The 121,896-nt window shown below is 39.1% G+C and overlaps 4 protein-coding genes and 4 non-coding genes across 19 annotated transcripts; 2 read left to right on the top strand and 6 right to left on the bottom strand.

Annotated features, from left to right (window-relative positions):
• Positions 1–3,394: 3,394 nt before the first annotated feature.
• APAF1 (apoptotic peptidase activating factor 1) lies at positions 3,395–34,909 on the bottom strand. Of its 2 annotated transcripts, XM_066183429.1 has the most exons (27): positions 34,713–34,909; positions 33,556–33,697; positions 33,083–33,272; positions 31,648–31,845; positions 30,443–30,626; positions 27,570–27,682; positions 26,920–27,051; positions 26,276–26,514; positions 25,560–25,727; positions 24,322–24,453; positions 22,381–22,494; positions 21,639–21,817; positions 20,132–20,258; positions 18,071–18,196; positions 17,352–17,483; positions 16,450–16,575; positions 15,229–15,390; positions 14,828–14,956; positions 14,000–14,125; positions 13,024–13,143; positions 12,254–12,379; positions 11,774–11,899; positions 10,235–10,354; positions 9,776–9,901; positions 8,892–9,017; positions 8,308–8,454; positions 3,395–5,252 (listed from the first exon to the last, which is right to left on the bottom strand). In XM_066183429.1, the coding sequence occupies exons 2-27, from the start codon at positions 33,691–33,693 to the stop codon at positions 5,109–5,111; spliced, it is 3,750 nt and encodes a 1,249-aa protein (XP_066039526.1). In that variant the 5' UTR covers positions 33,694–33,697; positions 34,713–34,909; the 3' UTR covers positions 3,395–5,108. The 2 variants fall into 2 exon arrangements, with proteins under 2 accessions (XP_066039526.1, XP_066039527.1); XM_066183430.1 differs by lacking the exons at positions 3,395–5,252; positions 8,308–8,454; positions 8,892–9,017; ... (7 more) ...; positions 15,229–15,390; positions 16,450–16,575 and having other exon boundaries at positions 17,406–17,483; positions 18,071–18,114.
• A 117-nt stretch (positions 34,910–35,026) lies between these two features.
• On the top strand, positions 35,027–44,359 carry IKBIP (IKBKB interacting protein). 3 transcript variants are annotated; one of them, XM_066183432.1, is made up of 5 exons: positions 35,027–35,279; positions 35,596–35,829; positions 36,683–36,910; positions 37,609–37,726; positions 38,619–39,868. In XM_066183432.1, exons 3-5 carry the CDS (start codon positions 36,717–36,719, stop codon positions 39,444–39,446), a joined length of 1,140 nt encoding a protein of 379 aa, XP_066039529.1. In that variant the 5' UTR covers positions 35,027–35,279; positions 35,596–35,829; positions 36,683–36,716; the 3' UTR covers positions 39,447–39,868. The 3 variants fall into 3 exon arrangements, with proteins under 3 accessions (XP_066039529.1, XP_066039528.1, XP_066039530.1); XM_066183431.1 differs by lacking the exon at positions 35,596–35,829; XM_066183433.1 differs by lacking the exons at positions 35,596–35,829; positions 38,619–39,868 and adding an exon at positions 41,588–44,359 and having other exon boundaries at positions 35,030–35,279.
• A 3,617-nt stretch (positions 44,360–47,976) lies between these two features.
• Positions 47,977–57,774, bottom strand: SLC25A3 (solute carrier family 25 member 3). Of its 2 annotated transcripts, none has more exons than XM_066183436.1 (8): positions 57,686–57,774; positions 57,374–57,530; positions 52,846–52,967; positions 50,139–50,318; positions 49,842–50,023; positions 48,965–49,137; positions 48,422–48,532; positions 47,977–48,311 (listed from the first exon to the last, which is right to left on the bottom strand). In XM_066183436.1, the coding sequence occupies exons 2-8, from the start codon at positions 57,522–57,524 to the stop codon at positions 48,151–48,153; spliced, it is 1,080 nt and encodes a 359-aa protein (XP_066039533.1). In that variant the 5' UTR covers positions 57,525–57,530; positions 57,686–57,774; the 3' UTR covers positions 47,977–48,150. The 2 variants fall into 2 exon arrangements, with proteins under 2 accessions (XP_066039533.1, XP_066039532.1); XM_066183435.1 differs by lacking the exon at positions 52,846–52,967 and adding an exon at positions 52,567–52,688.
• Positions 49,433–49,672, bottom strand: LOC136290369 (small nucleolar RNA SNORA53). The gene has a single exon (XR_010721099.1). It is a non-coding gene; the product is annotated as a small nucleolar RNA SNORA53 (small nucleolar RNA).
• A 6,159-nt stretch (positions 57,775–63,933) lies between the features above and the next one.
• TMPO (thymopoietin) lies at positions 63,934–86,190 on the bottom strand. 8 transcript variants are annotated; one of them, XM_066183421.1, is made up of 11 exons: positions 85,801–86,190; positions 77,859–77,985; positions 76,106–76,261; positions 73,996–74,096; positions 69,334–69,453; positions 69,109–69,204; positions 68,443–68,553; positions 67,543–67,632; positions 67,395–67,460; positions 67,143–67,234; positions 63,934–65,814 (listed from the first exon to the last, which is right to left on the bottom strand). In XM_066183421.1, the coding sequence occupies exons 1-11, from the start codon at positions 86,041–86,043 to the stop codon at positions 65,523–65,525; spliced, it is 1,494 nt and encodes a 497-aa protein (XP_066039518.1). In that variant the 5' UTR covers positions 86,044–86,190; the 3' UTR covers positions 63,934–65,522. The 8 variants fall into 8 exon arrangements, with proteins under 8 accessions (XP_066039518.1, XP_066039519.1, XP_066039520.1 ...); XM_066183422.1 differs by lacking the exon at positions 67,543–67,632; XM_066183423.1 differs by lacking the exon at positions 69,334–69,453.
• Positions 86,191–93,036: 6,846 nt separating this feature from the next.
• On the bottom strand, positions 93,037–93,108 carry TRNAW-CCA (transfer RNA tryptophan (anticodon CCA)). Its single transcript has one exon. It is a non-coding gene; the product is annotated as a tRNA-Trp (tRNA).
• Positions 93,109–93,537: 429 nt separating this feature from the next.
• TRNAD-GUC (transfer RNA aspartic acid (anticodon GUC)) lies at positions 93,538–93,609 on the top strand. Its single transcript has one exon. It is a non-coding gene; the product is annotated as a tRNA-Asp (tRNA).
• Positions 93,610–93,711: 102 nt separating this feature from the next.
• TRNAD-GUC (transfer RNA aspartic acid (anticodon GUC)) lies at positions 93,712–93,783 on the bottom strand. The gene has a single exon. It is a non-coding gene; the product is annotated as a tRNA-Asp (tRNA).
• Between the last annotated feature and the right edge of the window lie 28,113 nt (positions 93,784–121,896).

The raw sequence follows: 121,896 nt of genomic DNA, 5'->3' as shown, positions 1-121,896 counted from the left end.
ATGTTGTCATTGCTACTCTGGCACAGGAAAACTTGCTCTAAAAATGTGTCAAGATTAAGATTTCTTGACACTGAAATAAGAGTTTGAACCAGCAGGCTACAAAGCCTTATCATCCTAAATACTGACTATAACGAGGAAGAGGAATGTCAACAGTTGTTACGATCTTCGGAGGATATGGCAGCCAAATAATGTGATTTTTAGAAATAAAACACTGCTATCATGTGCTAGAAAGTGCTATAGAAATTATATTTTCCATACAATTACAGAGAAGAATTAGAAGATCCTAATGCCTTAGAAAAGTAAAATAAAAGGTATTTTAAATATGAAGCATGCTTCGTGTGCATTTATGAATTAGAAATAACACATGCTTTACCTAAGAAGTGTCATGTTTAGTTTTGAAGAGTTTGAATGGGTAAATTTGTCTTTGCCTCATTTTGAGTAATTTTAAACATCATGGTTTTCAAAATTCATCTGAGTTTGTATATTATTAGAGAAACTGAACAAACTAAAAATAAATCAGAGACACAAATAAATTGAAGGAAGCAAATACAGTAGGAAATTAAAAATACCACATAAACACATGGAATCTAATTGCGGCATCCTAAGTAGTACTCAGAGGATGCCTCTTGAGTACAGAACAAGAATCCTCTCTAGCCTGAAGGACATGAATCTAACCATTCTCAGAGCACTTCTCCTATGTACAACATATGGTTTGTTAAATGGAAACAAGCACAGGAAGCTAATTTGTTCTGTAAACAGTCAGGCCCCAAGAGAGAAACTGCCTATTGAAATACTTACAAGATACTTTAGCTTTCTCATCCTCCTGAACAAACACGCAGAGGCAGCTTAAGTAGTTCTAGTCCAATTATCACCCAGTTGTGCTATATCCCTCAAGGGCAACTATAGGAGATGATATAGGAAGTGATGAAGCTGTCAATGACACATGCAGACTGAAAATCTTACTCCTTTATATTCTTTTAGGATGTACCCTAACAGTCTCAGCCTAGGCTTCTATCAAATCTAGTAGCAATCTCATAAAAACCCCTCCTAGAAGAAAGCTGTGCAGTGAATTAATCTGGAAGAAAAGCCTCTTAAAACCCAAGAAAAGCCAGTATCCATGCTCCAAACCCACTGGCTCCCACCTCCCCCCAAAAAAGCCCACACCAATACCAACATAGACACGGATAGCAGCCCACCCCCTGGAAGCTTTGGAAGTGATGAAAACCACAATCAATCTACTGTCAATCTATTGCAGAGTTTAGCCATAAACAAGCCTGGTCACAGCTTAACATCTTACTGCATACTGGCAGAGCCAGTGACTCTGCCCCATTCCTAGCTTGAAAGAACAAAGTGAAATGAGCATAGAAAAAGAAAAAAAAAGATACCACACTGGAAGTGTTCAGAGTATCTGGCACCCTCCCTGTCCTCCAAACAGTAAAGGTCTTATGGGTTCTGCTTCTCTTGGAATCACAACAGAAATAAGGTGTCCTAAGTCCCCAGAGCTCTTGGGCACCATCACCAGCCATGAACCCAAATAAATCTGTGCCTCTACAGGACACGAGGAGGAGGAAAGCACAAGGTGGACAAATACACCTGAGGGCTCAGGTGTCCTATCAGAGGGAAATGTAGCCCCAAGGCTGACTTTCCCACTCCTGGGCATTGCCATGGAGTCTGTACTTGCTATGAAGAAGAAAGGGCAACGAAACAGCTCAAAAGGAGGCTATGCTCTACTAGCAATTGCAAAAACATACCTGAATTCTCTGCAATCTGCTGCCATTCTGGATTTAGTGGCTTCTTGAAGATGAGGGTAAGCAACCTCCAAGCAATGTTCTGTTCCAGGGGGGCAGAGGAAACCACCTGAGTCAGTGTCTCAGTCTGGCTTTCCTTGGAAACCTGCAAGCGCATCAGCTTCTACAAAACACCTGCAAAACAAAGTGGTAAGGACACGGACTCTCTTGTTGCCATATACAATCTGGGGAACTGGGCCCCATACAGAGACTTCACTGAATTTAGAAACTGTAAAAAACCCCTCAATACAGCGATTTGCACAGCATTCTGTAACAGGGACCTTAACTGCGTAATTTTCAAAAGGAAGCAAATTAATTTTGGTGTGGTGGATAGGCCTCTACCGGCAACAGGTTACCAGTTCCAGTTCTACCCCCACATTCCAGCACTACAAGAGATTTATATAGGAAAATCTTAGGCACTAAGTCCACAGTTCTATTTCAAACAGAGCAAGATAAGAGAGGCAGAAGGAGAACGCTAGATGGAGGAATGGTGCACTTTAAAGGCAATACAAAGCATCCTCTTGAGTGTATCACACGTGGGTATGATTCCTAAGAAAAGGGAAAAAAGGGATATGTGAAGCAGCTGTAGGTCTAATTGCCAAAGTGAAGAGACTCAAAACTTCTACAGAAACTGATAGGCACAGTCAATAGGAAGGATACCTAAAAATTGTTTACACAAAAGCATATTATAATTTCAGTTAAAGGACTAGATAAAAGTGGCAATGCTCATTAGTTAAATTTGAATGTAGACTGACTCATTTGGATTTGACATTAAAAAAGATAATGGAAGCACTAAGGTTCAATCCACATAAAAAATTGCTTTTAGCCAGGTTCTCTTGTTTCCTTTACAGTACAGGTAACATTGAAGAAAACAGCCAAATCTGATGATACAGCAAGACTTATTTTTTATTACAATATATTGTCTTCTTAAATATTTTAAATTGAAGAAATTGCTTTCCTGGCTCCAATTTTAATAATTTTTCACTTGAAATTTTTCATACTTTCCCTGCAAATCAGATTTATTCTTTGCCTCTTCAGACATTTTCATCACTATTCTTCTTCCACCTCAGTTTCAAAGGCTTAACAGCCAACTCCAGACTTCTACATATGTGAATGCAACCATCCCAATATCACCTTCTGTGAAGAACAGCTTCCTCACTTCCAGCAACAAGCACAATGCTTCTGCGCTGTCATTCTTCCAGAACATCCAAGGATGTAGTATTTCTCGCACATTTCTTCAAGTTTCTGCGCTATTTGCTTCCTAGTCACTTCAAAATTGCAATTGTCTCTGAACTCTGTTCATGCACCCAATGCTTTCCACATTAAACTGTGATCAGATTTTTTTGTTATCACCAGAATTTCATTAGTGTTCTCAGAGAAGAGAACTTTCTGCTATGGTTACTCATGGGAAATATTTTTCCTGTATCTTTTAACCTGGTTGGGTCTCTAAGTTCAGCCCAACAGGGTGCTAAGCGGTAAGGACAGCACAGTCTCTGGGATAGAGAGATAGCAGCTCAGAGAAGCTTCCTGCTCCTTGGATTTTCAGTTACTCCGAGGGGTACAGATGAGTTCTGTACAAACTGGACAGTAGAAGTAACTCTGTCCTGAACATTGCGGATATTCCAAGACTTTGTTTTCCCTCTGTTTCCTTTTTCCTCCACACCCATATTTAATACTGTTGCTCACACTATGCTCACCTGTCAAAGCACTTTTGATGCAGTTTATAAAGCAGCATTATGTTTAGACTGAAAACAAAACCACAATAAAAGATGCAGCACTCCCCCTCCCATCCCAGGTATAAAAAAAACTGACTCAGGAATTCAAATTCATTTACAGCTTTGGCCAATATTGCCTGGATCATCTTTATTAAGCACCGCACATACTTGGAATACAAAACACAGTCTTTTCTATTGAATTTCTTCTCTTTACATTTCTGCCAGCAGTACTTTGATTATACTGACCCGTATTCAACAGCACCTTAGAAAGAGTAGAATTTCAAGTTGGAAAAGAGGAAAAACTAGTGATTGTCAAAAACAGGGAAATACTAAGAATGCCTATTAAATTTTATGAAATGCACACAAAAAATACTAAAAGTAAAAATTTCATTATTAAGTACCAGTTGAGATACTTGCTACAGTACTTTCTACAATCAAGTAGTTAGACAGTGTTCTACTGCCAGGTACAAAAACATGAAATCATAGTAATGCTTGTGCAGTTGCTTATAGCAGTTGAGAGGCAATTGAATAGAAAACGGCTTACTCGGTACCAAATGAAACATTACTACCCAATTATTCAGAAAGCATTCATCAAGTACAATTAGTACAAAACATTTATATTTCTACCCTATTTTGAATCTATAAATAGACTGTAAAAATTACAAAAAAAACCCCAAACTTTAAAAAAACCATAAAATCACATATTACCAGGCAAGAGATCAACTGGGCATAGAATCCCATGTAAACAAACCTGACAACAGTAAAGTGTCTCCATAGTATAAACTGAATGTTATTTTCAAAAGAAAAAAAAAAATCACACCTTCTTATAATTTTCAATACATAACTTTTAAGCCATTTCCACTCTCATTTTAGCTGGTTAGCTGTACTCATCCTTTGACTGGAAATGTGGCACAGTCTCTTCCACTTCAATTATAATATTGAATTTCAAATTTTGCTGTGAGAAGACGCAGGATGTTCCCTTTAATAGGAACAGCTCATACCTGTTACAATGCCCTTTATCTACAGGTTTGAAGCATGAAGGTTCTTACTGCAAACGGGAGGCACTGCTGCTGTAAACTGAACATCTAGTCAATCTGGTTTGAATGGCAAGCCCCAACAAGGCTGGTTTCATTTTGTAAATGAAGAATGGCCCTGCTTCTTCCCATTCTGTAGTAAATGAAAATCCTTGCATCACACCAAAAAAAAGGTGGTTTTTGCATCTTACACAGTTGTGTTCATGGCTAGGGAGCATTTAGCCACCGTCCTTGGCATAATATATAATTTCAAAGTATTACACGCTTATTCTTTCTTCACTATTAATATTGATTTCAACTAATTGGAATAAATCTGAATATAATTTCCTTACAAAACTGGAAGCAACATACTTAATATGCAAATCAAGATTTAAAGATTATAATAATGCTTATTAAAAACAAGATTGAATGCAAATTCATTTGAAAAAAATGCATAAAAGTACACAAATTTACACGAAAACATCATGAATGCAACAATTAAATATAATTCACAGCTTAATGACTGTCAGACAAAGCAGAATTTTCTTCCCAGTTTAAAAAAATGGTTATCTTTGCAACATTCAGCCCATTAATCAGAACTTCTGTAATACATAAAGAATGCCAAGATTATCAACAGTCACATATATTTTGAAATTAGGGGACACATGTATTGACTTGAGGTTTGTTCCATTTGTGTAGAAGGTTTGTAAGGATTCTCCAGTAGTAACATTCCACCACTATAAAAAATAATAAAAACACACTTTCAGTTAAGGGAAGGAAGTTCAGAATAAAATCAATTAACAGGCTTAACATCAGCCAGCAATAAAATAAAATTTTACAGGAATAAAATCTAAAATTTTTACAGAATAAAACCTATTAACCGGCCAGTTAAAAACAAGACTGTTTTTAACAAAGAGGTAGAATTAAAAATAAAAACATCAAAATGATTAACATTAAAAATAAACAATTTTTAAGCAGAATGAGTTTAGGACTAACTACTAAATATAAGGCTTTCAGATGAAAAGAAACATCAGAAAGACTGAAGCTGTTAAATCTCAAGAAAACATACAAAATAAATTCAGGCACTGCCCCTTACCCCATCAGAAAATGCAATCAATAGACATAGCTGCAATATATCCAAACTTTTAAAAAATATGTATTTTCATATAACCAAATGAATACATGAAACACATTGCAAGATAACTGAAGTTATAGCTGAATTAAAAACTTAGCTAGACACACAAGAGGATTGATAATGTCCATGTTTGAAAACATTTGCAGTTTTTTTAGTAGGACTTCTTTTTCAGTGAGATTAAAATTAATTTTTTTAGAATAACACAGTAAGCACTAACAACAACAATATAAAAAGAAACTTTCAACCATCAGTTTACTGCAGTCTGAAATTTCACATTTCTCAGAAAAACTGTAGACCAATGCAAAACTGGACCTAACACAATCCAGCACAAAGCTGTTATTCCATTGTGTCAGTAAGAAGTCTATTCTCTATTCCTGCAGCATTTGAGTGCAGCAGCAAAATATCACAATAGATTACCTTCTGCTTTGATCACATTGAAAAGCAGATGGTATTACTACTTTTTGGCTTACTCATCTCCTGAAATATATAACATTATAGTTGTGTGCATAATACAGATTTGCAACTACACAGCTACAATGCTTTGATTAAAAACACTGTTCCTAAAGCATCTTATTTGATAGAGACCCCCTCAAAAAAAGAAAAAAAAATTAACCAAACCAAAAGTGGGTCTTAATGAGCTTTTGAAACTTTGTTCTGAGAAAAAGAGCAGGTGCTGTGCCAGTGAGTACCACTCACATAGCAAGTTCAATAGTACACTTAGGTGTACTAGTAGCTGGATACACCTCATCTGTGGCTGACTCATTCATTTAAAGGTGTCGATCATGTAACTCCACAGTCCAACTCAGTCCAGTTTTTAGGGGTCCAGACTCCTGAAATGTTCTGGACTTTCCCTGACTAGTATCTCCCTGCAAAATGGCTGTTTGTGTATGTGTTTTCATGCACATTGTACACATCTATCTGTAGATCCTAAAAGAGAAACAGAAATACAATACTTCCAGAAGACATAGCGATTGAATATGGTCCCATGACTGGGAAAAGACAATGCCATACTTTCACAGAGAGCAAAGAAAGTACTGGGAACTACAGGTCAGTAATCTTCACTCCAGTGTCCAGGATTATTACGGAACAAGTTTTCTGAAAGTCATTTCAAGTCACATGATAAACAAGGATGTGATCTTGAACAACTAGCAGAGATACACCACAGGTAAATCATGCTGAACCACCCAAGTGACTTTTGCTGACAATAACGGCGTCTCTCCAAACAGCATGGCAAGACCAGGGGATGTGAGCTACCTTGACTTTAGCCAGGCTGACAGCATGGTCCCCCACAGCAGCCCTAAGGTCAAACTGGAGGGATAAGGGCTGGCTGAGTTGAATACAAGGTAGGTAACAAACCGAGTGGGCTGTTAGTTCAGTCACTGTGTGTTGAGCCCTGCCCAAGCACAAGAAAAACACTAACAAACTGGAGCAAGTCCAGCACATGGTCATTGAGGTGGCTGGACACCTAAAACAGATGTCATGGAAGACAGAGGACTGCATTTGTTTAGGAGGCTGTCTTCAACTACTAATAAGAGGGTTAGAGATCATAGAGTCAGACCCTCTTTTCAGGGCCCAGAGGCAACTCTGTTGAACTGGGGGACAATATTTGATGGATCAAGGCCCTAAACAATTTTACCTAACTGCAAACTACTTCTAGCAAAGGGCTGGACGAGATGAATGCCGGAAGTCCCGAACATCCTAAACCATTCAACACTCCAAGAAGCATTACAACACTATACTGTGCAACCACAAGATAAAAAGAAGAGTAAGCTAGAAACACAAAGTATGTCTTGTTCTTTAATGTATAATGAACATCAGCAGGTGCTTTCAAAACTAACTTAGAAAATTCAACTCTTTGTTACATGGTTACTGACTTCAAAGAATTAGTCTGACAGCATGAATAACAGCTAACTGACCGACATCAGCCAAAGTCCAGACCTCTGAGGTGAGAACTCGCCACCTGTGACTTCACACGCACACAGGAAACATAAAAACAGGTGCTGGCTATTGCAAGTGGAAAAAAAAACCAACATAAAACCTCATGAGAAATCTAAAATTACAAAGAACCCATTCCCAGACTGCAAAAAAGGCCGCCTCTTCACCTCCCCAAAAAAACACATGCCCAGTAGATGCCTGAACCAATGAAAGACTGCTGAAAACACTGATTTCCTCGAAATATTACTTATAAAACGTCTTTCAAGGCAGAAAATCATCACCTGCTATTTCTTCGGAACTTCTACTTACCACAAAATTTAAACCTCAAGAAAAAAAAAAGTATCTCAAAAAAAAAAGAAAGCCTGATATAAAGCATTTTCTACTCATTATAAAGAACACAGTTGCTGTCAAAATTGAGTGGATATCAAGGCAGAAAAAAATGACTGGGATCCTTAGAATTAAAGATGTTAAGGAAGGACATTGCAAATGAAAATCTGAAGTCAATAAAAATGGAATGTATGGAGTTTGAAAACAAACCATTCTTAAAAGACTTTTTCAGGGGACTTGCAGAAATGAAAAGTGAAATGTTCTAGACCATCACAAAAGTGAAGCAGCTTTGTGTTAGGTAAAATGTTTCATGTTTGTTTATTGAACTAGTTCTAATTCTCAGAGTACTGCCATTTAATAAGTATGACAGGGTATTTTATTATTTCAAGGCTTACCTTAAGATAGCCTCCAGAAGACACAAGCACTTTACTGTCAGGAGAAAAGGAGAGGTCTGTTACCCAACCCCCATGTGTTGGTTCTCCTTCATCTACAGTAACTGGAGAGCAGAAGTGAAGTAATGCACCTGTTAAAACGTCCCAAATCTAAAAGAGAGGAAAGAATACTTATAGAAGGAAACTTAACAGGGAAAAAAATGCCTCAAATAAGGAAACCTGAAATACATTTTTCTGCATTAGAGAAAAAAAAAACACCTTGCAAATAGGTATTCTACTTGAAGTGACAAAATAATTTTTTCAAAATCTTGTTTAGAACTGTATCTTATATAAAGGATTTAATCACACATGCAATTTGCAGTAGAATTATTATTAACTCATGTGAATCGGTTCCTAAGCATTCATGGAACATAAATCTATCAATACGGTTACAAACTACTGCCTCATGTGGCAAACTGCTATTTTCACCCCAATGGTCACCACAATGCTATAGAATTAGACATACAGAACACAAACCATAAGAACTCTTCTGTCTGTGAACTGAGAATCAAATGAATTATAAAATAACATCAAGATCAGAGCAGTACCCTTATTTCTCCTTTGTCATCTCCAGTGGCCAATAGTTTGTTATTAGGAGAGAAAGCACAGCACCGCACACAGGCCTCATGGTCTTTCAGTTCATGAAGAATAGATGAACTTTCAAAGCTCCATATCTAAATGGAAAATATTACAGAGTAGTGAAAGACAAGTTTAAAACAAATTATGATTTCTTTCTAAAAGGCATTAGCATTAAACTGTACATAAGACTTTTTATACATATGCATATTTGTATGTGAATTTCTGTAAATGTATTATACTGTAGAGTCTGGTTTTCTTTTTTACTACCTGAATAACACAAGAATGCACTTCCTATGAATTACGAACGTGACTGTATGTATCTTTCCTTGGAATAAACGTTTTAATGAAGTTTATAGATTTACAAGAAAGTTTAAAGCTGTTCATAGAAATAGGATTTATCAATCACTTGAAAATTGCATTTTAGAAATCTAATGTAATGCTTTAGGAACATAATGGGGCAGCCCCAGCCCATTTTGTGCACCTGCCCTCTATGAACAGATACTTCACTGGAAGTCTCAGAATTTTTTTTTTAACTTTACAAATTAAGAACGTCAGGCTATCAACAAATCGACACAGAGAAATAAACAAAGTGCTCTGCACAAAGCTGTGCATTAAACATGCGTTTTATTTGTACAGAAGCCCCTAGGCTTAAGTTATACCCAAGATCAATTGTGAATGACTGCAACAGCAGTCAGTTAGAAACATGTTGATGGATACAGGAAATTTAAAACTAGAACTACAACTTATTTAAGGATAACTTGAATAAACACTAGTTACCTCAAAATGAAAAATATAGATTACTTTTCAGGACAAATAAGGCACCACTTTTATCTCTGTACAGAAGGTAACCAACCTTTGCAGTTTTGTCAGCAGAGGCAGATGAAAATTTACTACCATCAGGTGAAACAGCACAGGAAAGAACAGCACCTCCATGACAAGCAAAATCTTTTTCTGGGTTTCCAGTAGCGATATTCCAAACCTACCACATATACAGAAAAAAAAAGGTTACTTTTTTAACACAGCAAAAAGGTTAAAACACTTGCATCTTACACAACAATATATAGGGGATAAAACTCGGCTAGATAGTTCTAATGTGGCCAACATTTTGTTATACTCATTGGTATAGTTAAAATACAACAGTGTAGATCTTACTGAAAATAGAACATCCAAAATTTCGTCTTAAAAGTCAGCTTAAACTTTAAGATTGATTTAGTAAAATGTCCGCCCACACAAAATGTAGGAAATACAAAATGTTACAAGAGTCAGTCAAATGTGTTTGATGTGATTTCTCAGTTCACAGCCTTTTACTCACCTTAACTGTTCCATCAAATGACCAAGAGAGAATTTTTGAATTTTCCAGAAGTCTAAAATCCTTGATTGCTTCCTTGTGCCCTCTTAGAAACACACATTCGCTCAATTGCCAATTCCATACCTAATCATAAAAATCAAATACATTTTTTAAAAAAAGTATAACAGCACACTATAAAAAAGCATGAACTAACTTTTTATTTTTAAATAACAGGACAAATAACGAGTTCTTATGGTGGTGGTGATTAATCAAAATGTTAGATATTGAAGTGATCCATAATGGAAATGCTGAATATTGAGGGCACCATACTATTTAATGGTTAACCTATGACAGAGTTTGCTATAATACACAGATAATCTTATTTGCAAAGTGAATTTGATATTTAAAATTCACTGATAATTAAAAAAAAAAGCAAACCAAAAACTTTCAGGCACCTCAGTAGTTTAAGGGTTTTAAACCTTTGATCATAAAAACACATAGACTTATTTCACCTGGCAGACCTCATGTTTTGCTTACCTAAGTTAGATTTCTTTTATATTTTTAAAGGGCATTTTTTATGAAGTTCAATTTTATTTTGCCATTTTATAACAAAATGCCACTTCTATTTTTAATTCAACTATTCACTGCAAAATGAGTTACATGTAATTTTTTTCTCCAGAACCCATTAAGCATCAATTATTTTAAACAGCAATGATTTGACAGCTTTCAAAGGAACAGGTTTCCTGCAGCAGGGTGAACAGAAAGCAGCGTGCGCAGGCGACAGTCCTGGGGGTTTAAGCGAGGTGCTGCCCACCAGAGGGAGCTGAGAGCCAGCAGAAACGCTTCCCACGGCAGACCCACGAGACGGATCCCAAGGCTGAGCATCAGCACTCAGGAGTGCTTTGGAGGTTTTATGCAAACTCCATTTTCAGCTGCGTGGACTGACAGCTGCTGAGCAGCTGGACTGCGTGCTTAGGGATCCCGTCAGCACTCCGAAGTGCTCTGCAGGACAGATTAGAGCTCAGCAAGCTCAAACTGAGACACAGATCTTTACGGCACAACTGCACCCCTGAGGTGGGTAACGCTAACACAGACACACCAGAATGCACCTCCAGAGCAAACCTACCTTGCTGAGAAGCAGAGGTTCCTTATCTGAGCCCACATTAGTGCAGCCACTCTATTTCTAGCTGGTTTTCAGAACTGCACTGGACAGGGTGGACACACCAGCCTGTTCAGACTTTTTACATTATTCCCCAAGATAGTTTGAAGTATGCACAATGACAGCATCCCAAACCCTCATTTCAGAACTGCTGAGTCACCTTGTATGACAACTAGTGTTTCTTTTACTCTTTCCAACGCCTTTCTATTATCCACAGCAGTAAAAATCAAAAATCTGCAATATTTTTTATCACATAAGGCATAAATAAAGGCTACACTTTCTACAGTCCCTTGCTCCTGGATGAAGAAATACACAATACAGTAGTCATTTGCTGAATTTACATTATCTGTAGTATGAAAGCCCTTTATTTGAAACAGCATTATCTTTTTAAATATTGCCCCAACCTGTATAGCTGAATCATGAGCACTTGAGATGAGAGTCTGACAATCAGGTGTAAATCGACAACGCTGCACAGACATCCTGTAGGCCTTCTGGGATTTCAGAACCTTCCCATCTGACAACTGTAGTACCTTTACAAGGAAGAATGTAATAATTGCATTTATTTGACACACTTGAGGAAAACAAGAACATGCAAATTCTTTTTTAAATAACATGAGATTGTAAATACATGGTTTTAAGTCACTGGATTGGAACCACCAAAAATTCCTATTACCTTAGTCTGTGTAAAAATGAAATTCAGAGCAAGATCAACAGGATTGCCTTTAAGTAATTTTAATTTAGACATCACTCACAAATGTAAATTGAGTTACTATACTGAAGAATATTATTGTACAAAGTCATCCAAATGACATTTATTTAAAAAGAAAAAGCATAAGGAAGAATGTTTTCCTACTAGTTTTAAAATCAGATTTAGGATTTAATACCTTTATTGTTCCATTCTCCTGTCCAAAAGCTGCAAATTTAAGATCTTCACTTAAGCAACAGCAGGAAATGGGGGATTCTTGGGCTGCTGTCTGCATAATAACATTGTCTGTATTCCCATTGATAAGCTGTAAAATAGAAAGGTAATTAAGGTATTACAGTATTTTAAAATTTAAATAAATCACAATATAGAGCTGAGAATGCCAAAGGGAATAGTTATGAACTTTAAATTATGACTTACTTTCATAAACCACTTTGGATGTTGGTGTACTTAGCACTCGGTGTGGCAGGGCCCACAGTGGTAGAGTGTAGCCACTATTTCCTTTAGCACAAATCTGGGCTCACACATCTCACTGTCCCAACTGGAGAGGATTCCTTCAGCTGTTACACAGAGCTTTGAAGCATTACGTAATTTGCTTTTCCAGTATAACATCTGGTCTATAGGTGCTGCACACGTTACACATTGCTGTGCACATCTGAGCCACTTGGAGGGCCCACAGACCCCCATCATGAAGGGATAAGAGTTCTGGTCCTCTGCATCCAGACTCAGCTTCAACATCAGTGTAGAAATTTCCCCCCAAACCCCATTTTTTCACTTACTAAATTAGGCACAGTGTCTTGATACAAAAATGTTATCATACATTGAGTCGCCTGTTACAGATTCAACTCTTGAAAGCCAAGAACAAGAGGTTCTTCCAGTGCTTCCTCAGTTTTCCACTGAGATTTGCAGGTAACATTCAAATGTACTAAAATATTGGTAAATACATCTTACTTGTAAATTCTTATGATTGTAGATGGCTAAAATCATCACTTCATCATTGTGAAACACAACATCTAGGTCACTTTTCAGCACAGCATCAGAAGACTTGCACACCTTCTTTGTTTCCCAGATCTGTTGAAGAACACAGTATTTCGTTAGCTTTATTAAAGAACAAGACATAAAACTTGCCGAGTAACATAACAGCACCTGTAAACTGAAGGTTTATAAACTTGCAAATAACAGTGACTTTTTAAAACAAAGAAAAGGATGCTTCTGCTGATTTTGATACTAGGGAAAGTTGTTCAATTACTATAGTGATTCCAACAGATGAAACAGAGCTTTTTTTTCCAGGCTGACTACACAAGACTCCCCTGTGTTTAGAGTCATAGCTGTAACATCCAAAGCTTTTTAATCCAAAGAGGAGCATTAAAACCCAATTATAGAAAGTATGAAATACAGATTTCTATATTTCAATTGCTTTCAAAATTTCAAGAATGTATGTGTTAACTTGGGAGAAAGGGAAATGTTACCTTTGTAAGATAATAGTTCTATTTTCACAGGTTTTAATGAGACATTACAATCATAGGAATCTATCCTAAATATTAATAGGCAAATATATCTAACAGTGAAACATATTAAGTCTGATAGAATCCTCAAAAACCTTCAAAATGCCCAATTCAGATAAAATGTAAAAAACCCAGAAGGTTATAATTACTCTTAAGTGCCACTAGACTTAAAAAAATCATATAGATATAGAGAAAATTTAGATAAACAGTAAATAAAGCAAAAAGCCAGCACATTTTACTGTATATGTAAATTATTGTATAACAAATACTTATAATTATATTGACTATAAACTTACATACAAAATACATAAGTTTATTTTTTATACATTTTATATTATATATGATTTCACAATAAACAATTTCTTAAATGAGTCACTTAATAATATCTAAATTCAGATATTTCAAAAAAGAAGTTATCTTACGCGTATTGTCTGGTCATCAGATGAAGTCAGAAATAAAGATCCATCTGGTGAAAATGTCACACAATGAACCCAGCTCATGTGTCCTCTGCAATATGCCACTTTTGATAAAGATTTAATATTCCATAACTACAATAAAAATACAAGTGAAAAACTCAAAAGTATTTAGATTGCATTTGCAGTGAATATAGTTGTGAGTACACTGAATTACTATGTCTTCTAGTATTTTCTTAATTCTTATTCTGAAATCAAATGTAACAAGAACTGTGCCTGCTTATCAGATTTCAATGGTCAGGGAAATGGAAACAGCAGCCTCTGTGACTGCCATGATTTTAAAAGACACAGGAAAAAAAATCACAGTAAAAAGAAAATACAAGTTCTACTTGACTATACAGATTGAAAAACCAAAAGACCCCAAAACAACAACAAAACCCCCAAACCAACCCCAACCCAAAACTTAATATACTTTAGCCATTCTAGCCTCAAAGTTATTCTAGATATTTCCTTCCTTTGTATTGTACCAGCACACGAAAGGAAAGAGGGTTTGGTTTGAGTTAAGCAATACTCCTGAGAGTGGCCAGAGTAGCTTCAGATAAAGCTAGCAGACTAGTCAAGTTTTAGATAAATGTAGGTTCCATTGTCCAAAATAACCATGTAACTTTAAAACATTATTTCCTGGTATTTAAAATTTAAAAAGCAAATGAAAATTAAAAAGAATGGAGCACATCAAAATAGCTGCATTTGTTTTATCTCTGCATACAAGAAACCATCAGGACAAATGTAGCATTTTAAATTGCAAGAAGTCTTCTGTGGTATATTGCAGACACTTACCTCAACAGAACAGTGAGACAAAGCAACTGCTACTAACTCATCCCCAGGACAGAAGTCACAGTATTGGATTGTGCTGTGATGACTGACAATGACTTGAGTTAATAAACCACATGTGTTGATATCAAAAAGCTGTGAACACATAATTACAACAGAATCCCTGTTTGAATGATTTCACTCTTGACAAATAGCTTATATGCTCAACACTGTACATGTTTGAATTCAGAAGGTGATTTTTCTCTTAGTGAAAAGTTTGTTGACCACATATTTTTTATTTACACACACTTGAAATCAGGTATTTCTATCTGAAAGATCCTAAATACCTGGAATTTTATCTGTAATCATAATTTCTACCTATATTGTAATACACTACCTCCAAAAAATTACTGAAGTGAGGTACTTACCAAAAGCTTATTTTTGGCTACCACCAAAATCATGTTACCATTTCTGGACCAAGAGCAACATTTTACTAAAACCTCCACATCATCTGGTTGCTCATCTGCATTTTTGAAGAAATCTTTTATCTCAATACTTTTCAATTCATTTCCTGAGTGTGCCTCCCAAAGCTGGAATAAACAGGAAACAGACACAATCTCTTGGCTGATGTAGGTACAGAATACAACAGGAGAGAGCTCCCAACTACTTTTTAAGAAGAAAGGGCAGGGAATAAAATACAAAAGCTCCTTGTTACTTTCCCCAGTCAACAAATAGTATCAGAATATTCACAAGTCCGAATGATTGGTATATTAAAAAAAGGACAAAAACAAATTAAGAAATAAAAACAAACTAGAAAGATGATTATACTGTAGCAGAACCCTCTCCTTGGGTTCTTGCCTCCTATCATTCCAGGTTGAGCTACAACGCTGCCTCAACTTCTACTAAAAAAAAGAATAAAACCAAAAATAACATCTGCCCTAAAACTCTGTAAACAATCTACTCACCATGACAAATCTGGTATACATCTAGCCTTGCACCTTAATTTCATTGAGGGACCTGCCAAATATCTAGGGAACATTTCTGCCCCCTTCACCACATTTTTCCTTATGAACAACAGCTACAGCAATCCTTCTTTCCTGATTTAGCAGCTACATAGAAACATAACAGCATTTTAAGAATTGCAATTCTGAAATAGCACAATTCTTGTGCAACTAAAAACAATAAAAATAATACTTTCACTCATAGAAAAACACAAACCTCTCAGTTTTCTAGTGCAAAGAAGAAAGTGGCTCATGGAAATTGCTCTTAATTTTTAAGTCTTCTGATGATTCATTTTCAGAGATAACAAAACTTTCAATCAACCTAAAAATTTACTACTATTTCTGGTTCAACAATTTTTACTCCCCACTCAAGTTTTCTTAACAAAGTGCATTATGGGGCAAAAATATTCAAAATGAGGATAGTTAGAATTTATTTGCAACACAAACAATCAACTTATTTTTCCTGGTACTGGACAACCCATTTCAACATCTTGCATTACAAATGGGACAAATAGTCAAATGTTCCAGGATTTAATTCATTAAAGCTGATCATGCAGACAAAATTTTCTAATATGTATTTTGCATTTGATGCAAATTCTGCCCATCCATCATCAAAACAAAGGGGTGATTTAAAAATGTACTGTATACCTTTACGGTTCCATCTGTCGAGCAGCTAGCAACATATTCATCATTTGGTGAAAATCTGCAGTGATTGACCGAATTATCATGACCTATCATTGTATTTCTGCAGTATTTTTCATTCAAATCCCAAATCTGTAAGAGAAATAAACATACAAATATCATGACATTCATGACTCAAAGATAGATCATTCATGCTCTTCTCAAAGTCACACACTGGCAACCAAAACACCACTTTTATTGTTTCTTAGTTTTACCCACATGCTCATGGACTGGTTGCTATGCCCCGGGCTACCCTACAATTTACCTCTATCTGGTAAGACATATGAAAATTATTAACAACAGAATTACATAAATCTAGTTAAAATTTTCTGTACAGTACAGACAATGTCCCTGAGCAAGCAAAAAATAACTGAAAGTTTCCTCAGACTGAGAAAAAAGCCTTGTCTTGCTTCATTCCTTTTCAGCTTCCTAAATTAGAATAATGTAGCTTACACACTTTAACAAATATGAAATCTCTCAAGTTACTCTTGAACAGTCAGAATATCATCAAGCCAAAACCCTCACCTTCATGCCCTACCAACAGACGAGTTGCCCAATCTCCTTTGCTGAGTTTAAATACTTCTATTCTGCCTTGCTGAAATCTGACTACAGACCTGTAGTCAATACTCTTGATCTGTTGCCATGTCTCTTCTACCAGGCTCATTAAGAAAACCCATTACTTTACAGCGTTTAGATATATTTACACATCAATTGTCAGGACACTGAACAATAAACCAAGCTGTTTGTCTCGTGACCATTGGTGGCTCCAGTCATGTATCTGTCTCCAACCTACGACCCGCAACACAATAATCAATAACTACCCTGTCATGACAAACAGCACGAGAATAATCTCAAACTTCTCCACTTACTTTGATGAAAGTGTCATTTGAGCAGGTGGCTAGAAGGTACTGACCACTTTTGTTATTGAACTGGCAGCAATTGACCTGCTCGGAGTGTTCTTCATACACACACCTACACTGGCCTGTTCTTGAATTCCAGACCTAGGCAGAATTGAAAGATGAAAAAGGCTTTCAAATATATTTAAAGTAATTGTTTTTAAAAATCTGGCAACTATGCCAAAATACAAAGTCCTAAAACATTTCTAATGATACCTCAAAAATATTTTTAAGAGAAAGATTATATATTTAAAAAAAGAAGCAAGATATTAAGAAGGGAAAGGTCAGAATTCAGATTAGAATCTGAGAAATTCTGGACTACCAACAAGGTTTTGCTACTATAATGAGGAATTAAAAATCACAACTATTTGAAAAGAAGCATTAAAAAAAGAATTGTGGATAGATTCATCTCATGTTTTAAATAGGACTGGACTCACACATTCTGTTCTAGTTAAAAAGAAATGTCCGATAATACAAATAAAACAGGTGGTTAATTCTGCATGCATGATGTTAACAGTAAGTATCTTTTATTTTATGTAACAAGTGGGGCTTTTCTGTATGTCAAGTATTAAATTATCCACATAATATTTAAGACAGTTTAAAACACCTTTAAGAATCTGTGCTGAGTTAGTTAAACAGAAACTCAAATTATGAGTTTGAAAAAAAGAGTAATCTTTTCTTCATTAACTTACCTTGACTTTTTTATCACTGGAACAAGTTGCTACAAATTCACCATCTGCAGAAAAAGTGCAACAGAGTATTTCATCATCATGGGCATTTATCTCCAGGATTCTCTCTCCACTTTCTGCTTTAAACACCTAAACCAAGGAACAGTAAAACCTTATGACTTGCAGACAATTTTAAAGCACATATATAAGTTTCATTTATCATCTCAAACAGCTCTCTTTATGCAAGCTCTTAAAAAATGGGTTGATTTCTGAAAGCATTCATAATTTCAGGGACAACAACATAATTATAAAGTTCTGCAAGGGTGATAGAAATTGTAAGAGAAAGAATTAGTGAAAACTGATTTTAAAAAATACTTCATTTCTACCCTCACTCTTTAAGCCAAGAGCCATGCCCTCTCACAGTATATTTTAACAGTAACTGCAAAACACAATCTATTAACTAAATTGAAGATATTCTTAAAACTACAAATTCTAGTTTTATATGTATGGGATACTCATATATCTAAAGAGTTTCAACATAATTGATGATTGGAAGAACAAAAAACCGAAAAAAAGTAGAGAAAAATGGACAGAAAAATTGTCACACATTTCAGTCTCAAGATAGATATAGGCAATGAAAGGACAGTTGGGGAAAAGCGCCACATGTTAATCAATTGCTGCAAATTCTGGGATTTGACTTTACAGTGTGGGGTGAGGGGGCACTGGAAATCAGGTCTCCCTTTCCATCTTAGGTTACATATTCGTAATTATTAAAATGAACCACAAGATCGTCTTTTACGGCACTTTTCAGACTTTTTTTTATTGAACAGAAATACCATGACAATTGTCATGGTTAATAAATGACAATTAAATGGTTGGTATTTGTTAAAATAAGAATAGAAGTACTGAAGTAACAGGAAATCTACCTTCACAGTAAGTTCTGCAAAATACATGCTCCTAATCTAGCAATCATTTTTTAAGTAGCCTTGAAAACTGAAAAGCTTGAGTTGTAATAAGAAAAAACACGAATAATCTCAAAGTTAAAAAATTATTATGGCTAGTTTTCCTATTGTTTCTTCAATGAAAGTTTAGTTTAAATGCAATTGCAATCCACAGATTTGGGTGCAAAATGAAGAGAAATAAGCAAACTGCAGTGTCAACAACGAGGCCATTAGTAGAGAAGCCCAGCACAGCAACTGCAGCACAGCATGAGCACATCCACCAGGCATCTCCTAAGTGGATGCCATGATCAAAATACCGTACAGGCCAGCAAATAAAATAACCAAATAAAAAACCCAGTAGCAACACAGTATGTAGCCAAATGAACAGCAACTTAATACTCAACTCCTCAAGCATCCAAAACAATACCAAAGGTTTGCAGCAAAGTTGTTCTTTTCCCTTACCTTTGGCTGTCTGGAATATGGGTACTTTATCAGGTTACTGGCTGGCTGATTGCTAGTTTTCTTGAGAGTTGGCTGACTCCCCTCCAGGCAGACTGCTGGCAAATTTATATTAGTCATGTTCCTCTCTATCTCTTCTAATCTACTCTCTAAGCACTTGGGGCCTGTTTCCAAATTTCATACCATCCTCAGCTTCAGGCGTTTTCTCCACAGATATATTTCTTTTGCATTGAGGGATTTCACTAATTAAACACCAAAGTGGCAAAATGTCCACTACCATCCCATATAAATAGTAAAGCTGTACCTAAAACATTTTACTGCTCTTCAGTATTGTAGAAGGTCTATTATGACTGGAAATAATATTTTTTTGCAAGCAAATATTAAATAAGCGGGGGTGCATTGCTGGGTTGTGACCTTTCCCATATCATCTCATGTTCACACATTAGGGCAGTGAAGGTACAAACCCTAAAATCACACCATTCAGCTCTTGAAGATAATTGCTTACTATTCTGAACATGCAACTTGACATTTATGCAATAATATATCCTTTTCAATCATCTGTCTCCAATTATGATGTAGATCTTAATATTTCCACATAGCAACAGAAGAAAAGTGACAGGACTGTTTAACAAATGTTTTCAAAATGGCACACAGCATCTCTTTTGCTCATGCATAAGTGTCTTACCTGAAGTGTTTTATCAGCCCCACATGATGCTATTCTTTGTCTATCCTTAGAAAAGCAGGCATGGTAAACTGCATCTCTATGCGGACGAACAACCAGACGGTAGAGATTTTTCAAGGATTTTTTATTTCTACAGGGTAAGACAATTATTTAGATGAGCAACTTTGTATTATTCAAAATCTCTAAGAAGGTTAACACTTTTTCACACATCTTGAGCAGCAAGCTTTATAAACAAACAAAACAATCAACCCACTACACCTTAACTCAGCCTTCATGCTGAACTAATAAAGGAAACACAAATTCCAACACTGACCCAGAGGTTTATATTGTGCTCCAAAAGTTACAGCTTAGAGACCAAGAAAAATAACATTTTTATGATCTGAAAGGTGCTATTTCCAAATCTAAACTTTTTCCTGAGAATTCCTGTTCTCCTGCAGCAGAACTCTTCCTTTCCAAGAATATTAAAAAATATTTGTAAATTTGATTAGATCTTTGCAGATTTCCTTAATTTTCACAACAATGGCTCAATTCTTATCTCTAGATAGCTAAGGAAGATCTGTGACTATCACCACTTTTCAATCAGAGATTAGGTACAAGATCTAACACACCTTAGGTGACTCTTGCCTCACTCCAACAAAAACTTAAGAGTTAGTAGCAATCACGATCATCCTGTTTAGCCAGATCTTAACACAGAAAGCTGGCACTGTAATGAGATGACTTGGTGATGAATGACCAATGACTCTCTCCTGTACTAACTGGATATAACTCTTCTGAATCATGCAATTTCCAAGCACTTTAGCTAAATAAAATAACCAAATATTCAAAGAGGAGACTAATTTGCCTGGCTCTTACTATAATTGCTTGACATGGAGTCACTCTGTTTCATAAGCAACAAGTACTATAAATATCAGAAGAGAAATGTCAAACAGAATCAAAGAGAGTTATGTGGTCAACTGATCATTGGACAAGGCTGGGAAAATGTGTATATCTGTATACTTTTTCCTTTAAAAACTTCCACAGTAACGGGAAAGAACGGTTTAACTAGGAGAAATTTCAAGATTGTGTAGAGATTACAATTTTCTATCTTGCTACCTTATAAACTTTGCTTTTAAAATCATAGTTTATTTTAAAATCTAAAAGCATACTCTAACATACCCAATACTTGCACTACAATTCTAACTTTAAAATAAAACTATTTTAAAAAGATTCAAAGCATCATATTTTCATCTTTGCATTGTTACTTAAAAGGAACAATAATTGAATACTGAAGTAAATTTATTACTCAATTTATTTTTGTGTAATTATTACTAAGTTTACACCTTACATATCCAGGGCTCCCCTTCCCCCACAAGTTCTTGAAAATTATTACACCTTCTTTCCCCAGAAAAAAAAAAAAACCAGCAGTTCTTACAAAGATCCTTTTATTACCATACATGGTATTTAGTTGTACATTAAAGGATTGCCTTGGTCAAGGGATCAGCATACCAGCAGACAGACTGCAGTTACTTACATCCACTCCAAATAAAATGTTCCTGTTTCCCTCTGAGCATGTAGCTTGGCCTGTTGATACACCTCTGATGTCTCTGGCTGGCAAAGACCCAGCTGAATGATGTCAGGAAACGGTTGCCGTCCAAGAAGGTGCCCATTTAAAGACAGAAATTCCTGGAAATTCTCTCGCACTGTGGTATCCTAAATACAGAGCAGACATTTGATGAGACAGATTTATCTTAGGATTTATTTCCTTGCTTTTTAAAATTTCTATACAGCTAATATTCTTACAGAAGCCCTCAGCTCTAATTTTCTATTAAGTTATATTGAGAAACACACAGTAGATTGAAATATTTCATTATCTTATTCAGAAAGCATAATATCCTTATTTTTCAAACAAAGAATACTAGCAATAGTGATTTATTCAATAAGCAGTGTGAAGTATCAGAAAGACTATTCCAAGTGGTCAGCATAATTCTACACCTCCTCAAAAGCAGAGTACCTTATGTACCCATCACAAGGTATTGATCACTATAGTTATTGAGTTCCATGGCCAACCACTTACACACTGAAATTTAAACAAACAGAAAACTGAGTTTTCTTTCATTTTTATCTTCTCCAGGTTCAATTTAATATTCGTTTAATGCTTTGGGGTTTTTTAAGCTTTCTATATACCTGCGATATACATACATTCAACAAAATGCAATTACAAACCAGAAAATTGTATCTGGAACCAACTGATCATTTACCTTTTAGTATCATACCTTTTGATCCAGGATTGAACTATATTCTACATATTCATGAATCAGATGAGCAGGTCCTACCAATTCTGTTTTAGCTTTAATCCAATCTAACGAAAACATAAGATCACAGAGTTCCTAAAAGAAATACAAATTTAAGTTCAGAGTGTAAGTTTCACAACAGAATTGACTGAGGGGAAAAAGAAAAACACAGGAAATACATTAGGTATTTAATACACTTTGGTATAACTGTCTCTTGCTGAAAACTTAGGCAATTTCTTGTTTCCTGCATCTGAATTGTTCAGTTATAAAAATTCAGTGTTTAGAAGGCTACGTTTGTTTTAAACTGCTCTTTGATAGAGTTAGTCAGACAGGAGATGGAGATACAGAACAATTCTTGACTTCTGCAGCACACAGGACCTGTTTTTTCCTCTGAAAAAGCTTTTTCTAGTCCAGTCTAGCAAAGATCATTGCTAATAATGATTGTTGATCTTCCTAAGAGATGCTGAAACTCCTAAAACTATTGGTAAAAGATCAAGGGAGTCCTGCAATAACATCCTTTCATTTCTTCAGTGCTCTGGGTTGTATCATTTCAGGCCTCATGGACTTGTGAACATTCAACTGATCTCCACAAATGAGAAGTCCCAGTTTCCACACTCATGGTCCTCCAAACCAGGAGGCTGGGCAGACAAGGTCTGTCAATATTATTAAAGACTCAGGTTAAAAAAAAAAAAAAAAAAAAGCATTGATCTTCATCTTTTTTTAGTTAGATGATCATCTTTCACAAGTGTTGGTCCAACGTTTTCTTTAGGCCTCCTCTAAAAAAACTACTTAGCAACAACACTGCACAGGTGTAAAGTGTATTCCAACTTAAAATCAATAAATACCACAAGGATTAAAAGATTATCATCGTTAAACAAAGAAAAGGAACACGTCCTAGCTTTATTAGGCTTCCAACAAGTAGAAAACCTTTCTTAATAATGAAAAATAAGTGATACATAGAATAGAAACTCTAAGAAGCATATAGTCACAATGAGTCAGGCTAAAAACTTCTGAGAAGCTAATTCTACAAAATGCAGAAAAGCTGCTAATAAATATATTTTCACAACACACTGAAACTAAGACACTAAGATAATGAAATAAATATGATCCAAAACACCTTGTACACACTTGTAACTAACATTAATTATGAAGGTTTCTATAAAAGAGAAATCCATGAAGTGTATTATATGATGAGTCAGATGAACCATCTTGAAAGAAGCTCAAATGAAAAGGTTTTGAGTACACATGAAATAAAGCAACTAACAACCAGGACCAAATGCTATTCAAGACATTTGAAACTCAAATTCAAGCGAAACTACCAATTATTAATCTTTCTGCATGATTTGCATCTTATACTAGCTCAATATCTAAAGAACAGTAGTTGGCAAAAATGACAGCAATTTCTGAAGTGCCAAGACAATCCTGGAAAAAAGAGACTTGCACATCTAACTCCTGATGTGGTTTTTTTGCTATTTAAATCAGATAATGAATTTTTACATACAAATCTGTGTGACACTAGAAGAAAAAGCCAACAAGACATCTGAAGATAAAATGTAACTAACTGATAAAATGCTCTGATGAAGTCAATTTACTTGTATTATTTCACAATAAAGAGAGCTTGTGCTTTCAGAAAGGTTTAGAGAAGACTTCTAATTAAAGCTTCTTAAAAAGGAAAAGAAAAACACATGTCATTATGGTATAAAATAGGAAATCTTCTCAAGAACTTGTTGAAAAGACAAGATACAAAGGGCAGAAATAAAGTAGTGTTTGTAAGGTACAGTGATTATCAGAGGACCTCCTAAAGACTCTACATAGAGTGTTTACCCTGCTGGACTAAAGTCAAGGGGAATAGAGGCTCAGCTGGGAAAAGCAGAGGTAAGAGTGGGTGAGAAAGGGAAACCAAGAACACCTGTCAGAACCCACCTGCTGCATTTTGGCACCAGCCATGTGATACGCTAGAAAGTTATACCAGTACATGCAATCCTCTTGAGACAGAACAGGTGTATTAAGCTTGTAGTATTTCTTGTACTGATTTACTATGTTTTTATGTAGCTCCTGCAAAGAGAAGAAAAATACACTTTTGGCATTGAGGAATTATAAATATTACTATTATTATTACATTGTAAATAGCATTGAGGAATAATATTATTTCTCAATTGTGATACATTAACAAGTGAAATAAAAAAGCTTACCTTCCAAAATTGTACACCTAACCTAATTTACTGCTAAAGACTTCTCCAGAATCATTCTCTGTATATTAAAAGACAGAAAAGTGCGCTGTTAATCCTACTTCTCAGATTGAGATTAGTTACCAAATCTCTCTTCATCTTAAATGTGGGTAGCCACCAAAAAAAAAAAAAAAAAAGAATCCTTACATACCTAGATCTAAAGCAAAACAAACACTTGCCTTTTCTTTGTATCTACTCTTTCTGCCTTGTCTTTCAGAACTGAAATTGAGCCCTGCCGCTAGAGGACACAAAAGAACCACTCTCACTTGTTAAGCTGAGAAGTGAGGAGAGAAAGTTTATTATGGTTTGGGGTTTAAATAGGGTTTGGAATTTGATCAGGGATTACCGGACAAGAGTAACACCTCTCTGACCCCAGTGGTTAATTTAGCAGTCAATCAATTTGTCTTTCCCCCTGGAAGGAATGCATATTTACAAAATATCAGTCTTTGTTTTTGTTACAAGCATGAGAAAGCTCCAGTCCAAGAATGAAAACATCAGAAGGCTGAAGAATCAGAGCGACAAAGCCCAACTTTCAGGTCATCTTCCTAAAAGTACTGCCTTTCTTTAAACTGAAAAAAAGGGAGCAAAAAGCATTTCTCTGCATTAAAGAAGTAGTTTCCTATTCTGGTAGGGCCTTTATGTCTTTGGAATCAACAGCAGAACATTACATCTCCTGCTGGAAACATCTGATAGAGAAATAATGGTTATAGAGTCTTCTCTCAGTTCAGTCTCTTAGCTGCAGACAGAACCATCAAGAAATCCCTCCACAGTTTCAAGTTGAAAATAAATATTTTTAATTAGTCAGCCTGAAGTTAAATTTAATTTGGACTTATGCTATGAAGTTACTCATGGTGCAATTTAACAAAGCAACATTTTCTGAAAAATGCAGCTTTGGAGAGTAAAGTTGAATGTAAGTATCAGTTGATACGCTACCTGAAGCTGGTTGCGATTCTTCTCTGTGAGAAAGTCAAGCTGAAGATCATGTAAATAATAGTGGAACGACTTCCCATTACGATCACAGAACAACAGGGATTTGTTAACAAATTCCTGTAGTATATCTTCAACTTCTTCAGTTTCCATATCCCAAAGAATACAGAGAACCTAAAAAAAAAAATTATATATTAACAGAGAAGAGAATCAGAACCAAGTCATACTATGATTAGGATGAATATTATAAAAGGCTACCAATTAACTGTCAACAAAATGCATACTAACAAACAGAGACACAAAGGGTAATCAATTCAATAAGTTACCAATTCCTTCATACCAAACCACAGGACAGATATAAGAAGTCAACCTAACTTTTGTCAATTTGTGCTGATTTATGGTGACCATAAAAGGAGACAAATTCCACACAACAGTTTTCAAGTTCTCAGTGAGCTCAATTACAATCCAATTAAAGAACAATATACAGAATGCAGATTAAACTTAAATAGTATGAATATCTTTGTTCATTTATGATTATTTTAGTTTCACTATAACAATACAAGCCATGCTGCAACAACAGAACAACTCTATCCAATCTAGCAATTATTTTTAAGTTACATACCATAGAAGTTACACATGACTATTACAAATTTTGAGAATTCTTTAAGGTTGTTGTTTGTATCTCACTAAAAACCACAAGATTTCTGCACCGCTTTTATTACCTTAGTAGGTACTTTAACATCTTTTGGGAGGATAGAGAGGTCTTTATAGTAGTCTTTGTGATTGTCATCCAGTTGCTCAACACTTATGGACATTGCTTCATCAAGAGCCTCGTAATCATACGAGGAAGATTTTCTTATTCTTTTAAACTGCTTATTCTGCAGCTGCCTGAGATAGTATTCCCAGCGGCTAGGGAAGTCTCGTAGTAACGCACCTATCAAGGATATCACAAGAGGAGAACCTGAAGGAAAAGAGTAAATCAAATTTAGAGGTCATCAAGGAGCACAATCCAAGAGTTGATGGTCACAGGACTGAAACAGGCAATATTCCCAATTCACTGATTAAATTCTTCAGGTGTGGAGCAACAACAAATAAAATACACATTCCATGTAGACATTTGCAAACTCACCAAATTTAAGTGTAATTGTGGTGCAGAGAGAAAATATACTAATGAAAACTACCCAAAAACCAACATGAGACTTCTGTTAAGCTTAAAAACCAACCCCAAAATATTTAACAAGCACTTGTACTTTACTTAACATATACAGCATTAAAGGATATTCCCCTCTCTTTTTTAAGTCAAAATATAGAAGAAAAAAACCCAACATTAAGTGGTAAATTGTACGATAAAGAGCAACTAGAATACCTTTGCATTCTCTTACAAGAGAGTTTGCTTGTTCTGGAAGTTCTGATATTTTCATATTGACAAAAAGGGATAAAATCTCCAGTCCTTTCTCATGTGCTAGCCCACTTTCCACATGAACCTCGTATTTATTGCCTAGAAACAGAAACATGGAAAACATTTTGCCAAATGCAAAAAACCATATGGAAATTAAAAGCATTTTCCAAGTGAAATCTGGAGCAAAGGGTCATGATTTTTAGCATAGTATTTTATAGGACTAAGAAGAGTATAAATTCTACTTATCAGAATCAGCTTGCATTAGAGATACATACACAGAAAAAAATAGACTATAAGCTAATAATTACAAATGCATTATGGGCAGTCACTGGTGAACAGTGTAGAGATAATCAGTCTAACAGCATCAGTGTCACAGAGGTTAATTTATTCAGTTTAAAATTACTGCACTCATCAATGTAAACATGTAACTTTTAGGGTAACATCCAACACTTATTTCACAAAGAGCATAAAGTGTTACAAAGCAGAATTCTAAAACCTTGCCACTTGTGCAGAGATTGACAGACAGATCCTATCAGACTCCTATGAAAGCTCACATGAACAAACTGCAGAGACAGACACGTAAAATCTGTGGTGCAGGAGAGGAAAGTGTTTCTTACCAGCCACAGCATCTGTTACACTCCTGTCCCTGCTTGTGATGAGTACCTGACATTGATTATCAAATGCTTTTAGCACCCAGGAATCCCAAATGTCATCCAGGACCAAGAGAGACCTAGTGCAAGAAGAAATACTTCAGATCAAATATTAATGCTAAAATAAAGTATTGCATTTTAATAAAGAAAAAAACCCATTTTCAGAATTTACGAAGTATCACTAGGTAATTTTTTTATATTAGTATGTGGAATATCTTAATAGTATGTCCAGAGAAGCATAAAAAAGATGGTAAAGGTCTAGAAAATGTCCTAAGAGGCACGGCTGAGGAGGCTGGGGTTGTTTAGTCTGAAGAAAAGAAGGCTCAGGGGGTACCTGATCAATCTTTATGACCTGAAAGGAGGTCGTAGCCAGGTGAGAATTGGTCTCTGCCATGTCTCAAATGGAAGGATGAGACGAAATGGCCTTAAATTGCACCAGGGCAGTTCAGATTAGATATTAGAAAAAATGATTTTCCCTGAAAGAGTGGTTAAGCACTAGAATAAGTTGCCAAGGGAGGTGGTGGAGTCATTGTCTCTGGAAGCATTCAAGAAGTGTCCGGATGTGGCACTTAGGGGATATGGTTGAGGGGTGATTATGGTGGTGCTGGGTTGATGGCTGGACTTGATGATCTTGAAGGTCTCTCCCAACCTTGGTGATTCTGTGATTAAACACTGTGCAAGAAGCTGAATGCAGTTATCTCATAAAGGTATTTACCATTTATTATTTCATAGCTACAACTGAAGTGTAAACAACATTTTGAGAAATAGTTCCATTAGTAGATGCCAGGAAAACCAGAAATATTTACTGGTTTTAAGTCACTAGGTTTCATAAATGAAGAAAAGAGTTGTAGAAAACTAAATAACTCTGACATGGGCTAGTGATAAGGTTTGTGGGAAAGCATTTAAACTTCCTTTTGACTGAAGAGTTTTCAATTCTGTTTTTTTATCTTTGGAAAGCTATATGAGACTAATCCTCTTCTAAAGCAATTGCCTTGAATGGTAAGGCTCTTCTGACATACATGACATTTCATAATGACTACATATTCCAATCCTATGGCCAGCCACATTTGTAGGTTCCTACATGGAATCTCAACAGAATATGTTACAAAGAAGTTACTGAAAACTGGTTTTAAAAGATTGGGTTTAAGAGAGCAAGAAGTCAAAAAGACTAGCTGGCAAGTAGATGTATGAAAAGAAGTAAGAGTTATTTGCATTCAGTGAATTTTAGTTATTGACACCTACTGCTACAAATTGTTTACGTTTACTGCGGGTTTTTTTAAGGGATGGAATATTCCACTCCACTAGTTACTGGTTAAGGTGTCCAATTCTCACTGAAGCACAACTAAACTTCCACATTTTTGTCCAGCTAAATGGCACTTATGCCATCAAGGTCTATAAACATGAATTTGATCCTCCTTAAAGAAGTGCATACACATCAGACCACATCCTCAAAGGTACATTTAAGTCTTGGATATCCCTATCTCATTTTTATATAAGTCTTCTACTAATAACCTTTTGATAAATCAGAAGCTTCACAAAAATACTATCATAGCTGTAAAGGACACATTTTGTGGCACTTTCACAATTGAAAATATGATGGGTGGCATGAATTGCAGCCTGATTTTATGTTTTTAATTAATCTAAGCACTTCAAAGTCCTCCAATTCATTAGCCACCAGTGATTTTTCTCCTCCAGTCACAGCAACAAATCTTAAATTCTAATTAGGATTATTTAAAAAAACTCTTAAAACAAAGAAAAAAAAAAAAAAAAAAACACACACGCACCCCAAAGCAAGAAAAAAAAACTGTGATAATATTCACAGAAGATTAAATTCTCTAATTTGTTATTTTAAAGTACACCATAGTTTCAATTTTTCATTTGACTAATAATTAAATCCCAAGAAACATACTGGCTTCAAAATCTGAATCCTTTGTCTAATACTTTATTCCCAAGAGATGTACTGGGTTGGCTGTCTGAATGCAGATATAGCTAAAGTGACTTCTTGTCACCAAACAGAATTCCAGAGCAAAGCCAGCTCCTTCCCAAGCTGCAGTGAAGCTTTGTTTCCCATACACACTTTATGAACTTTCCTCCCAGGCACATTCCCCTCTATTTCCTCCCATGCCCACTTCTATACTGAAGAGTTTTGATTTCTTTTGATTGTTAATAAACAAGAAATAACAATGGAAATGTGTCAATGGGGACAACCACTTCACATCCTTCAAGGGAAAGTGCACTTTCAGCTGCTGGGTTTCTTTTGGAGGATCTGTCAATATTTCCCACATCTTTTCTTCACAAGAAAGACTTTTTTTTCCCCTGCACAGAAATACCAGTATTCTACACTGTTCTCTACAAAGACCACAAGGCTGGAGTATTATTCCCAAGATAACTCACTGACAAGCAGGCTTATTTAATTTAGTACAGATTTTCCCAGAGAATAATGAAATCCTCAGCAAATCGCAAAAACTATTGCTCAAAGGTGAAAAGAAAAGTGCAACAACTGAGAAAGACCCTTTTTTCTGCTGTATGTTCCCCACAGATCAGTAAAGCAGCCTACTGAAACACTGAAAGTTAGAGAAAACCTTATTTCCAATTGTTTTTTCCTGTCTTTTACTATTCAATCCCATCTTTCATAGTTTCACTCTTTGCTTTTTCAAGCAAATATGACTCCTGCACAGCTGGTGAACATATTTTGTTAATAAAAGTCATATTAGCCTAAGTTAGGAAGCTGGTCAAAGAAACCCAAAATACACACTACAGATACCTCAGATGATTAGACCTGAATTACTCTGCAAAGTTTTGTCATTTAAAAGAACTGTATTTGATTTTACTGACATCACCTGGGGTGTTTGTGTAGCATGAGCAAACGAAGACGATCTTTAGCCTCCTCAATGTTAAGTGGTGGCCTTTGTGAAAGAGGGGAGTCATGTTCCAATCTACTACAGAGATTCTGAAGTTTGATGAGGAGCCCTGCTTTGTCCTGTTTCCCAACAGAGATCCAGTGAACTCCTCCTGGAAAGTAATCTAAGAAGAAAAGTAATATTAATCACGCTATACATTTTAAATAATTTTAAATATTTAATAGCAACTTACAGTAATAAGTCAGCATTAATTAAAACACAAACCTGTAGTCTGTCGCAAGCCATCGTTGCAACTCAACTATTAACACCAAAGGGTGGTTCTACAAGATGACTCCTGTTTATTTTAAAAGGAACAGACTCTACAGGGCAAGTACCCACAGAAATTTCACACCATCACTGATGTTGTTGTCCCTCCTTTCTATATGTCTTCCTTCCTGTTCCTCCACAGCCCCTTCTGCATCCATCATTCTGCTAGTCTGACCTACCATTTACATTTTTAACCATGTGGTACTGTAGTTCAGAGTCTGGGGTGAAAAAATAATCCTGAAACAGTGATCAAGAAGATATCTAGAAGAGTCAGCTGTAGCAGAGGATACTATAGTATCTATTCCTACATCCTTTTTAACTTTAGTGCCAAGTCTTTCTTTTTCCTGCTAGTGTCCTATGCAAGGAAAAATTTAAAAAAAAATAGAAAAAATGCCACGAAACGTTTGCATCTATAATCTACTTTAAGCTAAGGCAATACTAATCACCCACAAATGCCTGCCACTATTAAAATATATGCAAAAGTTAGAGCAAGATTTTTCTTAAATTCATATAGCAAGGAGAAGAGTCTGAGGACCTTATAATGTCCAAAAGGAATATAACTAGATATATTATTTTGCACTAACAGAAATAACAATTTTGAGTTAATTAAGGATGCATCTACACTCATAAACCAAAGCAGATTCTAAGGTGAAAAGCCATTCAAAAACTTTTTCTACAAACTAGTAGAATACTTAGTAGTCCTAGACCACTAAATGGTTATGAAAGTTGTATGTTGCAAGCAAATATTTTAGAATCACCTAAGAAATTTAGAAATCCAAATCACTTTCAAGGTGACACATGATATTGCACCATACATGTCAAATATGTGTATACCTATAGTGATTTTTAAAAAAATACAGATGGTTTTCTGAAAGTACCTTCCAAGATCTGAGGATCCCTTAGAGCTTCTGCTGTTAAAACAGTCTTCCCACAGCCTGCCATTCCATAAACTGTGACCCAACCTGGATCACTTCCCAAGCAGTACAGTTTCTTTTTAATAGCTTCTACCAGTTTTGGTCGAGTGACAAACACAACTGGTCTCTGTGGTACACCCCCTTCGCAGAGAATGGTCTTCACTAAAGTTAAGAACAAGAAACGTCAAAATAAAACATGAGTTCTAAATGTGATGCCTCTTCAAACCCAACCAAACAACTCTTCACCCAAAATAACTAGTGAGCTTCCTCCCCACCTCATGTCCATAAAAATGCCCTAAAAACTGCTGGACTCAAAATACCAAATACTGAAAAAATACTGCTTTTATAGAAATAAATTACTTAGCATGTAACTAGCCCCCTATCTAAAACAGTGTTCAAATTAATAACCATACAAGGAAAGCTTGTTACCTTAATCCCTAGAAGTGAAAAGAGGATTAACATCTCCCATGGAAACCATGGCAAACACAGGAGTTCAACATTACTATACCTAACAATCAAGTCACTTTCTCAGCCAGAAGTCACCACACCGTGGATGCAGCACAAAAGAAAAGATGCTGTGTATCTGTGTATGGCCCTTCCTTGGCAGTTCAAAGCACAGCACTGGGGTCCAAGCAAGACTTCCATTGATTCAAGCTGAGATAGCATGGCTTGAAAGAGGTAAAGCATAACAGGAAAGAATATGTGCACTTCATCTGCCCACTTTGTGGCCATATGGAGTAACATAACTGATAAACTTAGATTATCTAAGATAAACTTGGACTCCACATGCCTTTGACACTTATTAGAGTGCCAGTAAATACGGCAGTTAGCCATATGCAGTTAGAAGGTTCTGCCCATTAGAAATTACAAATTCATTTCATGTCAGTCAAAGATGACACTGATGACAATGCAAGTAAAAGTTATGGAACTTATAAAGGGTAACTAAAAGATCTGGTGGAAAGAATTAAGTAGCCCAATAATCAGATCATCTAATCAATGATCAACTAGATCAATGCAGGTTGAGAAATTCCAGACTACTCTTCAAGACAAATACCAGAATTTTGGAGTTTTTCTTTTAATACATACAAATGAGAGTCTTCCCTTCGCTTACAACCAAATGTTACAAACTAGAGAAAACCATGAGAGCATCAGGTCTCCTGTCTTTTAAAATAAGCATTATTTAGTATGAACATTTTCAAGATGACCTGTAAAAGTTGTAAGTCTTCTGCCATATTAAGAAGATGAAATAGAGACATAGTTACCACACTACCAAAACAAACAAATGCACTAACTGCTCCTTTTTCATTGGAACAAGTATTACACATAGTCACTTTCTAAGGAATAAAAAAGACCACTTGTGTTCACACTCAAACATAGGGATTGCTGTAGTTACACTGACCGTATGAAGTCATTCCATCCATTGAACTCTTTCTGTTACCAGATGAGACAGCAGGGATGCCGTCCTGAAGAAGTGCAGCAAGATCTCTGTACCCTTCATGGAGCAGTGCATTATAAAAGGATCTATATGAATTATTATCCTTTGTAAGAATAATGTTTATTAGCATAGCTGCTCGCTCCTTCTGTGTATTCTAGAAAAAAAAAATAAAATAGAAGAGGTATTATACAAAACTAAGAAACCTCAGAAATCATTTAATCTATCACTCTGTAAATTACAGACTATTTATAGTTACAGAAATAGCCTTTAACTTACCAAGCCCTTAACCTAATTAAGAGCAACAAAAACTGCGTGCTAGGTATACAAATATGTGACAAATCCAGGAATTAGATAGTCAGAAATTACTACTTTTAAAAAGAATGGTAAAAATATGTGAGTAGAGTAGGAAGAGAAATAACAGTGAGAGATAATTCTACCTGTTGTTTCACTCTCTCCTCCTCCTGCAATGTTAGTACTTCATCAGAAATCATATGATCCATAATATAAGAAGTCTTGATGTCATTTTCCAGTGCTTGACGATTCATAAGCAAATAGTTTCTACTCTTGACATCCATATTTCTTCAGTGTGAAATAGAGAGGGGTGGGGGAGAAATCAAGTCAGACTGAGAACATAACTTAAAAGCACGAGGCAAGAAGTTTTAAAACAGCTTATAAATTTTGCTGTAAAAATCAGAAAGAGTAGCAAAGCACCTGCTAATTCTGAAAATACAAATTCTTTTCCCCGCTCCTATGAATTTATGTTTATGAACAGAACTTCAGAATTACAAAACCAAAGACTACAAGCCTCTCATATACTAGCAACTCGCTAAACATCTCTATTAAAAGGTCTTCTCTCCACCGACTAAATCCCTCAATTTTTTTAAAGTCCTTGAATCATGTGATTGGGACAACGGGATGAGAAAGAGGACTGGTCTCATTGCACGGGATAAACGCTTGAACGTCTCCAAGTTCAAGACTCCATACAAGGACACACTCGGATCTTGATATATGATGAAGAGGGAGCACCCAACACTGCCACGGACTGCGCTATACCTTCCTTTATCAGCATCTGGACAGACAACTTTAAACTTGCATTCTTCCTCCATATCATCAAAAACCAAATGTCTGAAGAAAACAGAAGGTGAAAACTACTGACTACAGCGTAAAGGCTTCCCAGAACTGATCAGCGACTCCGAGAGTCCCAATCGATCAAAACGCTCTCTCCGATTACACTCCTGCCAGGAAAGCTCCATAAACAAGTTCAAACTCCTCCACGGAGCAACGATGCAGGTGGTGCCTGCAGAAGCGTTCACCTTTTCCGGCACTCTCTCCTCCACGAGCTGGGTAGATGCAGAAGAGCTGCCTTTAAATAAGCCCGTGATAGAGTATATCTTCCGCCATGCTGACAGAATTTCCTATTTTCACTGAAAATTACGTAGCTAGGAAAGCCTTCCACCCTACGGCGGAGGAAAGGGGACGCTAAAGTTCCCCGGTCGAAAAACGGATAATAATAATAATAATAACACTGCCACACGCGAAGCAAATACAAAAGGAATGGCTCCACAAACACCCAAAGCAAAGGGTTAACTCACACCGTGCCGATGTTGCCAGCCGAGAACGAAGCAGCAACCGAGACGCTCAGACCGCCCGCCCGCCGCTGACCCGCACGCCGGCCCGGCGGAGCCGCTCCCGGCGCGGCCCGGTCCGTCCCTGCGTGTCCGCCACGCCGCTCACCGGGCGGGCAGCGCGGAGCCCCGGCAACCGCCGGCCCCGAGCCCCGAGGAGCGGCCGCTGCCCCACGGCCCCCGGGAAGGCGGCGCCGGCAGCGCTTCCTCCTTCCGGGACTGGGCGGGGAAGGGCCGGCCCGGCCCGGCCCGGCCCGCTCGTTGCCCGGCCCGCTCTCCGCTCTCCGCCCGCCGCCGCCGAACAAAGCCCCGCGCTGCCTCCCGCGCCGGCGCGGAGCCGCCGAGAGCCGGCCGTGCGGGCCGGGAGCGCTGCCCGCCTGCCCGCCGCGGGCGGGCCCCGGACGTGGCGCTCCGGGCGGCGATGCGCCAGCCGCGGCCAGGGGAGGGGCCCCGGGGCCTGTAAACGTGGTGCCCGCGGGGCTGGGCGGCCCTGCCCGCCACCGCCCCCAGCAGCTGAGGCCGGAGGAGCGCGGCGGGTACGGGGCTGCGGGCACGGGGAGATGGGAGGCCGGGACTGCCAGGGCTGGGGGCATCCTGCGGGGCTGGCCCGGGGGCTCGGGCTTGCTGGGAGCCCGGGGGGCGGAGGGGATGTGGGTCACTTTGGGGGGAGCGCACCCAGCGCGGCCGGCGGTCCGGAAGGGTCGCTGTGGAGCTGCGGGTCATCCCTCTGTACCGGGCAGCGCGCTGAAGTTCTTTTAAAGCAGAGCTTTTATTTTCTCTGTAAAAACTCTCTTCCTAACTATTATTCAGACCTTTTTTTTTTTTTCTCTTTTTTTTTTTTTTTTCTTCCAGTTTAACTTCATAATATGTGCTTTCGAACCCAAAGATGTTTTAAAAGCTTCAAAATATAATTTTTCTGTTTCGGTAGCTTATTTGGTTTTACTTTCTTTTGAAAATTAAAAACTTTTTTTCCTCCATACTTCGATCTCCAAGCATGCTTCCTAGTACTGTGGCTCAAACAGCTCTAAGCCACCTGCATGTGAGATAAGATTTTAAGCAATGCCTTTTATCCCAATATATGACTATGTAAGTATCTCCAAATATTTGTATTTTGATACGTGACTAAGCGACAGTGGTGCTAAATGTAAAATATTAGCACAACAGTTTGGTCTCAAATTAGGCTAAAGCAACTCAGCCAAAGATCAAGTCTACTTTGAGCAGTATGGTGGAAGATTTTAGGTTTAAAAACTACGCTCTGTACTTCACTTGGTTGGTTGGTCACTTGGAGCTGGAGATTCATATTGCTTCAATCTATTTGGACCTTAATTTTATCAAGAGGAAGTTATAGTTTTTCTTTTTTCTAGAGGTATGATTTCGTGAATCTTCTGAATTTTTCTATCATGACTTTTTGTTAACTGATGTTTGTGGTTTTACAAATGACATGAAGTCATTGCAACAGAACTATTTCTAAATTAAATCTTGATTTGCAATTTTATTTTTAAAACTGAAAAATTAACTTTCCCCTTTGAGGGTGGTGTAGGTAATTCAGGTAAAACACAAATTCATCAGTGAAATTGCTGGTGAACTTGTGACAGTCATCAGCTACAAAAAATATACTTTTAATCCTTGTAATTTTAAGTACATACTTAAAATAGCTTATTCTACAGCAAACAAAATATTTCTGGAAAGACAAAATTAGCTTAAGCTTGAAAAGTCAGTTCAGTTGGAGAAAATATGAAAGCAATGCTCTGTAATATAGAAAGCAAATGAAAGTAGTATAATACTTTACAAAAGTTCACATAACTAGGAAGCATAGTGAACACCAAAAGAAACATTTTTGGGGGCGATTTGTGCACTTAAAGTTTATTTTTGAGGATGTTTAAAAGTAAAAAGTAAGACGTAAAAACTAGTCCTTTCTGGGTTGTTTTTTTTCCCCTAGCTCTCTCCTTTGCTTCTGTTTTTAAAACCACAAAATGTCTGAAGTTAAGCCAAGGAAAAAAGGTATTTCTTCATCCAAGACCAGTGAAGGTTCACAGAAGGCTGAGAAGCACAGTAATTATGGGAAGCTAGCAAGTCCCAGGACCAGCAATAATCACAGTTCCTTTTGGATGGACTCAAGGACAAGTTTGGGTGTTTTTTCCCTTGGTCTTTGCCTGGTGGTGAGCTGGTAGGTAACTCTCCGAAGAGGATTTTAGCATTTTCTTAGGTATTCTGTGGGCTGTATGATCTACATGTTAACAGTGTGTTTGGGCTAAGTGTCTATAGGAACTTGTTAAAGTCAGAAGGATCAAGGAAATTGTAGCAGTACTCACATGCATGGAAACATTGGCCTGCAGTGAGTTACTACAGAAGCTTCATCTGTTACATCATGTGGAAGGTGCCTTGCTCATGAATTCTAATTATCTGCTTTGGAGACTACATCTACCTGGAGGGCAACTTAGTCTGACAGTAAGTGCTTGTTCGGCAGGCAGTAAATAATTGGACAGAAGTAAAATTGAGTTTTCTGTAAATAATTTCCTCAGCAGTGTCATAAACTGTTCATCAGGTGGAGTCTTTAAGTAAAGGTTAAATACCTTTCTCAAAGATGAAATATCTTAGCAGCATCAGTGCCTTAGTTACCTTAGCATGCAGTGTTAAAGCAAAGACATCAAGGGATGCTTCCTTGTTGTCATATCTCTTTTGGAAGATAACTCCTGTATCAAGATAGATCAATTTCATTAATTTTTTTTCTGTCATGTATTGATCTAGCAAATTCTGTGAACACAAATCCCTCCAGTAACAATTTGCTGTGAATCAGGTCCTGGAATATTTAATATATACTAATTAAGAAGTTATGCTTTCTGTTTATTTACTTGAAATTTGCAGGTTTCTGTTTCAGCAGTCAGGTCAATTTGCTGATCTGGAAAGAAAGTACAATATTTTACATCAAGAAGCTGAAAAAATCCTGGATGTGGGAAATAAAGTAAACTTTATTTCTGAAAAGGTAATCATTAACATCTTAATTGGATAATCTTTCGTGAACATTTGTCATTGTTTACTTCATTGTTATCTTGTTAATTATACTGACTGTTTTAAAATAAGTTTTCATAATGTGTTGTACTTGCCTGTGAATAAGCCTTTAGAGACTCTTTCGTGTGACAAAGCATGTCAATCCATGCCATTGTTCCAGTATATGAATACAGTAGTTGTAACTCAGTATTATTTTTTAGAAACTGAACTATTTTTAAGAACTTACATATATGAACGTTTCATTCTACCAGTCCTCTTGCATGTGCGATTCTAATGTACATTGATTTAAGGAAAATTTACTGGCATTTTGATGTAGCAGACCTGTTCCAATAGTATGAAGGCATAATAAGGTGATAGATAAGAAAATACATTAGTAATGAAAAGAATATTACCATGTGTGACATTATCAAGTACAAAAGCTGTGCTGGGTGATAAATTAAGTATCCCTGATACTGTACCAATAACGATGGTAGCACGGTATGGCTCATGCCACTGATTTTGTTTCAGCACTGATCTCAGAATTATGTCATTTATACATGATGTAATTTGGATAGCTGTATACTATGCTTCAGATTGCAAAATGTTGCACGGGATTTAGTGTATGTTGGACACAAAAAAAAAAGCATGGAAAATTGCCAATATACTATAGAAGTTTGACAACAGATATACCTTTTTTTCTGTGCCTTTTTCATGCTAGGTTAATCAACAATATTTTAAAGATAAAACATGGAAACACACCATGGAGGAGCTTTGTAACAAGTACAGTAGCTTTTAAGGGACTTTATTCTCTCTTAATAAATGGAAATGGTTTTCTGTTTTTACTTTTGTTAAGTAGACACAGACATTGTTTTGTGTTGTAAATACAGCTTGAGTCTTCTGAAAGTATCCTGCGAGAAGCTGCCTCATCCATCTCTGTGATGACTGAGTTTGGGCAGGAAATATCTTCTCTTCATAACATCATAAATGATATTCAGAACAATGAACAGACTCTCTCTCTAAAGATGCAGAGCATTAATGAGAAGTTCCAAAATGTTACAAATTCCTGGAGAAGAAGCCTGGATGAAATTAACAGAAATGCTAGTGGTTTAAAATCTGAAGCAAAGTTCATACATACAGAAGTTACTACCAAAATCAATGAAGTTGACCAAAGAATCAAATCCCTTTCAGAAAGAGTAAAAGATTTGGAAGACAGTACAGCCAGAAATATCAGAACACTAAAAAAGCAAGAAGATGATGAATTCTCTAGAGTTGAACAGAAGTTGAACTTGGATGCAAAGTCAGTTGAAAAGCTAGAAGAAGAACAGAATAGTCTGGTAGCCAAGGATACAGATCTGAATCAGAAACTTGCAAACTATGAACCTAAAATTGAGGAGTGCAAGACCCATTTGCCAACAATTGAATATGCTATTCATTCTATTCTTAGGTTGTCAAGTGACTTGCTTGGTATGGAGAAAAAGGTAGAGGATTTGAAGACACAGCTGTACGCTGTGGAAAATGACATGCTGAAAACTGTTTCTGGTACAGTGGCGATACAGAAGGCTCTCAAAGGCCTACAGTCCAATGGGAGCTTGTTTGAAATGCAGCATGAAAAAGCTGTTCTAGAAACAGGGCCTGACTTAACAGTATCTTCAAAAGCAAAAGGAGTAACTTTAGAAAGCTTAAACTTAGAAAATGACCAGAATGGGGATAAGTGAATTTGGACTTAGGTTTTTCATTGATGAAAAAGCACTTTTTTATAAATAATGTGGTTTAAACATATGTCTGAGGTATTGTCATTGATCTAAAGAGACATTGAAACGGCCTGAAATGTTGAGAAAGGGGCTGGAGAGCAAGAGAGTAATACTTTGTTAAAGGAGGAAAGGAATATTTTCTTAAATTAAGGATTATTTTCAGCTTATTTATTAAAAGATGTTTTTTATTTAAAACAATTTGAAGCAAAGTATTTAGATTTAAGGAGGAAACAGTTTAGTTTGTATTTAGTTTTGACTACTTAGTTTATTTTGTTGTTACTTTGTGCATTATTTTCCATAGACTTGTTACACAGTGAACAATTAATCACTTATTTCTCAGCAGAGATAGCTGTACCTTGCTTTTAATGTATTGTACACTCTAATGGTTTAGTGCTGCAGGAAAGCACTGAATACATTTTTAAAGGCTGAAGTGTAGATGCAACGCCCTTACAGAAAACACTAGTAAAGTACCCCCTACTGAGAACCTTGTCTTGTTCTGGTATCTATAAGCAGCTGGTATTTATATAGCAGCTGGTTTGTTTTTCTTTTTCAAGGGCTGTTTTGGTGCTTTAGAAACAAAATTTAACATTTTCTTCTGTAGGATGTTCTTTTTTAGGCATTACATGATACATCTTGTATTGCTTTGCATTTTAAAAGAAAAAAACAATTTTAACAGTGTCACTGACATTGTTTCCCAAAGTTTGCTGAACCAAGAGCTGCAAAAGTAATTAATGAAATCAGTGGAGTTACGTCCTTGGAAGCAGGGAATATCCAGTTTATCCATTGACCTACACATGACGTAGTACTACCCAATAGGCCTGATAGCTGTTCATTGAAATTTGGATATCAGGGTATCAGAACACAGATTGTCTGCAGACTTAATGACTTGATAATTTTGTATTTCTCAGGAAAGGAGACTGCTTAGTAGAAACAGTATGAACCCACATTTATCACTTAATCAGACTTAATTTAATCAGGTAACACTCCCCATTCAAGAGACTATGAAACCAATATTTCTCAATGTTACAAAGCTGTGTTGGTTTCATATAATTATTGCTTATGTATAAATTTGTTTACAGTCATATTCAAAATAAAAATATATTGTAGTGAATTTCCTCATCCTGGTGCATAATCTAATTCAAAATAAACTGCTCCTCCAGAAAGGGTACAGAGTAAATACTTTAGTGTTCCATGTCCTATTAGAAAAAACTATTATATAAATAAATGGTTTTTAAATACTTCTCACAAGCGTCTTCCAATTCTAGTGTTTCTAATTTGTGTCTTTTTGAGGCAGGGTGGCGAGGGTGCCAGTGGTATGACCCCTAACCCAAAGTCTTTCATCAACCTCAACCCTGCTGAAAGAATGTATAGGAGATTCAACATGAAATCCTCATCCTTGGAGGGCATTAAGTAGGAAACAAGCACGACTTTCCACAACCTAAATTTTGGTCTTTTGCTTTTGAGCAAATGGTTCTGAGTTCTTGAGGAATGACCAGCACTACTGAAGAGTTAAAAATATTTGTTTCTGTGATAATATTTTTAGTATTAGTGTCTAGAAAAGGATTAATATGAAACTAATTCTAGCTTCTTAGAATGTGTTTCAGTTTGCCTGTTTGGTGGGTTTTTTTCTCTCCAAGTTCTACCCTGACTTATTGGGTATTGAACAGGATAGTATCACTCGGGTACTTTCTTTCTCTCAAACTTGAAAACCACGCACCAATCACAAGAAAATAAAAATAGAAGAGTGAACTAGTAAATCAAGACAAAAATACAGCATAGCATGAGTTTTCTTTCACTAAAATAGCTTTTATGGAGACTTAAAAATTCTTGTATACAGAAGAAGATTCCACTTGATGGCTTGTGTTTTCAGAGGTCACTTTGGAAAGTCATATTGCACCTCCCTGTAATTGTTTCTTGTAATAGAAGTAGTAACATTTGTTATGTATACTGACAAGAAAAAAAAAATTTATTATGTTGTAACAGAAATTGATTTCCTAGAGACAGAATTTGCACTCGAATATCAGAATAGTAAGCTATTTCATTAAAGTATAGCTTGACTTGTGATGTTGTGTTGTTAAGCTAGAAATATTTTTGTATCCCTCTAGTGTGAAAAGACTTGGAACTTAATGAAACAGCTGGAAGATCTTCAAATAATTTCTCACATTAAATATCTGCAGGAAGATATTTATACAATGAAAACATGGTCTAGCAGCATAATTAAAAAACAAGAAGAACTGGAGAAGAATTTAACAAGCCTTTTTCATGCAGTTTCAAGCGCTGAACAGAATGCAGCTTCTGTTGCAAAAAATGTAACGTTGACAGTCGTGACGGTAAAAACTGACATAAGGCGCATTTCAGGTCTGGTCTCAGAAATGACTGCACTGACAGATTCTTTGCAAACATTAGAAGATAAAGTAGAAAAAGGTGAAAAGGCAACTGTAAGAAATATAGGTGACCTCCTTACCAGTAGCATCGACCGAAGTACAAAAATACAAAGCCTGGCTTCCAGTAATGCAAGAAAAATTGAGCAAATTAAGACAGCATTGTCTGAGTTAAGGAGTGACTTTAACAAGCATTCCAATAGACTTCTGAATCTTGAAGGTGACAGAGCAAAAGTTCTGAAGACAGTTACATTTGCAAATGATTTAAAGCCTAAAATATACAAAGTTAAAAAGGAGTTTGCCATCTTGGAGCCCTTAATAAATGACCTGACACTGAGAATAGGAAAATTAGTGGAGGAAGTGTTACAACGGGAGAAGGAAATTGCTTTACTGAATGAGAAATTGGCCAATCTAACAAGAGTTCAAAGCAAGATCAAGGATGTGAAAGATGAAATAACCAAGATTTCAGACATTAATTGATCACTGAAAGGCCCCTGCCTAAAGAATAGTGTATGAAGAGTGTTAACTCCCATCATATGTAGTACTGAGAAGACAGACGATATTTGAAGGCTTCGTTTAGAAGCACACCTAAACCTGAAATTTGTCTTATTCCTTTGAACAGCACCAGAAAAAGTCATACTTATTTCATGGCAGAAGTAATAATGGTAACAAAAAACATATCTCTCCGCATGTATTTGTCTTTCTGAAGAATGACAGATGCTATATTTAATAAATTGCTTGTTTTGTACAATAAAGCAGTGTTAAAGCATAAAATTACGTTCTTAGCTTTAGAGTTTGCTGTCCTGAAGAAAGCAGACCCAAGAATGACAGCTCCCCAGGTTTGCTTTCCTGCTGCAAAGGAAGGAATAGAATTGTGGTTTCCAGCTAAACAAGAGGTAGTCACACAGCAGTAGCACTTTGTCTCTATTCACTCTGTGATTTTTGTAAACTAGTTTTTTAAAATAATAGTTAACAAGGTAAATGCAACAAAGCAAGAAATGCTCAGAAATATTGCTGATGCCTTCCAAAATGTTTGTCACACATTTAGATGGAATAATTTGTATAAGGCTTTGTGTGAGGCTTTATAATTGTAAATCAAAATTACTATGCAGCACTGTTCTGTCTTTAAAACACAGAATGCTCTATAGGGTCAATGCTCTGAAAGACCTACTAATGCTGCTGGATGGCTTTATCCCAGTGTCACAGTGTCTGCTCAGGAATCCTAACAGTGTTAGTCATTCATTATTTCTTAGTCTGTACTATACTCCAGTGAGCAGCAGAATTAGCAAAGAGAAGCTACTTATATCCCAAAAAGCTACTGCAATGTACTGGGACTGTTTAGGTGCTGAAAAACAACAGATCTGAGCCATTTGATAATGAAGTAGGCAGTATCAAGATAGTGCAAATGGTTTTAGAGATAAGTGCATTAAATAGGAATAAAAATTACTATAAATATCAATTAGAAGCAATACAGCAACTCTGAAAATCCCTGTAAATGCAATTATATCAAGAAGTGTAAGTATATAGTAAGGCCTTTATAACTTTTCAGTTGGCCATACCTGAACATCTTGCAACTGCTAGACTCTTGATTGTATGGAAGATACAAGCATTCCTCGCCTTCACTATTTTTGTCCTCATTCAGCATTCCATATCTTTTGGTCTGCTTCATGTTGCTGGTCTTCTGTACCTTCTTTGCTTCATTTGTCCAGTCAACCTCCAATACTTTGTTTCAAGTTTTCCTCTTTTTGGTATAGGTCCATTCCTATCTCCCCCTTTCTTCTACCCCTTTCAAATCCACCTGACAGATGGCAAGAATAAACCTGTCAAAAGACAAGTTTTCCTAGAAGCATCCACAGATACTCTACCGACCCCTGTCCCTTTGCTCCTTCCAGAGTTCTTAAGTGAACTGAAAATAACCAGATGGCATTTGAAGGAGGCAGCAAAATTAAAGAACAGCCATGATTAAGTATGCATTGTGTATCATACCTGAAACAATGTATGTACACATGCACATACACCTCAGGAGTTTGAGGGTTACATAATATATTGTGGACTAATGGCATTACAGGCTACAGTAATTTTATTCACGTTGCTTTCAATTTTATGAATACATTATTTGTGGTCAGTAGCCAGTAAGAATCTGGAAAGGCAGAACTGGAGAACTGGTAGAGCAACATCTGCACCAGTCATGTGGAAAACACATTCCAGCTGCAGTTAATCAGAGCAGCCTTGAACAGCAGAGGTCTGTCCGCATGAATACAGTCCACTCTCTCCTTGGAAAGTAACCAGAAAATAAGCCAGGATAAACAACTGTGTATTTCACTTTCAACCTCCAAATTCTAGACCACATCTCCCAGTGAAAAGCTAAATGTGCAAAAAACTAAAATCTTGTGCATTGCCATTCTAAGGGAAGTTAAGCATGCAAAAAATGTTACAGGAGCATTCATTTCCCTTTCCCTTTGGATGCATGCAGACTTCCTACCCTTCCTTCCCAGGAAGCGCAGGTCTAAAGCATTACAACCCTTTCAGAAAGTTTGTTACTGCAAGCTAGACAAAAAAATTAAGTCACAAAGGTAAAGTGTACTTGGAAAAAGTATTTTAGAATAATCTGTATCTATAAAGTTGTCACACCACCGTACTGACCTCAGCAGTAAGGCGTGCAATCAGAAATTCTCCTTTAATCCACACAGGTATTACAAATCTCTGTTTGCCCTTCAGGCACACATCTCCATTGTACTAAAAAATGGAAGTTTTATCATAGTTTTGTAATTAGACTGCTCTAAGCAGAGAGGCAGAGAGCTCTTTCTACAGTGGACAATGTGAGCAGAGAGTGAGGCATTTTTTGAAAATTTAAAGCAGACTGATAACCTTGCCTCCTTGTTTTAGTACTGTCAGTGCTGGGGAGAGTATCAGTTCAGTGAAACTACAACCCCTTAGTTTCTAGTGTCACGCAGTGATACGCTGCAATTTTATCAAATTATTGAGAGATTCAGGTAATGAAAATTACAGCTATGCTACTTAAAACAGATCATCCCACTGAGCCCAACCTGTAATGACATTTAGGCCATTTTTGCTTTTAATTTAGTTTTCAGGTACAAAACTGGCCAATATTTATATTTGTCAGCAACTTGAAAGGAAAAAAAACAACCCAAAAGCCAGCAAGAGCATTAAGTGATCAATAATGAAAAATTATATGAGCAAAGTAATCCCAAAACAATAAAATCTACTTTTAGACACCAGAATATCTGCTCAGCCAAGAATTTCCTGCTAGCAGTATCTTTCTCCCCAGCACTGAGTTACAAAAATTGTATTCTTTAACAAGGCCATGCAGCTATTAAGCTCATCTACCCAAGGTACTCATATTTGCTATAAAAAAGCAGAATGTTTATTGTTTTCACTGTGAACTACATCATTTCTATGTAGAAATGTAAATGAGTTACAACTATTTGTATTATTACAGCCCATTTTAAAATGATATGCAACAGACATTTCCGCCCGTATCAGAGTCAGCACATTCCATCTGTAGTACAACCTGATACAAACACCGTGTGCAAATGCAGTTGTTACTCCAAATTTATATATACGATATGCTTTAAACCAGAAAGCTCATCTCGGCTCCAAAACCAGCAAGAAAATATGTTTTCTCCTTCATAAAATATACACAAGCAGCATATACATAATCCATGTTTTACAGAGCACTTTGGGGTTTAGTGATGGGTCTGGAGTTACCCAAGTTCAAAATGGGGTACCCCTTTTTGATACATTCCTTGCAATGGAAGTGTAAATCCATCAAAAGCACCACTGCTCCATCTCAACCTTCGGAAAATGTACCAGGCATTATGCACAAAGCAGTTATCAATAACAAAGTTGACCTTTTAAATGCATTTTAATACTACGTTTTTCCCACTGAAGCTTATTTAAAATACCAGCAGGTGACCCTTTAAACAACACCCTTTTCCTAACAAGCATCTGAACAATCCCATGGCTGAATGTCAATGAAGCTGGCAGCTGCAAGGCAATTCTCTCCCCCTCTTGAGTTTTCCACTGAAACACAACACTGCAAGGAGCACTAAGTGTATTTTCCCTTTCTCAGTTACAGAAGGGGAACTACTGGCTGCTCCTTGTAGTCTTACCTCAGAGCTACCTTGATAAAATTATCTGAGCATCTTTAAAAGATAGTTTCAGGTCTACCAGTGAGCAATGAGAAAATGGACTTAAGATTCTCTTATTATTGTACGTAATTTTAAAATCTGTGCAACACTGACTCAATCCTAGAGAAAAATTGTGCGATTTTGCTCCACATACAGAATGAGAGTCTTCAGAAATTTAGCTCAGCGCTAGATTGCTTGACAGACTACCTCACTACATGAGCCAAGCTTGTCTCACTCTTCTGCCAGCCTTAAAATTTGACTTCAAAGTAGTGCTTCACTTTCCCCAGGATTAGAAGGAACTTTCAGCAAAGAAAAATCTACTGAGTTAAAACATGCCTCTAAAGAAACTGATATCCAGTACACAAAAGTGACAGTTTTGCCTAGCAAGCTGCACCATACACACAACTTCAAAAGGTGATTTAACATCAAGTCTTGATACAAGATCAAGTCATAGTAAAGGCTTTTCTCCAAGGAAGCTCTTACAAGCATTTAATGACTCATTAAATAATTTCAGAGCTTCCCATTCACAATGTTGAAATAAGATTTATATACTTTCAGCATTAAATTATTTTAATTCAACAAGTACTTGTACAAGAATATTATTTAGACTTAGGGTATTTGACCTTGCTGTGTAACGCAGGCAGATACCAGCCGCTCTAGGAGTGCCTTTATTACTGTCACAGTGACAGGGAAATGGTGTAGTTTTAGCTTTTACTCTGCATTCTGAAAGGCAGCAATTGAAAATAAGGCCCAGCTTTCTTGTTTAGCATGATCATTCAAAATCTTGGAGTTGGAGGGTTTTCCTAGGGGGTGAGAAGCTCAATGCTACAATAGCAGGCACATCAGACTCCAGCAAGATGCAGCAGTCAGTACATTTATGCTATTCCAATGGCACCTGCCTGATTAAGTAAAGAGGAAGAAGCAGTATAACATAGGTGAGTGCCAAGCTAAGTTCAGTATCTACAGCTTTCATGCTGTAAGGCAATCTATCCACAGTATTGCAAAAAAAAAATCACATCAGCTCCAGTTCTACTTTGTGCACAAAGTAGTAGTGGATAGGGTGTAGTGATTACCAGCTGTGGGTTATTGAACAGGTGAAATGCAGAAGGCAGCATAATCACCCTTCACTAAAAGACTTGAGAAAAAAATTCAAAACCAAATACCTTAACACTGCCTTAACTCTCTCCTCTTGTGGGCTGAGGAGCATGTATTTCTTCACATCAAGGTCCAAAACACCTAGTATGGCTCCTTGTGCTACAGAAATACATGGTTCAACAATAATTTAGTATTAAACTAAATTCAGAAAAAAACCCCATACCTGAAATAAAAAACTACAGCTGTAGCAAATGTAGGGAAAACCTTGTGTTTCAATTTTAATTTTATTGTAAAGCTGAAGTATGCCAGTAGTAGTCAAATATATATGAAAATCTTTATTAACATCAGCTTTTCTCCAGTTAAGAGGTAGCAATTACTGTTTAATTCCACACGATAATCAGAAGGGCCAAGTTCTTTGGTGTGGTTCAAAGCCAACAGAAGCAGAAATTAGTCAAGTAAGCGTAAGGTGAATTGGGATGACCATCCCAAGGCAGAAAGAGCTCTAGTATGCATAAGGTTCCTTTTATCTCTGTGGGGAACACTGATACCATGACTAGGATGCCCAATCAGACTCCAGTCCCATCCCAGCCATTCAGGAGTTCAGCTGTTCCACAGTAACAGCTTATTACCGACAAATGATCAGTGGGCTCAAAGTGCAAGGACAGATTCTTGGCACTTGTCTGGAAACAGTGACAGCCTAATATTGGTTTTTAATTGGAAGAGTAAGATTTCTCTTGTTTCTAAAGTGTAGAATGGGGTATTTTCTTTTAAATTTTTTTGGGGGAAGAGGGGGAAGCCAGGAGAGTATTTGAGGTATCTGCTACTATGAAATGAAGCTTACATATGCAGTAGTAAACAGACACTAAGCACTCTGTTTCTCATTTATTTCAGGCAATGACAGTGGTAGAATTTAAACCCTCATGTGAGATGAGGGCACAACCAATAATGACATTGTATAGAGTTTGTTTTCTACACAGTCAAATATATAAAAGTTTCATGAAACTCATCACTGGGACAGTCAGCAGTCAGTCCATGAGTTGTCTATTCAGTTAGACCAAGCTTCTTCTTCAGAGATTCTGGCATTTCAGGTGGAGGTGGGCGAGGAAGTCTGAAATAAACCTTGACAGAATCGTAGATGAACCACTGTAGTGCAGTCAGGGTACCAATCATAATGATACGCGCAAACAGACCTTTCCATACACCTGGAGAGCAAACCATAAAGCATGAGCAGCATAAAATGGCATGGAAAAAAGAAATCCTCCCCAAAACACCAGAAACATTTGATCCAAAATACATGAAAGTAAGAATATACCTTTGAATCCAAGCCTCATAAGAACCTGTGAAGCTGAGCTGCCCTTTTCTTTGTTCAACACAGACACCACAGAGTCAGCAGGATGGGAAACAATTGCACAGAATACACCAGCTGAAAGAATAATTTGACATTAGTTCTGCGGTGTTTTAGCTGTACCACTACTGTGTAGACTAAGTACAACCAGCTGAAACTTCTGAACAGAACAAAACAACCAGAAAAAAACTTCTGAATCTCTGGATACTGAAAATCCTCCTTGCATCCAAGGATTCCCAAGACTGAAAAGGTGCAAGTTTTCATTTAAATCAGCAGCAGTTTTTATATCTGGCCATCAACACTGGTAACATACAGGAGCAATTAAGAATAGTGTCCTATTACAGACCCATCCTCCCCTAACAGAATGATTATAGTTATTTCCCCGGCACATTTTAAAGTAGCAAGTAAGTCCTCCCACGTTAGTGACATATGCTTAATACTCTGAAAAGCAACAGGTCTCTAGATTTGTAGTAATCCATTTATGAATTGTAGGACTTAAAGATTCCTTACCAATATAGCCTGCAACAAATGTGACTACCAGCTGTTCTCCTTTTGTACATTCACTTCGTGGCTTGGGAACAACGTACTTGTAGAGAGCTTCAACAGTACGTTCAAAGCAGGCAAATTTCATCATTGTGTATGGAATCTGTCTCATCCATAGTGGAGCAACACCTTTATAGAAACTTAATCAGAGAAGATACAATCTTAGTTTTATTTTCTTCAGTATTTAAAGTATATTTCTGACCTGAAATAAATTAGCTTATTTATTGCTGCTACAAAACTTCTATATACTGACCTTGTAATGCTGTCAGTACCTAGAGAAATTTGAGTTGTATTAATTCCTGAGTACCACCTTCAAACAGCAACACAAATTGAAATTCTCCTGATCCCCAGGCTGCAGTGCAGTTTCTTTAGTCACTTTTCAGATTACAATGCACTGCAGTAACGCAGTACTGATACTACTAGTGTAGTAAGGCTAATGTCTGCATACCAGCCAAGTCCTGATAGTGAGGTATGACCTGTACATCTACAGCCACTTCTATCAGAACAGAAAGCTAACATGCAGTTATATTACTCTCACATGCCAATGACTCAAGCATCTTTGACTGTACAACCAGGAAGTTGCTGAGTATCTCTGACTGGAACTGCTAGAAACTGAGGTTAGCCAGCAGAACTCAGCACAAAGATACTCACAAAGATGGATCTAAGGAGCATGTGGAACCAACAGCCACTTAGCACAGATTCCCTGGAGTATGTTAACTTCTTGTCTTGAAATACAAAGACCAAAATCTATTACAAGCCAAGGCTAGAATTAGTTATAGCACCAGGTCTTCTTTAAGAAAATGTACTAAAACCAAGAAGGTGAATTAAAGGAAGGGATGCTTACGCCCAGATGCCTTCTTCTGCAAACATTTTGGGTAAAGCCTGCCGTAGAGTGTTCGCATATCCAGGCTGTGTTTGAATACGAACTTTAGCAGCTTCCATTGGAGCCAGAGCAATATCAGCAAAAAACTCCGCACTGGCAGATGCAGCTAAATATAGTGAAGTACGCCACAAATAGGCATTTTCCTGAAAGGAATTTCAACGCACATTTTTCATTAATAAATCAGGCTTTTGTGATTACTCCTTACCACTAATATTATGCTGCGGACATACAGCTTTACATTAAACATTTAAGGCTTACCTCTCCCAACATGTTGCCATACAGGATTTTGAAAACTTCATAGAAACCAAATTTACAAAGCCCTTGCATGGAATAGCCAATAAAGGTTGGAGCCCATCCCTTAGCCAAGCCGCGAACACCATCTTCATTGATTGTCACTGAAAATCCATTGAAGATGCTCTTGTATTTTTGTGGATCAACCTAAACAGAATAGACGGTTAAATGTTGGCTACAGCACACTATTTTCCTTCTCATAGCCCCATCCAAAATTTTAAATTTTTCTATTCCTCAGACAGCTGGCTTCCTGCAATTCCCTGGACAGAGTACACAACTCACCACGAAGTTACAGTAATGTAACCATAATGGTTACTTGCTAGTCTCAAACCCTGACTTATTGTAACAGCCAATATGTTCCTTAATAGTCAGAAACCACTAAATTGAATTTTGTTTCACTTTAATTCTCCAAATCAACAATGTAACTGTCATGAAAAGATTTACTGAAATCACTGTTTTAACACTGTCAGTGGTGTACTGGTGCAACTATATATTGATCAGATTTTTAAAAAATTTAATGGGTCCTGTCAGCAATCTCATCTACTTTACACACTAGGCCTATGTACACTCAAGCATTGCCAGAACCCTAATGGTTCACCTGATTACTAATCAGTTTTTCCTGTGTCATCTCTCCACAGTCAGACTAATGAAGCAAAGTGAACTAAAGAGCACTCAAAAACTTCTACACTTGTACTTTCACTTGGCAATAAAGGCTACAAGCACATTGTCTTCCGCCTATAAAATTTTGAATGAGATTTTATTAACTTATCAGAAATTTAACACAGATTGACTTGAACAATTTTGTTTCAGGTGAAAGGAAGTAATTTAGCAGAAACCTTCCAACAGGTAATTAAGTCACATCCCACTGTTACTTTTCATATTTGACATCATCCAACAGCTCCTCAGAGGTTAAGAAGGAAGACATCAAACTGGATGCCCATCAAAGCTTTCAGAAAGAGCTATGTGACATGCATGCCAACCTGCACTGACTGGTATTTTGTCTTGCAGTCTAGGAACAACATGCTGGAGATCTAATTCACCTAAATATGTCCATTTTAAAAAGAGACATAATTTTAGAAAACTGAGTATTTAATTGGGCACTGTTAAATGAGACTATGTTCAAGTCAGAACCACGTTTAGTTATGAGGTGTGTAACAGGTATCCTGCTTTCAGTTAAACCATGGCAAAGGTGACCTCTTCTTAAAAAGACATGAGAGGGCAGCCAACAGGTTTCTTCCTGGAAGAAATTAGGAAGAATCTTCCTAGAAGAATTAGGAAGGATTAGTAACATGCTCTGTAGTGGATCTGTAAAGAGATAAATGCTGACAGGTTTTACAAGATCACACCTGGAATCCACATGGAACCTGCCTCCTGAACCTCCCTCTAAATGCTGGAGAGGAAAGGGGAAGTATCACCACCCTTACCAGGTAATAAATCAGAACTGGTAGCCCACTGAGCATGTCTGACGTGTTACAGATTTCCTAGTTTGAGACCAGACTTTCAGGTGCTCTCAAGAATGTGAAAAATTCTCTCTGGTAAACGTTGTTAAATAAAGGCCATTCAGCAGAACACAGTTTTGAAGAACAGCACATGCATATTCCTAGTGTGACAAGGAGGTCTGACTGATTCATAGTTCCCTCCTAATTTCAGGAGTTCTATAATTACAAAATGGCCATTTTTACAATCAATGTCAGCCTATGGAACAGGGAAATCATTAACTACTACATTTCCAGAAATTTACAAGTGTGTTTTAATTTGCTTCATTCTCACAGATTTGCCTGAATAAATCCATTAGTACACTTTCATCCATGGCTGCTCACAAAATGATTTTAATGTGCCATAAGTGCAATGCAACGATGCTCCTTTCAGTTTAATCAAAAACCGCTTCAAGGAAAGCAGGTGCAAGCATCAATGGCTTTCCTGATACCAAATCAAAGTTTTAGCCACTCAGCTCAAAGTGGCATCATTAGAAAATATCCAATCCTTAAGCCATGCATTGATATCCACGGTGTTAATGGATCAAATTACACATGCATGTCACTCCAGGCTAAAAAACGCAGATCCAAAAGATACTATTTCCTTACTCCAAAAGCACTGGAATAGTGCTGGACAGCCAACCATCCAGCAAAGTAACACTGTGGTGGGTGCCTTTAACAAATATAGTCAGTTAAACATGCCTTAAATGCTATCAAAAATAATGCATCCAGATTATCTGTAATACCTTAACTTCTCTTCAAAGTAATATTTTGCTAGTCTTACAGCAGTAGATTTGATAAAGCAGCATTCAAGTTTACTTGCTTCTTGTCAGCCACAAGACTGCATCCCTACTGTCAACTCTTAATATGCTGGCTAGATAGAAAAGAGAAGTTGAAGAAATGTTGAAGTTTATACAAACCTGCATACGACATTTCACTAAATCCAGAGGTACGACACCAGTGTGTGTCAGGCCACAACTTAGGACCCCACCAACGCCACAGAGAGCGTAAAACTTGAGCGAGCCATATTCACAACTGTATTCTGCAGCAAAAAATAAAGACACACCATGCTTTTATATAAACTCCATGCACGGTTGGACAGCCATGTCCAGGGTATAGTTTTTGCCTCCAGTTCATTAGTAATTAAATATACCACAGTAAACATGCTCTGTCATCACATACCAACATGCAGAACAAACCTGCATTCTGCATTTAACCAGGTCTAGAGGAACCAGTGCCGTATGTGTTGTTCCACAGCTAATAATCCCACCAAGGCCACAAAGCACAAAGAATCTGTTTGAGCCATAGGCACAGCTGTATTCTAGTTAATTGGAAAGAATTACATACATATGATCAATCACAAATAGTAACAACGATCAGAAAAGAAAAAAAAATAAGTGCTACTTTCTCAAAAGTATTAAACTGAAATAATCTCCAACACTGTATTACATGATTAAAGTGTTATAATGAAAAATAATTCTTTTCCTTTAAATTAAAACATTTTGAACTGACAAGATTTGATTCTAAGCCTTCCAAATTGAATTTGATCCTTTAAATAAGCAAAGGAAGAAACAGTGCAGTTTTAGCTCACAGCACACTAAAACCACAGAAATTAATCTCAGAAGTTACTAGCAGAAGCTATGACTCAAAGTTGCAACGTACAACTTCTTATATCCAGGAATTAAGGAAGAATAGTATTCCTCTAGTACTCAAAAGACAAAGCTTCTTTTGTTAAATATTCATGAGAGTTTAACTTCTGTATTTAAGTAGAAGAAAAATCTACAATATTGGTGTTGGAGGGATGCAGATATATTTTCAGGTATTTCTCGGATTATTTACACACATTTTTTGTAAATTATCCTTCAAATACAGAATCTCAAAAGTATACAGCTTGTTTAATGAAACTACAGATTGCTATTTATCATCCCATTGAAAGCTCATACGCAAGGTTCATTAAAAAATCTTTCACGTCACATTTAATAAAGAGATACTTCACATGCAGTGTTCTATACAGTGTATATACTGTATATAAACCCATCCAATCTTAAAACAAGTTATTAATTTTCACATATTCCTATACAGCAAAGTTACTGGAGCTGAAAAAAAAAATTTCTTCTTTCATTTTTGAAGAAGCTACAGAGGCTATGAGTGAGTGCAAACAAAAACCACTCAAATTTACAATGAACAGTACAAAATAAGCATAAAGTAGCAGCACAGTTCTGCTGCCATGCTCAGCATTTTGATATAAGTAAAAGCAAAACTAATATATTGAATAAGCACACAGATAATAATAAACTATGTAAAAAATATTCTCCAAAGTAGAAAGACAATCTTTTGCTACTAAATCTACTGGTGTCACTTCAATATAATGGAATAGACATTAAATTGTTACAACTTAATAAGAACTACCTCCAAGAAACACTAATGAAAACTAAAAGAGGGCAAAGGTCTACCTTATGCAGAGTGTCTTTGCCGTCTTTCTGGTTCTGAATTCCTCTATGAACATCAACAGAAACTGATGATGTTCAACAGCACCAAGACAGTAGCAGATAACACTAGCAGGCTTATCCAGCTCATAACTTTGCTAACATAACTTTTAAAGGAACTCGATCCCATAAATGCTCCAGATTTTACATTATGTTTTATATTTCCATTTTTCACCTTACTCTTAAAAATTAATCATACAGTAAAAAGCATTTTTTCTTTAGTCAAAACAATAAATACCAAATCACAGATGCCACAGTGAACATAAGTTAAAAGCTAGGAATCAGTTATCAGAATAACTTATTTTTAATTGAGACACTGCTAAAGATTGTAAATATGCTGGTCTGGGACTAACACCTAGCTCCAAAACAGCTTGGCTACGCTAGCAGATTTGCAGACAGCAGAAACAGCCTTTTTACAACTTTCAGAATGGCTGGTTAAACACACACAGATCAGGCAGGTGTCATCAGAGAACAGACTCCAGGTCTGTTAGGGGCAGCTCTGTCTAGCTGTGTCTTTGGCCAACAGCACCACAGCCCTGCAGCAGCTACCATGCTGCCCAGATATCAGAACTGTTTGTTAATACTGCCTTATTCACAGTAATTTGGAAGTCATACTCCTCAAATGACAGGGACAGACCTTTACAGTAGCCACAGAAAAGTACAATTTTATGCATGTGCTGTATTACAGTGCTATTCAGACTGACCTGTCAGCCTGGTGTTCAAGTACAGGAATTAAGAAAGCCAGTATCAATTAGGCTTGAGCTCTTTAGAGGTGCCTAGGTTTGTAGTGGTACAGTAATATTAGGGAAATAAAGCCACAGATAATCCTGGACTTTCTATTTGGGAAGTAGAGTCAAATTTTTTGAAAGCCATAACTTGAGAAGAGAACCAGCTGAACATGCAGTACAGAGGTCAAGAAAGTCATTCTAACATACCCAGGTACTGATTTAAGACAAACACCCTTAAGGTGCACAAATATGAACATATGGCATAAAAATATATCTACTCTGTTGAGACAGCAACATTGTAATTATTTCCTATCTCTGCTTTCAATCTGACATGTTAACAAGGACAAATTCCATGAGTGGGTCATAAAATACTTGGTCTCTGAGCTGTTGTGGTTGATGCCCTGAGCTGATCTCAGAAGGCCAAGTGGTTTGTACTGACTTTGTGTGACCTTGTGCAAGTTCAGATATCTTCTGCAACGTGTTATGCTCTCAACACAAAAGCCAGAGAACCAACTGGTACATGAAATAATGAACTCAGCAAAACAGATTATAAAGACTGAAACCACCTTTGACCATAGCTGCCAACAATCAGGATAAAGATTAAGCATAATGCTTTAAAGACATAAGTGCACCTACTGAATATACCTACAATACCAAAGAGCAATTCAGGGCTTTAGTTAGCTGGCAGCAGGATCACTACACTGAAAGCCACAAATGATTTCTTGTAAGCTTCATTCAACCTAACCTGTCTCTCCTTCAGGTATTACATGAATGTTCATGCAAGACCACTAAAATATTTCAATAATCACGGTACTTCAGAAGAGACAGCTTCCTGAAAACAAATCTTACTTTTTTTTCTTTAAGATAAACCAGAGAGACACTTTTAAGTTATTGACAGTTTAAGAGAATTAGAATTTTAATGTCCACCTCTACTACTGTGCATTCCTTCAGATGGACCTTAACAGGTTGGAGAGGCATGCAGAGAGGAACTGAATTAAGTTCAACAAAGGCAAACGTAGGGTCCTGTACCTGGAATAGCCCCATGGACCAGCACAGGCTGGGGGCCAACCTCCTGGAAAGCAGCTCTGCAGAGAAGGAGCTGGGGTCCTGCTGGACAGCCAAGCTGTCCATGAGCCAGCAGTGTGTCTGTGTGGCCAAGAAGGCCACTCCAACTATATCCTGTAATGCATTAGGAAGAGCACTGCCAGCAGCTCGAGGGCAATCCTCTCCCTTTACTCAGCCATAGTGAGGCTACATTTGGAGTGCTGTGCCCACTACTGGGTCCCTCAGTACAAGACGGACATGGAGCTCCTGGAGCAAGTCCTGGGGAGGACTACAAAGATGATGAGGAGACTGGAAGACCTCATTTACAAAGAAAGGCTGAAGGAGTTGGGTCTGTTCAGCCTCAAGAAAAGACGACTGGAAGGGCACCTCACCATTGTCTGTAAGTATTGATGAGAGGGTGCCAAGAGGATAGATCCAGGCTCTTGCCAGTGGTGCCAAGGAACAGGACAAGAGGCAATGGGCGGACACTGATACAGAGGAAGTTCTATCTGAATATAAGGAAGAACTTCTTTACTGTGGTGACCACAAACTGGAACAGGCTGCCCAAAGAGGCTGTGGAGTCTCCCTCCCCGGAGATATTAAAGAATGAGGACACAATCCTGTGCAATCTACAGTAGGATGACTCTGCCTCAGCAGGGAAGTTGGACCTGTAACGATGATCATGATGACTGACTGTGATCCTTCTAACCCTTACCCATTCTATGGTACTCCAAGTATCATCAAGGTCTGACCTTCAGAAAGCAACAAACTGACTGGGAAACATAGGGGAAGCACTTGCACTTCACTCTTAAGTGCATCCCTGTATCTTAAATAGCAAGTTACCTGGTGTACACCCCACAATTAGTAAAAAAAAAAAAAAAAAAAAAAAAAGAAAAAAAACTAGAAAAGAATAGCAGCAAGGACCCCTAATGCATCTAGATGCTCAGGTGCCCAGCTATAAATAAACTGCTGAAAAAAATAAGAGAAAAAGGGGAAAAGGATGGGAGAGATGGTCTTTCGAATCCACAGATTCACTTATTCACTGGTCTTCTCCACCGATGAAAGAAGTACGGGCCTACAACCTCAGTGCCCGAGGCTGCAGGCCATGCAGAGCCAGAAAAAGCGCCCTCTGCTCCCCAAGACAGAATCTAAGGGGGTCTCTGTGATTAATCGGCACTAGAACCTTCCCGTGTCCTTTCCCGGCAAGCCCGGATCCCTCCTGCTCCTCAGCACACACCGCGGGGAGAGCGGAAGCACTGCCAGCGCCTCCCCCCGCCCGTGCCCTTCCTCGTCCTCCAAGCAAGCGCGTAGGCCCAGCGCCGGCCCCTCCCGGCCCGGCCGAGCCCCGCTGAGCGCTGACATTCCCTGCGCCGCCCTGGCGGGCACAGGCCCGCCCTAGGGGGGGCAGCGCAGGCACCGCCAGCCCCGCACGCCCGCGGGCCTCGCCTCCGCCGCTGTCCCTCTCTCACCTTCGTTGGCGGACGCGGCCGCCAGGCCTCGCCGCGTGGCGGGGGCCTCCGCGAGCTCCGCCGGGCGCTTTCTCACGCCGTCCTGCACCAGCTGGAAGTGCGGCGCGTAGAACGGGTTGTGCCGCGCGAGCGGCGCGATGGACGAGAACATGGCGACCTGAGGCGGGCGAGAAGAGCGGAGCGACGTGAGACCAGAAAACACCACCACGGCGCGGCCGCCGAGCCCCGGCCCCGCATCCGCGAGGCGGCCCTACCGCCCCGAGGCTACGCCCGGTTCCCGGCGAGCGGGCGACCCGCGCCACCCCGACTCACCTCGCAAGATGGAGCCGCTGCGGCAGAGGCTGAACGCGGGCCCCGCGCCGTCACCTTGTCCTTCGCCGCGCCGGGGGCGGGGACGCCGCGCAACGACACGCGGCGCGATTGGCGGAGGCGCCACGCCAACCGCCGCGCACGCGCGGCCACCGCCCTCCCGCCCCGCGGGGCCGCGCCCGCGCTCGCTCCGCGCCTGCGCCGAGGCTGCTCTCAGCGCCCCGGCCCGCCGCGGCTGCGGCTGCGGCCCCGCGCTGGCAGCCTGCGGCCCGCAGCTCGGGCTGTGTGAGCGCGCCCTGCGGCCATAAACCCCGCGCCTCAGCTTCTGTCCTTCCTTATCGCCGCCCGGCTCGGGGAGCTTGCCAACTGCGCCACGTGCCTCCCGCAGCCTTGCCCCGGGCAATGACAAACCGGAGCCAGGCCCGAACGCAAGTTCCCTGTGCTGGCCTTGACCCGTGCTCTGCAGCACTCACATCGAATCATGAAAGCATCAGGGTTGGAAGACATGTTTAAGGTCAAGTCCAACCCCTTGCATCGCGCCCATTTTTTGAGATTAGTTTAAAGAAGTCCTCGGTATCACCCCAGGTTCCAGGTCTGGTAATCACATCTACTAATACTTTCTAATCACTGTCTGGTAAACACACAGGATGCAACTCCCTCACCAGAGAGCTCACCCCTCTCACCAGACGCTGGCTGTAGAACTGTCAACCCAAGCACAGATCTAGTCAAATCTAGCACTAAGCACTGTCTGCAGACTCCCTGGCCGAGTTCCACCTTCGGAGGGTCAGCTTGCCGGGCGTCATGACACAGCCTACGCTACAACGGCTGCAGCTGCTCACAGAATTGTTTCTTACTAGTTTGTTAAAAGCAGAATGTTATGTAACACAGGACCTAGGCTTGGCCTTACCTACCTTTAACTATGCCTTTTCCAACACTGGGTGATTTCACTCATTTTAGTGACTTACGTACTGCAAGACAAGTGCACAGACATGTTCAGCTCTCCAGTTACCAAAGAAGCAATAACTCCACTTTTTCATTGTTTTGATCATATTCTTTTGATTATCTAGTGTGCCGCAAGAGCATACACAAAGAAGCCAGGAAAGCAAGAGACCCGTGCTAAACATCCCAGCTCTTACTTCTGAGCAAATGACAGCATACCAGCAGCACCACACTGAAGAAACACCCCAGCTTTGGTCAGCTCAGGGGCTCCTGTCAAACTTCCAAGGAAGGCCCTTGGGCCCTGGCTCTACTCGCTGTCTCGGTTTGGAAAGAGGTATCTGCCAGGGGAAAGATGGAGTTTCCCTTGGAATGGAGAATGTAAACCACTCCCCCTTTTTTCCAATTATAAATTTGCAGTTAGAGGCTCTCAGACGAAGATTTGGGGAGAGGAATAGCAGTTCTTTACTAGTATGTATAACAAAGCAAACAAAAACAATAACTACAGCATTAATAACAAAACAGTACCAAGAACCTTGAGGGCTTTGCTTCACAAAAACCCAGGCCAGTTTGGTCTCGGTGCCCCTGCAGGATCCTTAGAGCACTAGGCTAGAAAAGTGGAGAGTCCCGGGCTGGTACCTGGGGCGGCAGGATGTCCCCGGCAGGGCAGGGGGATGCAGGGTCACACTGTAGCAAAAAGAACAGTGCCGAAGAAGCCGCGATGACGGGGCAGGGCTGGCCCAGCTCCAGCAGGGCAGGCAGAGAAGCTCAGAATTCCAGGGCACACGAGCAGATGATGATAGATTTCCTAGGACTGGACTGTCTGGTGACAGTGAACTCCTCCTGCAGCACAGCAGCCTGGCCGTTCTCTCTCCTGAAAATGCTGAAAGCCAGAGAGCCAAGCTGCCCCCAGCTCTGTCCTTTACCTGCCCCAGACTCGCGTTATCTCGCGTTATCTCCCCCTCCGAAAGCCGGCCACCTCTTTGGTCAAGCACCCTTAAGCACCCAATACTTAGTCTCCTTAGTAACTTATGGGAAAAAAATTCTTTAGAGTAAAAAAGGAACAAACCTAACCCCCCACACTTGCTCCATTTCACAACAAAGTTGTGAATCCAGGGAGACTGTCCTGCATGGACAAAACTGCCCAATAGCACTGTCACAGATGTCAAGGTTGGTTAAGTACCTCTTCAATAAACTACACTCCAGCTGCTCAAGTAGGAAAAGGTCAAATGAAACTCACACTCTTCAAATACTTTCGTTTAGCAACCAGTTGAGAGCCCAAAGTGCTGTTGAGTTCATTGCCACTGGCAGCAGTGAAAACAATCCAGAATTGTTCCTTTTGCCAATACTTGTTCTGCTCTACTCACTTGCATCTAAACAATTATTGGTAACAATGTTTCATTCAAAAGCCAAACACTGACACTTAGTTTCAATTATGTGGTAACCTCTAAACATGATTGACATTTGGGCTCTATTGAAACTGCAAATAAATGATTACAATTCTTACAGATTCTTCCAGTTTTTAACATCTAGAAAACCTCTGTTCCTTCCAATTATAAAGGATGAGCAGATAACTATTTATAGACATCTAATGGCAATTTCTGTGCACAACTATACAGAAGCTTATGAGTTAGTCTGTAGAACTTTTCTGGAACAAATTGTGAGTTTGGTTTCTAAGTGACAATTAACTTCTAACATCTGTACTATCAACAAGAACTACTAAACAGCAATCTAACATAGCCCCATGAAAATACAGGGATAATATATCTTCTTGCTGAATACATATAATTAAACAAACAAACAAACAAAACCAAACAAACAACCACAAACTACACCTTTTCCCAGATGTGAAGGAATAAAACAGCAATAGCCTGTAGTTCAAACCACCTAGATTAATTAATTTCTGAAAGACAATGCAGGTAGTAATAGGTGAAGATTGGAAAGATGTTACCTTCTAGTGTCAATGTCTGTCCAATTCACAGTAAAAAGAACTATTGTAAATTAAATCCATCTTTTTCATCAGTAGCTCTTTAAGTTTCATGAGGTTAGGAAAATTTCAGTTTGCAACTCCGGAATGTTCTTGATTTCATCTATCCTTCTGTTGTAACACCTACCACATACCCTCTTCCATTTCCCATCCCAATTTCACCTCAAACTGCATACAATCAAGAGAATGCAGGCTAGTTCCCGTCTTACAGTAGCTTTTCACAGGTCTAACATTTTGGTGAAGCCTGCAAGCTAAATCAAAGCTCTTACGATCTTGTTTCCCAGGTGACCTTGTTTTCAAAAAAATAAGGGATACTGAAACAACCATCCACGCCTTGGATAACCAGGTTAGCAGAACAGCATATGCTTGGGTTGTAAACTTGTATTTTATATGCACTTTTCTTGTTTCAACACCAGAACTACTAGACTGTTGCATTGTGATACTGCCTGTCCCTGAGAGCAACCTGCGCTTTCGGGGCCTGGAGCACTCTGCTAATAAAGAGCTGACGATAAAGGCGAGGAGACGGGGTCCTGTTTGGAAATGAGTGCTGTTTATTTCGGTGCATGCAGAGGAGACAGTCTTGAATGTGTTCCAGGGGCAAGAGAGCTCGGATTGGGCCGAAGGTACAGGGTTAAATACAAGGAAGGAGTGGATCTGAGGGATAGGTTCCAATAGGGACAGGGTACAGTGGTGCATTGGAGGGGCCAGGGACTGGGAAAACCAATGGGATAACAGAACCTAAGGAATGTTAACATATGGCTGCAAAGGTCCATGGGAGACGGACTCTTTTCACCCTCACCTAAGCGGTGTTTTTCTCATCTGCCTCAGCCCCTTCATGGCTGAAGCATAATAACCTTGATGGCAGGCCCTTGAGCCTCCGCAACAGACCATGGTTCTAGAGCCAGTAATGGATCAGGCTTTACAGCCCAAGGGAAACCTTAACTTGCAGCATTTCCTTCACCAGGATCCAAGTTTCCAAGGTTGAACAACAGCAGTCACATTATCACAACACAGGAAGTAGTGAAACCTCTATTCTTACTCATTGCTGCTGTGGATATCCTTGTCTAGTATTATTTTTTTTTTTTTAATTCTCCTCACACATTCATAGTTTGTATCTATAAAGCATCACTTTTTTATTTTTTCTTTTTATTTTTTTTCCCTAAAGAACAAATAAATAAGACAGTGCAGTTACTATGTTTCAACCACAGACTACCAATGCTAATAAAGAACTTCACTGAGGTGGAACAGGAAACTTGCAGGATTTTTTTTTTTTTTTTTTAATATCAGCATATACACACAACTTACAGGTGTCTATGCCACCTTAGGACTGCTTTACAAGTTCAATTAGGTTAGAGACTCTGTGCTGTCTGAAATATGCATGTACATATCCACTGTAGTAACTTGCTGTTGCAGTGGTGCACTTGCAGTCTGATACATCCCCTCATGAAAGAGAAAAGCAAGGCAAAACAGTTTTAGACCAAGATAGGCAGACTTACCAAACACACAATAAAAGTCATATTAACAGAGAAAGGGTATGCTGAAACACCTACCTTTGCAAACACAAAATTTGAAATTATACATCACAATGCACCCCTGTATCTATTCCACTCGATATGTTACTTAAGGCATATCATTTTACCAGCTTCATTTGCAATTACATAAATTTTACTGCTGAGTCTTCTTTGGCACCTGTATTATTGAAATGCTTTCTTTTTGTACTCAGCTCTTCTGCTTTGACTCTGCATAAACTAGTTAACATACTTTTAAAAGATATCTTGTCCGCAATACTAGCATAGAATGTAATTAGCAGGAATTTTTATACCAGAAAGAGTTTTCTAAGTTATGCCACAGGAAACAAAACACATAGACCGAGCCAATGAGGCATATGGAAACATTCTATAGGTCAGTGCTGAGCATGCTGTTAGCAAGTAAACTTGGAGAAGTTCTTTCATGCTGTTTCTAGTGCAAATACAAGTCAAGGTCTCAAAACGCACAGAGAATTTAAATTTAAGATCCTTCTTGAAAATTTTTTGTCTTAGAAGCTCTCATGCTCTCACCATGGATCAGATGCCGTAAGACTAATCTCAAGACTGCCAGTGAAATCCTCTAGTTATCTACAGCCTGCTAACAGGCTCCCAAGACTGGATGCATGTTGAAAGATTAGCACAGAATTTAAAGGCAACAACACAAGCTGTGTGTTAGCTCCAATTCAGACAGGAGATCAAGACCTGCCAGGTTTTCAGTACAGCATTCTCAGCAGTATGAGGACAAAACCCACAAAACCCAAAATAACATCGTCATGCCCATTAACTTCCCCAGGCCTTTTCCAGGCTTGTTGTGGCCCTTGTCCTAAAAGGGACTTCTTAAATACTTATTACAACAGAACTCCACTTCTTTTTGCATCTGGACTTTGGATAGTAGTTCACAAAATTGCTCTATTTTGTCATTGGTTCTGAAAGTTCAAGCTGGGTCTAAAAAACAAGATGAACTAATGGAACAAAAGTAAGAATGTGTAGAAGGAAGAAAAAAAAGGAACATCAGTGTCTATTGCTTCAGCACTTTTGATACAAAGACTACAGTACAATTATACACTGCAGCTTAACTTACACAGCAGTAGTTGAAGGCTTTAAGCACATACAGCTAACAGCACTACTATATGTGCCACTCTTAGAATACCATGAGAACTTAATCTTTGGGGTCAGGGGAAAGATCCTAGTCTCGGGGTTACCTCACACTATTAAATGTCCGAAATATAAAAAAGTCCATTCCTTCCTTGAAGATGCATTACCTTCCAAGTACAACTGAACTGGATGTAGGTTACTTTGAGGACTTCTCTGGAAAACTCTTTACCATCTGTGAAGTAACACTGAAGTTGAGAGCATTCTCCAAAACAGCACAAAAATGAAAGAATGATGACATAATTGCAACAAAATTCAGTTCGTTTTGTTTTAATTGTGTTTTTTTTTTCTTTGATGATGCTAATAGTATCCCTGAAGGTGCATCAACTGAAAGTATTTCATCTAACTAGGAAAGAAAGATATATTTTACATTCACAAATACAGCAAAGTGGTGTAAGTAATAACTTAAAATGAAAAGGAAGTTCCTTTAGCACTGAAAAACAAATGAAAGCTATCTTCTCCCCTCACCCAAATTAAAGGCCTGACATAGGCTAAAGGATTATGGTGCAAAACTCTTGATACTGAAAATATGATGAATATTCCTCCCACCAAGTGACATGAACTGATCTGAGGTTATAATCAGATTTTTAATTTCTTTCCAATATGGAAGGCTGTAGCAGCGCAAAATGACACCACTGATACATCAAATGTCTTGCTTTTGCTGCCTTTCAGCAATGCATTTATTTTGATAAGGAAAATCCACACACATTAAAATCATTTTTATTTTTCTCCATTTTTGACACCAAAAGTGAATGTCTTATGTTACAATTCTCTATAGGATGAACACAAGTTTAGCTATTTGGATTACTCAAAAAAGCAGTTTAGAAGGAAAAAAAACATTAAACAGGAAAAAAACCCCAAAACTATTGCTTTGCTACAAATTACCATGTCTGTCCCCAAAGTTCACAGAAAGTAAAGCTTCCCCATAGCTATAGTCTACACAATAATTGTACCTAGAGTAAAAAGATATTGACTATTAACTAATGTTCTCAGCTTTTTATAAGTAGCACTTTAAGAATAAGTAGTATGATTTATTGCAATTTTGTACCAAGCAATAAGACTGAACATCTGTATGCTGCAGATTTAAGCACACCAAAAATGTATACATTCACTTTAAAAAAATTTTTGCTTATCACTCTTCATTGGTAGTAGTGAAGTCAGCTGCCTGCTCAACCAAGTTACACAATAGAGAGTGTTTCAGCATGCTTCCACTGAGAAAAATAGTCAATGGCATGAAAGTAGTAAATCTCACCTTAAAAGATGAAACTGTAGGAGAAAATGCAGCAATGCCCTCTTCATATAAGAATAAAACTTCATATGGAATTTTCACACTTTGAGAATACTTCTCTACATGAATATTTAAAGATAATCACATAAAGCTGTGTTGGAAAGACCTCACTCTTTTATAAAAGAAAAAAGACCACTGCTAAGGTTGGAATTTAGACTGCTTCAGATAACAATCTTGACCCAAAAAAGTATTTTAGTAGCAAATCATTATGATGTAGTTTTTATTTCCCACACATATTACTAATAAATAAGTTCCTCTAAGACATCTCTTGCCAATTAGGTTCGTATTCAGCTCCCACAACACTGTAAGCACTAAAATGAAGGGACACATTTAAATGAAGTTACACTTAAACGGAGTTACTAATATGATACTAAGACTTTTACAGAAATGCAAACAGGTTTACAGTTACATTTACTAAAAAGTTACAGTAATCTACAGAAAAGGTTGCTGTTGTACTCTCTCTACATCCTAAGAGATCAAATGCAGTTATGTTCTTACTAAAAAAATGCATTTCCCTTTACCCCCTGTTAAAATCCTTCTCTGCACTAATCTAGAGACAGAAGTACAACTTCTTTTCTGTACAAAGGAAAAGCTTTAAAGACACAGCTTCACATTTTACTACATTTTTGCCCTTCTCAGCTTCCAAGTTCTTGCAAAAACAAATATACATTTTCTCAAAAGTGAATTTAAAGGATGTCCACATTAAAAAAATAAAGCCTACAAAAAGTTCAAAGATTTAAAAAAATGTTACTTCCATGGCAGTGATCTCCTACTTGTCCAAAGTCCAGAAAGTTACTGATGTCCATTTAATATTATCTTTCTTCATTTATCCAATTTATCAGGTTCCAATCACATTATTTGCAGGAAGTCCTTGAGCCGATGAGAGGGCAGAAGAGTTCTCTACAATTAAAAAACAGGAGATCAAATTGGGTGTGCCTTTCAGAAAGATATTCATTTGGCACTGCCCTGAGTGACCAATTTCATGTATTTAGAAAAAGGATTTCCTTGATTAGTTTCCATTGACTGATAAACCAAAAACATGAAGACTGAAACAACAACAAAGAGAAGAACTTTTATCCAGACAGGAACAGGGCGCTCTTTTTTTATTGGTGGTTTCTCCGACTTGATGTCAGCCGAGGTACCATATTTTTGCGCATACTTAGAGTAACTTTCCTCCAGTATGAAGTCACTGTGCTCTAGAGGCCGGCTTGCAGCTCCTTTGATTGGTCTACGGCAGCTAGCACTGTTCGTCAAAAAAAAAAAAAAAATTGAAATACTGCATATTTAAAAGAGCAATCTAAAGTACATAGGAAAGTTTTAGTATAATTTAAGAACTAAGAGTTATTTCTGGTGAATACTGTACCTGTAATACTATTTTTGAAGCTTGACATATAATGATAGACATGTTAAAAGTTAATAATTCAATATTCAAGCAAACACTGTTAAAAAAAAAATCTCAAATGCTACTTCACCCTATCCACATAAAAAGGATCATAACTGACAATCAAACTGTAGAAGGTGTCTCCTTCTATTTGCTTTTCTAATGATTACTTATGCAGCCCCGTTGGGATTTCTAAACTTAAGATTACCACCAGCCAATAGAATATCTACAGATGGCTAAGCCAATACACAGAACTAGAAGGTAAAGCAGTAAGGATTAAAAAACCCCATGTACACTGCCAAGTTCTTATATGCAAGGAGTACACATATACAATTTTTATATATAAAAAAAAAGGTGGTATGGACTTAACTAGACCCCAAAACAGGAAGGCAAACTTGAGTGGTCAGCAGATGCACTACAGTAGTAGTAACTGGTACTATATATAGTCTCCTTATGGTTAAGACTTTATGCAATTGCAGTTCAAATTGAAGCTATACTTAACATGTTGGAAACACAGGAGATGGTTTCATATCTTAACATGGGGAAATTTCTTCTCAAATCTTCTACTCAGAGCAATTTTTTTTAATCTCCTAATTAACCAGAGGGTTGCTTCAATTTTTGTTTAAATATAAAGACTTGAAACAACAAAAAAAAACCCCAAACCCAAACAAAACAAAAAAACCCCCAAAAACCCACATGCAATAGCATTTCCTAGGTGCTATCCTTATTCATGCTAGGAATAATCAACATGACTGCCACTTAAAGGAAAAAATAGGGTATCTGAAAATTCTTTCTGGCTTTGCAAAAGAAAATTCAAATATATGCTGCGAGATCTTTCCTAAATTTAACAGCAGGCCTAAGCAGTTGCATCTAGCCAAAAACTTAAACATTGCAAGTCATTACCACAGAAAAACGCTTTCCGTTTAACTTTCACCATCCAGAAATTCCACTAACAATTCCTACTATAGTACCACCCTGTTCTCCCCCCTTCAATTTAAATAAAGAGGGGGCTGTTTTGGTAACAAATCTATGTATATAGAATGGAAGAATAGGTGGCTGTCACAAATGTCATTGAGCCAGAGTGCAAAAACTGTTCCTCGGAAATCTATCAATATAACCAAAAGATATTTCTCAGCTTAAATAGGTTTACAAGAACTGAGAAAAAAAGCCCCCATAAGCCTTAGAAATACCTAATTCCTGTAGGTGTTGATACTTCATAAGGGAACATTTCTTTAAGAATATCCCTTTCTACTCTTCTTTCTTCTGTAGTTCTCTCCAGCACCTAGGAAATCAAAAACAGTTAGTGGCCAAACAGACAGCAAAACCAGAAGTTTTTGCATAGCTATCTCAGTGACCACCACCATGTGCAATTTGTAAGAATGAATGATTCACCCTGTGACATTCAAGAAGCTTATTTCTTGGGTTTTAGAAGTTTGTTTAACCTTAATTACTGGAAGCCATCCGGTCACTTTTGGTGTCTTAAAGCATTTAGTGATCTCCTCAATTTCCTTTAAGATAAAGAATAAGTTGTATAAATCCTATACACCTGACAGCTGATGATATAGATGATCAAAAAAACTTAACCATTACCTCTATCATGGCTGTGTTGAGCAGATCACAGGACTGGTTGTGACCAACATGATTTAAAAAGCACTGATGTGGGCAATCTGCCTCTTCTTGCTGTTATAAACCATGCCACAGTACAGTAAAATACTGACTGGAAAACCCCACCAACAGTTTTGAATACAACATCAAGTTTACCCACAACCTTCTATTTGACAACTAAGTCTACATTGCAGTCATATTGTAAATGAAGTGTTAATAGCAGCTTTATCTACAGCTACATGAACAGATAGCATCTTGCAATGTAAAATTCCACAACATAACAGTATTACATTAATACAATTTACATAAACTTGCAGGTGCTTTAGACAGTTCTCCAAGAAATATAATTTTTGGCAGCTTGAATAGGTTAAAAGTAAAAGAATTATTTTCTTTCTTGATAACTGACAGGAATCTACAGATGCCTTTTTAATTCAAGCATTTGGTCTAAAGTAATTCCACTACTTGATTCCCTAAATTAAAGCACGTTGCATTTTTTCAAGATAGGCTGATTTACAAGCTCAAAAGGAGATAACCCAAGTCTACTCTACTTTGCACTATTCAAAGAATTTAAAAGAAAAAAAAAATCTGTGCTTTGTTCAGAAAAATAGCAGTACAAGGAGAAATAACAAATCAAAACATATTTGTCTTAGGAAGAAGGAAAAAATCAGATTTTCACACACATACACACCCAAACCTGAAAGGGGAAGAGAAAAATAAGTTTATATTCTCTTTTATGTCATGTGACAACACTAGTTTCTTTTGACTGGTGTCACCTGGGCAATGACATCCTCCACCCCCTCTGTACTAAGAAGTAAGCACATACACACAAGAGTTTTGTTCACAAAGAGTAATAAGCAAGAGCAATCTAAGTTTTAATTTATTTACTTCCGCTGTCATCAGTGGTTTCTTTGGTGTTCTTCTGGGCATGTCTGAGAGTTCACTGACTGACAGTGTAGGAGCTGCATGCTTGAAATTTCCAGGCACCCTATTGCCAACCTGCCGAGATTCAAAATTGTTCAAACTCAGAAACAGCCAAAATACAAAATGAAAAGGGGCAAGGTGGCAGAACCAAACAACAAAACCTTTATGTGCATTGAATATATGCATGTTAGAAGTTAACTCGAGAAGGTTATGCAACAGGTACTCCAAGATCAGCAAAGGGAACACGCAGCTTATCATTCCAAGTAGTTTCTTTTAAGCCATTTAGAAACATAAAAGCTATTTAGTTCACAAGAAAAGCCAGTCTTAAAAGCAAATGTTCTGCCTGTACTTAATTAAATTAAGAAAGTATCTAAGCTTTAAAGTGGTTCTTTTCTGCCCTCCCCCCCAAAAGACATTAGATGGGACCTAGGTGTTGACCTAGTCCCATGTCAAATTGAACAGTATTAGGTACTAAAACAGATACTGAATATGTGTTTACAAAGACTACTTAATAGTCTTATTTTCCTTAAAACAGTCTTCTATTTGGCCAAAACAGAATGATTCTGCCAGTGAAGATACATTACAGAAGAATACCACAATTGATTAAACATATTTACTAAGCATATTTACTAGGGTCTTGTTGCTTGCAGCCAATATAGTTTCATTTATGGGAGCACTCTCTGATATTACAGCATCATCTACAGGCAACTGTGCTGTAGCTTCCACCTGTTTGTTTAAAACAAACAAAAGACAACAATTGAATAAAAGAGTCACTGGGACCCTAAGAGTGAGAGAGAGAGAAAAAAAAGGCAAAAAAAAAGCTTGTCAAAAGCTATTACAAAAGCCTCTCATCACCCTTTTTCTTGGTGTTCTTCTTGACACTCTTGTAGACTCCCTAGAAAATGCCTGCAGAGGTCCACTTTTTGACGATCCACTTGTCCAGACAGTCTCAGTAACTCCATCTTGAGAATAGGTCTATTCAAGCATCAAACACATGATCATATATATGAAAACTAGCTCCAAACATTGGATACTCGCAACCAAAAGCCAAAATAGCATGCACACTCCAAAAGCAACATGTCTACAATCAACAAACTGTGGATACTAATACATTCAATAATGAATAGCTAGCTAGGTTAGTAGCATTGACCAGAATACTTACATTTGTGCACACTGTTTTTCAAATACAGAACTGAATAGATAATGCCCAACAGTAAAAACTCTTAATTTGCTTACTGCCCTAGAATGAGCTAACACCACAAGGAGTTACCTCAAGTCATGGACAGCAGACATGAAGCTTTCAGGCCCATTAAATTTCCTGTCTACACACACACAAAAATAAATCTATGAGCATAAGCAGAAAGCAACACCTAGTTCTCTACACAGATAGGGCTCTATTCTCTCAGGCAATAGTTGGGCACAGTTTATGCACAGCCACCTACATTTCAACAGGAACTAATCTTCAGCCACAGGGGTCAGGGACAGAGATACTTAATGATCTTAAAAAGTTTCCACATACAGGGATGAAACTAACAGTTTTCACGTAACAGCAGGTTTAAACAATCGAGCCTGACAAGATCTCTCACAAATCAAAGTAACAGCATGAAGCACCAAACTCTTATATAACAAACACAAATCATTCCCCATGCTTTACTGCAAGTTTCATGCTCAAAGCAAATGTCCTCCTCAAAACTAATTTCAACATGGAAAGGAAGATGTGGGTCTGCTTCTTGAAGATTACATACAAGATTTTTTTTAATTCGGTTAAGTTTAAAAATAAAAATTATTACTTTTTAAATACTTCCATCTTTGCACATTAACACCTCATACAGTGATGCATTACCAAGTTTTTGGAAGTTACACTCATTGCTAAATAAAGTTAATAACTGACACTGCAACTGTCAGTTACAGGTTCAATCGTGGAATTTACTTCACTACAACAGTATTAGCCCCAAAACAGTATGTTAAGAGAACAGGCTGAAAAGTATTTATTAATTGAGAGGGGACAGTGAAACTAGAAGCTGAGCAGCTTTATGGTTCTATGATAAATTCTGTATAACAGCTACTACATACCCAGCAGAGGGAGCACAAGTGTTTCACTTCATTCCAAAGTCACTAAAGTACTTTATAAAACAAATGCACAGACCTCAGTCCAAACAGATTCAGATTTTATTTTTTTTTTTTAGAATTATAGATTTCAGCCAAATTCTCAAAAATTCTGTACAATTTTAACAGACTTTTGATGAAACATCTTCTAACCCCTTCTTAAATACTTACCAGACACTGCATTCTGTTCCTTCCTGCAACCTACAATCACAATTCCCCATCTCAACCCCATACACTTTCTATTTGAGAGGTGTTCTTTAGAAGCTTGGAGAAAAAATACTGATTTCAGAGTGTTTCTACTCCAACACAATCCACTCAGGAAAGCAGGAAGGAAAATTCACTCATACTTTCCCCATCCCAGACTATTTGACTACGAATTACTTATCTTCTAATGAAATGTTAGAAGCACTTCACTAATAACTGCCTCTCTTCTTCAGATGTTTCAATCATGTTTTAAGTACCAAGTTTCAATTCATTTATTTTCAATCTTTTCGTTGAAAAGTCTAGGAAAAACCAGAACCTACTGCACGAAACCCATCCAGACTTCAGTAGAACACAGTCAACAGACAAAATAAAAAAGAAGAAATAAAAACCGTTGTCTATAGTTATAATTATCCTCACTGTCAACGGAGCAGGCCTCTAACCCTATCAAAATGTAACACTCACATTAGGTACGCCAATAGCCTGTACATGACCAGAGAAACTACAATGGTGTGGTACACAAGCAGTGTTCAGCAAGTGCTTCTAACTGTCAAAAAACTCATGAGCAGTGGAACTACAGATTATGGCTTTACCTCAGCTATCACTTACCAAGTTACTACACAGGTAGTCAAAAAAAATATACAGGGACGAGGAGGGTAACACAGCACATGCAGAATGTCATTGTACAAAGTTTCAGGAGAGACTAGTTCTACATTGCTCCTTAACATTTAGCCTGCCTCCTTCTGTCCAAGGCCATTTACTATGATGTATCAGGCTCAGTTTTGAACTCCTACTCGAGATTCACCTAATGGATTAGAAGGGGGTATTTAAATTAGGGTTATCTGCCAACTTTTCACTATGAGGAGGTAGTTAAACACAAACCGCTGAGCTCAAGTTCATCCAGCCCTCCACTGCTGACTGATAAGACCCATACGCCTGCTCAACCTCCCCACTCAGTTTCTTTTGCAGTAGTTTGCCTAATAACTACCTATTTGCACTCTCTTCTTAGGAGAGCAGCTACATCCAGCCATGCCAAATGAGTCTTGTCAGTTACGTGTGTCTGGTCTAAAACTAGTGCTGCACAGAACCTAGAAGTAACTAGCAAGTCTGCTCACACCACACTGCCTACCAGCTCAGCCTCACCATGCTTCAGACACTCAGTCTTTGAGCCAATGCCACACAGTGCACAATACTTCAGAATGGGCATAGTCCCTTGACACATTAGCTGAAAACCTACAATGCAATTCCACAGAAAGAAGGGGAGGGAAAAAAAACATCTTCTCCACATTCCGGCTTTGTTCTCAGTAAAATACATGACTACACACATTTGCTAGCCAAAAGCATTAAGTTGTTCTTGGCTTCATGTAGCTGCAAAATTTTATGGAGGGGGTGGGGTGGGTGGGGCTGTTTGTTTTGGGGTTTTTAGATGGTTTTTTCTGTATTTGTCTGTTTGCCGTATCTAAAAAAAGCCAAAAACCAAGAAACAATCAGAAGTTCAAAGGTAAAAGGTTTAACAAACTGAAGAGAGTTTCTGAAGAATTTGGCAATCTTGAAATCAGGTAATTTTTTGATTATTCCATTGATTAACTCCTGGTAATTAAAATACACAAGTTGCAAAATATTGCATCCGTACAGCACATGTAAGATTGCAAGACAAAACAGTAATAAGCTGATACTAATATAGTGAAACTGGATGACAAAAAATTGAGCAAACAAATCATCACTTAAAATGCCACAAAAATACCTCACTAAATCTCTTTTATTCCGTAAGCGAGTTCCTGTAGATTAAGTTTTGTTTGTTGACAGCAGAATTAAATATCTTTATTACACTGAAGCTGGCAGGGATAATTTTTTGGAAAAAAAAGTAATTCTTAAAATACAAGAAGATTAAGATGCTCATTATAAAGACCATTATAAGCAGAAGTTGTCTGAACAAATTAAAGAATATTTGGGGCATTGAACTATGTGTGTGTTTCAATTTTTTGAAGTAAAATTTGTTCAGCTTGTACCCTAAAACTCCAACTTAAAATAAGCAAATTAGTTATGGTTCTCGGTAACTGTGTTGTATTACTCAAGGTCATATAGCAGCATTTTACCTGCTTTAAGAGACATCCATAGCTAAAGCATTTTTATACATACACACACTGAATAGCAAGCATCTGGCATTTAACAAATTACTGAGAAATGTCACTGCGATCTGCTAAAACACACCAAGCAATTAACAAGTCAAATTCTGAGTCACTGAATGTTTCTTTACAAGTCCTTTACTGTAGCATAACTCCACTACTTACTGGTCAGATGAACACTGTAAAGACTCTATGTATCCTAAGGTGGGGAATAAGGTATTTTGTGACGCTTTCACATCAGAAGGACAGATCAACCATCAACTACCAAATCCTGTATTCCTCAGTTTGAAAATCAGAGATGCTTCTGTAAAATCCCTCTTGCATCAAGACAGCAGAATTAATATTTATAAGTAAAAGACAGGTGGTACATACAGGGAGATCTACACTTGTTATTTATGCTGCTTCTTCACAGGAGTTTTTCAACAAATTCATGTCTACTCTAGTACTGCTGCTACAAACATAGTTCCAGAAAAAATATTATACACACAGCTAGTGTATGCCTGTACACACATACACACACCTATACGTATAGGCATATAAAGCACATTACTTCACATATTACATTTAAATGAGTCATTAAGCAGAGGTATTTAAAATGAATACCTATATCTGGAGCAATCTATCCATATATATATGTATCTAAAAACACTTCTTAAAAAACCAAGTTTGTTTAAACTATGGGGGTTTTTTTGAGAAACCACTGCTTTTATTAAATCAAGTTGATTACAAGCATCCAACAGAAAGCCATCAGCCTATGTGACTTCAAAATCTGTCAGGTTTCCAAAACTAAGCATGTTAAAGTTGCCCCCTATTCTTCTCTCTCTAGGAGGTGCTACAGCAGCTGGCAAGTCAGACAAACAGCTTTTAGCAGACAGTAACTTTGAACATTATCAGACATGCTAAAAACAGCTGTTATAGTTAATTCACAAGATTTTCATGCTACATTAGAACAGGCTTTCTAAAAGAACTTTTAAAAAACAGCAGAGCTCACTTAGTCAAACGTGATGTTAAAAGTAGTAAGGCGTTTAGTGAGCACATCACCTGCAGTTAGTAGCTGTTCCACATGCTGCTATGATAAACATACCTGGTTGTGTTCAACAACTCTTTTTTGTTTGAGTGCCACCGGTGTCTTCGTCCTGGTTTTCAGAGGTTCTCTCTTCTCAAGCCTCAGCTCAGCCTTCGGATCTGCAACCAGTTTTAATGTAACTGCTTAATATGTTTTTTGTAGTTTCTATTTTACTACTGGTTGTGGGACTAGTTGAAACCAAATGTATTTTAATAAAAAATTGATTTTAAAAGGCAACTTAACTCTTATGAGTTACTATTTCCTTAAAAAGCTGTGAAACAGGTAGATTTCTCTATTAGATGTATAAGAACAAAGACATTTGAAGAATAACCTTAAAATTATTTTAAAACACTGCCCCACATATTTATGTTTTCTGCTAAAAATCCTACACTTCAGATAAGCCTTGACCAATCCAGCAGTTCCATTTAGAAACTGGTATCAAATTTCAATTCCTTTAACTGAAGTACCACTCTATTATTGATTGTAAGCTTGTCAATGTTGGTTGAAGTTGTTAGCTTAGTTTATCCTAATATATGTCCTTTTATATAAAACCCCATTTTTGATGTAGTAGAAAGGAGAGTGGTTAGCAGTCAGTCATCTCACCAATAAGAAGATGCATTATTTCCACTGCTTTTCTAAAATTCTAATAGCATTACACCAACATATTTAAGATTTACTCACAAAAACCTTTTTTTTTTTTTTTTTTTTTTTTTTTGTAAGGGAGAAGGGGAAAATTTGGTTTGAGTTTTTTTCCTCAGTGTGTGAACAGTTCAGTAATTATATGAAGCATATGCAATTATAAGAAGTTAGCTGTCAGTTGTGACTGGGCTCCTGGGTGTCCCAAACACTAATAAATCAAACTCTAATATCCTTTCCCCTTTAAAAGTGCAAGAGATAAAGTAGAAAAACAAGCCCCAACATGCAAGGGAGATCAATCCAATTACTAGTTGTATTTCAATCCTTTCTGTCCTATGTCCATGGAAATTCCTGCAAAAACAAAAAAATCCCAATCCACTCCTAAAACCAAACCACACTAAATAAGCACCTTTTAACACTCCATTCAAGTAATTCTTTAAAACCTGTGCTGCTTTTTATTTTGTAAATTGCACAATGGTGTGTTTTCAGTTCCACTTCCTCCAGCACTACACTTTCTTGATACAAACGATATTAAAACTACAAAAAAACACATCCAGGACCAACCAATCAACCACCCTCCAACTAAATCCATAAAGAATGGGAAAAGGAGCTGAATCATAAGTGTTAGATATTAAACAGAAAAGAACAAAAGTTTAATAAACAAACATTCATTCACTACGCGACAGTAAATAACTACTAGTATTTACTGTGAGCATCACAAGACAAAATTGGACTGGTACTTCAGTATGAAGTGCAAAGAACATTGAAACACCCAATATGCAGTTCTCTTGTCTATTGGATTTACAGGTTTCAGTCTGGGGAAATTGGATAAAAGGAACCAGTTCAGTAGCAAAAAGTTTCTTTTCCCAGAACAGGCACCTGGATCACTGTGCTGGTACTGCATGATCCAGTACATGACTGACACGGGCAACAGCAGTATCTTACAGCCTCACCCAACAGCAAGATTGTAGGAGAATATTCTGAGGAACATTAGGAATGGGGCTGCGGCCCAGCTTCATCACCAATGGGGTGCAGCTGTATAAGACAGGTGAACAGCACTGAAAGAGAAGCCTGGAAGGCTGATGCGTATTGAGCAATCACAAAAGAGTAAAAGGGAACACAGGCGTTACGCATGTGAGAAAGAAAGGTATAAAGAGTTAGGAGGAGAGACAAGAGAGGTTTTTGCTGGCTGTGCTGCAAGGAGGAAGGGTCAGGTGGTTGTGTCACAGACAGGAAAGAGTTAGCTGGTCCAGAAGAGGGAAGGAGAGGAGTCAATGTTGCATGGAGCTGCCCATGAGAATACGCACAAAAAGGTAAAGAGTTTTTACTACAGGATAATAAACTGACTGTGTCAGTCAGTTTGAGACCACCGTCCAGTGGTGCCAAGCACTGACTCAAACACAAGATCATACCCTCTTTAGGTTATTTCTACAGTGAGTATTATTCATGTATAATTTGAATCATTCCCATGCAAGTTCCACTCAAGTCTTACCTTCTTCATTGTCACTGTACTGGTCAGAATCATTGTTTCCGTTCTGTCTGGTGTTCTCAGTAGTTGAAATCGCTGGGAGAGGCACAGGTGCCTTCAGGTCAGGACCTTGTTCCATTAGTTTCAAAAGCTTTTTCTCATAAAGTTTCCTAGTAGTAGCTACAATAAGGAAGGATACACGTTGCAGAAAATTTTAGTCTTTCCTGACTTGACTGATAGAACTTAGCTGTTACATATTCTTTAGGAATTTTTGAACATAATGTTTTGTTTATTTTCAGTCAGTTTTTATGGCCCAGAGTGTGTGTATACATATATATATACACACACATACACACCTCTAGGTACATAACTCTGCCTCTAAGGATTCTAACTGTTCAGTTTAAGAGAATATTTGGATAAGCTTAGACCTCTTGGTACACTGAAAGTTACAGAAAGGAAATACATGGGAAGTGAGTTTACATGCTTCTTAGCTGTTTTGCTTCATACGCTGCAATATACAAGTTGTTATTCCCTCACCAAAAAGAATTAGTGAATTTCATATTGCAAGGGCAACAAATTGCACTATTATGCTTCTAATTCCCTTACCCTGGAATTAATGCCCCTGCCTTTGCCCTGTTGTCAAACTCAGCCCAATAAGCATCAGAGGTAGTGCAAGCAAGCAGCAACAACTTTCTGCTTGCCGCCATCTAGCCATCAGGTTGGTTTGCTTGATCTAAGAGGACAGCTGTTTGAAACATTTAAAGTCTAGCACATACTTCCACATCTAGACTTGCTGGCAAAAATCTGTAGAGGTGACTGGTGCCTGAGCTGTTAGCTGCAGAAAAAAAAAATTCTAACTTCTGAAGTTTTCTGATAGGAGGAAACCACCATTTAAAAGAAATAGCAGCCTCTCAAGATAGAGTCCATACCCTGTAAGAATTAAAGGCAATAAATTAGACCAAATGTAAATGCCTTTCTAGTGGACTAGACAGGTTCTTGAGTTTTTCATACTTGAGTACTATCCAAGAGGTACAAGATGAATGGCAAGGCATGCAGAATCAGCTAACTGAAAATATTACAGATAAGACTTTGAATACACACAGGACTGCAGGCTCAGTCACAGACACTTCTATCCACCTAGGATTTCAAGAACATTCCACAGAAGGCTCTGCATACTACAGACAATATTTTTTTAAAGAGTTGTGAAATCAAATTCCTTTGCCATTAGGCTACTTCACAATCTGAAAGACAAGGCACCTTGACCACAGATGAGTGCCCAAGGCAGGAGATTAGGCTGGGGTCAGAACTACTCCTGACATAGGCCAGCACACAGGACAGAATGCTAGGCTAGAAAAAAATACTAGCAAAGGAAAACATTACTGCACAATGTAGTGAGTAGGAAATGCTCTAGGGATAAGGAAGTTCCCTGTTCTCATTCTGCTCTGAGTACTATTAGGTTATTATGTAAGACGTATTTCCTATTTAAGGAGGCCCAGATCTAAACCTCTATCAGAAGACCTAACTACCCCAGGACTGAACTTTAACTAATAGCTACACAGCTTCAGAACAGAAGTTGGAACATCTCCAGCTGGCCTAGAACACAAGCAAACTGCAGACTTGCCCAGGTACAATGCTCAAGACTTTTCAATGTAAACAGTCCAATGAAAACATCCTAGATGGGAAGTAGGATTGCAACAGTACTGGTACTAAAAAGTAACTGAATCAGGGAAACTTCACAAGTGAGGTTTAGTGAGAAATACTGGTTCAATTGACCTACCTACAATCGGGCCAGGATTTACTCCATACTTCATAAGTTGCTCTTGAAGGTCTTCATTACTCATCTCTGTTATATCTAGGTCATCCTTCTCCTCTGGTCTGGGTTTGTCAGTTTTCTTTGTAGCTTTCTGAGAGCAGGAGGGAGAAATGAGAGACAGAGTGTTTCCAGTTAATACTGAACACATCTTTTTCTTCTAAGGGAACAGAAGACATAAGAGTACTAAACATATAAACCCAGAAAAAATTAATTCTATTCTCGCCCATGACCACTACTAAAGCTTATGTGAAACAGTACAAAAACATTTACACCTACTATGAAAACATGCACAACTTTTCTACTTAGGAAGGAAATACCCATTACATGGCTCCTCTAGAGTTTAAAAAAAAAAAAAAAAAAAAAATCACTCATTATTCTGGTCTTGTGTTTTAATTTGAAGTACAAGTACACAGTGGGAGGAGATTGCTTTCCTGTGACTGGAGAAAGAAGCTTTTAGCTGTTTCACCATCACTACACAAAAGTACAAATATTTATGTTACATTGGCATTTATTTGCATTATTTTTCTACCTGGTAGGTCAGCATTTCTTCCTCTAACGATCTGGAGCAAGTTCTTTAGTATTTACATACTTTCAACCAAGTTTCCAAAACTCCTATTCCTACTTGTCCTGTCATCCCCTGTGAGATTACATGGGTGTTACCAGGAAAGGCAAAAATCAGAAACAGTCTAAAATTTTCAAAATCCTGCTTAGGCCTCTGCTACTTGTAGCTCTAACAAATTCTAAACCAAACTCTCACAACACTACCTGAACACTTGGCAATGCACCATCTCACCACAAACAGATGGCTATCAAAATAATCTGCTGAGATGCTACTCCTAGATTAGCAGTTTCTACTCGATCCAAACAGAGTGATCATAACATTTCTTCAGCTTGGGAAGCCTCTGTTACTACAATAGGCATTGTGAAAGTGAAGAGGTGAGAGAAAAAAGCATGCTAAGGATTTACATGCTCTTTACTAAGAAAGACTTTGATACTGCTTTGAAATAAGTCATATTTGTATCCCAAAGTTGTATTATAGAAACAGAAACAATTTCTGCACTTACCATTTTTCTCAACTCAGTTGTCCAGACAGCCTATCTTGGTTTTTTTTGGTACTAACAAAAGACTAAAATTCCAAATATAAATATGCAATAAACAACACTCAGTAACAATTAACAGGTCTTTTTCTTGATGCATTTTATAAGATAGCAACAAAACACTTTAAGATGATTTACATGAGCCAACAGTATCTATCTAGCTATTAAAGCCAGTTCAATATCTGTTTGCATGCAAGCTTGGTAATGCCTCAAATATCTCGGTATTTTAAAGCTAAGCAGGGACTGTATGAGGGTTTCCCAAATATATCTGACTCCAAGTTTTCCTCTGACTCCTGGATATTCCGGCATGATGAACTTCAAATCAGCTGCTGAAAAGCAACAGAATCTCCAAGAGATCATGGCACTTCTGTATTCTAAGAAATAGACTCCAAACAGTCTGAAGAAAGTATAGGGTCATTAAAGTGGCAGATTTGCCTAAAGACAGATTTACAACTCACTTTATCAGTCATTCTACTCCTAACTAGTTTTTGAAGCAATTGAGCCTCCTTACACAGTACACAAGAAACAATCAACCTGCAGCTGCACAAGACTTTTTTTCACTTTTGAACCTGTTGGTCATAACACTATGTCAAGTTAAATATCACATTAACTTCAATTTCATATTCAGTGCATTTTTTCTGGACTACTGAACCATCCAAACAGAAAAAAGTTCTGAAAAAAAGGCTGGGCTTTCTTGTTGAAGTCTGTTTAGACTAATGAGAGCTCTGGTTTTTGCCCACATCACCAAGCAGATAAACAAAGATGGTATTCCAAATTTCAGAAGAAAACTACCAATGTGCAGGAAATTGACATTCCAATGACACTTTAGAAACTGGAAACCTAATCTAATGTATCTTCTCTACCTTTGTTCACTTATAGACCACAGAAGATACTATAACAATATATACCAGAAAAACTACTCAGCATTCTGGATGCTTTACAGCAATCTTAGCCAGCAGAAATCTAACTGCAACTAATGAGTACCACAGTACCCTAACACAAGTAAATTCACATATGTCATGGTTTCTTTGTGGCTTTTTTTCCTTCAAAATACCATTTCACTTTTTCCTGCACTACTGTCACAAACAGAGATCATAAAAATAGCCAGTTTCAGCAAAGAAAAAGAGTAGGGAGGGGATGAAGAAAGTTGAAAGTAATGTGTTCTTCAGTAATTGGGTCACATGCGTTCATTTTGTGTTCTGCAAGGTCACAGCTTTTACTTTTGAACACCTACTCTCCTTAGAGCAGGAGCAAATGACTTCCCTCATACAAGTAGAAAGCTGCCATTTAACTGTTTTCTGTACCACAAGAGGAGTCCCTAGAAGCATAAGGCAGGACAGAAGAATTTCTCATACCTCAGCTGTGGTATGACAGCATTAACTTCAGCAACAAGACCAGCTTTAATCACCACCACTATTAGAGTGCAATGCACCACTATACTTCCTGTGCATCATGACAATTTATCTGCTGGACTACACCATGAGACAGATCAAAAGAGCTAGCTTAAAAACTTAACACTGTAGATTAAAAACAAACAAACCAACCCCCAAATCCCATACCTGCATTTATCTGTTATATGATCACTACTAAAATTTGTCTTACTGTGGTGCAGAGTTGAAGCGCTTAAAATGAAATTGTGGCAATATCCAGGATTTGCCAAAGTAAGGTGGTGCAGCTGACCACTTTGCCCATAATGTAAATATTTTTGCAATAATACACCCAAATCTATGTAAATATTTTTGCAACAATATATCCAAATCAAGAAATCCTTATCTGAAAATCTTCTAATCCCATTCAGAGCTCACAGCATAAAAAATTATTTCCAGTCACTGCTATTTTCTAGAAAACAGAAGATGGAAGACTATCTGCATACTTCACTTGAGAGATTTGTTCACATCAGAGATAGCAATTTGGTAGTGGTATCTGTCAGGCTCAGTTTCTGATTGCCTAGGAACTAACTCTTCAAACAAGTACTGAAGTGCATTATAAGCATGGGGCTGCCATACAGCATTCTCAGAACTGGGGCCACAGAAAAACAACAGCGAAAGAGCAGTTCATCTTCTCAAGTACCATCTCTGGACAGCACAAAGCTTTCACTTTCTTTTGTAGCAAGAACAGCAGAAAATGCAAGCAAGCAGTATTTAGACTTGGAAGCTACCTACCCCTTACCTTTGGCATTCCTGCTGAACAGAAATGAACAGCCAGAGACCAGCTTAATCAGGAAAACCTCATAAGCACTTGTACTAGCCCTAGCACTGTCCCAAAGACAAGCATAAGAAACATGCTAAAGAAGCTGTTAAATAATAAAACCAACAACTATGGGGCATCACTAGAAAACTATTTTCAAATCCCAAGGTAAATGGCATCTACATCAGGATACACAATGATTTTAATCCCAAACAGGAGCAGCTTCATCACTAGATGCAAAAAGGGCACTTATTTACCATTTTTCTGATGAGGTTAAGATAGGCTAAAGAAAGCCCAAATCACACCAGCAGAATGCTGTTGTCCAGTTTGCAGAGTTCCCTCTGGTAACAAATAACTATTTCTCTAATGAGAGGTGAAGATAAGGAACTGGATATGCAAAATGTTAATAATAGATTTATACTGTGAAATAGTATACTGTCTTTATTTTCGCACCTTTTATTCTACCATATACAATCATTTCCTGCAGTAGAATTTCCTTTTTTAAGAATCAAGTCCTACTGAACTTTTTAACTTTAAAGGCCTGGAGACAATATTTACCAAAAGCTACAGGACAGACAAAATAAACAGTGGAAAGGAAATTATGCAGCAAAAAATATCAGCAAATAGCGATACACACAACTTAAAGAATTCACTACCTTTTAACCCTAATTAGTAAGTGCCAGACTTAGAATTTCCAAGCCTATGTACAGTAACAGTTATAAATTGTAAGATTATGGACTATTCAACCTTTCCACCCCCTTCTCCTCCCAGACACTCATTTCCATGTTACTTGGCAAAGGAAATGTACCCACTCAAAGTCTGAAGGTGCAGAACAGCATGGCAGGACTTGTCACTGCAGTGGGAATTACTTTGGTCATCTCATCCCTGCTGCCCACAACTTTCTCTAAGGCAGCAGATAAGTGCCTTTTAAAAGGCCACAAAGGATTTAAACTCTGCTTTGGGTGACATTTGTGCAGCAAGTCATAATTAAGACATACAGCCACACAGGAAACACCAAATAGATTCTCTACCTTCACTGGGCATACAGAGACGCTTTATACTGTCTCACCTATCCAGTACACTTTCCACACAGCTAATCTTCATAAACTACATGTTTTACTAGTACATTCTCTTTTACAATAGGGAAGAGGTTGAAGCTCTTGTTACCTCAGCTACAGCTACTACAACCACAGCATTCCAACTATGAAGAGCTGAAGCTGGCTCTTTATTTACTTGGCTACTTGATTAGTACAAAAAGCCCCAACAATCCAAACAAACAACTCTCTCCTGCTCCATCACCATCAAACCAAACACCTTTATCTGATAGGTCTCTTGTATGGCCTTTCAAACAGGCCCTTCAGATCCAGATATTCTCATCATACCTCCATCAAAAAGAGACATTTGACTGATCTTTTTCATATCATCACTTTAAAGGTCAAAAATATCACTCAAGATATGTTTTAGAACTGGTTCTTCCAGGACATGAAATACACAATAAGTTCAGTCATCATAATCTACACATTCTAAGCTCTGAACAGTTTCTATTTGACAAAGAGCGTCAAGACAATATTTTTGGTATGTGCATAAAAATAATGGTCCTAGAGAAGCAGAAATGTAATTTCATAGCTACTTTTCCTGTGAGCACAGATATGTGCTGATATTCAGCCCATAACTAACCAGGACAAGGGACACTCAGATGCAGGTGGTTCACCCTGCAGCAAAACAGTGTCTTGCATACCTACTCACTGTCCTCACATACCTCTATGCTAAACAGGCTTAGAGGAAAAAAAGAAAAAAAAAGTTGCTCATAAACATAAGTAGAGCTGGACAAGTGGAAAAGCAGGCTCCTCAAGACAATGTTATCAGACTGAAGCACAAACAGGCAAACAGGTGTGATTTTAAAAGCTTTTCCTCTTCTGGTAGGAATATATAGCCAAAGTGAGCTACGTATTCTTGAGCTGCATAGAGCTAAGCCCGAAGAGTGATGGATTCAAAACACATAATTTGAACAGAATTCAAACTATGGGATTTTGTCTCTGTACAGCTTTCATCAATAGAAAATAAGCACCTAAATGCATTATCAAACGCAAAAAAAAAAAAACCAAACCAAAAATCAACCCAAAAAAACCTCAAAAAACCACTAAAATGACAGTGTAGGCAGTTCAAAATTACTAATGACTACAGCCATGTCAAAACTCTAATGGCAGTATTAAGAGAGGCGGTGTAGCTTTCAGTGACTGGAGCAGGGATAGTCAGACGACTCCTTTGCACTTGCTGCTCATAGCCATTTTAAGAAAAGCGATGCGTGCCCCCCTTCAGGACCCCGCAGCCAGGCGAGTGACCCCGCAGCCCGCGGCACCCGGCGCTGGGAGGGCCCCGGCGCGCCCCCTGGCGCCCGGCCCCGCACACGGCCCTGTCCGCACGGGCCGCGACCCCGCCCGCGCCGCCCCACCCTCCGACCGCTCCGCACACGCGGGACTGCAACTCAGCCAGCCCGCGGGCTCAGAGAGGCTTCTGGCTTCTGACTGTGTGCTCGGAATAAAGGAAAGAGCGATGAGGCCCAGAGAGGTGTACGGGAAGGCCCGTTCCTTTATTTTATTCGTCCTTTCCATAAATCCTTGCAGTTCCAGCTTCCCCTTTGCCCCTTATTTCTAACTTCTTCAGAAGTCTTGAGTGCTTTCCCTCCTGTCCTCTCTTAATCTTATCAAGACATTTTGCTTTGTTTTTTCACCAGAACCCCAGTCCCCTGGGATGTCAGACTTCCCTCACTCTTCCTCTTCTTTCCAACTGTTCTGGGGGAAAATCGCCCTGGAGACACGTGTGCTAATCTTTTTGGAGGAGAGCTGCTCAGAGAAGCACCCTTATGCCAAAAGACATTAACAGGGACAACAGGTAGTCAGGATACAAGCAGTTTCACAACTACTCAAGTGGCACAAAGAACACGAGCACACATCATTCCAGTTGGTTTTGCTTGGCAGGTATTGTTTGGGATTTTTCTGAGTGTTTTGGTTTGGGGTTGGTTGTTTGGGGCAGGGGGGCAAGGAGAAGGCAATACAACACAGGGCACAACGGACACAAATCTGAGCAACTCTCACTAGAGTATTTGCCGAAATTCTGGGACCTCTGATGGTACAGTGCTCTGATACTAACACACAAGATAAGCATAAATAGCACAGAGCCTTCCAGATATTGCTAACAGAAGTGTAGGCGTACCACCCATTCTGTAAACATCAAAAAAGTCACCCGTAATTGTTTAAACTTAAGCACTGAGGAAAGGAAAACTCAGATCTCGGATAGGAACTAGCAGTTCTGAGACGTTCCTCTGCCAACAAGGATGAAATAAGTCAGATTCAAGCTCACACTGTTTTACTCAAAAGCACCTTATAAATGCTATCAGCAGACCACTCTAAGTCAGAGAAATGTCTGTTTCACTGTAACTGCATTCAGTGAATACCAGTTAAGTGTCTGAAATAGATGCTAAGATAAATAACTTGGTTTTAGAGACCTCTTCCTCTTGAAGTTGCAGTTTTCAAATTTTTAATTCGAGCACTCTTCTCTTGGGCTTTTGAAGGTTAAAGCGTGAGAGACCTTCGAAGGACTCCATTTCTCGGCACTCTCTTAACTAACGACCTTTGAAACATAGTATCTACGATATAATTAAATAGTATTATCACACACATTGGGACTCCGGAAGCTGATAATCATTATCCAAGTCTTTTCTCGAGACCAGACATCTGACAATTATCAATTGCTTTCTCAATGTATGCAAATTTATAGTCCACTTATGAAAAAGAAGGAAATCACATTTTCCCAAAAAGAAAAATTCCAAATGGCATCAGCTTCCCCTCTTTCCTTACATGTATAAAGTCTAAGAAAACAAGGACAGTGGACGAACTGAACAGGCACCAGAGGCGCTTTGCTATAAAACACATCTTAGAGGTACGAGCAAGACATCTACATTACGCAGACCCTCTTTACACTAAGCAGTCCACTTCATTAAGTGAAGTGGAAATGGACTAGCAACAAACCAGCTGTTCCCTCACAGCTTCATCCTTTCATTTAGAGGCATTTACACCAAGTAGTATTGCTGCCGTACAACCAAGACAGCGGACGGGAGTCCTTTCCTAAGCAAGTTGCAGCCTCGTGCAGTCCTCTTGCTTCATTCCTCCAACCCCGAAATAGTCTACTTAGGAGATCGCCCGCCAAGCTACAGTAAAGGGTTCCCAACTTGCAGTCGGGGGGCTGTCGCACTCTCCACACGCGGTCGTGCTGCCCCTGCCCCCCCCAGGCCGGCCGCTCCAAAAGGCGCTCAGGGCGGGACGCATCCTAGATGAGCAGCCTTCGACCCCTGGCACCGACCGGCCGTCCGAGCTCATCCCCGACACGGGGCGACCGCCCGGCAGCGCCGCTGCTCCTCTCCCCCAGGCGGCGGGACCGTCCCGGCGGGGCACGATCCCGCCCTCGGCCGAGCCGGAGACTCTCCCGACCCCGTGCGGGGTCCCCGGCGCGTCGTGCCGCGCCCCGAGTCGCGGGCGGAGGCGGCCGGCCCCGTTCGGGCGGGAAAGCGGGCCCGAGGCTGCCGGAAAGCCAAGGCGGCGCGGGCGGGAGGCAGCAGTACTCACCCGCCCGGCGGCAGCAGCGCCGCGGCTCCGGGCGCCGAGAGGTGTGGGCTCCCGCTCCTCGTCGCTGGAAAAGTCGGGCTGCGCGAGGGCGGGCGGGTTGCGGGCGGTGAGGTGCTGCAGGTAGAGCTGCACGTACACGTCCTTGCGCTGCTCGCCGCCCGGGAGGCTCACATTGTTGGCGATCAGCTCGCTCTTCAGCTTCTCCTTGGTCAGCACCGACGGATCCGCCAGGAACTCGGGCATCGCCGCCGGCCGCAGCCGCCGCCGCTCTCCCGGGAGAGGCACCAACAAAGCGCGGGGAGAAGGGGCGGGGGAGCGGGAGGAGGAGGACTCGCCTGCTCCGCGCCAGGGACCAGCTCCACAGCGGGCGGCCGCGCGCACCAAGCGCTTCTTCCCAGCCGGCAATAAGCCGCACCCTGATTGGCGGGGAGGGCGACGAAGCGGCCCCACTATTGGCTGGCGAAAGGAAAAGGGGCGGGGCGCGCGAGCGCAGCAGCGTTGGTGCTTTGCGCGAGGAACAGTAACGCAGTTTAAATTCGGCTCGGGCGGGAGAGGCGCGTGGGGCGGCGCTCGCGGGCGCCGGGAAGGGTGAGGACCTCGTCGGCGCCCCGTGGGTCCCGGTGACTCCGGGACCTTTTCGGGTGACAGGTGTGTCCCCGACGGCGGGAGCGCCTGTCGCGAGCAGCGGGGGAGGTGGTTAACGCGATCCCGGTTACCTGCTGTGATCCCGGTGTCCTGCCGCGACACCTGCCGCCGCCTCTGCCCGCCCCGCTGCTCCGCAGGCACCTGCGGCCCTGGCGGAGCGCGCCGCGGGCGGCCGTCCCTCCCGCGCTCGGCAGCGCGGGCCGGGCGGGCACGGGAGTTGTCTCTCCCCCGGGATAACCGCCCTCGCCAACTCTTTAGCTGTCGGGCTCCAGAAGAAATCCAGCCGGGAAATCTGTAGCTAATCTTGTTAGTGTGACTGCCGCCGTTGCGGTGACTTAAACGCAAAACCCCCCCAAACTCGCATCCATAATACCGCAGAGTTTGAAAGACGCACAGGCGTTTTATTTATTTATTTGTAAAGTCGACTTCAAAAATGTCACAAGTGTGTCCCTGCTGGGGAAGTTCGATTGAGTTCAAGACTGCAGTCTTAGAGTCTTTTTATACAAGCGGGTTAAATCCTTCTGTGTTTACACGGTGCTTGCTGGGAACACGTACTTCTTCTATTTTATGATGGTTTTAGTGTTTAGGTTTGACTATATTAGCCTATGCTTTTGAGAACTGCCTTGCAGTACCGGAGATAAGAATTTAAATGTGGCTATTTTAATTTTCCCATCAGTCATGGATCTGAAGCAGGATTGTTGGTGTTTGCACCTACTCCCCTTTGTGTTCCAGAAAGAGTTCTAAATTGCTATTGGGGAAAGGAATTTCCACTACGGTTGTATGCTCCATCATGGAGCTGTCCTGGTGCCTATTGTTCCTATTTACCTTACCTCAGTACAGCCTCAGTATCAGCTAGATGAAGGCGATGAGGGTTCTTTTTTGTTGGAAGGTAATTTCGAGACAGATCAAGGACCCACCCACAGGAAGTCTGACGGTTCCGACTGAAGAATTTGTGTGCTGTAACTAAGTTATTAAGACGAGAGAGAAGCTTAGCTTGGGGCATTTAATTTACCTTGTTGTGCCAGTAGCTCTGTGAGGTGGCAGTCATCTGAAGTTCATTATAATTTCTATCTGAAAGTGCTTGGTTCTTGGTGTACATACTTAACCTGTTCAGTTTGTTTGGCAACGAGGGTGAACAGTGGGTAGAAACATCTTCCTCTTTTAATACCACACACATACACAGTAAAAAGTTATGTATCAATGTGGATTAACTACTATCACTTACTTTTAAGCTTGAATAGAACGAATTAAATGGTTCTATATATTTTTCAGCATATCTTACCCAAACTTTTATCAGGTACCATGGGTATTACATGACAGGTGTTTTGGAAATGCCTAAAGGAAATTTAATTCCTCTTCAAATTTGATAGTACTAATTTAAATCATAGATAGTATTTTACACCTTGAAAAGCTTTTACATGGCTTGGAAAATAGTCTTTCCTCTACCTTTAAGAATTTGCTTCTTTTTCAGATGTGGAATGAGTTGCACAGCATACTTTAGAGAGATTCTTCAGCTATCATACTAATGTTAAAAATAACAACTTCAGCTCATATCAAGTCTAAAATGTTTTAAAGGAGCATAAGGGGGCACTGGGTCTGGGAAATTTTAGCCAAAGTTAATAGTAAAAATAAACTCTAAAAAGTTGGTGCAGTCACCATCTGACATCCCCACAGGCTATAGTAATACAATAGCCCCGAAGCTTGTTTTTTTACAGTATTTCTTAGAAGAGTGCGCCAGTTGCACCATTTGCAACTCACTGTACTGTTCCGATTCTGCAATACAGTTAGTGCTGGCTTTTCTTGTGAGCGGCGGTTCAGGAGTGGAAGGAAGTATAACTGCTGAGCTTGAAGTCTAAGTACATTGATGGTAGGCCTGGCTTTAATGCATTAAGTGTAGCATAAAATACCCCTACAGGAATGTGGTACGAAGTAGTAAATCTCTACAGTTACACTCACAGTTCAGCTTTGGTCATAACAAATTGATGGGTTGACTTGCCTTGTCATGGCTCTGTGTTTTTCTGCTTTTGCTGTCAGATGAAACTGGCATAGAAGCATAAAGATAGCAGAAACTTATCATATGTTTTGGCTATTTGTTCAAACTCCAGTGCAGTTGTTGTGGAGCCACTGAGGTTGTGGCTCTGATTAGCATAACTTAAAGTTCATATTTACAGTCCATTTAAGTTGTGAAAGTCATTTTCCCCAACTATAAAGAAAATAATGTATTTATTGTGAATTACTTTCTCTTTTACATTGTTACCTTGATGTAACTGCCTTGCACCGACACGGAGCTCTTTTATTGGTTTGCTTTGGTTGCTTCCAAAGCAGCCAAACCTAAAGAAGCAGGATATAATACTTCAGTCACCCTTCTTCAGACCAATAGGAAGCCAAGTTCCTAAACAGTCCTTGACAAAAAACTGTCCTTTATTGGTGCTATACTTCTTACTGTTGCACTTTGGGATCAACAGGCATCTTCCAGGCAAGGTAAAGACTGGGAAAGTAGTATAAGAAAGCACCTGAATGTGCACATGCATATTGATTGACACTGAAACCTGCAGGTGTCACCACAATTAGACCTTAATACAGCAGAGGATCTGCATCTTTATTGTTTGTTCTGTCTGAAGGAAAAAGGAAGTCACATTTTGTAGCATGAGGCAGCAGTCAAAGGGATGAAGGGAACGAGTGTATTATGCATGAGCTCAAAAGATCTTTCTAATGTTGTTATAGTGGGGAGAAAAAACCCACAAATATGAGGTCTCTAGTCCATATGCCTATTCAATAATTTACGGTGTAAAGGTTGGAGCACGGAACTGTTGTTTTACCATGCCTTCTGTGAAGCTTTTCAGTACTTGAATGTTTATCCCAAACTGCAATTTCTGGTTTTCAAACACCAGAATACCTGCCTCTACCTGAGAAACAGGTAGTTACAATTTACCTCTTGTTAGTATAAATGCTGACAAAAGTAAAGTTTAGGGAAAAAAGTGAAAATATTGTGAGACTATGAGCATTTCCGGTGGTTAAAAAAACTGCTCTAAGCTTGCCTAAAAATGTGAAATATGCTGAAAGGAGAAGCCAAAAATCCTTCCTTTGTAGGACCCTCCCAAATGTCTGGAATTTCTTAGGTTTTCTGAGCATGAGAAAGAGATTTTTCAAGCATATATTCATCTTTGACATGAAAACACTGAATACCTTTTAAACTGTCTCAGATTTCTGGTTTGAGTTTCCCTAAGTTTGTGATTTCTAACCTCTAACGCCACCCATGAAAATGAGACAAATAGTTTATGTTGAAGTATGCTGAAAAAATGATTTATATATATATATGCATTCAAAAAGTATCCTAAATTAAGTGGAGGGTCTGGAAAACAACCTACAATGAAGTATAGATGTATAATTTGAATTCATATATAATGTTTGTCTCACGATAGATAACATTATGAAGACTACAAATTCATAGCAAAAGCATTTAAGCAAGTGTTACAGACATGCTCTTGTCTTAGACTGAGCTGATAAGGAAGTGTAAAGAAGCTGTGTGAAGTATTAATTCAGTCTTGGCAGGTTTCTATGAAACCTTCACTATGAAAACGATATTCCCTTTGAGAAATGCGATAGAAACTGGAAAGGTTTACTAGAAATAAAATAAGCAGTTGCCTAATCATTATAGCACAGCATAACTATGCTTTCTAGAATCAATTATTTCTTTTCCACAATCTTGATTAATTTAGAAAAATTAGGTGGCTTTTGAAAAACTCTAGTTTTCTCATTAGAAATGTCTGGTTTTGAAGTAGAAAGGAAAAAGTGATAAGAAAGCAAGCATGCCTTAAATATAATGGAGCATATTGCGTCTAGAGCAGTTCCAGAGCTGGCAGCCACCAGGAATGCTGCTGTGCCAATGTTAGCTGACACAGTGAACAGACAAGTGAATAAAGGGATGCCCAGCACTATATGGCTGTCTCCAGACAAGGAAAGGAATTCATACAACTGCTTTGAACGGTCTTACTGCTGACCTTGTGATAGTCGAAGGCCTATACCAACAAGGATTGAAAACAGACGTGTCAGCTCTTGCTTAAGTACGCTGGCAGAAATGAAATAGACAGTTTTCAGGGTAGTTTCCTACTGAATCATTTCCAAACCCGAATTATTTGGATATTTATTTCTCTCAAACAGACAGAAGCTATATTTACCATATATAAGCTATTAATTCAGCTCCACTGTTTTTTTGAAGCTTCAGTAGATTTTTGTCTATATTTAACAATTTCATAAGAAAAAAACATCTGTGTTAAGAGATCAGTCAGGTTACAAAATGCAGTATTTAAAAGTCAGGAAGAGACAAAAAGCACAGAAGGATATGGGCTGTTGAAATGGCGGTGAGAGACAAATACCCACTAGCGCACTTGGATGCCCCAGAATGAATGGAGTCAGTCGGACAAAACATCTGTAAGGTCAAAGAGAACTATTATCCCTACTTCCTCAATAGGAAATTGAATGGGAATGTTTGTACATAGCAAAGGCACATTTAATTCTTTCATTTACTTTTGAAACATCACTAGATGATTTTGATTTAGGGACGGTGACCTCCCCTTGCAAAGAACAGCAGCCAAAATCTTAAACTGAACCACTAGTATTTGTGGTTGTTGCCAAAGGGGATGATCCTGCTCTCCGTCTCGTCCCAGGCCACGTGCTCCTGGTGCTTTTCCTGTGTTGGATCTAGTAGCTGTGCCACCAGATTCGCATGCTGAGCTGGCAGCTGCTGCAATACCATTGCAAGATGTGATCCAGGTGGAAGGAGGGAAATGCATAGGCAGGGATGGACGGGGCAGAGCGAGATAGACTGTTTTGTGACAACCTGCATGTCAGGTATACTAGTGTGAACCGCACCCTGAAAACTTCGACTCCTATAAGCGGATATTACCCTTACTGCAAGCCAGAGATATTGTCTGGCAACAATCTGGAGTGTTTAGAGCAGGGCACCTGCTTTGGCAGAGGTACAGGAATGGAAACAGATTGCTACCGCTTCTTACGTCCAACTCTGGTGGGTGGTGAAACTGAGAGATGAGATACTGTGTGGGACCAGGGAAACATCTAACAGATTATGCATCCCATACAAAATACATCCATCTAACAGATTGTGCATTAAAAAAAAAAAAGAAAAAAAAAAAGGAATAACCACATTAAATGGAATTCCTGTCTGCATAGCATGTGAGGAATCCTTGTCCATTCAGACCTGGTAAAATCTGAGTCAGCTGAAATACTGTGATCAGTTCTAGTGCTTAAAAATGCAGCTTGTTTGGAATGGCCCCAGAGGCGAGCGATAAAATACTCAGAGGCCCAGCAAACATGGTCTGTTATGCTGGAACATCTTTAGCAAGGCATTACAAATTTCAAATATATAAGAAGTACCTATAAAAACGAAGGGAATAAACTGTTCTCCAATGCATGAGGAGAGATGAGGGCCAGATTTCAGTTGAGGCAAAAGAGACAGGGTAAAAGTACATATACTAATTTTGTAATTGTAAGAATAGCAAAGTATGGAACAGATCACCTAAGGAAGATGCCAAATTTCTGTATTTAAAAGGTTTAAAGGATATATAGAACAAACAATAGCCTGTAAAAGCCAAAATATTTGTCTTCAGAACCCCTACATAATTTGTTGACTCTGCTGAATCTGATTTCTAAGATATCTGTATTCATTTTCTTCTATGGTTTACAACACTAATAATCAGTTCTTATAAAGTGGGAATTGTATCTCTGGCATTCTCTCTCAATTCAGGCCCTTGACAAACTATTGTTTTCTTCCCAATTAAATTTCATCAAATGTCAAACTTTCCAGTCCATCTAAATCACTAAACTATTATTTCTAAGGCTTGCTATCTCATGTCTAAATCGAAGCTAAGTCCTCTCTGTGCCTTTCTGCCATGGGTACCTGTCAACCTCAGCATGTGGAAACAGCTACTGTGAGAAAACTCTTCTGTTCTGTGGTCTAACCCCGTCACCCTCAGAGGTTTCCCCCACCAGCACCCTGGTCCCCTTTCTCTCCCTTGTCAGGGTTTCATTTTTCTGCAGGGCTCTCAAGACAAGCATCTCTGAACTCTTGGCTCCATCTGACCACTTGCTGCTTCTGCCTTTACTTTTACTTCTTGTTACGTGAATTTCTGTACTGAAAACATGGTAACTCTGCCATATTTGGGGCCTCTGTCCCCCGAAATTTAAAGTTACTCTTTAAATTTTAAAGTTACTCTTTCTGTACAACTTTCTGAAGTTTTCTCATCATTTCCACACTGTCGGTTGCCTTAATAAAGTAAACCTTTGACACGTTCTTGCCTTTTGTGTTAAAGCGTGTAATCAGACAGTCTTATATGCACAAAGATTATAAACAAAGACATGTCAATTTTATCCAAAGGGATGTTCATTGCTGCAGCAGCAGTCCTGTGCCTTGACCCGCGTTGAGCCTTATGTCTCGCGCTGCCCTCAGCCTCAAAGCAAAAGAGGAGATCCTAAGTTGTAGGGGAAAAAAAACGACAAAAAATCAACAATAGTGTTCCTTGGTTTCCTGCGCGAAGAAGGCGGTAAAAGCGACAGAAGGAGGGAAAAAGTGAATGACCCCGACGTGATTCGAACACGCAGCCTTCTGATCTGGAGTCAGACGCGCTACCGTTGCGCCACGAGGTCTTGTTGGGCTGTGGCAAGCAGAGTATTAGAATTCGGCCTTTGCGGGCCGCCGGCAGTGCAGCCCTACTGCCCGGAGGGGCAGCGCGGGGGACGGGTTGGGCCGGTGCGGCCGAGGACCCTGCCCGTTCCGCTGCCGCAGCCGCACCCCTGCGCCGGCACTGTTCTGTTACCGCCTTCCCGCGCAAGGACGTTAACTCTCCCCACCCACACCCCCGCTAGTGGTCCGCAGCAGCAAGGGCCTTCCGCCACCGCTCCCTGGTAGTGCCGCCGTTGCTTCCGTACGCAGGCTCGTGGGTCTATGCTCCCGCTGCCAGAGGCCGCCCCTGCTGTCCCTCTGCCCACAGCACAGCATTTATAAGCAAGCAGTAGGGACATCGTTGTGCGGAATTACTGGGAAAAGGAGTCCCGCACAAGCCCCTTTAAGGCACTTCCTCGTTAGTATAGTGGTGAGTATCCCCGCCTGTCACGCGGGAGACCGGGGTTCGATTCCCCGACGGGGAGGCTTTAATTTATATGTTTTGCTGCCGGCGGGCGGCGCCTTTTGCCGTCGGCGTCAACGGTTCGCGCGGGGCGGAGCAATAAAAAAGGCGCGCGAGGGCACCTCTCCCCGTCGGGGAATCGAACCCCGGTCTCCCGCGTGACAGGCGGGGATACTCACCACTATACTAACGAGGAGCCGCGGGCATCACGCTCCCCACGCGTGCGCCGGTGGGTGTGGGTGGTCCCGGCCGGAGCGGGCGGGGGGAGCACAGCGGGCACAGGGACACGGACAGGCTCCGCACCCACCGGACCACAAGGACACGGACCGGCTCCGCACCCACCGGGGCACGGGGACACGGACCGGCTCCGCACCCACCCGCCCCACTGCGGCCCGCCGCGCAGCCGCAAGCGGACGTGCGGGCACGGATCCCTGGAAGTTGCCGCGGGAGGGAGCTGCCCCGCTGGAGGCGGGGAGATCGGAGCAACACCGGCGGCTCGGGTGTCCTTGCGTTTGTAGTTCTGCATCTCGTTCACGCAGAGTTTCTTTTTACGGGAACCTGAGAAGTGCTGGAGTCAGCAGTCCTTGAGGTTAAGGAACCGGAGCACCTGCTCCTTACCTACCTAAAAAAGGACCGAGGGAACTGGAAACCAGCTACTTTGAGATTTGAGAGTAAAAGGCAGAAGGACATGGGCTGACCATCTGGCTTGTTGCTGACCCGGTCAGCAGAAACGTGGTTGTAAGTTTGTATGACCGTGACATTAGACAAGAAACTATATTTAATTTGCTGACTTCTGAGATGAAGAATTAACACCATATAATAAACAAGCAGTTTGAGCAAATGGTGTTCTCTTTTGATGGCCTCTGCTACTGCTAGTATTTGTTTGCATAAATGAACCCCAGCTTAGCTTTTTGAGATAATCATAGCTAAAGAGCAAACAGCATCTTTTATGTAGACTTCTAAATATAAGTGGCCTGTAAACAATGCATTTCTGAGAATTGGCCTACTCATTTAAACATCTGAATGTGTTTCTCAGAGGATGCAACAGATCTAAATTTTGTCCTGAAAAGTCAAAAATACTAACCACAGTCTCATAACAATTTCAAGACTAGATGTAGTGTAATGAGTCGTATTGTAGGGCTGTGATCTCGTGATAGGCTTTAAACTTCCCAAAGCAGGAGGAAAAACGGTGTTGCCAGGCTGGTCTACACTTGCTGTGCATGTTCAAATTTTATTCAAAAGATGTTAATGGTTTGCTTGAAGCTGGGAGACTTTCTGGTGGATCAAACGTTGCTTGTTTGCATTTTATGGGAGCACACACAGTTTAGATCTTTTTGCTTGCAATTTCTCAGTTCCTTCTGTTCATTAACCCTTGTGGTCAGGGAGTTGAGCTTCAGATATCTTTATGTACTCAAAACAAGAAGATGACTTCCCCAAAAATACCTAAGAAGGAGAGCAAGAAGAGACATGGAGGTGTGAGTCAGCACAGCGAAAGGTCTGTTTTGAGATGGATACACTATTATGAGGCTGCAATGATTTGCAGTTACAGAGCAAATGCATTCCTTGTTGATTTGTCACAGAGACATGCCAATGCAAAGCAGATCACATACTGGGAACTACTATCAATGCTCCAAGATCCGTGGAGGCTCCATCTTCTCCTCAGGATCCACATGCAGCTATTTCACGTGTCCAGTTCTAACAGTCTTGTTGCATGATTTCCTCCTCATTGCATCAGCTCTGTGTTTGGCTTGTCCCTAGTGGTTGCTAAAAGATGACAGGTGAAAGTCACCTGTAAGAGGCCTGTTACAGCCATAGGCAGGAGCAGAGCTGGGATCTAACACATCATTGTAGCTGGATGCTAGTTATCTCCCCTTCAGCTTGTTTAGCTGAAGCTGATCCTGCAAAATGTCCAGATGAGTTTTGAATCTCATCATGGATGGGAAATTCCACTACCTCTTTGCCACAACCGGTCATCCACCCTCACTGTGAAGAATTTCCACACACCCCTGTCCTTGGAATTTGCCATGTTGCAACTTGATCATTTTGCTGTACACCTCCAAGAAATGTCTGTCTCTATATTCTTTATTCCCTCCCAACGAGTAGCTGAAGACGTAAATCGATCATCCTGAAACCTTCTCTTCTTCAGGCTGAACAAACCAACCTTTTTCTGTGTCTCCTTGCTTGTCACATGCTCCAGCTCTCTGTTTGGTGACCCGTCACTAGACTCACTGCAGTTTGTTGGTATCTTTCTTGTTTCATACTGCCCCAGGCTGTTCACAGTTCTGCACAGGTAGCCTCACGAGTGCCAAAGGGAATGCAGTAATCACTTCCCTTGATCTTCTAGCTAGACTTACTGATACTTCCCAGCCTTTCACTAATTTGCTAAAAGAGCAACTGCTCACTCAAGCCTGCCCTTGTTGTTCACTGGGACCTTTTCTGTAAAGCTGCTGTTTACCCAGTCAGCTCCTGGCTGCTTGGGTTATTATATCCAAGATGTAGGACTTTATGTTTGCCTTAATTGAATTGGAAGAAATTAATACTGGCCCACGTCCCCAACCTTTCAGAGTCCTGCTAACAACACTCTGGCCTTGAGGGAATCAGGTGCTTCCCTCAATTTGATGTCATCCACCTGAGTCATCTACTGATACCTATTTGCCTTGGCAAGCAACATATATTGTTATTGGCATGTTGAGGTTCATCACTGATCAGTGATGGAGCCTCCTGTGGCTGCAGAAATTAATTCTTCTAAATCAATGAAAAAACACAAATCCTAGATGAGGAGGAAAGCCCTTTACTGAGTGTGATGTTTAGGATACCGAAATCCTGAACAGCTACTGCAACTTGAATATATTTGATTCTGATTAATCTTCATAGCTATTTTGTATGCTCTTATCCCTGCTCATTCACACATATCCAACACTCCATCTGTTCTTTGTGTTTCATTTTCCTTTTAATTTTTATCTGTACCTACAGTCTGTGAAGTTCACAGCACAAGATTTAATGAGCTTCTCAGTAAGAACATATGAGTTATCAAATGGCATCTTAACTTCCTGGGCTTCTTTCTCTATAGTTTTGGCCTTATACAACTTCTGTCCAGTGTAATGGGTTTGTAGAGAGATCTGTATGGCTCAGTGATCTCTTTCTGTGCTAATGTACTTTGATTTAGCTAAAATGATGTTTAAGAAGTTATTAGAAAAATCAATGTACATCTCTTAAGGGAAGGAGTGATCAGGCATCCCACGTGAAATTACCAGCTGAAGAGCTGAAAAAATTCTGAGTAAAGAGGACTGTGACATTGTACGTCAGTGCCTGGGGGATTAGTGGGAGGAGGGATTTAAGGGGCTTTCCCCTATTAGCCTAGCATAGGTTATTCAGTACTACATGCAGCCACACAGCTGGGCAGCTTCCCCTCCATTTTGAGTCATGTGAACTGTCTAATAGATGGAGTCTTATCAAAACTTGTTGGACAAATCTCAGGGCTTGAATATTTATGTCCTAAGAATTTTCAAATTAAATAGACAAGAAATGCCCATGCTGAATTGCATTTTCTGTTTAGGTAGAAAGTTGAACAGTTGAATCTAGGCATTTTTATTCCAATAGCATGGTTTACATCCAGTGGATGGCTTCCAATAAGAATAAACTCCTCCTTGAAGGGATCTGCATTCTTGTCCTCAGAAGGGATTGCAAAACAAATACCATGAAAATTGGAAAATGAAAGCCAGGAAAAGTAGAGGCTGGCTGGTTTTAATGAATAATTTCAACCTTACAATAGCAAAAACTGAGAGAGGTCTTGCTTAGAAATAGAAGGATAAGACTTGCTAATTAAAACAAAGAGGATTTAAGTTTGTGTGCATAAGAAACCTCTCTTTGTTTATGAGATATATTGTTTCAGAGAATCTGAAATGAACGTTTATGAAGCAAAGTCTTTAGGCACATATCAGGACACTCCAAAATCCAAATAGATTGTGTACTAATCTAAGTATTCCTGTGTAATGTAGGTCTGGATACCACAGTATGTCTACCAAATGACTACAGGTATAATTATAACTTTCTAACTGTGATGAAAGACTGCAGTAGACTCGAAAAATTCACCATTGGTCTGACTTGGTTTGAAATACGGCCTTTCTTAGAATCTTGAAATTTTCAATGATTAGCCTCAAAACAGACCTGCCACATAATGCCCATGAAGGAAAATTCTAGGGAAAAATGTGAAAAAAATCAAATGCTCTAATATAGTTATAATATAACAATCAGGATTGATTCTCACATCATATCCATTTTAGAAGTAAATACGTGTCATTAAAATAAAAAAAAAAAATTAAAGGAATCATGAATGTCATCATGGATGATAATAATAAAGCTAAATGAAGTGTAGAGACAGGAGAAATATGGGGTAGCCAAACCCACAGAAAGTAATACAGGAAAAAGCATCTTAGATTGAAGTTAGGTAACACAATGAAAATGTCATGCGAGAAAGGCACAGGCAAAGAAATTAGTTATACTGTAAAGAGCATGGGGAGGTTTTAAACATATTGGTTTTACAAAACTAGAAATTAGTCTATATGCAATGAATTTAACTTGGAAAGCATCACACTTTCATGCATTCCAATAAAGACCTCATGGACAAGTGCAGGCCAAGTTGTTACAATGGGGAAACAGGGCAATGAAACCAAAGATGAGCTTAGGAAGGAGGGAGGAATTTCTGTTAAACCATAAGCCTCGGTGCTTGCTTGAGGTATGAAATAAAAAAATATACAAAAGACCCTGCAGAAGACAGGAAAAAAACCCAAACATCCTGCCACTTCAGAATGTACTAATGTTCCAGATCTTAAACGGTGCTTGCTGTTATCTAACTCTGAAAGATTTCACTGCTGTAGGACTGAAAAATCAGAAGGTAAAGAAAAATCAGGGTGCAAAACCAAGAATGAATAGAAATTAACTTGGTTTTTATCTAGTCATTAACACAAGGTAAACTGAGCTCACCTTGAAAACACTATCAGAATGTGTTGTGAAAGTATAAAGGGAAATTTCTGTATGTTTTGCTGCTTTTGTAAAGTTTTGAGAAGTTCTAGCATGACAGAAAGATATGCATCACTGAAAAATATATCAGTGGACACACAAAACTCAGAGTTTAGAAAAAACACTGGTGCTGAAAGAGAAAGCAGGATTGTGAGCAGATACCGAAACATCACAGTGCATCATCAGGTACATTTTGTCTGTGGAAACATTGAACACAAAGTAGAAAGCATAACAAATGACAGTCTGGAATCTCCTACATGATATATGAGTTAATGGAATTTATGTAAAGAGTATAATTTCTGTGAGCAATCTTGTTCTGGGAGTTCAACTAGAGAAGACCGTCAGAAGTTGGTGAATGTTTTGGGGGAAAAAAAAAGAAAAATGTTAAAAAACCCAAAAGTGCTAAGAACAGTCTCAGCAAAAGGTAAAGTTGACAACTTATATATTTTATCGACCAAACTAGGTAAAGGCTACCAGCACTCTAGCAGTCTGTTGTAGTGCAGGCTTCACTGCGCGTTCCTGGTCCTCCAGTCTCCACCTTTTGCTACTTCATTGTGCACGGGGACAGAAGAACAGCTCCCTTTCTAGACAAAACTGTGGCTTCACAGAATGGTAATAGTTTCCTCCCTTCTCCTTTCTTATGATACAAGAACCACATTGGCATGGAAACCATGTTCTTCTTTTTCTTACTTGCAGTAATCCATATGCGCAGGGAAACCTTGAGTAATCCCAAGTGGTCCTCATAACTAGTAAAAACCAGTAAGGCATAATTCTCATTTCAGAAGTTGATTTTTACCTTTACCATGTATTGTACTATTACTCCTACTTCTGACTTCTCCACTCAGAAGTTTTTTTGTCTTCTTTTTCGCTATTCTTCCTTTCCCCTCCCCCTTTGTTTTTGTTTGATCCTGTTTCCTTAGGAAAAAACCAGGATGCCCTATGTCTTATCTAAGTCATGGGAGTGCAAAAGAGTGACCTGAAGGCTTGAAGAAACTACTGGTGCTGTTCAGTCTTCCAGGGCTGGGATTGGCTTTGGCTACTGACACAATTTTTGATGGGTGAATGAGCAGTAGAAGGGAAGTGGATAGGTTTTTAGATTTAGCAGATGGAAAAGGAAGATGATACAAAATAAAATATGAAAAAGCCATTAGAGAAATTAATTGCAATTTCCAAAGTTATTAATGGCAGAGAGAAAAACCAGAGATGGCTCAGGATGTGATTGCTGGTTAACAAAAAAGATGCAGAAATTGATCTCAGTGCACTGAAAATTTGAAATAAGAGATGCATATTTAAAGTCAGTTGAATAGCCAAAACAAAAAATGAGGGACTGTTCAGAATTATGTGCTTAGAGCACAGCTACTTGAAATCAGATCTTAACTCTACTGTATTTGCAATATATTTCCTGACAATCACCAAAATACTCTTTATTGTAGTAAAATCAAAGAAAAAGTGTTTAAAGAAAAGATATCAGATGCATTGCTAGGTAGAGTCAGAGGACATTTTACAGCTTTGTCAGAGCTGATGTGGGGGAGATGGTGATCTGCAACCACTGGTTTGGAGATGCCTGTTTCAAGAGATGGGAAAAAGGCTGAGGAATTGGTGTGGGGCAAAATATGAATGGAGATATTGTCAAGGTGATAATAAACGATCAAAATAAGGGGTTATTAAAGTGCAGTGCAATACAAAATAATGCACTTCCCAGGGGAAAAAAAAATATAAGCATGGTTGTTTTTAATTTATGTTATTGTTCTCCATTCTGTGTTATTTTGAATGTGAAGAGTTTTGCTTTAAAAAGCACAAACACGATGCTTATGAAGATCAGTCTTTATTTCTCTTCAGTGTGCTATTTTGCAGGATAATGATCTTTCTCTAAGTGGTGTTTTTTGGTAGGTTTTTGTTTGGTTTCGGTGGGGTTTTTTTGTCGTTTGGTTGGTTGGTTTTGTTTTGGGGTTGTTTTTTTTTTTTGGGAACTTAGAATTTCAAGTTTTCAATCACACTGGCTCCCTCTCGTGGAATTTTGAAGTGCTCTACTTTACAGTCCAGTAAAATTACCGACTCACATTTCGTTTGAAAGATGATACGTGAGGTTACTGTTTTACATAATTATTACATTAAAAATGGAGGGGGGGGCGAAGGAGAATCATATTTCATAAATCAAATTCAGATTACAAAAAATGAGCTTATAGGATGAAATTTAACAATATGTGTCAAAATGGCTGAAGAAAACATTTCCCCTTCCTCACATCCTCTTAACTGAAATCACGAAAAATATTTTGCTAGTATGTGTTTGGAAAGGAAAGGAGTTACAAAAATGTCATAAATACGGGACTGGCCTGTTTCACTTGGGAGCAAAAATCAGTCAGTCTCTTACAGAAAGTTTTCATAGGAGAATTTCTGTTTTGAAATTAAGTCACTTGGCAGCAGTTGCCACTTACATCCTGAGAGTTCTCACCAGAGTTGAACCAGATGTGCAGTCCATTCGTCCAGTTGTTATTAATAATGAATATAGAAAAGAGAAAAGAAAGGATAAAGAGGAGCAGGAAATGCTGAAACTGTTAGATTATTTCCCATGTTTATGCATGTGGGACGGACTTACATTTTTGAGGACTTTGCAAAAGAATGAAACTAAGCCTTTCACCTAGAGTTGGGTAACTGTGTGGTTGCCCTTTCTTAGTGTAGCAAGACTGACTGAGAGGAAAAAAATGTTTAAACTTGCATCCTCACTCCATTGCAGTCCCCTGTCTCTGCAGTTTAAGTCCTCATTACTGGACATGGTAGGTTTCCCAGATGAATGTATGTACCTGCCTCTTCTTCAATAGTTACTAAGGGTTCAAGATCTCTTGCCTGGAGCCAGAGAAAGGGAGTAAGTACTTTTTGTCAATTTGACTCTGCTGTATAAACATTCTCAGGTTGACACACTGATACACTTTTAATTATTGCACTTTAGAAACTTTGAAAAGAAGAAGACATGAAAAAGTAATTTTTTTCTGTAGATTAACTGTTCATATTGGAAGAAATTATGTAGGTTACTCTGTTCACATGGATGAGGGGGCCACAGTCTTTTCTGACAAAGTTTAAGAAAGGTAAAAGGGAAATGCTAAAGATATTTTTAGAACCATTGTTCTCCAAGTGGCATAAAGACTGAGCTATTTGAAAGGACTTCAGTGCTAAATATCAATAATACTTTACATTTTTGAAAAAATTCTCCTGAAGATATCATATTTTTGCTCAGTCTGACATGGGAAAAATCCTGACCCTGTATACTTCTCTATTTAAGTATAAGAATTTAAACAAACTTATTAGATAACTTTTTTTATGAACTTATTGGTCCACTGAGTCTGAAACTTCAGCTTTTCAGAATTATTTCAGACAGATTATTTTAGATTCTCACAAGAACTCCACAACCAACAGTATTATGAGTAACAGCTGTAAGAGCTGTAACTGGTGTACATAATTTTGCACACCTCAAAGTTCTTGGAACATTTCTTTAACCTGTAAGACGCACAACATCAGATAAGTGATATATTGCATGCGTCAACATGTTACTCAAACATTTGATACGGGCTTTAGTAATGTTAAATCTTGTTTCTTCTTATGCAGAAGTCCTGTATTGTTCAGCAAATTCTTTATCTGTTATTTCCACAGTGAATGTTTGTTTTGCATCTACAAACTTCACTAGTTTGGGACAATGCCTTTTGTTTTTAAAATGAATGGAACCAATCATAAGTTACCAATTTTTAGATAAATCTAGCTTTTGTGCCAAGAGAGTATATAAGAAATTTCAGCTGTGTTTTAAAGGCAAAAGTTATTGCAACTGTGCATTAAGAATTGAAAGTCATTCATAACATTCATAACATGATTAAAAGCTGAGTTTGACTATTTTAATCTAGACACTGTTAAGAGCGGTGTTAATCAGAGAACCTGATAGATAGTGCACTCCTAGGTTAGGTGCATGTCAAAGAGACCTGTGCAGTGCAAGAAAAGAGAAGAATGAAAATAATATTTAGAAACCAGAAGGCATGTCTAAATTTCTTAGATACACAAAATTGCAAAATTACAGACAAAAAGAGCTAAAATAGGTAAAATTGTCAGCAACTATTTGTTAAACAACTCTGCCTCCTATAGAGACTTAAAAATGTAAAGTCATAATACTTTAAAATTTCCTTCTAATGAATAATTATATTAGTATTTTTAATAGTAGTTTATTAATAGTAATAAATAAACCCTCTCCCCAACAAATAAATAAGGATTAATATCTTCAGAATGTATCTTTTCCTGAAAGCATTTTTTCAAACAAAGGAGAGAAAACAAACACTTTGTATAGGGGCTCAATTCCAGTACAATGCTGAATGCAAGCTTTTCATTTTCTGTAATGATCTGGGCTATATTAAGGACAATTTCAGCATAAGTGGCAAACATGAAGGCAAGCACAAAGGTATTTAGCCCTTAGGGGTGTGTCCATCCCTAAACCTGAAATCACTTCTACAGTGTCTGTCAACTGGTACAACCCCATAGAATATTTAAAAATTTAAGGGATGCAGCTTTAAGGGATGTGAGATTATATAGATCAGTCTGGGAAACTGAGCAAAAGATGTATATTCCGGGCGGAAGTTGTATCAGAAGATAGATCAATGGATTCATTGAGCAGTCTTCTAGTCACCACTCCTATTCAGAAAAAAAACATTTGCATGTAGGAGAGAGTTCCTGAAGTTTGATTATCTCATCAAATAGCATATTTTCTTTGTATGAAAGATTAAAATGTGAAATGTGCATGTTTGGGGGTTTTTTTTAGTAAATTAATTATGAACATTCTATTACAGCTTTCATTCTTATCATATGCCACCTCCTGTAACTGCAGTGTAGCAATCTGTTTTCCCTACATTTGCAAGTGAAAGAGCAACTCAGAAATAGGCACTACCAGGCCCGCAATATTTCTGTTCTCTTAACAAGAGACATGCTTGTGTGTAAAGTTTAAATCTAGACCTGAGTTTCCTTACAATTTAGGGAGGGTCAGGACAGCATTGCCATTTTGCAGACCGGATGCAGAACTTCAGCTGAGATACTTGGGAGAAGGATGTTGTGGATAGATACGTATCTCAGATTCTAATACCTTTGTGTTTCAGGATGCATTCTGAATTTGGGTGTTGCCTTGTGCTAGTTCCGTATTTAAACTTCCTCTGTGGTAAAACAATTACTTAGTTTGAGATTTTGGTGAGTGAAATAAAAAGAATTCATGGGGTTTGTAAAGACAAGGTAGTGAAAGCTATAAAGAGGAAAATATACACAGAATTTGTGTGAAGAGCTTATGAAATTTGGAAGGCTGGAACTCTGGTTTCTGCATCCCATAAACCATATTCCTTTCATGCGTTCAAACAATACAAAAGAAATCATTGTTGTGCAGTGTGCTCTCTCCTTTTGACAACTCACTTTCTGAAAAGGAAAACAGCATGAAGTTATGCATGAAGAATGCTGGTTTAATGGCTAGTCCTAAATGGATGGATATGGTACACAAAAAGGATGGGGATGTGTGATGGTATCGGGGCTGTCCAACAGCAGGTGTGCCATGCACACTGTCAGGAAGTCAGAGATCTCAGCAGGTGCTTGTGTCTGCATTCATCATCCCTCTCTGCACGATAACGTCATGCCCACGTTGTGACTGCTCCTGTCCTAGCTTCTAACTGCAGTCCTTAATGAGAACACTTTGAACACTCCCCCCTCTATACATCCACTTGCACTGGTTTTGCCTGGGGTGGAGTTAATTTTCTCCATAGTAGCTCCTGTGGGGCTATGATTTCGATTTGTGCTGGAAACAGTGTTGATAACACAGGGATGTGTTTGTTATTCCTGAGCAGAGCTCACACAGAGCCAAGGTCTTTTCTGATTCTCACCCCACCAGAGAGGAGGTCAAGGGTACACGAGGAGCTGGGAGGGGACACAGCTGGACAGCTGACCCCACTGACCAAAGGAGTATTCCAGACCACATGACATCATACTCACATATACAGCTGGGGGAAGAAAGAGGAAGTGAGGGACATTTGGAGTGATGGTGTTTGTCATCTCAAAGAAGCCTTGCACGTGATGGACCAAGCCCTGCTCTCCTGGAGATGGCTGAACACCTGCCTGCCCATGGGAAGCAGTGAATGAATTTCTCATTTGGCTTTACCTGTCTATGTGGATTTTGCTTTATCTGTTAAAATCTCTCTCTTTTTCTCAACCCCTGAGTTTTCTCACTTTTTCCATTCTCTCCCCGCTGCCACTGTGAGGGATTGAGTGAACAGCAGTATGGTGCTTAGTTGCTGGCCGTGGTTAAATCACAACCAGCTGCAGAGAGACAGGGGCAGCATTTCAGTGTGAGGCTAGCAGAGTGTTATTCTGGGCTGGACTGCCTTCAGTGTCCAAAGTCAGTTAGGATAAAGGAAAGCTTGTTGACAAGGAAATTGTTTCTTGTTTTGTATAACCCTCCTTGTCCCACGAAGTTAGTTTCTAGAATTTTTTGTTTCAGTGACACAGAAATATTATCTACCTTGACCTTTTTTTTTATTAAGCTTATCTGCAGGAAGATTGTCATACACAAAAACTTTAATTTATATTCTTGCTATATTCTTACAACAGAAACGGTTACATTGAATAAAGATTGTTTTATATTGAAAGGCTTTTCATTAGGTAATTTATTGATGCATTTGGTGGTACCACAAGGAACTCCCAAGAAAAGAGAATGTTTTAGCTTAATATACTACATATGAACACTTTTCAAGCCTGTATGCAATTGCTCATCCTTGTGTCTGGAGCAATGGTCTTTTGGTAGAAGCTTAATGGCTGCTATTCTATTGGGTGAGCTAAGGCTCTGTTATTCACTTAGAGAGTTATTGTCTTAATTCTTTGTGTCTAGATGATCACAGAGAATGTTATTAATAATAGATTGGAGATGAAAAATAAGAGGGTCTATTCATTCAAGACTGTATCCAAAGGATGTAGGAACTCTGGCCAGCTGGACTGATTGTTTTATGCAATGATGTCATTTGTACAGCAGATGCCTAATAGTAGCTGCTGAAGTCACTGAACTGCATTTTTCTCTGGAAGATGTAAGCATCTTATCAACTTTGCAAATTGCAAAAATACATTTTCAGAGGTGAGGCTGAGTTTCACAGATGAGACTTCTGTCAAGCAACTGAAGATGTCATGACTTAATTTTATTGTATGACTAATCCAAATGCAGAAAAACTGGAATAGAGAAAAAGTTTGTAGCAGAAGATAGCATGAGAAGAAAGACTCAAAAATGTTTTGCAAATATTTTTGTTATGAAGCGTTCCTCAGTCATGCATCTGGCTATGATTCCTAGATTTATCTGAAGGAAAGACATTTTTACCATCTTTTGAAGAGCTTTAGAACAGCTGACCCTTTATATACCCACTATTTGCTCTTCTACAGTCTGTGGTGGAAGAGGATTTTTTGTTCTGCAAACAGCATCATTTTCTCCTATATACAGCCATGTATGACAGACTCACAGGAGGAAAAATCTTAGAGGCGAAGGGATTTGGGAAAGGTGTAGGAGTCAGACAACTGGTGTGCTGGAAGCAGCAGAAACCACAGGAAAAAAGAGCATGAGGCAAAGTATTTTGGAACACAGTTTGCAAACATTGATGTGAGCAGGGACTGATAGCCCAGATTAGTGTATGAATGTAATGGGATTTTGTGCTCTACAAGATCAAAATAGCAAATGCCCCATTATGGCAATTATCAACTGGTAAAAGCATAATAGATGAAGCTGATAAAATACTTCTGTGTTCATTAGCCTCACTATGTGGAAAATGCATTATAGGGCACCATATGCTAATGCTTTACCTGACAAAGAGAAAATGTTAATGGAAATGATAGAAAGACAAATTATAAGGAAGCCAATCCATGTTCAGCAATTACAAATCCAACTAAATGTTCAGCCTACAAATACTTGGTAAGCATCCAAAAATTCTTTCTTCTGATCCAAGTGTTGAGGGGATTTAGGTCAGGCAGATCTTTCTTGCAACTTGGCTAGTTGGAGCCAAGACAGAACCATTTTGGTTTTTAACTCAGGGAAACAGCTAATTCATTTGGCCTTCAAGAATATTAGAAGGCAAATAAATCATCAAGCATTGTCAAGCATTCTTCAGGGAAAAGCCATTTGTAATCAAGATTTGCAAAATGAAAGACACAAATAACTTGGAGTGAACTAAACTGCAGCTTTTTAACAGGAAAACATTCTAATTTTACTTGTGTATGTGTGCGTCCCTGCCTTCTGTTACAAATACGTCTGAAGGTTTTGCATGTAACTATTTCACCTATGTTATATTTTTAAGGTAATGTTTTTTAATTACTTTTTTTTTTTCTGCCCAAGTAAAAGCCTTTAGCTCATCAGGTACCAGTGGATTCCGATATGTTTTTAAGAATTTCACCATTTCACTTACTGACTGAGCCAGGATTTTAATATTCACTCAAAGGTCTGGGTAGAACAGAAAGTACAGACTTCTACCAACACAGAATACATTCCCTCCATAACAGTATTAGTTAACAAGCTATAGAGAGGAAGGACTCTTTTCCAGATCTTTCTCAAATCCTTCCAGGCAAGTCCTTCCAAAGCTCTAAAAGCCCTTTAACACTTACACTCAGAAGATTTAAGGGTTCTAATTACAACCAGGTCTTCACCACTGTCACAGATGATGATGATGATGATGAGACAATGAGATCTCAATGTGTTTCTTCTGGTTTTTATTAACCTACAGTGAGTGTTACAGACACAACTGGCTTCTATTGATTGCATATGCCACCACAGAATACTACAATACTCAGGATACCAGCAAAAAACCAAAAAACAAAACAAACAAACAAACAAAACAAAACAAAACAAAAACCAAAAAAGCTGATTGTGTAACTGATCTAATGTAAATTTGGTGCTCATTTTTAGTTTAAGGCCTCAGAACACCTCAGAATACCTGTACAAACTCTTTGGAGTTATTGCATTTACCTCAAGATTCAAGCCTATGTAATGCTGGTACTCAGGAAAAATTATATGGTAGCTGGAGAGGAATAAAAACTCAACAGGATGAAACAGCACAATAACAGGAAAAAAAGGAAGATGTAAAAAGGAATGGGTTGTTTTTAAGGTTAGTGGAATGGGACTCTGTGGCTAAACTCACCTGGCCTGGAGGAAGAGAAAAATATGGTAAATAAAAATATGTAAATAAGAAGCATTGCCAATTAAGTTTTAACATGATTTGGGCAAGAGAGCAGCAATGTTTAAAAAAAATCTAAGTGTTAACTGGAAGGGGCAAAGATATGTAAGCAGGGAGTTCTTAAATAACCAGAACATATATCTGGTATTCTCAGCAATGTATTTCTTCCATGGAGAATTTCAAAACATAACACCATAATTTCAACAGTTCTCCCATTCCCTGGACCAGATTTTTTTCCCTTTTTTGTATCTCTGCATGCTTTAATAGTTTTAAAAATGTTGCAGAGGAATAGTTAAATTTTTCTGTAGTTAACACTTGCAGATAGAAGTTAGGGGAGATCTGGGAGAAAGAAAAACAAATTTCTGAATAAAGAAAGAAAAAATAGTAATAGAGATCAAAGTATGCTTTGGGGCAAGCAGTTCTTTATGATTGCAGCAAGTGCAGCAGGTGATGTAGCTTTGCTGCACAATGAGGGTAAGGTAGGCTACTGTGCACCATCCCGAGGCGCTTGGGCACATGAGTGTCACCTAAGCAGCACACACTCCCTTGCCACAGCTTGTAGGAATTGAAGAAAATAGTCTTGTGACAAACTTAGGTATGATAGGAGCCAGAGAGGCTTATCAAATTCCTTTGAGCTTTTTCTAAATAAGTAATGTCACCAAAGTGACTACTCCAGCGTTTAGACCAGCACACCTCCTGTGGGTAGGCTGAACTACAGGACACTTTGGGACAGTGAATGTCTCCTGTCCTTTGCCTAGTGTTCAGATGGGAATTTGCTTATTAGTGAGTACTAACACTGACTTGAGCTCACAAGCTTCTCATAATTCATATCCTCTGTCCAAATGGGACTTGAGAGCTTTAGGCAATTGATGAGCCATTGAAGTTGCACTGCTGCTACTTTGTCACACAGTGTGTTATGGATTAGCAGTGGCACTGCGTGCAGTGGTCTGACCCTCAGCCACCAGAGAGATGTGGTGGGACTGAAGGGCTCCAGAAGGATTCAGCTGTCCATCTAAACTGGCCTCAGGTGGGAGAAGGAGGCAGTGGGTCTAGTGTAACCACCTGCCTGTGGACCAGTGCTGATGTCCCCTCTCTTCAGATGTCAGGGAAATTGCTTTTTGTGATAGCGAGATTTTGGTGTGCTGCTTGAAGATTCTGAAGTATTATGCACATTGAATAATATATGTAATATATATTGCATATGATTAATATGATATTGCCAAAATAAATTTTAATTTCATTTATTTTGAAGTTAAAATCAATTTAAAATGTTGAATGATTAGGATACACCTTGTAGAGTAGACTTTTGCATATTATCCAAACAGAAAATCCAGCAATTAGGCCTGGAGCCGGGGAGTTGTACAATCACAGTTATTGGTTCAGAGCAGTTCACAGAAATATTTTAGTTTTTAAATCTGTGTTCCAACCACTGCCCTAGAACTCTATGTTCACATCCATAGTACCATCTATGTCTAACCTATGTGTTTGAGTCAATATGTGCATTTTCACATACTTCCAGACTTTGGTGTCTGTTGGGACCCCGGGCTGCAGTACCTTTGTGCTCCCTCTTCTGTGCAGCGCTGCATAAACCAAGGCAACCAGGATCGCACATTCAGCTGCTTTTAATGCATTTCCCCTACTTTAAATTCACGTTGTTAAGAATATAATCCACATGGTGACCAGTTGGCATGAACTTTAAATCTTCCAGGTGTTACTTTTAACTGTTTCTAAGAAAAATAGCTTGTCACTGCTTCCCATAAAAAGGCATAAGCCTTCCCCAGCTCTGCCCCCCCCCCCCCCCCCCCCCCCAGTTTAGTTGAAATGGGAGAGAAAGATAGCTATGAGTTTTAGAGTTTACTGTTAGGGGTCAGTAGAGTGTGATAAAAGCACTTAGAACGTAATTGGTGAAGTGACCCCAAATAGGACATTCTTTCTGAAACAAAACATAACATTGCCCTATCTTATTACTCAGGTCAGATTGCCAAATGTTTTTAGTGTGACTGTCACGGATTCTGCCATTAGCAGATGCATATGCAGAATACATACACTTTGACCTAGGATATATTAACAGGAACAGAAAGCAGCATGACCAAAAGTCCATGGTTCCTCTCTGCTGCACTGTATCATCCCTTCTGGGTGTCATAGAAAGCAGTATTATCAACCAGTATTAAGAAAGGGTTTAATCTCAAGCCTCAGGCTCTGCCAGCTTCTGCATTGCTCTATAAATCATCCTTTCTTCTTAGCAGAGCTTGGTTGGGTTGGGTGTTAAAGAGGTGCTTATAACCAAGATTCAAAGTCAGCACTTGCTTATAAAATTAACTAATCTACAGCTCTCAAAGCGGAAGCTAGTTGTTTATTTTTAGGTAGAACTACTTTTCATCCAGAAGTGCTGATTTATCAAAATATGAGTGTTTTGTAGGAAGATATTTTAGCAAAATTTGAATAGAATTGTCTGCTGAGGAGGCATGAGGAGAATCTGCCAGCTTGATGGAGCAAGGGGAAATGGAAAGTTGAGAACCCACAGCACTGGAGCCAGGCATGTAGCTCTTTGCAAACCTGGCTTTTCTGTTCTCACCTGTTACAGACCTCACCACAGGACTTCCAGGAGCCAGCAGTAGGGAAATCCTTAGTGTTCAGCCCTGAACTGCCCAGCCACCTTAAATATTGGTGTAGCAAGGCTTGGGGAACATGAGGGAACTTTGTGGAAAGGTAAAAACACAAAGAGATCTGTACTTTTGAAAACCATGATTTTGAAATTTCTTTGCTGTGACAATTTGAGCTTTTAGTCTGAAAGAGAAGGGGCTTTTTACATTCTCTCAGCAGAAAAAATCCTGTGACTAGACCATAACATCTGCAAATGTATGTATACAGCATTAGCTTCCCTTTTCCTCAGCGGTCTGCACAGGGCTTCTTAAACCCTACATATTTTGGACATAAAAAGAGAGATTATGAGAAACACAGCAGTAGTCACCAAGGGAAAATGCTGACAAGCAGTATGGTATGGACTAAACCAAACAGAAATCCCATATTGCAGTTATACAATTTTTGGAAAGAATTTAAGAATGCATGCATTAGTAGACACTGTTCACAGGAGTCTAGGGTTACATCACACCCCTGTCCCGCTCTCTTCATCTCTGGGCTGCTGCATTTAAGACTTGCAGTTTCACCTTGTTGTATTTGTCTTTGAACAAAGCACAAGCAGAGCATCTTCTCTCTTCCTCTGAACAGTGACTCTAAAGATCCAGGGTCAGAAGCTGTAAAATAACTATTCTCACTCAGTTCCCTGAACAAGCTAGCTATTGAACTGTCTCCTTTGTTTTTACCCAAGGAGGATACTCATCTCTGTAATTTGCTTGGCAATCAAACCATGACCTCCTACTATTCAAGGTATTTTGAAATATATAAAATATTGTTTTAAATACTGTTTTATACTGAAGAGTTATATAAAATAAGACAGACGCTTACAAAGGTAACTTAAATAGTTCTCTACACAATTACACTACTATAATTGCACTGCTAAGGTAATATTTGTGTGACTCACCCAGGATGAGTTTGTTTTTTTTTTCCCCTGAAGCTCTAACTCTCTTTTCAAGTGACACAATGATGTAATTCTTGGCTAGGTTACAGTACTGTGTTTACTAAGACTTGAAACGTTCAGTATTTAGGTACTCTGATCAGTAAAGAATGAAAATTTGATTGATACAGTATGGATCAGTGGTCCCTTTCAGACTTGGCGTCCTGTCTCTTATAAGCACTTTTTATAGTGTTCAGTGCAGTTTGGTGTCTATATTCAAGATGCTTCAGGACCTGCCTCTGCTTGTCTAAAACATCTTATAAAGTCCCAGGAGAAAGAGTGCAGTGAATAAGCTCAGGAGCAGAGCAACAATTATCAAAAGGAAGCTGCTCGCCAACCTTATGCTGTTTTCCCAGTAATCACATTGAAAATTCTGCTGTGATTATCAGGCATTCCTCGAACTATGCTGGGCAATAACATAAAAATTTTAATTCTTGATTGGCCAAAATATGCCTGTTTGTACAGTGGGAAGTTGGAGAGGAATGTGGGAAAAGTGCACGTGTAGAATTGCAGTCCCTAATACATGTTCCTGGCTTCTCATACTCTGAAGTTTATGAATGTCTAAAGACAGAGTTTGTGTGATATTAGTTTTTAAAATGAGAAGTATTCTTATCTTTTTACAAATTTAGGAGCCTGTTTGGAAAAGTAGAAGAGTATATAGGGGTTCCTCACTTTTGATCTAGACTTTACTTCTTTCATTGGATGCAAAATTTCCACAGTCTGTGTCAAGCTGTGAAGTTCTTCTCTCAACCAGGAGTTCGGAAAGTACTTATTCAGAAAATTTCTTATGATCCTTAATATGTGGAATTTAATACTGGCCTACCAGGAACTAGAATGAATGCCTTTAATGTTCAAAATTTTTAACTTTCCCTTCTCTCCTTCTAGTATTTAAATAGTTCATTTTCATATTGCCTACAATACTCTTGCATTTGTGTAAGAGTTGCTACTACTGGTGTTTTATGGCTGAGATATTGAGAGTTGTATTCAAATTTTAGTTTAAATTTGGGATAATTAAACCACATTTCTGCATTTTTCTCAATAATGAAGGATATTTGACTCCCAAATTATAAAACAGTTGGACATATTTTACTATTTTAGTGCAACATATATTCCCTTGTCTATCTTTGAATGCAAATAAGTTTTTTAAAGAAAGCCGATGCTGTGAATACCATGTAATGTCATGTGAACTTTGCACTGGAGATAAATAGAATGTGCTGACATTTCCATAGCTGTGGGAGAATAATCTGGAAAGGTTAGGCAGTATTACCTTGTTTTTGTTTGAATACATAAAATTGATCAGTTCGCAGTCAGTGGAGGTCATCCAGTTTGGGCTTGGGCTCACTGGACCATATCCAAAACCAACTGATGTATTTTCTTCTACCCACTTGTATGTGCCTGTGGGGACAGAAAACTCTAGTTGCTGAGTACAGAGGCCAAGCAGTGTTAGCTTCAAACTAGAATTTAAAACAGATGGTGCCCCGCACTGACACTGACCTTCAAGCACACTCTCATGGCTTTTCTCGTCACCCTTGTGCGCTGCCTGTAATATGACCCCATGTACAGACCAGTTGCATTTCTTTGTTTTGTTCTGTTCTGTACCCTCTGCCTGTCATATGTTGCCTTTGCTTTTATACAGAAATTATAGTCTCTCTGACTGAGGGCAGCATAGAGGAATTGGAAGGGTGCCTGCCAGCCTCATCGGCAAAATCTGGGCATGAACAGAAATCAGAGTCAATTAATAAATAATACGATTAATATTTTGCTAAATACACTATTTGCTCTCTGCCCTTTTACTCTTTCTAGTATAAAACCTTTCCTTTATTTCATCAGATGTCCAAAGCCCAGCAGCACCACTCCAGAGAGAAACTACCCCTGTGGCGCTCCGGGGACTACACAGACCCCGCTCCCGGTCCCAATCCGCCAGCCAGAGGCTTCCCGTGTTTCAGCACGCGGACACCCGAGCTGGACCAGAGAGGGGAACAGAGATCGCCCCCAGCATGAAGCTGAGGAGTTAATGCTGCTCCGTGTCGGGCTTGTGCGGGTGCGGGGGGACACCTCGTGGGCAGCGTGGGAAGCTCGCCCGCTCCGGCCGCTGGCAACCCGCGCCTGCCGCCCGCCGCCAGGCACCCGCCGGGGACCCCGGGACGTGCCCGGCCTCGCTGGACAGAGGGGAGAGACCTCCCTGCTCCCAGCTGAGCTGGGCCAGCTGCGGGACTCCAGGGCTTATGACAAAAATCGTATTTCTGCAATGGGTGTGCACTGACAGAGACTTGGTCTCTCTTGGACATGGATCTGGGAGTCACAGCCATCAGCCTCGAGTTCAGGCATGAAACTGAGTGAGTTGGGGGATATTTAGGCTGGATATCAGGAAAAGGCGTTTCACCCCTCTGGGCCATTGGACACTGGCACAGGCTCCCCAGGGAAGTGGTCACAGCACCTGCCTGACAGAGCTCAAAGAGCATTTGGACAATGCTCTCAGGCACATGGTGTGACTCTTGGAGTGTCCTGTGCAGGGCCAGGAGTTGGACTCGATGATCCTTCCAATTCCACGTGTTCTATGATTCTGTGAAAATTGCTCTGTGTGGAGGGTTTTTTGTGTCAGCAGGGAAGTGGACAGCGTGTAACTTGCTGTTACACAGGGATAAAAACCTGCCTTGGAAGTGTAACCCAAGACAGGGAGCACAACAAAGACTCTCAAGCTGGATGCTGTTGGCATTCGGTGATTGGAATCTGCGCCTGAAATACCATGTTCAGTTTTGGGCCCTTCTCTACAAGAGAATAGTTTGAAGTTCTAGAGTGTGTCCAGAGTAGGACGATGGAGCTGGTGAATTGGCTGAAGCACAAGTCTGATGAGGAATAACTGAGGGGCCTGGGGTGGTTTAGCCTGGAGAAAGGAGGCACAGGTGGGATCTTATTGCCCTCTGCAACCACCAGAAAGGAGGTTGTATAAAGGTGAAGGTCTCTTCTCCTAAATTACAGATGGTAGGACAAATGGAAATGGCCTCAAGTTCCACCAGGGCAGGTTTAGATTGGATATTAGGAAAAATTTCTTCACTGAGTAGTCAGACATTGAAAAAAGTTGCCCAGGCAAGTGGTGGAATTACCATCCCCGGAAGTGTTCAGTAAACATATAAATGTGGTACCTGGGATCATGGCTGAGTAGTGAACATGGAAGTGCTGGGAAAAGGGTTGGACTCAATGACCTTAACGGTCTTTTCCAACATTAATAATTCTGTGATTCTGTGACTGTGACCGTGAACCAAGAATGTGGTTCACCACACCTGCAGTGTGGTCACTCAGGCCTTACCCAGGCTGGCCTTACAGGCCTTTGAGCCAAATGGGGGTAAAATGAAAGGGGATCAGGCCAAAAAGGGATCAGGCTGAATGGGCCCCTTCATGTGCTGCAGGAGTAACCAGGGGCAGGGGCCAGCTGGGACACACTAGAAGCAGTGCTGTGTGGTGGCCTAGCTAAGGAGGGATAAGCAGCAGGTCCCTGGGGCTGTCTACCCACAGAGGTTGATCAGAGCTGATGGTGTCACCAGTTGTCTGCGTTTGTCATGCTGTCCCCACACTGACATGCATCAGGCTCATTGCAGCATGAGGAACAGGAGCAAGAAAGCAATAATTTATCAGGATAGACTGTTGTGTGCCTGCCTGGGATGTCCTTGGTAGCGAGAGTCTGGCAAGTGCTCTTTCTACTCACGTCTGACACACTGAACCTGCTCTGCACGGACGTCGCAGGGACTGGCATGGTATGCTCACACTGTGGGGAATCACCAAGATTCCCACTCACAGCTTGTACAGCTCTGTCTACCCAGACACATGGAATCCCAAACAGAGCAAATCCTCAAAGGTAAATGTGTCCCAGGGGAAAAACAGAATCTGGGAAAACAGACTGTCAAAAATGACTGTCATTTTAATCAGGGCTGCAGAAGGATGGAGGAAAAGGGCAAAATCGAGGAACAGCAATGAAAAGCATGCTGGGCTTTTCTGGGAGCTGGTAGTAGAAAGCCCTGCTCTGCACTTTAAAAGGTATTCACTAAATGTACACTTAGCTTTCTGAGGGCCTTCTCCATATTCTTCCTATGGCCTTTTGGGTTAAGGAGTGTCTACATTGTGTTTCTTCAAGGTCTACCACAATAAGGCTGATTTTTCTCAGTTTTATATCTATTTTTAAAAATAGGTAAGTATGGTCAGCTGCCACATTTTGTCACTCTACTGTAGGAAGGTGAGATTAGGCACAAGAAGGGCATGCTGACTGAACTTGGTAAAGTCTGCTTTTTATGGATCTGACAAAGACTAATACAGAAAATGTAGACCCTCATGCTTTATCTCAATTTAATTCTGTAGATGGGGTAAACCATCTACATGTGCACCTTACTGTTTTAATCACTGAAATTAAACATTTGTTTTGATCTATCAGTTCACTATAATAGAAATAAATATTTTGCTACATTATTTCATTTGCTGTCCAAAGGTATTTTGTTTAAACTCCTACACCACAATCCTGTTTTAAGCTCTTCACTGTAAATCCCAAGATTGGGATGATACCCATTGTTCTGTGCATACCTTTTATATCAGTGAGCACTACCACCTAACTCTCTTCTTGCACCCTATGACACTGCCTCTGTTAACATTATGTAAACCCCTGACCATCTAATCTTCATATTCTTATACAATATTGAGTGTAATGAGAGCCTGAGGCTACAGGCACTACCACAGTAGGGCAAAAGTAATTACAGGAACACCAGTAATTCAATTAGTGGCTATGAATTTTGCTGACATGATGCACCCTTAGCAGCATGTCCAGCTCCTGTGGTATTGTGCATCTGAAAGTTGTGGACAGAAATTTTAAGATAGTTTCCTGATGGAGACTGCTATTGCCTAACAGACCATCTTGAAACCTTGATCCTTGCAGCTTAAAATAACTTGAACTTTTCTTCAGAATTCTGTACAGATTTCAGCTAGGCTGTTGTCCTGGTTTAGGGTGCACTTGGGAGAAAACCCCAGAAATAGGGTTCCTCTGGAGAGCAAACCCAAACGGCCCCTCCCCCCAGCCAGTCGGGGAAAAGAACTTCCTCGGAGAAAAGTGGAAAAACCTGTTTATTTAACAAACAAAGTGTCCACAACCATAAAGAATGAATAATATGAAAAAATTAAACTTCTCATTCTGGAGTGAGATGGCAAATTGAGAAAGTCCTTGCTGTGGGTGTAGCTCAACTTGGTCAGTCCTCCATTCAACGCTCCGGAGGTCCAGGCCTCGGTGGGCCACAGGTGCCAGCTCCCCAGTGCTCTTCTGGGTTCTCAGTCCAGAGCAGGTTTAAACCGTTCCAAGAAAAAGGAAAAAAAAACCCAAAAAACCCAAAAAACAACAAAAAAACCAACCAACCAACCAACCAAAAACAAACAAACAAACAAAAACCCAAACAAAAACAAAAACCCCAAACAAAACAAAAACAAAACCAAAAACAGTCCAGGAAGCTTCTTTGCCTCTGCTAGCTAAACTAACTAAAAGCAAAAAAGATCTCTGTCCAGCCACTGTCCATGCCTATGATGAACAACACTGTCCTGAGAAAAAAAACTGCAGAGGAGTGACGGCTGTTCTTCTCAAAACAAACTGCGCTTCTTCTTTCCCTGCTTCGCTCTCAGAACCAGCCTTAAAGGCACAGAACTCAATAGACAGCACACAGAGAACAGAAAATTGGGGATACAAGCATCATAAAGTCACCTTAGGACAGCTGCTGAAGAAGTAAGAGCTCTTGTTAATCTGTCTGGAAAAAAATATACAGGGATACTAATGAAAAAAATTCTGCTCAGTCTACTTCCATCTTGGATTTAGTTTCAGTATACAGCTAAAGGAAGTCGAAGAACACTTGCTTCTGATACTGGTATGGATAGAGAAACAGGGACAATTTTGTTTTATGATGTTTTATGAGCCTTTTCTTCTACTTCCCGTTATGGGCTTCATGTATATATATATATATATATATATATATAAACCATTTTGCTACTATTAGAACTCTTCACATGACATTGAAATGTAACATATTCTTGGTTTGTCTTTAATCTTTGAACATTAATTTTTGGTTGAATTTTTAATAATTAGAATTTTTCAGTTTATTTTCCAGGTGGAAAGACTATTCCACCAACAAGTTCTTATTTATTGTCCTCTACATTTATTATTGAGTAGGCTCTCCAAAACCATGTGTGCTTTTCTCCATGATTAGTTTAAATTCTAGGACTTCTTTTACTTTCTTCTTCCAGCGACTGTGTTTTAAACCATTTTCTTTCAATCTGCACAATTTGCTTCTACTGCAGGTTCTGTACATTTCTCTCCTCAGAGAGAGATATTGTATATTTCACAATGAGACAAAATAAGAGTAATCAGTAGGTGATTTTTTGCCAAGGCAAAGAGGGCAACTGTAGGAGCTAGGAAAACAAATGTGAAATCAGGTCAAACTGCAATGAAACAAAAGTTCTTCTAGCTGCAGAGAATATTAGATCCTCTGCTAGTCTGTTATTGCTCAATTTCTTAACCTACAGACCATATCTAACAATATCCACATATTTAACATATATCTAATCACATTTGCAACAGAAAATAGGCTTATTTTGCACAGTCATGGCCTAAATGTATCTTTAGGTTTATCTCATATCCCAGTATGTTTGGGAATGGCTTTCTTTGTGTCTCACACATTTACACTGAAAACAATGCATGAAATTAGCTCTGTCTCAGGTTTTGTATGACAGATTCTGTGTATTATAACAGATCCTGTGTTATATTTTAACCTGTGAATCAAAGCTAGACAGAATTCAAATATCTGCAGGGCACAGTTGTGTGCAGTTTGGGTCTGTGCTTTCACAGAAAAAGCAATGTCTCACACTGAACTGCTAGTAGGGAAATAACTACACTGGTTTAGCTCACCTTCAACCTGTAGCCTTTGCTATCTCTTACCACCAAAATAGCACAGGAGTCTAAGGCATGAAGTATTATGCGTGCCACAGTAGATGAAGCTGTTGTGGTTGTTCCAGAAGCATTGCCCCGGGCTGTCTGCCTTGCCCATGTGATGTAGGAGCTGCTATAGCTGGTACACTGGTGGGCACAGTGTAGCTCAGGATTTGGTACATTTTGGCTTCCCAGCTGGTTTACAGCATGATACATTAGTTTGCACAGTTTGAGTTTGATGATAGTAGTTTAAGCTGCTGCACCAGAGTCTGAAGTGCAATGGCTGAGAGCCACCACACAGCTGCTGCTGTTGCCTCACCTGTGGGCAAGAATCTCCCAAAAGTTGTAACACAGATCTATAAGAATGAAATGCCCCATGTACTACAAGTATGTCTTTTGGTATATTTGAACCTGCAAGGTAATTTTTCAGGAGATGTTTGCCATGGCTGCTGGTCGCAGAATACTGACTGAATATGTGCAGATGGCTGGAAAGGACCACTGACCAAGCTCTTCTTGTCCACTGCTGGTGTTAACAACATGTCACCAGAACTGTGTGAGACTGTTTTGTAACAAGCCGCTGCATTTTAATAAATTTGTTTTATTTCTGTGTATGAAAAATTGATTTTTGAAATCAAAGCCTGCAGCCTATTCTCCCTTAATACAAATGAATCAATTGGTATTCCTTTTTAGATTAATCCAGCAGTTGTGATAATGACATTTTTGAAAGTGGCTGCTGCCTAATGCTGTGCAATTTTTTTAGTAACTATTGATCCATAAAATAGAGTTCATACCATTCTTAATGCACATTCTAACTAGAAGCAGTGATAGTGTGTGTGTGTGTGCAAAGCAGTCATATCAAGAATTGTCTGAGTCCTTGTTTCATGGGACATATTAAGGCCCTGGCTGCAGCAAAAGTAGGTATTCTCCATTGGCTCAGTTGTTATCAGCTACAGATAATTCAGCCTGTGATCCAAACAAGAGCCAGACTCCAAACCAAGCTAAAGGAAATTAAAAGTAGAATGGTATTATGTGAATACTTTACGGTCTGTTCTAGACAGTGAATGAAAAGAAGTCAAGAGAAACAGAGACAGTGTGGGAAATTCCCTCTATGTCTGGGGTGTTCTCTGTAATAAAATAAAAGGCAGTTCTGGATAGTTATTCACTTGTAGGATCTTAGGCCAGTGTAACACAGTTTGAAAAAAATCTCAGTTGTGGCACAGTTTATAAGTGAAAAGAAATATGTATGTAACTTCTTTACTTACAAATTGTCTTTATAAAATCAAGACCCACTTGGTCAAACACACTTTGCTCAAGTTCTTATATACAGGATATGCTTGAAGGTAGCTATTATTAAAGAAAATATGAGGATGAGTCAGAAGAGGAAAAGGCTCTTTAGTCTTGAGTGAGGGTACTGCAAATGTGCTAAGTACTTCAGTAAACAATCTCTTTGTTTTTTGCTAGGGGGGTGGAGAAACAGAACATTCCTTTCAGCACTGTGAAGTATCATGGCATCTGCTGTGACAAGGGTATCTATGCAGGCATTTCACTAACAGCATCACTTGGCCACTGGGACAGCAATTTGGACTGATTCCTGCCTATTACAGTAACATTATCCCAGCTGTGTCTTTTCAAGAAATTCAAGAATATCTTTTCTCTATTATTGGTCCTTGATGGAAACTACATTCTCCTAGCATCCAAGGATCTGGTGAATACAGGCATTATTTCTAATTTTTGCATCTGCTGAATTAAACACTTTTAAAAGTCCTACATTGGGTCTAATTTGGTATCTACAGGTCTTAACAACAGCAGTGTTTTAAAAGCAACCTGTTCTACTCAGTACAATGAAGTGTGCTGTCAAGAGCTGGTAGGTCCATTGAGACTGTTGGTCTATGATATTCTCTTCCATTAGCACGTGAACTGATTTTAGAAGGCTGCCAGTTAAAAGGGATCAGTTCAGCTGTGACCTACTAAGCGTGCATGGGACCCAGTCCTTTGTTTGCAGACAGATAGTAATATCTGAAAGACCAAAGCACTTGAGGGACATCACCAGCAGAAGAACAAAGGTGGGATTTGGGTGGTTTTCCTAATTTTTTTTTGCTTTTAGAGTTTTAATGAAAGAAAACAACTATAATAATAGAGAGTGTTACATCTCTAACTGCTATTTCTCCTTTACATGCTCCTGAGGGGCCTTCCTTAATGAGAGACCCCAGTCCTGAAGAGCCCAGATCCAGCTTTGGTTCTGCCTTCTGGGACACTTGCTGAGCAGCAGAATCTCTACAGGTAAAAACCAGTGCCTGCAACTGTAATTGTTGGTTTTGTGGCAAATGCAGAGCCAGCCTGGATGGAGAAATTGATGATCTCAAGTCAACAAATTGGAGTTTAGTAGAAGATTATAATAAGATGAAATCAAGCACAAAATATCCAATGCCTGGCAAGGTAGCAGAACAGCAGAACAGGGTCTGGTTCTTATACTGGGTCACAAACTCAAAAAAAGCCAGTCAGTGAGATGCTGTGATAAGGAAAATCAATCTCCCTCTGGGATGTATTAGCAAGAGTGTCACTGAACTGAGCAGAATTTGCTCTTGCAGTGCTGCTGTGACATTATTTGGGAGGTCAAAGCACCAGACATTAAAAGGAAGACATGCCCAAAAAGAGCAATGAGAATAGTCAGAGGCATTTTAAAAGTGTTATTTGTGAGAAATGAAGGAGGAAAGGATTTGTTAACTTTTGGAAGAGAAATAACTATGACTGGGGAGAGGTAATACTGATAACCTTTCAACTCAGTAAAATTTAAGAGTATTATAAGAATTTAAAAGAGTAATTATAAGGAAAGAGAACAGTGATCAATTTTTCTCTCTGCTCATCACCACAAACCAAGGAAAATGGCAGCTGAAGTTCAAGCAAACACTACTTTGGTTAAGTATCAGGAAAGAATCAAGGTTTCTCAGCCTACCGGGTCAGTTCCCATGACAAATGAAACCTACAAAGAACTGCTTGCATGACATCCCACTTCTCTCTGAGACACAGCAATACTCCCCTGTATCCTCTTCCATAGGATCCCGACATGGACTTGTGGCATCTGGAACAAACCTGTGAAAATTGGAACTGCTAGTGAATGTAACCATCGTTTTCCCAGTTTGTTTGTGCCTTGATTTCTTTTTGAAAGTCTGCATCTCTTTTCCCACCTCCTGGGCTGTGTCTGAATAAATAGGGATGAGTTGAAGGACTTAATGTTGGCAGCCTGGAAGGCAAAGAATTCTGTGCCTGGGACTGTAACCAGGCAGCTTAGTCAATATCAGCTTCAGTAAATCAGTAACACTCACTGCTCTCAGCAAAAATCACTTCTTTCTCTAAAAGAGCACATTCTTGGAAACCTACATTCAAACTCCACTTCAAAACATTCCAGAGAATTAATTTGGATCTCTCTGGCCTTTAACTCCCTTCTCCCCACTCCAATAGGTTACAAAATTTTTGGCTGCTCAAAAGACCACTGTAGCAATTGCAGGAGCAAAAGTCATTACTAGAAATCTGTGCATAGTTCTTTTAGAATTAATAAACTAGGTG

Source organism: Chamaea fasciata, unplaced genomic scaffold, assembly GCF_029207755.1.
Source record: "Chamaea fasciata isolate MVZ Bird 193981 ecotype frontalis unplaced genomic scaffold, bChaFas1.0.hap1 SCAF_5, whole genome shotgun sequence".
NCBI classification, from domain to species: domain Eukaryota; kingdom Metazoa; phylum Chordata; class Aves; order Passeriformes; family Sylviidae; genus Chamaea; species Chamaea fasciata.
This window is presented reverse-complemented; position numbering and strand designations above follow the sequence as displayed.

Bases quoted from the DNA above. Each gene is read 5' to 3' on its own strand.
- APAF1 (XM_066183429.1), bottom strand. From the start codon at position 33,693: ATGGATGTCAAGAGTAGAAACTATTTGCTTATGAATCGTCAAGCACTG. The intron at 25,728-26,275 runs GTAATAAAAGCG...TTTTTTTTTTAG, and splicing joins ATGTTAAAGTACCTACTAAG to GTTCTCTGTATTCTTTGGGA. The intron at 5,253-8,307 runs GTAAGCCTTGAA...TATTTTTTATAG, and splicing joins CTTCTGGAGGCTATCTTAAG to TGGTGGAATGTTACTACTGG.
- IKBIP (XM_066183431.1), top strand. From the start codon at position 36,717: ATGTCTGAAGTTAAGCCAAGGAAAAAAGGTATTTCTTCATCCAAGACC. The intron at 36,911-37,608 runs GTAGGTAACTCT...TGAAATTTGCAG, and splicing joins CTTTGCCTGGTGGTGAGCTG to GTTTCTGTTTCAGCAGTCAG. The intron at 37,727-38,618 runs GTAATCATTAAC...TTGTAAATACAG, and splicing joins TAAACTTTATTTCTGAAAAG to CTTGAGTCTTCTGAAAGTAT.
- SLC25A3 (XM_066183436.1), bottom strand. From the start codon at position 57,524: ATGTTCTCGTCCATCGCGCCGCTCGCGCGGCACAACCCGTTCTACGCG. The intron at 52,968-57,373 runs GTGAGAGAGGGA...CCAATTAACTAG, and splicing joins GGCCGCGTCCGCCAACGAAG to AATACAGCTGTGCCTATGGC. The intron at 48,312-48,421 runs GTATATTCTTAC...TTTGCTCTCCAG, and splicing joins TATGAGGCTTGGATTCAAAG to GTGTATGGAAAGGTCTGTTT.
- TMPO (XM_066183421.1), bottom strand. From the start codon at position 86,043: ATGCCCGAGTTCCTGGCGGATCCGTCGGTGCTGACCAAGGAGAAGCTG. The intron at 76,262-77,858 runs GTAGGTCAATTG...TCCTTATTGTAG, and splicing joins AAATCCTGGCCCGATTGTAG to CTACTACTAGGAAACTTTAT. The intron at 69,205-69,333 runs GTGATGAGAGGC...TTAAACAAACAG, and splicing joins GAAGAACACCAAGAAAAAGG to GTGGAAGCTACAGCACAGTT.